The sequence below is a fragment of the Mytilus galloprovincialis genome, chromosome 5, assembly GCF_965363235.1.
Source record: "Mytilus galloprovincialis chromosome 5, xbMytGall1.hap1.1, whole genome shotgun sequence".
NCBI lineage: Eukaryota > Metazoa > Mollusca > Bivalvia > Mytilida > Mytilidae > Mytilus > Mytilus galloprovincialis.
In genome coordinates, this window is record NC_134842.1 from 2,834,589 (window position 1) to 2,978,767 (window position 144,179).

Sequence of the window (144,179 nt, forward strand, 5' to 3'; positions counted from 1 at the left end):
CGATTCGAGCGTCACTGATTAGTCTTATGTAGACGAAACGCGCGTCTGGCGTATATACAACGTTTTCTCCTGGTATCTATGATGAGTTTATTTACAACCACTGGGTCGATGCCACTGCTGGTGGAGATTTATTTCCCCGAGGGTATCACCAGCCCAGTAGTCAGCACTTTTTTGTGCTGACATGAATTATCATTGATATGGTTATATTTATAAATTACCTGCCTACAAAATTTTAAAATTTTTGAAACACTAAGGCTTTTCTACCTCAGCCATAGACTACCTTAGCTGTATTTGGCAAAACATTAAGTAATTTTGGTCCTCAATGCTCTTCAACTTCGATCTTTATTTGGCCTTTTAAACTTTTTTGGATTGACTCACTGATGAGTCTTTTGTAGACGAAACGCGCGTCTTGCGTATTTACAAAATTTTATCCTGGTATCTATGATGAGTTTATTCATTACTATAAATAAAGTGTATTTGTTTTTTACTTTCAATTCTCACTTTACTAATCGGGTCAGCGGTCATTTATATATTATACAGACTCTACCAATTAATCAACTCTGTGATCGCCGTGGGTAGTTAACTTGAAAATGATATCAGATAGAAAATACTCTTTATTCGTAGTAAATGTATGTTCAAAGTATAAAGAAAAGGCAAACCGGAAGTCTAATCTGACTTACAATTTCGTCCAATGTCGGAATAATATACGGACGCTTTTTTTCTCTTTTTTCTCCCAAAATAACTCAATCTGAATAATCATATATATGGATGACAAATGCGACTATGCCATGTACCTATAGAATCATAGAGGCATGATGATTAATTTATTGTGGAAAGAAGAGAAGCGACACACAAAATGAGGTTTTCTCGTTTAATAGTATAGATAACTAAAAAATCAAAATGTCCAGGCTTTAAGTCCGACTGCTTAAGCAAAATTGAGTTAGGAAAACAGACAGAAAAAATGTCACGAACACAGCGATTTTTTCCTACCAATTGACTTTGTTTTTACACTCATTGTATAATTACACCAAATGCAAAAAAACAGAGCACAGTTCCAATGTGGTCATAAAGGCCCAGGTGGTGCAACACATATTTTGTCCTCACCATATGTCCAAACTTATGTCTACAGGGTCGAACATGCCTACCTCTAATTTTTGAAAAAAAACTGACTTGTATTTTTTTAAAAGCATTTCATCCCGTTTTAAATATGTATGTGTAGCTAGAGGTCTGTTCGTTATTAGATATTCTAAAATTGATATCCAATATACAACAGGCTGTTAGCAGTCGATTCAATATTCAAATTTAGTTGAAAATCATTAAAAAGTGTGCAGGGAAAGATACGTCGTTTTAAGCTTTCAAGCTGTCGTAAATTCTTATATAACGTGCATATTTGTCTTTATGTATATAATAAAGATTTTTATCAATAAAACGGCACGAAAGATTCAAAAAGATGTAATACAATATATAATATATCAAAGAAAACTAAAAACCATCACTCCAGAAATATTCAAAAATATAGATAGAAAAATATTTATGGAAAGCCAGAAAAAAAAATGATTGTATACTGAAAACCTACCGGAGACTGCTTAAATGACGTTGTGACGGGTCACCCACTGGCGAATTTAAACCTCTGTGGTGGCCAGACGGGCCCGGATCCCAGAAAAATATTTGAGTGGGGAATATACTGGGTCAATACCTTTGAAATAAGCTAGGTCCGGTTCGGAACTTTGTCGTGTGGATATGCCGAAAAGTACCGAATGTGTGCACGTGGTTGGCATGGAAAATACGTAAATGGGCGACTTTAAACCTCTTTGGTGGCCAGACGGGCGAGGATCCCAGAAAAATATTTAAGTCCCGAATAGCCTAGTTCAATACGTTTGAAATGAGCTAGGTCCTGTTCGGAACTTTACCGTAGAGATATGCCGAAGAGTACCGAATGTGTGGTAAATATAAAAAAAATCGCTATAAGGGCAACTTTGAACCTCTGTATTGGCCAGACAGGCCCGGATCCTGTTCTGGAACATTAAGTAGTTCTCATGACACCTTTGTGGCACCGTTAAAGTTCACAATAATAAGTTCTGCTTAAGTCGACAAAAAACGCCGTTCAAGTCCACACATTTTTTTTTTTTCATTAAAAAAAAATCCACGGTTTTTTGTACCTATACTGGTCACATTTCAATTATCATGATATTTAAGAAGCGCCTCATTCTGAAAATGTGCGTACGTTCAACGCTTTTACAACCCTATGAAGTTACTAAAAGAAGCATTCAATACTTATAATTACATGTTTTTAGCAATGATCATGAAAACACGAATTTTATTATTGTTTTATTTTACTTTATTGTGGGACCTCTTGTTATCATGAAGGATAAGTTTTATTGAGTAATCGGTTGCTTAAGGAATAACACGTGACGCTTTTTGAAGACCATTTTTCGAACATCGTGAAAGATCTGATGATACGAAGACTAAAAATCATTCTTCAATTATATGTCGATTATATATATTTGTTATAGGTAATGAAAAAATAGATTTTCATGTCCAAGCCGGGTCTCTTTTGTTGGTGAATAGGGATAAAATCGTGCAATGCCATTGAATCTAAATATCTTATAATACCACGTACACAGACGAGGTGAATTATAGCAATATCAGTCTATTTATCTCACCTTTATAACTTTTATTTCTATAAATACAAATGTAAGATTGTTTTATTTTGTATCAATAATTTTCATTTTTCATTTTTATGCCCAGTATATTTTTAAAACGAACGATACGGTGCTTTTTGTCCGACACTTTGCTTTTTGTCTATAATTTTTTTTTCGACACTTTTGCTTTTTGTCCGTTTTGATTTTTGTCCGTTGCTTTTTGTCTGTTTTGCTTTATGTCCGCTGATTTTCTCAACTTTCTCATCCAAGTCAATGAAAGTTTGTTAAAGTAAACCATTATGGGCAGCCTATATATTCCGACAACCTTTTGGTCCGACACCCAAGTAGTCCAACACCCAAATAGTCAGACGTCCAATAATTCGACATCTTATAAGTCTGAAATCGAAATGTAGCAAAAAATGTACTTTTTTATAAAAGAAATCTAAATAAACTTTTTAAGGCTCTCCCTTGACACCATCTGCGAGTATGGTCTTGAGGAAACGATGATATTCCGTCGGAAGGGGACGATAAATGGCTGACCCGTGTTCAGAGAGAGCCATATCTCTTGCACGTTAAAGACACCCTTGTAGATTTCGAAAAAGAGTAGGCTAATGCCGCTACAAGGCAGCACTCGCACCCGCAAAGTGGAAAGAGATTAATATAAGTTGCAAAACTTGTTTCCCAATCCACTATAAATAAATATATTTCAACTAAGGATCGTTCAATATTAAGAATAGGACAATTGGGTTTCGTGGGAACAGGAGAATACTGAACCAAACTCGAGCTGGCAGCCACTTTTATCGGCCAATCAAGATAGCAGCCACTTTTTTCCAGCAGCCAATTTTGATGATATGTCTAGAAACCCAAAAACTGCATGAGACCCAATCGTTCCGAAAATCGTTCAATCTTAGTTAAATGCAATTCATCAGTGGAAATCGACAATTTCACGGCTTGTATTTTTTCATCCCGTTTTAAATATGTATGTGTAGCTAGAGGTCTGTTCGTTATTAGATATTCTAAAATTGATATCCAATATACAACAGGCTGTTAGCAGTCGTTTCATTATTCAAACTTAGTTGAAATTCATTAAAAAGCATACAGGAAAAGATACGTCGTTTTATAACCCTTTCAAGCTGTCGTAAATTCTTATATAACGTGCATATTTGTTTTTATGTATGTAATAAAGATTTTTATCAATAAAACGGCACGAAAGATTCAAAAAGATGTAATACAATATATAATATATCAAACAAAACCAAAAAAACCATCACTCCAGACACATTTAAAAATATAGATAGAAAAATATTTATGGAAAGCCAGAAAAAAAAACCCAGATGATTGTATACTGAAAACCTACCGGAGACTGCTTAAATGACGTTGTGACGGGTCACCCTTTGGCGAATTTAAACCTCTGTGGTGGCCAGACGGCCCGGATCACAGAAAAATATTTAAGTGGGGAATATCCTGGGTTAATACCTTTGAAATAAGCTAGCTCTGGTTTGGAACTTTACCGTGTGGATATACCGAAAAGTACCGAATGTCTGCACGTGGTTGGCATGGGAAATACGTAAATGGGCAACTTTAAATCTCTTTGGTTGCCAGACGGGCAAGGATCCAAGAAAAATATTTAAGTCCCGAATAGCCTGGGTCAATACCTTTGAAATGAGCTAGGTCCAGTTCGGAACTTTGCCGTAGAGATACGCTGAGGAGTACCGAATGTGTGGTAAATATGATAAATTCGCTATAAGGGCAACTTTGAACCTCTGTAGTGGCCAGGCAGACACGGATCCCAGAAAAATATTTGAGTGGGGAATAGCCTTAACCAATACCTTTGAAATGAGCTAGCTCCAGTTCGGAACTTTGCCGTAGAGATATGCTGAGGAGTACCGAATGTGTGGTAAATATGTAAAATTCGCTATAAGGGCAATTTTGAACCTCTGTGGTGGCCAGACGGGCCCGGACCCCAGAAAAGTATTTGAGTGGGAAATAGCCTGGATCAATACCATTGAAATGAGCTCGATCCGGTTCGGAACCTTCCCGTGTGGATATTCCGAAAAGTACCGAATGTGTGGTTGGTATGGAAAATACGTAAATTGGCAACTTTAGACCTCTGTGGTGGTCAGACGGGCCCGGATCCCAGAAAAATATTTAAGTGCCGAATAGCCTGAGTCAATACCTTTGAAATGAGCTAGGTCCAGTTCGGAACTTTGACGTAGAGATATGCAGAGGAGTACCGAATGTGTGGTAAATATGTAATATTCGTTATAAGGGCAACTTTGAACCTCTATAGGTTGCACTTTGTAAATACAGCTGTTTCTCAAAACACGCCTCTTTTGGGGAGTAATAGAATATTCATAGAAAATTAATTTTGTTTACATACTGGTTCCCAGTTATGCTCTCTGTGTTCCATATCGCAGAGACAGAACTATGGAATGTTACCAGTAAATAAACACGTGCATATTGTTTACATTGAAATTTGTGGTAACCTTTCATTCGAGGTAGGGGTAGTTAAGAAAATTAGTGTAAGTTTAAACTCTGAGAAGTTCAGGGCATATAAACGTTGAAAATATGCCGCACAGCCCTATATTTTGACCTTTGAAAAAAATTGTGGTGCATATGAACTTTCAAATCTAGGATAAGACTTTTTTCAAAACTTCATAGTAAAAGTGGTACAGTTTTAGCCGTAAAAGGAGTTCCTATGGGAAATTGCATTGTCAATGTTTACAGAAATGCAACCTATATAGGGTGAAAAGGGGGAACATTCAGAATTAAACCAAATTTGCTTTATTTCACAGATTTTAAAGAAATTAACTCAAATAAGAAGTTTTATAAATATTTAATGAAGATTGATAGAATCCTGGGCCTTAAATATGATGACTCAGCATAAATTCACAGTTTACAGTATGCATAGTTTACTTAAAGTCCTGGATACAAAATTAAATCATAATATTTGCATATTTGTAAGTTAAATGGTTAAGAAGTGCTTATATTTACTCTTCGCAGTCATTGAAACTCATAGATCCTTCCTGAATATTATTTATGGGGTATTTCTGTCCTTTCGATAACCCAAAAAGTAAGCCGCAACACCTAAATCTGCATTTTTGTCACCACGGCATAATAAATACAAGCTAGAAAAACAAAAAATATCTCAAGAAAACTTACAATAGTGTGTTATATCCTGAATATGTACTGAATATTTCAAATTGCTAGAAACAGCAGAATGATTCAGGAATTTTGAGGCCCCAGGGGCAAAAAACATAGAAAATTGCCTACCCCCTGGGTCATAAAACAAATAATTTAACTTGTAAATGCTATGATTTTATGATTTTAAAGTTCTTGATATAGAAAACAATAACTATGCTTGGAAGTTATGCAAAAATCAGATGTTAGCAATCATCTATACAACATTTTAAGTGAATTTATATCTCAGACTGGTATCTGCATACATACAACTATTGCAAATATGGCTTTGTTTGAGCACTTCTATTATATATAGTAGCTAAATTGTGTCAGATATATGGTTACCATGGTTACAGATGATACTGTTGTGACAAGAATTCTAAATTGACCATTTGAGGCAGAAAATGTGTTCTTTAATTGACAAATAGGCATACAGTAAGATGTGGACTGGAGATAGAGGTTGGATTGGATACTTTATATAATCTTGAATGTTGTAATGGTTGATTGCTAAACATTACATTTCTGATATTCTGATATGCTTTCAATATGTTATCAAAACAGTTTTTAACAGGTTCTAGGCATTTTTTATCAGAAAATATGCAAATAGGGTAAGCTGGCAATAATTAAAGTCTTGTTTTCAAATTCTTTAAAAAATTGAAACAGGGGAGGGGGTATAAAATGTATAGTAAAGAAAAACTTAGAGTATACACAGTGATTTCTTTAAGACTTTAATTCTGATAAATGAGTATTAATGTGAGAAAAACTGATTTTAGAGAGTTTTCTATTTGAATAAATGTCTGTATAGGTTGCACTTTGTAAATACAGCTGTTTCTCAAAACACGCCTCTTTTGGGGAGTAATAGAATATTCATAGAAAATTAATTTTGTTTACATACTGGTTCCCAGTTATGCTCTCTGTGTTCCATATCGCAGAGACAGAACTTGGGAATGTTACCAGTAAATAAACACGTGCATATTGTTTACATTGAAATTTGTGGTAACCTTTCATTCGAGGTAGGGGTAGTTAAGAAAATTAGTGTAAGTTTAAACTCTGAGAAGTTCAGGGCATATAAACGTTGAAAATATGCCGCACAGCCCTATATTTTGACCTTTGAAAAAAATTGTGGTGCATATGAACTTTCAAATCTAGGATAAGATTTTTTTCAAAACTTCATAGTAAAAGTGGTACAGTTTTAGCCGTAAAAGGAGTTCCTATGGGAAATTGCATTGTCAATATTTACAGAAATGCAACCTATAGTGACCAGACGGGCCCGGATTTTAGAAAAGATATGTGAGTTGGGAATAGCATAGGTCAATACCTTTCAAATGAGCTAGGTCAGTTCGGAACTTTGCCGTAGGGATATGCCGAAGAGCACCGAATGTGTGGTTGGTATGGAAAATACGTAAATGGGCAACTTTAATCCTCTATGGTGGACAGGATCCCAGAAAAATATTTAAGTGGCGAATAGCCTGGGTCAATACCTTTGAAATGAGCTAGGTCCGGTTCGGAACTTTGCCGTAGAGATATGCCGAGGAGTACCGAATGTGTGGTAAATATGTAAAAATCGTTATAAGGGCAACTTTGAACCTCTGTAGTGGTCAGACGGGCCCGGATCCCAGAAAAATATTTAAGCGCCAAATAGCATAGGTCAATACCTTTCAAATGAGCTAGGTCCGGTTCGGAACTTATATTTGAGTGGGAAACAGCTTGCGTCAATACCTTTGAAATGAGCTAGGTGCGGTTCGGAACTTTGCCGTAGGGATATGCCGAAGAGTACCGAATGTGTAGTTGGTACGCCAAAACTTTCTTGTTACATGTATGACAATGTTTCATTATATGATGTGCATTTACCTTTATATGATGTGCACTTGTCATTATATGATATGCACTTACCTTTATATGATGTGCACTTATCATTATATGATGTGCAAACACCTTTATAAGACGTGCAAATATGCTTATATTATGTGCAAATATGCTTATATTATGTGTAAGTATCATTATATGATGTCCAAACATCTTTATATGATGTCCAAACATCTTTATATGATGTCCAAACATCTTTATATGATGTCCAAACATCTTTATATGATGTCCAAACATCTTTATATGATGTCCAAACATCTTTATATGATGTGCAACTACATTTATATGATGATTATACATATTTATATGATGTGCATACATACTTATATGATGTGCAAACGTACTTATATGATGTGCAAATGTACTTATATGATGTGCAAATGTTCTTATTTGATGTGTAAATATACTTATATGATGTGCAAATATACTTATATGATGTGCATTTTCCCTTATATTATGTGCAAACATCTTTATATGATGTGGTTGTGTCATTATATTATATGCTTGTAATCTTATATCATGTGGTTCGGTTAACTTAATTATACAGTGGCGGATCCAGCCACTTTAAAAAAAAAAGGGGGGGGTCCCAACACAGAGTAAAAGGGGGGGGGGGGGTTCCAACTGTATGCTCCCATTCAAATGCATTGATCGGCCAAAAAAGGGGGGTTCCAACCCCCGGAACCCCCTCCCCCTTCCCCCCCCCCCTGGATCCGCCACTGTTATATGATGTCGAAACGTCATTATATGATGTGCTTTCATCGTCGTTATGGTAAATGAAAATGATTACGATTAGAATGATTACTGTCTACGTCATAACTGATTCCAATCTGCTTCTGCAGAATTGATATAAACCCGGATCAAATCTTAAGTTTTTTCAAAAAGAAAAACCTTGTCATGTTTGTTCTTCGATTTAAGATAAAAAAAAAAAAACACACACACACCAAATATTGATGGAAAATTGTCAAATTATGAATTTTAATCGATGGTCCTACAAAATGAATTTACGGGATCTACAATAATGAGCATACAGTTAACTTATTACGTTTTAGAAATAGATCTTTATATTTTTTTTAGCGAAAGTGCATTTTTAAGATAAAGTGAGAAAATGTATTTTAACAAAAATTAACGTTTCAAACATTTCGGCGGAAGATTAGGATCAATTAATGCAGGAACTAGTTGAAGAATTTCCCGGCAGTGGCGAAAATATGATAAAATAAATTATGTGGCTCTTATTTATAGCTTGCTGTTCGGTTTGAGTAAAAACTCCGTCTTGAAGGCCGTAATTTAACCTATGATTGTTTACTTTTTACACCTTATGACTTAGATGTAGAGTTGTATCATTGGCACTCATATCATGTCTTCTTATTTCTTTTCATTGCAAAAGACACCAATGAACTCAAATTCAATTTCAAAAATATTTTATAACGATAGCTACAAAATTATCCTCTCTTGCATACACAATAATACCGGTATGGATGACTGAATGATTAATTTGTTGATTTATTGTTTTTAACGTCACTTTCAACACGATCATAATAATTCGTGGTAGTGAGTTTATATTGATAGAGGAAGTCGAAGTCACCGGAGAGAACTACCGACTTTCGGTAGGAAAAACTAACAATTATATTCAATTGAGATTGGAGTCGAGCTTATCTGCCACGTGGGGATTCGAACTCACTAACTACATGTAAGTGTCGAAAGGCAATATATTGGGCCATTCGGCCACCGAGCCCCCTCCCCCCCCCCAATAATTGATTGAGGACGCAAAAAGCCAAATTGGTATGGCATTATTGATTTTTTCTACTTATTCTAAATGACCAAAACGACTTGACCATTGAAAACAAACGGGATATATTTATTTTGTTCAGGGGGATTTTATATATAAGTTTGATATTGACCAGTCGTTTGGTCAAGTTAGCATACTTTTATGAAAGTTATCTCATCTTTACCCTTATATCCATTAATGGGTTATGTGTATATGCGGACTGCAGTCCGTAATTGAATTGTATATCTGTTTGATATATTCTATTGATTAATTGTTACTATATATATAGATGTACATGTGTTGTGAAAAATAGAAGCAGGGGCGGATCCAGGATTTTGGAAAGGCGGGTAAGTTTTTAAAGATCGGCAAGCGAAGCGAGAAACAACATATTCGGACCCTTTGGGGGCTAAAAAAACATAAAAATAAGTGTAACATGCACTTTTTAAACGGTTTCTGTCGTGGGACATGTTTATTTTGTAGTTGCTGTAAAGCGTAAGGGTTGGACATTTTCGATCATGTATTCTCCCTATTAATTGTCTTTCATAAAATGATAGCATGGATCCAAAGCTATGTACTTGTAAATTTAATGTGGGTCTTCTCAGTTAAACTTAGACAAGTAGAATTTTCGCCGTTTGTACGTGTTGTAAGTTAATTTCACAATTAATGAATGACGTCGACAAATGGAGACAGAAAGTCCACACCCAGCAGGCAGGTTGCAGTCTGGTCTTGAAAAAAAGTATTCAACATATCAATTCGGCGAAACTGACATTCCGGTCATACATGCAAACCCCGGCAACAAAAAAAATACACCCGTATTTATTCATCATGCATGTTCATTTAATGCTAAATAATTCTGTTAGAAATTTTTGTTTCTAATAGCAAAACAAGTGGAAAAAAATATCGTTTTCAGTCAACTTTCGAACAGAACTTGTTCATGTTGTTTAAGGCAAAAATCAGAGTCATTTGTTTTCTCTCAAATATCTAAGACTACTGCCTCCTCAAATCGTACCTTATACTTTAAATCTATCTAGAGCTTATACATACTTTGGCTCATTATTCGGCTATATTATTTTAAAATAGGCTGGGCGTTTTGAGTTCAACATGTTTTCGTAGGTAAATAATATTTTTATGGAACTTTTTTTTCTCAAGAGTGTGTAATAGTCTATAGAGTATTACTTTCTGTTTGGTGGAATAGTGAAATAGAAGTTAATACGTTCTTTCTCAATCCTTTTTCGCTTTAAAGGTGTTATGATTGTCATCCCCAGCCTAAGCAATTTATCACTGTTATTTGAGTTTTAAAATGACTGAGTGACGTTTGTTTGACGCACTGGTCAACTCCAGCAAAACAATAACTACTGGAGTACACGGGAAATGGTAAAGTTCACGAAGTATAGTCTGATTTATCATTTAATAATATAAAAAAAAGTCCACACAAAGGGGAGAAGGCGTACGCCCTCTACGCCCATCTCTGGATCAGCAACGGAGAATTTTATTAATTTGAGAAAAGTGGTTATTTATTTATACCGGAGATAAGTATAAAAGTGGTTAAGAAAGATTTTGATTGGATAACATAAATAATTAAGCCTAAGCTGAATTCACAGGAAATCCAGTCATTGTCTAATGCCTCATTCACACGTACAAAAATGTACATTTAATTGAATTCGACTCGATTTATCCCCTCCCCTAATATATCGCTAAAAAGGGGAATGCATAAATTAAAAATAGAATAACTCGATCTTAAACTACATATAAAATTTAGCTGAAAATTTACTTGGCCTCTCAGGCACTTGTGTTAGAGAAAAATATCTCTATACGTTAGATTAAGGTATCAGTTATATTTTTTTCTGAAAAGGGGGCGGGGGGGGGGGGTTGAGGGGGGCTATGGATTTTGTTTCCGAACTACAAGTCCAAAGCAATTTTTTTCTTTCAATTTTAGCATTGCATATAGTGGCAGCTGAGGGTGAAAACATCCATAGCTCTCCCTCAGAAAATCATATGGTTGCTGTCTTTAATTTCAATTTTGCATAATTTTTTTCATGTTCTTTTTTGGAGATTTTCTTTAGTCACTATGTTTTACTTGATTTTGGTACATTGTTATTTTGAAATCTGAAATTAATATATAAATGGTCGAAAACCGGTGGGGTGGGTCGAGTACCCGGAGGTTTTGCACTAACCCCTTCTGTTACAGGTAAAAAGGATTGGCAACAGTTAAGAAAGTTCTATCAAAAACAGAACTACTCAAAAGCTACAAATGGAATTGTGCTGCAAATAGAAATTGACCTATATTTCTGATAGTGCGAAATCATTGAACAAGACTGAAAAACATCATTTGTTCTAATCTCAACTTGTCATCGATTTTAATATTGTATTCGACCTTTTAACACCACACCGTAGTGAAGTTTTTATTCATGCAATCGGCAACAAACGTACACATTGTATATCTATAGCACCGTTAAGGGTTAAAAGGTCGAATACAATGTATACACAATTACACATAGAATTTTATTTAAACAACAAACACGTGTCAAGAATTTGAAAATTTTCCAACATGTGAGACCTAAATTTTCATTCAAAATCGGCTTAATTGGTAGCAGAGACTGATTAAGTGGGATGACAGATGGCCATAGTCCCCAGAGTTTATATATGTATTAACATTAAGAAAAAACATTTATTAATTTAAGAAAGTGGTTATTTATTGATACCAGAGAAAAGTATAAAAGTAGTTAAGAAAGCGAGATTTTGATTGGATAAAACAATTAATTACTAAAGCATAAGCTGAATTCATTTTAGCATAAGCTAAAATCATTTGAGCATAAGCTTAAATCATTTTAGCATAAGCTAAATTCATTTAAACATAAGCTAAAATCATTTTAGCATAAGCTAAATTCATTAAGTATATGCTAAAATAAACTTCAATTTTAATATTTATGACCTTGATTCCGCTCCAACATTTATGTATAAGCTAAACAATTCAGCACATGCTAAATTGATTTTAGCTTATGCAAAAATGAATTCAGCTTATGCTAAAATGAATTTAGTTTATGCTAAAATCATTTTAGCATATGCTAGATTATAATATAGCATATGCTAAAATGATTTAAGCTTATGCGAAATTCGATGTTTATGACCCTTATTCCGCGTCATACCTTTCAACAGAAAAATGGTAGCATACGTTATTAATTCATTACTTCGGGATTTTAGAAGGCATATGTCGTTAATGGTTACAAACAAATAGGTAAAACATGCTACACAGAAAACAAATGATCAGTATGCTTAAGTTTCTTATCGACAACATATTTGTTGAGTTTGGAGGTAGACTTTTCCAACAAACTGAGTGCATCTTCTTGCCGACCTCTTCTTATTTTCATGAAATGGAGTGCCTTAAGACACTTGTCAAAAACAAGCAGATCAAATTTCACTTTCATATATATTGATGATGTTCGTTCCATAAACAATCCGAACTTTTCTGATTGGGTTCCATTAATTTATCCCCTAGACCTAGAAATTAGAGACACAACAGACCCGGCTTTCTCTGCCTCATTTTTAGACTTATATCTCGAATTTGACTTACACAGTCATCTCAGTCCCAACTTATTCGATATTCAAGAGCTTGCAGCTCCCACTCAAATTTTGTTAAACGTCATCAGTGTCTGAGTAGAAAGTTGATGAACCAGGGGTATGTCAAAGAACGTCTCGTCCTTTTTCCAAAAAAAAATCATCGGAAGGTACCAAGACTCTGTTGATAAATATTCCGTATCAACTTCACAAATAATACATGATGGTCTTGATGTATAGATTCTGCCTACTGATGTTGTTTATCATCTTAACAACATGTTTTATTGTTCTTTCATTTGTCTTTGTTCTATTATTAATATTACTTTTACTGTTGGATTGTTTTTTGTGATATCCATTTGGAGTGGCTCGGTACTTAAACATCCGGTCAATTTGTTTGTATTGTCTTTCATTTTGTGCTGGTGTGTTTTGCATATGCGACCTTTTGTATTTCTTTGGTTCTTATAACATGACTCTGTACTTTTAAAGATAAGTATGCTATTGTTCTATTTTATGTCATTATGATATATTTATATTGTGAATTACAAAATACGTTGAACCACAAACGTCAAAATTATTCAATCGCGTAGTTGAATGAACTATTTGTGAATTTTGATAAACTCTATATAATTTTGGACTATTTCGGTCTATTTCTGAAATTAATTCTAACATACCTTTGATTTTTTTACCCTGTATGCTAACATTGCCTATGTGAAATTTTAAAATTATTGAACTAGAATTATCCATGAAAATAATCTTGTAGACCCAAAATTGGGTTGAAAAACTCTACTGTTTTATTAAAACTAATTTTTATAGTTTTTTTTTTATTTCTATCTTTTACCATTTTAGATTTTAAGTACATATAAACTAAACACTAGTCCATAAATTTACCCATTACTAATACGGATTAGTAATTCATATCACTTTCCTTTTGCTCAGAGAAATTTAAACAACTGATAAGTTAGTATTTATATATATATTTTATATATTTTAAAATGTATAGTGTACATACAAGGTCCTGTTTTAAACTAATTTTTAGTTTTATCCTATTCTAAATCTGTTACTATTATTTTTAAATTTTAACTAGTACATACAATTTCAAATAACGCAATTTTAAAAAAGGACAAAATTTTTAAATGCAGTGACCCTGCAGATAGGGTGGACTTCCTGCAGAAGAAGAAGAACGACAAATATCTGTGACGTTTAAAATTTTCTGATCTCAGACACGCGAATCAATGAATGTATTTGTAGCTATAGATAGATGTTTTTGTGTTCTGTTGAATTGTTCCTTTTAAAGTTGTTACACGATGATGACTGTTGTACCCATATTTCGACTATTTCAAGTATTATGTCTCTTTAGTTTACGCATCATTGTAACTATAACGGAATTTGATGAGACTGTCAACAAAGTGAGAGCGGTAGCGCTATAAAACCGGGTTTAATCCACCATTTTCTACATTTGAAAATGCCAATACCAAATCAGGGATATGCCAGTTCTTGTCCATTCGTTTTTGTTGTGTTTTGTTATTTAATTTTGCCATGTGATTATGCACTTATCTTGTACATACAGTCTTTTTCTCGTTATATAGTTTCAATGTAATCCTCTGTTTGTTCGTAATTAAGATACATTGCATCTTCTATAAAATACAGGTAATAATTAAAAACCAATTGTCTTTCCTCCAGTTAATATCTATTTTTGTATTAGAATATTAAAAATCAGTCTAAAATGTCAGTTCATATGGCTTTTTGTGTACAAGTTGTAATGTTGTACAAATTATAATTTGTACAGATATTTTGTACAAGTTATCAGTGTTTTATGACCTGCTGAACACAAATGGATGATGCAAGCACAAAGTCTTTTGCTTCGCATATTTCTGTCATATTTTCACAACTTCATGATACAGTCTAATACTGAGCATTGACACAAAAACATTATAAGACCACACAAAGATTTTGTATGGAGATGAATATGGTATAAGGAAAAAAATAAAATTAGAATTTAAACCATTCAGGTATCCTCATTTCCAATTTGAAGACAAGGAGAATAGCACTAAATGTTAGGTTGAAGTATAATATTTTGAATTTAAAACATTCCACTGGTACATTTTATAAGATACACCTGTATCACCTGTTGCAAGAAGGAAGGTGTCAAAAAACTTATAACTTGTACAAAAACCCTGTACAAATTATAATTTGTACAAACTTACATCTTGTACACAACATATAGATATGAATTTAAAGCAGAGGTCAACATCTAGAACGTCAAATTAACCTATGACCTTGACCTCAATTTCAAGGTCACAAACTGAGGATCTCAAATCAAAAGACCCTAGGTCTCTAATGTGTATGGTTAATAAGTTATATCACTTTACGCATAATTTTAGATATGATAGGGGTAAAAACTCCCATTCATTGTCTACGCACCCTTTCAACTAAAATTATTAAGTTACGACATGTCGCAACTAACAATTTAGTCAAAATAATTTGTCGATATCTTATACGTTTTCTTGAAATGAGTGGAAATAAGCCTAATTCAAAAATTAGAATATGACCTTGACCTTTTACCTTGACCTAATTTTCATTTTTTTGGACCAAGGACCTCAAATCAAAAGATCCTAGGTCTCTATCACTTATGGTGTTCCAGTTTAAAATACATTTCAAAATTTCAAATACAAAAGGGGAAATAACTCACATATATAAGCGTTCTTATTGCTTCGGTCGAAATTGGACAAATCATGCGCAGAATATAACGAGCAATTTTATACAATAAATTTGTTGTAATCTTTGACGGTTGCGAAACAGTGTTTGGGGAGATAACTCCTACAAAGAAAAGTATTCGGTTACACAGGGTAAATTTCAAAAGCGCATAAACTGTTCGATATCATATACCAAATATCCAAGCGACATATTGCGAAACAAATATTTATCGCAAGAACAAAATTAGGCGGAAGAAAAAAAAATAATCAGAAGAAAAACAATAGGTCTTTCCACAGAAAAGTGGAAAGACCTAATAAGTCTAGCATACAATCTAAGTCTGTGGGATATTTCACTCAGTGTCTTTTGAAATTCATTTATGTATTATCGTGACCTTTTTTTTTTATCTGTGGACAAAAATACAAACCTTAAGTCTTCGATGCTATTTAATTAAGATTTTGTCATCCTTCTTGTTGTGTATACAGACAGAGTGTTGAATGCATATTAAATTGCATATTGTAAAACGTATTAACAGTATTGAAGGGACAACTAGTGTTGGTTAACGTAAACGTCTATTATTCATACTGAACAACTCCTAGTACCCATTCTCAAACCGATTGATAGATTTACAGATGGGCGAACGGTACTTCGAAAACATACTGACAGTATGATGGACAAAAACGAAAATTGATCAAACAACAGTAAATGAAACACACTGTAAAAATTTAACCAACACGAACTCATCGAAAACAAGAAAAAAACAATAGACAATAGATATTCTGAAACGATACGCATATAGTTTTCTACATGTGGCACCGTCATGTATGCATATGGAAGTACAAAACTGGTGATGAGACTTATTTGGTAGAAAAGATCTGGAGGTCAGATCATAATTCGAGAAGCAGTTGATCTTCTCTTTTGTTTTAAAATTTTGTTTCCAACCGATCCCTTTTAGTCAATTTATCGTTGCTTAGATAATTCAAGGTACTTGTATCTACGTTGCCAATGTTTTTTTAGGGAACATAGCAGGACCAGTTGCGTCTTTTAATTACCGAGTTTAATTTTTTTAAAGGGTTAGAATAGGGAATAATATAGCTATATAAAGGGTAGAAGAATTAAGTATTTTAATACTTTTACACATTAAAAGAGAAACGATTGTATGTACTTTACTCAAAACTATTTTAAGTTTCCACATTTGATTTATGCTAGAGAATGTGGTTTGACAATACCTATTGAAACCAGAAATACAACATGTTATATATTAGGTTCTAATCAAGACGTTGAAAACATAACTTCGTGGTGGTTTGCCGTTTCAATTACTGTTCCTTATATGAGTTGTAACTCAAAGTTTTATAACGTCGTGCCGTGCAACCGAATTAATCACGATGATGTCAATTATTAACTACAAATGATGAATAATTTTCATTGAATCAGGTCATATACGGAAATATTAATTGAAAAAGAGGAATTTGTCTAACGGAAAAACATGTTATGATAAATACACAGGAAAGGGGAAATATCTAACATATGTTTAAATAAAAAATAACAGAATAAAATGAAAGTTTCAGGTAATTAATTTTCCATTTTATAATTCGTAATATTATTAACATTTATGTTTTCTTTAGTCGTTTTTCTACATAAGCGAAAACTTGAGTGCATTTTTATATTTTTAAATATGTTTCTTCCAGCCCTTCACGCAATGCAAAGTTCCACTTTTTTGTCGAGTGTTGTCATATTAGAAAGCCAAGGGAAGGACAAAACGTGTCCCATTGAGGATAATCACATCTAAAAGTCACTATGATTATACAGATTAAAAACTAGTTATCAGTTAGTTTCTGTGTTTTCAAAATAATGACTTGCAAATGCATTTCTATGTTTCAAACCATTTTTTACACACTATTTTTTCAAAAAGCCAAACATTAAAGGCATAAACATCATATCAATAAAACCGTCATATTACAGTTAGATAGTCTATGCCATGAACAAATACTCTCTTTGACATCAGCAATTAAAAACAAAACGCTTTGCACTTTCAAGGTCTTACACTAAGGTTACGCACCTACAAAATAACAATTTCAAAGTACACAATATACATAATATGAGGGAATATTCACTTTAATTACTTTACAACGTGTATATAGTATAACATGATATATATTGTAGGTCTATAAACACACGCTTGTAGAATGATCTGTCTGCTCTTGATATCGGCTTGTGTTTTAGTAAGAACAGGTAGGGGACAATGCGTAGATATTTGAATGTTTATTTTCTTTCTTGACTACTTTCTATCCTACGTGCATTTCTTCAATTCCTAATAAAAACATATAGTCTACAATTTTTGAATAAAACTTTAAGATATAATATAATATAAAATTATTCGGTTTCTAAACGTAATATAATGAAACAACGTTAGAAAACACAATACACTTTGAAACTTGACAAGATTTCTTTAAAGCAATACTTAAAATCATATATTTATGTCCATGAAATAGCTGGTACCTTTTGTTGCACCTGAAAAGTCGAGTTTTACTTTTCAAACAACCCAGGTCTTACATGATATGCAATTTCTAATTTTTACACTATCAACAAAAACATACATCTACTATACTACAAACATTGTACTGCACATACTACTTCTAGAACAACAAATAACACACACGTCATTACTTCTACTACTACTATTTCTGCCACGAAACATGACAACAAATACCAAATCAACAACAAATATTGTACAACTACTAGCATCAGAACAGCAATGCTACTGCGACCACTACTTCTTGTTTCCATTCTTCTCCTCCTTAAGGTGGATCCCTACAGATATAGCAAATTTTTTTTCACCATTGAATTTTTCTTAAAATTTGCATACATATACTATGCAATGGCCTCTATGAAAATTTGAGTTAAAAATAGTATGTCATCAGACTCATTTCCATGGTAACGGTCACCAAAGCTGGTACATCACGTGTATGCATAAATACATACCTGATGTAGAAACTCTGGATTTTTTTTAAGCCTTTGAAAGTATTTTGAAAGGTTTGTTCTTCATTTATTACAAAATTATTATTTAAAATGTAAATAAAACACAAATAATGGCAGTCTTATTCATTTTCATTGATTTCGGCTCTAATTTCATCAACACTGCTCCACAAAAAAAACCACAGATTTTGTTAAAAATTTCTATTTTTCTTAAATTTCCAAAAAAATGGTCCAATAACTATTTTTTTAAATTTGACATAAGATGGTCATAACAATGAGCTTTAAAAAGAAATCAAAAAAAATATGGGTCACCAGACTATTTTTTGCCCGAAAAACGTTTTTGTGACCCCTAACGAAACAGTGATCAACAGCAGTTTTTTGTATATCTTTTATCATCGGTGATCAAAGTGTGACATATGTTGTCATATCCTTTGTTAAACTAACACAGAATAATACAGTTTCACAAGGCAATCTAATGAGAACAATTTTTTTGGTTTCTATGAACAACGGTTACCATGGCAACAGGACATGAAGTTGGAAAATTCAAGTTTTTGCATTGTTCTGGTGTGCAAGATTAACAGCCTAACAGACAATGGCAGATCAAATACCATGATTTCAGAGCAACAACACATGGCTTCTATGTAAATGTAAACAAATACTATGATACATTGTAATGCAGCTTATATTAGCATTACTGTGGTCTTAAATGAGCAAAATAAATTACTCAGAAGTTAGCGAAAATCACCAAATATATTTTTTTTTAAATTATCGATTCATAGGTAACAGTCATGCAAGTAAATGGATTAAAACAGACTTTGTCACCTTTTCCTCAGTTAATGATTTAAGTTTGATGAAGCATAATGATAATACATTATATATTTCAGTTGTCATAGTAACATAACCAAAAAATGATGAAATAATAACTTTTTCAAAGGTTTTTCAACTTTCTTTATTTTGAATGCCTCAATAATCAGGCAAACATATAACTGTTATATTTACAAATATGTAAATAGTTTACTCCTCTGATTCAGTCAAGTACTTATTGATAGTCATAGCATTATTAGAGTTCACTTTGTTCTTAGTCAAAATTGTCAATCCTTCCATATTGAATAGTACATGTTGCTCCCAGTCAGATATATCATATTACTATTAGTGGCAATTCTTTTCTTTTAAAATCTTTGTTTTCTGGTTATCTGTTTGCCGCTCTAATTTCTTATTCATACCTTCCCAAATTTATTGCGTAAATTTTCCAGGGGAACATTCAATTGCTGCATTTACCTGAAATTTTAATTTATTTATTTGTAATGAAAAGGTGTAATATATACTAATAAACTACTAAATCTATATAATATTTCAGTGAGTGCAAAATTAATCCAATCATGCATTACAACATCAATTTAAAAAGATTATATTATACCTGACTAACAAAGATACTCATTAAGAGTTTTATAATATGATGTATGGCCAGGTTTTTGAAGTGATTGCAATAATTAGGTCAGCTGATGGGTATGCATTTTATATTGCTTTTGCATATGATGGCCATCCATTTTAGTGGCAATTTGGAATGCAATAATTGACAATATAAATGATATAGGGAGTATTATAGGGTCCAATGCAAATTCAAGGTATACATATATATTCAATAGGTGTGACCTTTACCATATACCTTAAATCAATACAGTTGAACTGTTCTTTTTGGTAAAAATTTACATATACAGCATGTGACCAAGTTTGAAATAAACATAAGTTATCTACATCACACAGTTATCTTCACTGTCAAAATTGTGGCACATAAGAACCAGTGGCAGTCTTGATAATATGCTTTGTATTTAAATTATAAAATAAAGTACAAATCAATAGTGTAAAATGTGGATCACTGTGACCTTCTTTTGCCTGGAAGCTGAGTTACTGAGACTCTGAGAGTGTATATATAAGTTTGCATGATCTGACACCTTTTAGTTGCTGAGATATACATTTGTTGTATATGAAATTGGATGTTTAATGTATAATAACCTGCTGTTAAATGATAACCATGAGACCTACAATTGATAACAAATATAACAAAAATTAAATAAGTAAATTAATATGATATAGGATTCATAAAAAGTGAGATTTTTATATTACTTGTTATCAATGTTGGTTGTTGAATATCAAAATAGTGAAAATAATGATAAAAAAATCCATATTTCATATAATAACAAGAGCATTAATGCTAAGTATGGCATCCTCTCACCATAGAAGACTGTTGCTTTCACATGGGTGTTTAGAATCTACAATGTCCACTTTCACCTTGACATTTAGGAATATCTTTTCTATTAATAAAGTTAAAGTCTAAATTCTTTAAATTTACCTGTATTACTTTCATAGTTTCAACCAGTACCAAACATTTGCAATTCTGCAACAAAACTAGCTTCAACCTAATGAAAAAAAGTGATAACAAATATATATAAATGAAAGTGCATGCAGTGTTCAATTACTATAGCTAAAACATATTACATTTAAAATTAACTGGAAACTCAGGCTGTTAACAATGAAATGTCACAGACTCACATTTATTTCTAATAATGTGGAATGAGAATGGGTGCCCCCTTTTTAATTTTCTTTTTTGCCTACATGCATTATCCTGCATTCTACACATCATTCTAGGTGTTTTTAAATGACTAAATATGTAAGGTATCAGACCACTTGGTCTCTGATCACATGCAAAAGATGACTTAATATGAAAATTCTGATTATAAAATAAAAAAAAAATTATAATTTTGAGTTTGCAAAACATTATTTTTGTGAATGAATCATTGTGACTGCAATTGTTTACTTTTTCAATTCTAATTTTATGTATGGTTATATAATTGCTACCAAATAAGTATTTACAAAATAATCCTCTCCTTTTGTATGCAAAATTAAAAAGCCCCTTATGTATAGATGTCTTTGTGTTCATTGCAAAAATGATAAATAACTTCCAGGGGCAAAATTCCAGAAAAATTACTAAGTCCAGCTTCATAAAAAATTTGGGCAGCACTTCCCCTCAAAATAAAGCTTTTTACCCTCAAACCACATAAACCCCAGACCATAATAGAGGGGAATTAAAGAAAGAAAAAGACAGGTGTGGGGCAGGTTCATTTATTCAAGACATGAAACCATACACCTTCTCCAACCAGTAAAATGTGTAAAGAGAATATAATAAAGAGAAAATTGAACTAACTTACCATGTGCAGCTTTTGAATTGATAAAAAATTCACCAGTCCCATTTCCCCCCTCGTTTCTACACTGTCACACATGATATGCAGGTTACATGCACTGCAGCTATAACGATATGGTATGGACAAAATGCTCCACGGCCTCCACCTCCTGGTACAAGCCTTCAATGGAGGTCGTATTTCCGTTCACAGACAGTATCCGCAGGGGACAATTTTACGAACATATTCTGCGCTAGGTGATCAACCAGAGCTAGTCGTCGACCTTCTTTCCAGGTTTCGTCAAACAAAACATCACTGTCTGTGATCGGACGCCGAATTTCTCCAACTTCCAAAAACTTATATCATATGATATTATAAGTTGAGAATCATTTAAGACTGTGTGAACTTTCAGGCTGAAGCTATTCATATTCTTTATTTTTAAAGAACGCATGCATTTATCCTTTATGATAAACCTTCCTTTCTTCTGTATGATAAGCTGTAACTTGGAAGTTGTTTACACACGTTGTCAACAGACGACATCGGAACTGTTACCGTGACCTAGATATACAGGCGATATATCCTAAATTTTTAAACGGGAACCAGTTTTACATCAGTAAAATGTTGTTATCTCCCTTAGTATCGGAAGTCACCTTAAATAACTACTTCTGCTACTGCTACTTACAACACAATTGATTTACTCAGCTTCAACTATGTAATACTACTACTATCCACAGCAACAGCAAAAACGAACAAATGATAAAACTATTATTGATGTTACTCTTAACTACAGCAAAACACATACTCCTTGAACATATACACTAGGATATTTTCATCAACGGATAGATTATATTTCAGGAATAGATTTACAACTACGTATACCACTACTTTACTACGTTTTCATTTAAATTAATCATTTCATCTTTAATATCTCCAGATGCCTTTTATATTGTAATTGTTACCCTTTTCAATAATGATTTTTTTTAATTTATCTAATATAATGTGAGTTCGTACAAACAATCACAAGATACTGTTTGCAGTCTTGATATACATAATTCAAAAAAAGAAAAACTGATTTATTGATTGTGTATTTTAATTTAAAAAAAAATGTCATTTAAAAATAAAAAAAAAAAAAACATAGGGGAAAATATATTACAAAGCCAGCAAGTAATCACTGAGCAAAATAGACAATGCATACACAACAAAAAACAAAGTCATTTGCATTGTTTTTATATTTTAGAATCACTATCAATGAATACGTCATATGCAAGGTTGGGTAGGAGAGCAAACATAACATGTCCATTTTATCCTGTCAGAACATGGGTTGGCGGTATAAGAGAAAGAAATTTAGTTTCGATCACAAATTATAAAGTTGCCAATCCTGATTATCCGTCTGCAAAGAGACTGGCTGTTTCTGAAAAGTACAGCTTGATAATATACAACGTCACAAGTTTTGACTTTCAGGTTTATCGTTGTACCAGAAACATATTAGATACTTATGATATCCAGCTGAAACAAGCAAGTAAGTAGGCTGATAAAGATATATGCATACAAATAAACCCAAAAAAACCCAACTTTCATCTAGATGAGTATTACATGCATCATCAAGAAGTGTTATATGGCTTTAATCTCATTATTACGTATAAAAAGTATATTCTGTCATATTATATATGGTGAAGCCTTCTATTTTTATTGGTTTTCACGATTGCGTGATACAGAGGATATTTAAGTATATGAACGTTATGTGTATATATATATACATGTATTGACGGTTAATGATATAATTTTATGTATAATCTTATGCAAAATATCATGTACACCAAAAGAACATTCAAGACTTCGTCTGAGGTCAGTTTAACATGAACAAATCCATATTATACCGTTAAAAGTTCATATTAAACTGATACATGTACAAGATAATATAAGGGTTGACATATACAATAAATGTGTATGTTGTTTAAGAACGATATATCTGTGGCAGCATCAATTTAAATTAAAAAAAATGTTTTTAAATGGAAGTTATAATTTAATGCTATTCAACTTTGTACTTGTCTTGCTTCATTAGTATTTTGATTGGAGCGTCACGTATGAGTCTTATTTAGACGATACACGCGTCTGGCGTATTAAATCAAAATCCTGGTATCTGTGTTAACTATTTACAGACGCAAGGTATGTTCGTATGTATTACTTATATGCTTCATGAATAGGTGAATATTACAGAAATTTCTATGATCTTTCTTTTTTTCTCAAAACTGATTAACAATATTCTATTTTTATTAGTCCAAAATCACACTTTACTTTACGCAGCTGTAGCAACATTCCGGGTGAAAGATTTGATCGATGTGTTGAAGGCCATTGGTGGCATTGAGTTGTCTTCTGCGTTTTACATAGGTTTCTTATTTCTTTGACAAATTCCCCATTCTAATTCTTAATTGTATTTGATCCCATATGTTGCTTTTAAAAAGCTGTGAACCAAAATAAAAAAGGTTTACGCAACAACAACATAACTAAATGACATACATGTAGCTTAGTTTTTAACATTTGAACGAAAACCATCATAGTAGTATACGTCTCTATAGTAGATCCTTCCAACATCAAAATCATAGAAGAAACAGAACCACATAGAGTAGTTGGTGTGGTAGGACAAAATATGTCGACGACTTGCACAGTGACCAGTGGTGTACCTGAAGAAACTCTTATAATAAAGGATGGGGACGAAACGGAAATGGTAAAAGGTGGTCCTGGTTCTGTTAAATTTCAACTTGTTCCAGATCATTATGATGAGGGCAGAAACTTCACATGCTTTGCTCTGAGTGGTGATGAACATGTTTTATCTTATACAGTTCAACTTCAACTAAGATGCAAGTACTTTTACAATAGGACAGTAAAATATTGTGTAATGAAAACGTCATTAAATATATATGACATTTTAACATAATAGTGTCGATCGATGGTGTATCATTACGGTCGAGCAGTAGCAATAGACCAAAGTTCAAAAGCGTAATATAATTGTCAGTTAATAACAATGAGACCACAACAAAGTGTCATTGAAATGTTTATACATATTATTCGAAAGTATTCACAGCGTGACCGACATGCCAACAAATAATATTTTATGGTGTACATTTTCCAATCATCACAATTTGAAATATGTCAAATCGTACTTTAACCTTTCATAAATATCTGGATTAACGATAGTTTTGTACGTGAAATAGACGCATGTTTCGTATACAACAAACTCGTCAACGGAGCTAGAATCAAAATAACAAAAAGGTCCCGACTTGATGGAAACGTAAAAACGGACATTACCCAATCAAAAGGCAACATCAAAAGCTGAAACACATTAAACGAATGTATAACAACTTTCATATTCCTGACTTTGTACATGCATTTTCGTATGTATAAAATGGTGAGTGAACCTGGTTTTAAAGCTAGCTTAACTTCTCATTTGTATGCATATGACAATCGCATTTACGATGTGCGAACAAAAAAAAAAAGACATAAGCCAGGATCTTCCGGCATTTGTTGATCTTGTATGATTTTTAATTTCCGTTTCTTTTATATATTCCAATGAGTTGAGTATGACACCCATTATCACTTAACTAGTACACATTTTAGTTTAGGGGCCATCTGAGGAACTCTACAGGTGCGATATTTTCTCGCTGTATTTAAAAATTATAAGTGCCCTTCGGCTGTTTTCCTCTAGTGGTCGGGTTGTTGTCTTTTTGACACATTCCGCATGTCCATTCTTAATTTTATAAAGGGTATAATGTCATAAAAAGGGGTACAGCAGTGAACTTTGTGTCAAAGCCTTAATCAGTATAAAATCAAACGAATGTACCAACAAAGAAAGTACAAAGGCATATAAACAAAGCACATGAGCAAAAAGAATAACAACATGTTTTAATTTATTATTAAACAGAACAGTCTCTTTTATCGTAGATAAACCTAACATAACCATACAAGCATATCCAAACAACACCACCATGGCAGGAAACCCTATAGAATTAAGATGCAATGACGAGGAGGGTAGTACTAATGTCATAAGTAGATATAGGTGGCTACATAATGGAAAGTACCTGAACCACTCGTTAAAGGTCCTACAAATCAATGTCACTTCACGAATGGACAATGGCAACTTTACTTGTACTGCTGAAAACGAGGCTGGTAAAGCTAGAGATACTATAGAAATAAATGTTTTATGTAAGTATATAAGCAACGACCACATTTAATTGAAAGTAAACTTGTGTTTATGTAAATGTGTAAATGTAAATAAATATAAAATTAAAAGGTTTCTTAGTATGAGACAGGCAATACCTGTGAATGGGGACGAAGTCTGTATGAAATATTATTTTTAATTCAATCATGTTAATAGAATAAACGGAAATACCGTAACGTTTCCGATTTTGGTTCTGTTGTTAGGGATTTAGTTGTGACGTTATTCAAGTTATGAAGTCATATTCAATGTAAACAAAGAAACGCTTTCATCAGTTTAAAAATGAATCTATGATGAGTTTGTTGAAAGGTAATGTGTAGCACTCTTCTCTCTTAATGGACAGTTGTTTCATTTGCTGTTACAGCACATCACTTTTTAATTCAAAACGTCAATGTCATAGCCATCAAGCCTGAAGACAAGTAAGAAGCAATCGAGAGAAAAAAAAATTGTTCTACTGCTAAACAGAAAAGAAGTTGCTGGATGATTATCTCAGAAACTTAAAGCTTTAGGACCATTTAATTTGACCATTTCTTACAACTTACTTTAATTTAAACTCAGCTAATAGAGATTTTTTGGTTTGTTTTCGTAGTTTATTTGCAGTATCAATGACTTAAATACGACATTAGCAATTTGTTTATGTTGTTTCCATTTATATCTTGTCATAGTAAATTTATGTATATTTAATTTCATAGACGCACCAGTGATTGAAAAGTATTCGGTTTCATTCTCCGAGAACAACCAAAACATATCGGTCAATTGCAATGTATCTGGAAATCCCAATAATTTTACCTTTGGAGAATGGAAACATATATCTGATTTTAACACAGTTATTCGTCATTTAAATGGATCCAAGGAAGGAAGACTAAATATTTCATCCTTCACTGGTACCGATAAGGCGTATGAAAATGGTGGTGTATATGTTTGCAATGTCTCTAATGGAATACGTTCTACTGACGATAAACTATGGCAAACAGGAAAAATTCAAGTTATCATAAAAGGTACACTAGGAAAACTCATTTAGACATAGTCAATCACTTCGTTGCATGACAAAGTAATTCAGTTTCTGGATTAAATTAATTTGCAATAATAAGTACTTTGTTACACATATTGGTCAAGCTCAAAGTAAAATCCAGTTAATAATATCCTGAAAATTGCGTATAATTCTATTTTCACATATATGTTTATAAATTTTGAATGCTTTGTTTCATTTGAAGATTTCGGGCAATTCAGTTATCAGATTAAAGAGGAACATCTTTGAATGGGCAGACTAAACCGCTATATACATGTAAAATGTACAAGTAGTTTTATGGAAATGTGAATTGTTTTTTCAGTAGATACTATATGTATTGAAGATTTGTTCTTTCAATTACGCATCCTTGTACTATTATTCTGAAAACATCAGCACCGCGAGTCTTTCCAACAATTCTTGTAAAATTTTCTTGTTGACCAGGTGAAGTGAATTGTATTGTCAATTGGCCGTCCCTTGTAAGTGTTAACAAAATTAGAACACATATAGTTTAAGACAACAAACAGCTTATGCATAGATTTATTTGAACTATGAAAGGTTGTATTTGTTTATTTACTTTTCTCAAGCTTTTTTATTGTTTACCTGTTATTGTCCATGGTGTCTACTCCTATTGTTTTTACCTATTGTTCTCTAATCTTTATTATCTTAGCCAATTGTTTTGCACGTTTTGTCTATGCTTCTGTATTTTGTGAACCCACCAAGTCCCTCAACTATGTTACTTGATATTTTAACGAACAGTGTTTTTTGAATTTTATTCCAGAAAGTCCCGTGTTTACAGAACAAAGCAAACCTGAACAAATCGGTTATATCGATAATACATCGAGTCTGTTCGTTGATGTGATGAGTTCTTCAAAAATATTGTCAACAACATGGTTCAGAGAAGGTTCAGAAGAGACGAAAATAGACAGATCAACAATGACTCGTAAGAGTCAAATAATAGAAACAGAATTCCACAACAAGATGGTGTACACCAAAGGTTATCGTTGTACTCTAACAATATATAAAACAAAACCAGAGGATTTTCATAACTATACAGTGACAGTACAGAACGAATATGGCTCCAGTTCTTTTATCATACAGCTACTTTATGCAGGTAGGTCAAAATACCAAGAAAATGCATTTTCAAATGTGTTATAATACAAAAAAAAAACCCAAGTATACCGCTGTTCGAAAGTCATAAAGGGCAATGAGTTTTCAGAACATGAAAACGATTAATTAGTATATAAACACATACAACGTTAATTTTAAAAATTTCTTTTCACGATTTGCAATCCTCGTAAAATTGTGATATAATATTCCCCAGTATATTATGATTGTTCTATACTGGAACCTTCTTTTTTTCATTTTTTTTTTAGTTTGCTATGTATAGAGTTGTGAATTTAAGTTGAGGAACAGCAATAAAACGCTGTTACTTTGCTTTTGTATTTTTTGCTGTGCAGGTACTGTGGTGTACCTTATACCATAAAATTCTTATTTATAAGATTGGCACAACCTTTTTCAATTTTTGATCCTCAGAGCTGTACAACTTTGTACCCTTTTTTGACTTTCGAACTTTTATATCTGGGCTTCACTGGTAAGTCTTGTGTGAACGAGGCGCGGTTTTGACGTATTGAATTTTAAACCTGATGCCTTTTGTTATCTATTATACAAGTTTTTCTTTGTCTAATACGTTCTCCTATTTATTTGTATTGAAGTCCTGTATTATTATGTTGTCATTTTAATGCTATATTTAACAATGCCATTAAAGTGCGAAGTTTGGTATGCCACAAAACCAGGTTCAACCCACCATTTTTTTCTTTAAAAATGTCCTGTACCAAGTCAGTAAAATGGCCATTGTTATAACATAGTTCGTTTCTGTGTGTGTAACATTTTTACGTTGTGTTTCCGTACGTTGTGTCGTTTGTTTTCTCCTATATTTGAGTGTGAATTCACATTACTATAAGACGTGTCACGGTACTTTTCTATCACAAATTCATGTATTTGGTTTTGATGTTATATTGGTTATTCTCATCGGATTTTGTATAATACTTAGTCCGTTGCTATGTGTGTTACATTTGAATGTTGTGTCGTTGTTCTCCTCTTATATTTAATGCGTTTCCCTCAGTTTTAGTTTGTTTTCCCCGATTTCGTTTTTTGTCCATAGATTTACGATTTTTGAACAGCCGTATACTACTGTTGCCTTTATTTGCGTTTTCATGCACTATACAATAACTGATATTATGTACATAATGTACTTGTCCGTCCGTGCGTTTACATAATTTGTTTACTCACAGACATTATCACCACCAGTGTGTCAAGGTCGATTGTTTATATTTTGAGAATAGTTGACATAATAAACTTGTGTAGTGCAAATTTTCAGGTTTTAGATGTATGTGTACTATTTGAAAATAATGGTCGGATACAATGTTATGGTTGTAGTTCAAATCCCGACAGATGATTAAGAGACACACATAGTGGGAGATATTATGGACATAATTGTGCAAATCGTGATACAAGCATGAAATTTGGTATAAAGGTTAACTAAATGATACTTATAAAAAATCCGCTGCTGGCCAGAAAAAAAATCATTTTTTCAAGATGGCCACCACACATTTTGCAAATGGCGTCATATCAAATTAGCCATTATTTGTTAATCCTTTGAAAGGTGTGTTTTATGTAAAATCCATTATAAGTTTTGATAAAAAGCAAATGACAGTTCATAAATAACCGCTAGACAATACATTAATGAAACTATAGGTGACTTCCGGTTTCAAAATGTCGGCAAACGATTTTTTTTTACTTTCAAGCAATTTTACAAGGGATTTTAATCCTTGAAAGATGTGTAGTGTATAATCCAATGTAAGTTATGATAAAACGTTAAAAACAGCTCCTTAGTACGACAAAACAACACTTAAATGAAGGAAAATAGTGGTTTCCGGTTCTAATTAGAGGCAAAAAACGTAGAAAATATTTTAATAATTTTCATCAACTTAACAAATAATTACACAAGCATGAAATACAAGCATGAAATTTGGTATAAAGGTGGACTAAATGATAAGTAAAAGAAATCAGGTGCTGGCCATCAAATATTTCCATTTTTTCAAGATGGCCACCGATAATTTTGCAAATGGAGTCATATCCAGTTGAAATCCTTGAAAGTTGTGTTATAGGTATAATCCAATGTAAGTTTTTATTAAGCGTTAATAACAGTTCCTAAAGTACGAAAAAACAACACATAAATGACAAAAAAGAGTGATTTCCGGTTTCAAAATGGCGGCCAAATATTTTAATTTTTGTTAAGATTAAATGCCTAATTTTGATAGAAAGACAGGTTCGTTATCTTATAATTATCTGACAGTAGCCAATAACAAAACTCGTACAAGGAAGGACAGAACGGTAGCATTTACAGTCACCAACACAACTGGAATTTTCGCCTCCGAATTTCAAAAGTTCCCGACAGGAGGATGCAACTTTAACGGCAGCCGTAGAAGTCCTTTTTGGTTCCCAACTGTCATCGATTTTGTTCTTTCATCCAACCCCAGTGTTCATGAATTGGTACATAAATCAGGCTGAGCCCAAACTTATCCGCCTTGATACGCTGCTCCTTGGATGTGCTCCGGAAAAAAAAAACTCTTGTAGGCGGAACGACATCACAATGCCGCTGCTACCTGGGTAAACATTTACATCGTGCCTCGTTAACAGCAAGTAGTGATGTTGTTCTGTCAGATATGATGCAAACAAATGCTCATTTATGTCCATGTATGTGTCCTTATACTTCAGTAAAGAAATAAGTACGTCCCTTACATGTTGAAATACTTCCCATGTCATCCAAACTGACTTATTCCCTTAGTGTCACATCCACTGAATGAATGAAAGGAAGAGTAGCTATACGAGGACAAAACGAATTTGATATATCACGTACAGGAAGTCATCAAAAGTCTTCATTCCTGCCAAAACCTATTCACAGTTTGTTCCACCACATTTTTGGAGTGCTGCAATTCTTAATACTACTACATCTGTGTCGGTGCTACCTTAAATAACCGTCTTACAACAATTTTCATAATCATGCCGATCATGGACAAACATTCGTATATCTGCTTCTCCATGCTTACAAGGGGTAGCTGGAAAGTATCCTTATTAGTCTATATAAAAGCATTTCTGTCGGCAAAAAATTCGTTTCGTTGTCATCTTCATAGAGAAAACTACTCCAGAACCCAACTTTTGTCTTTTTAGTAAATCTAACACAATGTCTACTCTTGAATACTTATCGATGAAAGATTTTATTTAAGATCGTATGACACAAGTGCAAAATCATTCAATATTGTTGCCCTACAAGGTGGCCTGGAATTAACCATTGCTGCCCCATCAACGGTAAATGCGTCAGAATTTGGATCTGCAAATTGCAAAATGTTTCAAGTGTATCCATTTGCACCGATTTCATACCACTGTTTAAAATGACATCCGAAGACAAAAACGGAGGGGCAGTTTGTCTTTATGGATTAAGAAATATTCCAAATCAGTTTGTCCACTGCTACAAGAAATAAATGTCTAGAAAAGATATCTACAAAACGTTTACAGTTTTATTTTACCGACATAATAGGAAGTTGTTCTTTTTGATCTGGTTATTAGAAACCGGTTCTCCTTCGTTTTGTATTTGCTTTAAACGATCTTCAAATTATTTGCCTTTGATCTTTTAAGAGAAATCCTTTGTGTTCATTAAGTCGTTCATGTATTATAAAATGCCTCAAACCACTAGAGCTTGCAAATTTATCTGATAGTCTACTGACTTCTGGTCCAGCTACCATTAATACGTCTAAATGGGGTCTTCGGTTAAATCTATGACAACACATCGCCCTTTACAATTGTATGATTTTGAGTTTTTTGTCTGATCAATTGTTTTATAAGAAAAATATTTGCTGGTCTTTGTACATTGAAATTATCATTTTCAAAATCAATTGCCACCTGTGGGTGACGTAAGAGAAGGGAAGCCATATCTTGAAAAAGGTCGGTACCGATCGAGAATATGTTACACGATCATGACCTAAATGAATACGGTATCATGCTTTATATGGACTGTTGGTACAACATCTGACTCATGAAATGAGCATACTACCAAATTCACAAGAAGTTTTTATTTTATAATTGAACGCCAGGAATTGAACTGTGGTAGAGATGACTATATTTTCTTACACCAGTCTATCAAATCAGTTAACGTCACAGAGTCATGACATGATTATAACTTCTGTGTTTACCTTTCTTAAGCCGATGTATACAATCCAAGCTAAAACACATAGAGTTACCTGATGCGCGTGTCTAGTGCTAGGTACATTTGAACATACATACAAGAATATGCCGTTCTAGGTGTTGCAATAATGGTTTTAGTGAGGACATATCTCTATCTACTTTCACGTAATATATCACCCAGAATTTTATAACAAGTCATTTCAATGTGAAATCCACCTCAAATGACGATAAACTTATCTTCTTTGTACAAATCAGGCGATTCCCACTGATTATCCATTACCAAAAGTGACTGATCTGCCGTTAATATTGATGTTTTTTTCGTATTAACCACATTTTCCGTCTTATCCATCAAGTACCTGATCATTGCAACTGAATGGGCTTGTTTTTAAACAGTGGCATCATAGATTTTACACTAACTTGCTTTTTAAAGTAATGAGATGAACTACGGTTTGCCCTGGTAGTGCATACAAATGACTCATTATGTCTATAAAGAGTTTGCGCATGCGCAAAATTATCAATTCGTGTCATAAACTTGAAGAATGTTATTAAACCAAATCATAATATCATTGAAAATCCCAAATCACTTATTTTATAGTAAATAGTTGAAATATTTTTTAATGAATTTTGTTAATTTTTTCGCGCATGCGCAAACCCTGTATATGTTAAATACTCATGTCTAGTGAATTATTCACATGTAAGGAAGGTAGCTACCAAACCTGACAGCTGTTTTTCACTAAAAGAAGGTAAACGAAATGTTTTCCAGAAAAAAATCAGTATTTTCAAACTGAAAAAACAGTCATTTTAGAAAACGACGGTGGCCATCTTTAAAAAATGATTTTTTTTAATGGCCAGCAGTTGTTTCTTTAAAAGTACATAATAATGATGCTTTGTGGTAATTTTCATGCTTGTATCATCATTTGCACAATTCCCTCGATTTTGCCTGCTAATATCTTCCACATCCTTGAAATAAAATTGAACGGAAAACTACAGATTGTGATAAATCGAAGAAAATTGCAGTCAGGTTTATGTATTTCTTGAATGTTTGAGAATTGACTGGTATTTAACTTGTATTACAATTCAGAAAACCAATGCGACATGATGTACGTTTCCACTCAACTCCTATTAATTCCATGATCAGACCAAATGCGATTGTCCTTATTAAACTTTACCAGGGACACTCAATTAGAATATTTAAAAACAGATATTGTATAAATCGTTTAGATTGTTTTACATTGTCATTTCGGGGCCTTTTATATCTGAATATGCAATATAGGCTTTGTTCATTATTGAAGACTGTTCGGTAACGTATAGTTGTTAATTTATGTCATTCTAGTCTCTTGTAGAGAGTTGTTTCATTGGAAATCATACCACATCTTCCTTTTTTTATATTCATACCATCTACTGATAATTGTTTATATTGAGATTAAACCAAAACCAGTAAAAAATTGTCGACGACCAATTCATACAAAGGTCTGCAATAGTCCATTTGTCAATTACCGATTTGATTCTGCTATTACACACTTTTTAAACAAATTACTTCCCTTTGTCAATCGTAGACTGGTTCCATATCGGCCAAAAATTGGCTTTTGCAAATGCAATGCATGATGCATTGAAAGTGATGTATCGGCGGTTTAACATATTTTTCAAGAAAAAATAATTTCAGAAGTATTTAACTTACCAACAGATTCATGTAATTAAAAGATTTGAAAACTTTAAAGATTACTACCATAACGCTTAGGCAAATTTTCTCTTTAAGTTAGCTCTCGATTGTAAATAAAAATTAATGTCCCTCAACACAGCAAAGGGAGACAACTAAACTAGAGGCTCGAAAGAGCCTGTGTCGCTCACCTTGGTCTATGTGAATATTAAACAAAGGAAGCAGATGGATTCATGACAAAATTGTGTTTTGGTGATGGTGATGTGTTTATACATCTTACTTTACTAAATTGTCTTGCTGCTTACAATTATCTCTATCTATAATGAACTTAGTGAAGTAGTTTCAGTGGAAAATGTTAATAAAAATTTACAAATTTCATGAAAATTGTTAAAAATTGACTATATAACTCCTTAGGGGGCAATTGACCATTTCGGTCATGTTGACTTATTTGTAAATCTTACTTTGCTGAACATTATTGCTGTTTACAGTTTATCTCTATGTATAATGATATAATGATATTCAAGATAATAACCAAAAAACAGCACTTTCCTTAAAATTACCGATTCAGGGGCGGCAACCCAACAACAACATCTGAAAATTTAAGGGAAGATAGATCTAGACCTGATGAACAATTTTACCCCCATGTCAGATTTGCTCTAAATGCTTTGGTTTTTGAGTTATAAGCCAAAAACTTCATTTTAACCCTATATTCTATTTATCTTGAATTGATGGCCGGGTCACCGGACACATTTTTTAAACTAGATACCCCAAAGATGATTGTGGCCAATTTTGGTTTAATTTTGCCAAGTAGTTTCAGAGGAGAAGATTTTTGAAAAAGTTAACGACGACGGACGACGACGGACGACGGAAGACGGACGCAAAGTGATGGGAAAAGCTAAAAAGAGATCTCTTACTACAGGGTCAATTACGGGAATTCGCAAAATAGCATATTAAAACATTATCCATTTATAACGGCGTTTTGAGTATTACGTTAAGAGAGAACATTTTGTTTTTCATTTTTTCCTGTAGGTCCTCCGAGAACGCCAAAAATAATCACTGTTAAGAGAACATCCAATGGCATTCTCGTTAAATGGGAATCAGTTTTTGATGGAGGTTATACAACGACGTATGAGCTTGAGTATCGAAAAGTGACAGGAACAAAGTGGGACAGGATACAAATTGAGGAAAATATTTTAAGCACGAATTTTATAGCAGCTCCTAATATTGACTACTTAGTAAGAATTAAAGCATTGAACAAGATGGGACACAGTAGCTTCACGAAACAACAGAAGGTTTCTGCAGAAGGTAAACACAATTATTTTACTTGAAATCCAATTCTGCTGAACAGCTTAATCATTTTGCAAACCTGTTATTTCTATCAATAAACGAGCAGAGTTTGCCTCGGATGGTCCATAGATTGGATGGATTGAGCTGTAGTTCTCATTTACTTGTAGTCACGTTGTAATTGCCTCCATTTATATTGTTGGAAAGTTTTTATAATAAAAGCATAACTTCGATGGCATGGGGTATCAAAGTGGTATATCTAGTTATTCCATTTAACTTCTGAATATCTTTTGAAATTCAAGTTTGAATAAAAGGGTACAAACACAAATGATAGATACGAATTTAAATTGTCATGTAACGCATCTTTAGAAAAAAGTAAAATGATCACAAAAATACTGAACGTAGAGGAAAATCAATTCGGAAAGTCCAAAATCGCATGGCAAAATCAAATAACAAAACGCATCAAAAACGAATGGACAAGAACTATCATATTCCTGATAGGCATATGTACTTTCAAATGTAGAAAATGGTGAATTAACCTGGTTTTATAACGCTAACCCTCTCACTTTGATGACAGTCTCATCAAATTCCGTTAAATTTACATTGATACGTTAACTAAACAGACACACTAAATAAAATAGTCAAAATATGGAAAAATCAGTCATCTTCGTATAACAATTTAAAAAAGGAACAATTTAACAGAACACAAAACATCTATCTACAAACACATTCATTGATTTGTGTGTCTGACGTCAGAAAATTTTATACGTCACATACATTTGTCGTTCAAAGAAAAGATTTATATCTCTGCTGACAACTCTCCGATTGACGATAGCAGATATTGGTAACGACGTTGTGCAATCGCAGACTTTTGTAAGATATTTAAAAATATGTTTTATGATTGCCAATGAGACAAGTATCCACCCTAGACAACATAATTAGCTATAAACCGCCCCGGAATGACAAATGTAAAGCAGATCAAACAAGAAAACTCACGGTCTAATTTATGTATAAAATAATGAATGAAAATCAAATATGTTACACAGCAACAAACGACATTCACTAAACTACAGACTCCTGACATGGGACATACACATACAGAATGTGGCCAGGATAAACTAGTGTGTTGTCACCCTCCCACTAATCCGGGACAGTGATGTAACAGTAACAGTACAACAGAACAAACTATAAAAATAGACGCAAATACAAAACGGATCCAATGGATATAAATATAAATACATCTAACAAAAACACAGAATTGACGTGAACGGGTACTTACATATCCACACAACAGAGAGACACTTAGTACACATATAAGAATATTCACAGTAACAAAACTAATTACAACTAATATAAACAAGCAGGCATTCAAGACTACAATATTGTTTATTAATAATATTATAGATAAGGAAAGCCAGCATTCAGCAGTGATTTATGGGACGAGTGTATTTACAGCAATTATGTTCTGTATCAGCGGAGTGTTTGGATGTTTTTGGTGCTATTCTATCATAGGTATTTACATCTTAAATACATAATGTACTTGATTCAACGAGTATTTATGAAAAAAAACTTGTATTTAAATGTACACAAATGACCACTTTTGATAACAAAACAAATGTGGTTTTCATAATTGGTATTTTTGTTCCGATTGAGCCAAATCGTGGTGATGTGTGTTGTCTGTTGCATCACGGTGCGGAGCTATTTAGAAGCATTAACCATTATACACGTTATCTTGAAATAATGATTGAACACGGATTGGTTACGTTATGATGCGACTGAGAATCAGCAACAGCCATTGGTTTAAATCAGATAAAAAATTACAGACTTTTCGCGTTCAGGATATAAGTCATTAAGGTTCATCATAACAAATGAACAAATATGGCCGTATTTTCACTTCAAAAACTACTCTGTGTACAGACTTACCTGTGATGTTTGGAAAGTTTTAATGCCTAGCATCCACTAGATATATAAAAGTTAAATGCATTTTGTGTTTAAGAAAGATTCTTTTTTGGTTTTTGATGGGCATGTTTTTTCCTTTCTGCAGAAGCTACAAAAATAAACAAACACCTGAATTACTTTGATACTGTCCACTCACTGACTCAGATAAACTCTTTAACTCACCTACAGTTGTGTAGATACCTGGTGTCCATGTCAATTAAGGACAATGAAAACAATACAAACCGGTTTTTTACCTGAGGGAGCATCTCATATCTGTACCACAACTTAGTCAATTTTCACACCTTTTGCATGAAGGAAAACAAATGCCCATCAAAATCCAAAAGAGATTTTATCTTTCTGAAACACAAAATGCATTTAACTTTATTATATCTAGTGGATGCTAGGCATTAAAACTTTTCCAACTTTACAGGTAAGTCTGTACTCAGAGTAATTTTTGGCATGTAAATACAGCCATATTTGTCCGTTTGTTATGATGAACCTTAAAAGCCGGGAAATTACATTAGTTCCGATCAATAGTCATAAATTCATGTATGTTTTATTATGCATGTATTGCACACTGAAATTCAATATTGAAATATCAATTATCAATTCACGTTCATTTGCCTTGTCAATCTGCAACAAGCATGATTTGTTTTTCTAGAACCGATGTTCCTATACAACGTTTTCAAAAAAGCATTATCTGTATTTTATAACTTCTCCTAATCCAGAGAGGCACACTCATAAAGCAAACTCTTAAAGTAAATCCATTGTATATCAATCAGCTATCTAAAAATACCACATGCACACATATTACATCAAATTAGGATAGCACGAAGCAGTCCACAGCTTTTAAGAAAGCTAAACCTTGTACCTTTTATGTTAACGACTATGATGTGGATGGTAACGATTTATAAACACGAATAACTAAACGACTTGTACAGACATGTAGGATAGACAAATTCAAGTTTCGACTTTTGTATGAATTATTTGTTACACAGCAATCACAAAAACAATGCTTCTATGGAAAATATCACACCGTACTATTGGATGGAAACCGAATGAAAACGTACTTGCTTACTACTTGTTTCTAATGTTTCATGAACCTTGCCTTATAATCATGAACATACTTTCCGATATTGGACATAAAGAAAATATATTGTTGACTTTAAAAAAATTTTAATGACCTTAATTGATCTATTCGTTCATCATAGTTTTTGAATAATAGTTATTCTATCATGATCGGTCCTCTGTGAGTTTAACCTTTGTTACACAACTAGACGCAAAAGCAATATCTGAATATAAATGACTTGATCTTATAATGCTAGATCGAGGTGTTTCGAGGTGTTCATAAAATTGAGAATGAAAGTTTGGAATGTGTCAAAGAGACAACAACCCGACCATAGAGCAGACAACAGCAGAAGGTCACCAACATTCAATTGTAACATTCAATTACAGCGAGAAATTCCCGCGTCCTTCAGCTGGCCCCTAAACAAATATATATACTAGTTCAGTAATTATGAACGCCATACTAAACTCCAAATTGTACACAAGAAATAATACGAGACTAACAACGGCCAGAGGCTCCTGGCTTGGGACAGACACAAAATTTCGGCGGGGTTAAGTTTTTTTTATGAGATCTCAACCCTCCCCCTATACCTCTAGCCAATGCATAAAAGTAAACGCGTAATAATACGCACGTTAAAATTCAGTTCAAGAAAAGTCCGAGTCTGATGTCAGAAGATTTAACCAAAGAAAAAAAACAAAATAACATTAATACATAAATAACATCAGACTACTAGCAGTTTAGTTACAGTTAGATCGTCAGATATTTATGTTAATATAGCCTATGCAATTTAACATTAGTGTTCACATTTAAAAACATTGTTATACGATTGACATTAAACTATATATATTATACTGTGTCAATGTATACAAAGAAGACATAGGTACAGAGACATGTTTGAGATCTCCAGTAATAGACCGAAACTAAGGACACAATAAGGGCTTTATATATGAACAATTGTTTCTTTTTAGAGAAAAAAGGAAGAATGGAAGCTGATAACCATGAGTATGATTATTTGTATTCTGTTAAGTGGTGATTTTCGCTTCCAATTTTGTTCGCGGTTTGGGTTTTAGATAGTGTAGTTAAATTGTCTTTGTGTTTGCTATTTGCATTGCATGACTTTGTGTAATAGATTCAAATCAAATGTTTACGTATGTTATTTATTTTTCGTGGTACAATGTTTACCATAAACACAGCAAAGATGAGGCACGCGGAATTTTGCAAATTTGCGCCTTATGAGACACTTATTGTCGTATAACTGCCGTAATTATTTTTTAGAAATAAGCAAAATGATCGGAAAAATCGCAAAAAAAGGAGTTAAACTTGGATAAAACAATGCATAAGCTTTCTTATGCACTTACACTAACTAACATAATTCAAAAGCAAGCGTCATTCCTTATTGCAAATGAGAGAACGCTGAAATAAAATCTATGATATAAAAAAGAAGATGTGGTATGATTGCCAATGAGACAACTATCCACAAAAGACCAAAATGACACAGACATTAACAACTATAGGTCACTGTACGGCCTTCAACAATGAGCAAAGCCCATACCGCATAGTCAGCTATAAAAGGCCCCGATAAGACAATGTAAAACAATTCAAACGAGAAAACTAACGGCCTTATTTATGTAAAAAAAAATGAACGAAAAACAAATATGTAACACATAAACAAACGACAACCACTGAATATACAGGCTCCTGACTTGGGACAGGCACATACATAAATAATGTGGCGGGTTAAACATGTTAGCGGGATCCCAACCCTCCCCTAACCTGGGACAGTGGTACAACAGTACAACATAAGACTATGAGGTAATCGTATTTAACTTGGCTAACACAACTTTTAATACAATTTAACACTTTACATCACGTTTAACACTTTGCAACACGTCATTTTTAAACAGGTAACAAACTTAACAAAACGTTACAACGCTTTACATTACGTAACAAAACGTTTCAACGCTTGACATCACGTAACAACACGTTGCAACGTTTGACATCACGTTACAAAGCTTTACAACATTTGACATCAGTAACAAAACGTTGCATTTGACATCACGTAACAAAACGACACAGCACTTGAAATCACTTAACAAAACGTTACAGCACTTGACATCACGTAACAAAACGTTACTGCGCTTGACATCACGTAAAAAAAAACGTTACAACGCTTGACATCACGTAACAAAACGTTACAACGCTTGACATCACGTAAAAAAACGTTACAACGCATGACATCACTTAACAAAACGTTACAGCACTTGACATCACGTAAAAAAACGTTACAACGCTTGACATCACTTAAAAAAACGTTACAACACTTGACATCATGTACCAAAACGTAACAGCACTTGACATTACGTAACAAAACGTTACAACGCTTGACATCACGTTACAAAACGTTGAAACACTTGACATCACGTAACAAAACGTTACCACACTTGACATCACGAAACAAAGCGTTACAACGCTTGACATCAATTAACAAAACGTTACAACGCTTGACATCACGTAACAAAACGTTACAACACTTGACATCAAGTAACAAAAGGTTACAACACTTGACATCACGTAACAAAACGTTACAAGACTTGACATCACGTAACGAAACGTTACAACACTTGAAATCACATAACAAAACGTTACACACTTGACATCACGTAACAAAACGTTACAACGCTTGACATCACGTAGCAAAACGTTACAAAGCTTGACATCACTTAACAAAACGTTACAACGCTTGACATCAATTAACAAAACGTTACAACGCTTGACATCACGTAACAAAACGTTACAACACTTGACATCAAGTAACAAAAGGTTACAACACTTGACATCACGTAACAAAACGTTACAAGACTTGACATCACGTAACGAAACGTTACAACACTTGAAATCACATAACAAAACGTTACACACTTGACATCACGTAACAAAACGTTACAACGCTTGACATCACGTAGCAAAACGTTACAAAGCTTGACATCACTTAACAAAACGTTACAACGCTTGACATCACGTAACAAAACGTTACAACGCTTGACATCACGTTACGAAACGTTACAACACTATCCAACTCGACATTTCTTTTCAGGTATTGATCAAATTCACATGTTTTTTCCCCATTTATTTCAGCATGGATATTAATCAAGATCAACAGATAGCGGAAAACAATGGTAATATATACAAGTACGACTCAGAAAAGAGACAATTAGCCAGCAACATAAAAATAACAATAAAGTTTTGGTAAAGGTGGTTTTCGATGAACTTGAAACTTGTTACTTATGATATGATCTTTCTCATTTGAATGCCGAAATTACAGTTTTGATCCCAATTCGACGGTCCACTGAACATACAAAAAGATAGTGCGAGTGGGGTATCCTTGCACTATGGGAATATTCTTGTTACCATATAGATTCTAATGTTTTCCCGTATTTATACTTTTATACTTTAACTTCTGTGGTTTTGAGAATTATCGGTGAAGTGAAAACAAAACCAACACTTTGAATGCAACAATATTTAAAGTGTTATTTTCATTACTGTAACGAATATTTCAACCGAAATTTCACAACTCTCAAATTCAATGTATGAACTTCCAGTATGCTTGATAGACTTCCAATGTGCGGTGTAATCTTTCATAAAACCTTTGAGTTTGAAATAGCAGGTACTAAAACAGATTTAGAATCAAGGAACAAAATTGTTTCGATATAACATTTTTGCAATAAATCATTAATCAATAGATGCACTTAAACTATTGTACAAACTCTGTCCTTTTCGAGAATGTTTTATTTCACCTTTGTCAAATTGGGAAAACGGAAAATGTTCAGACACTGTATATCGTGCTTGCCTCTGTCGTCAATTGGTATAGCGTACTTGCCTCGGGTGCAAGATATCGAGTGTTCGATTTCTGTGTGGTTGTTAACCTTTATTATTGGAATCAGCTTTTTAACCTTCGGGCTAGCAGTTAGGAGTAAGGATAAAGACATGTAGACTCGGAATTATAATCATGTGTCTAAGCTGGGTTGATTACATTAAGATTTTAAATACTTTGGGCATTGACTATCCCTGATGAGGCTTTAATTGTCGAAATGCTCGTCTAATGAAGTTTAATGTCATTTTTAAATGTTTAGTTTTTTTTTCGCTTGTCCGAACGAGTCTCTGGTATTAAATATTTGTCTTTACTTTATTATGATTATATCTGATAAATTTCTTCTTAGGCGTTGTTAATGACAACAATATACCGGAAATTAACATCGTACCTCCTGCTGATAACAACATCAACGTAAACGTGCTTCAGGATGCGTTTGATCAAAACATACTACAGGGTGCATTTGGTGAGAGTTGTGAAGGATATTCTTCAATAGATCGACGGAAAAGAATGTCCAGGGGTCAGAAGGTCTCATATATGGCAAACAGAAGTACAAAGGTGTTTTCTACAGAACTATGACACATATATAAGAGAAGGTCAAAATTTATGTCGACAGAACCACGCCACATTTCTATCTGGTATACATGCATGTGCCTGTCCCGTCAGGAGCCAGAAACTCAGTGGTTGTCGTTTATTGCTGTGTTACATATTTGGTGTTCGTTCATTGTTTTGTACATAAATTAGGCCGTTAGTTAATGTTGTTTGAATTGTTTTACATTTGCTATTTCGGGACGTTTTATAGCTGACTATGATAATTTAGTTTTGCTCATTGTTGAAGGCCGTATGGTAACCTATACAATGTAGTTGTTCATTTCTGTGTCATTTGGTCTTTTGTGGAGAGTTGTCTCATTGGCAATCATACCACATCTTTTTTTATAAGACACAAATATCATAATTGAAGTACAAAAGTTTTGTAGACAAAACTATTACGCGTATATTACAGCAGTACAGGTTGTGAATATTTGATGATAAATTTTGTAAATATCTTTTTAAAAATAAAAATGTAGATACATGTTTTTTGTACCTGTCTCTATTATTTTTACTAGTTTTATTTTTATTTTGAATTTTTAGGAGTCTAATGTTAAACCATTGTTGTATATTTCAGTGTAATGATGCTTAAAATTTTTAAGACCTTTAAGTATGTTAGTTTATATATCCTTTTCTTGACAATGTATATAACATGTATGATAAACTTATAAACGACAATCAATTGAAATCTCTATTGTACAATGTATATGTGCAGCTTTGAGTGTGTTGAAAACTCAAGAAGTATATAAAAAGAGAGAGAGAGAAACGAGCTTGTTCAAGAATGCAAATATATAAATAAAATAAAAACAAAAAATTGAAAGAAAAAAATTAACTCATTAGACATTAATTAATCATTTTGATGCAATATTTGGAAGATCATACTAGTATGCAGATGTGCATATCGACAGGAAATTATGATAACATGGTCTTTGAGTTCTGTCCCAATTTAGCTCACCTGGCCCAAAGGGCCAAGTGAGCTTTTCTCATCACTTTGCGTCCGTCGTCCGTCGTCCGTCGTCCGTCGTCCGTCGTCGTCCGTCGTCCGTCGTCCGTCGTCCGTCGTCCGTCGTCGTCCGTCGTCCGTCGTCCGTCGTCGTCCGGCGTTAGCTTTTACAAAAATCTTCTCCTCTGAAACTACTGGGCCAAATCAAACCAAACTTGGCCACAATCATCATTGGGGTATCTAGTTTACAAAATGTGTGGCGTGACCCGGTCAACCAACCAAGATGGCCGCCACGGCTAAAAATAGAACATAGGGGTAAAATGCAGTTTTTGGCTTATAACTCAAAAACCAAAGCATTTAGAGCAAATCTGACATGGTTAAAAATGTTTATCAGGTCAAGATCTATCTGCCCTGAAATTTTCAGATGAATCGGTCAATCGGTTGTTGGGTTGCTGCCCCTGAATTGGTAATTTTGAGGAAATTTTGCTGTTTTTGGTGATTATCTTGAATATTATTATAGATAGAGATAAACTGTAAACAGCAATAATGTTCAGCAAAGTAAGATCTACAAACAAATGAACATGACCAAAATGGTCAGTTGACCCGTTTAGGAGTTATTGCCCTTTATAGTCATTTTTTAACCATTTTTCGTTAATTAAAGTAATCTTTTACAAAAATCTTCTCCTCTGAAACTACTGGGCTAAATTAATCCAAACTTGGCCACAATCATCTTTGGGGTATCTAGTTTAATAAATAAGTGGCGTGATCTGGTCAACCAACCAAGATGGCCGCCACGGCTAAAAATAGAACAAAGGGGTAAAATGCAGTTTTTGGCTTATAACTCAAAAACCAAAGCATTTTGAGGAAATCTGACATGAAACAAAAATGTTTATCAGGTCCAGATCTATCTGCCCTGAAATTTTCAGATGAATCGGTCAATCGGTTGTTGTGTTGCTGCCCCTGAATTGGTAATTTTGAGGAAATTTTGCTGTTTTTGGTTATTATCTTGAATATTATTATAGAAAGAGATAAACTGTAAACAGCAATAATGTTCAGCAAAGTAAGATCTACAAATAAGTCATCATGACCAAAATGGTCAGTTGACCCGTTTAGGAGTTATTGCCCTTTATAGTCAATTTTTAACCATTTTTCGTTAATTAAAGTAATCTTTTACAAAAATCTTCTCCTCTGAAACTACTGGGCCAACTTAATCCAAACTTGGCCACAATCATCTTTGGGGTATCTAGTTTAAAACATGTTTGGCGTGACCTGGTCAACCAACCAAGATGGCCGCCACGGCTAAAAATAGAACAAAGGGGTAAAATGCACTTTTTGGCTTATAACTCAAAAACCAAAGCATTTTGAGGGAATCTGACATGAAATAAAAATGTTTATCAGGTCCAGATCTATCTGCCCTGAAATTTTCAGATGAATCGGTCAATCGGTTGTTGTGTTGCTGCCCCTGAATTGGTAATTTTGAGGAAATTTTGCTGTTTTTGGTTATTATCTTGAATATTATTATAGATAGAGATAAACTGTAAACAGCAATAATGTTCAGCAAAGTAAGATCTACAAATAAGTCAACATGACCAAAATGGTCAGTTGACCCGTTTAGGAGTTATTGCCCTTTATAGTCAATTTTTAACCATTTTTCGTTAATTAAAGTAATCTTTTACAAAAATCTTCTCCTCTGAAACTACTGGCCCAAATTAATCCAAACTTGGCCACAATCATCTTTGGGGTATCTAGTTTAAAAAATGTGTGGCGTGACCTGGTCAACCAACCAAGATGGCCGCCACCGGTAAAAATAGAACATAGGGGTAAAATGCAGTTTTTGGCTTATAACTCAAAAACCAAAGCATTTTGAGGAAATCTGACATGGGATAAAAATGTTTATCAGGTCAAGATCTATCTGCCCTGAAATTTTCAGATGAATCGGTCAATCGGTTGTTGTGTTGCTGCCCCTGAATTGGTAATTTTGAGGAAATTTTGCTGTTTTTGGTTATTATCTTGAATATTATTATAGATAGAGATAAATTGTAAACAGCAATAATGTTCAGCAAAGTAGGATCTACAAATAAGTCAACATTACCAAAATAGTCAGTTGACCCCTTTAGGAGTTATTGCCCTTTATAGTCAATCTTTAACCATTTTTAGCTCACCTGACCCAAAGGGCCAAGTGAGCTTTTCCCATCACTTTGCGTCCGGCGTCCGTCGTCGTCGGCGTCTGTCGTCCGTCGTCCGTCGTCGTTAACTTTTACAAAAATCTTCTCCTCTGAAACTGCTGGGCCAAATTTAACCAAACTTGACCACAATCATCATTTTGGTATCTAGTTTAAAAAATGTGTGGCATGACCCCGCCAACCAACCAAGATGGCCGCCATGGCTAAAAATAGAACATAGGGGTAAAATGCACTTTTTGGCTTATGACTCAAAAACCAAAGCATTTAGAGCAAATTTGACGTCAGTGAAATTGTTTATCAGGTCAAGATCTATCTGCCCTGAAATTTTCAGATGAATCCGACAACCCGTTGTTGGGTTGCTGCCCCTGAATTGGTAATTTTAGGGAATTTTTGCTGTTTTTGGTTATTATCTTGAATATTATTATAGATAGAGATAAACTGTAAACAGCAATAATGTTCAGCAAAGTAAGATCTACAAATAAGTCAACATGACCAAAATGGTCAGTTGACCCCTTTAGGAGTTATTGCCCTTTATAGTCAATTTTAATCACTTTTCGTAAATCTTAGTAATCTTTTACAAAAATCTTCTCCTCTGAAACTACTGGGCCAAATTAATCCAAACTTGGCCACAATTATCTTTGGGGTATCTATTTTAAAAAAATGTGTCCGGTGAGCCGGCCAACCAACCAAGATGGCCGCCACGGCTAAAAATAGAACATGGGGGTAAAAAGCAGTTTTTGGCTTATAACTTAAAAACCAAAGCATTTAGAGCAAGTCTGATATTTTGTAAAATTGTTTATCAGGTCAAGATTTATCTACCCTGAAATTTTCAGATGAATCTGACAACCTGTTGTTGGGTTGCTGCCCCTGAATTGGTAATTTTGAGGAAATTTTCTGTTTTTGGTTATTATCTTGTATATTATTATAGATAGAGATAAACTGTAAACAGCCATTATGTTCAGCAAAGTAAGATTTACAAATAAGTCAACATTACCGAAATGGTCAGTTGACCCCTTTAGGAGTTATTGCCCTTTCAAGTCAATTTTTAACAATTTTTCGTAAATCTTACTAATCTTTTACAAAAATCTTCTCCTCTGAAACTACTGGGCCAAATTAATCCAAACTTATCCACAATCATCTTTGGGGTATCTAGTTTTAAAAATGTGTCCGATGACCCGGCCATCCAACCAAGATGGCCGCCATGGCTAAAAATAGAACATAGGGGTAAAATGCAGTTTTTGGCTTATAACTCAAAAACCAAAGCGATTAGAGCAAATCTGACATGGGGTTAAATTGTTTATGAGGTCAAAATCTATCTGCCCTGAAATTTGCAGATAAATCGGACAACCCGTTGTTGGGTTGCTGCCCCTGAATTGGTATTTTTAAGGAAATTTTGCTGTTTTTGGTTATTGTCTTGAATATTATTATAGATAGAGATAAACTGTCAACAGCAATAATGTTCAGCAAAGTAAGATTTACAAATAAGTCAACACGACCGAAATGGTCAATTGACCCCCTAAGGAGTTATTGTCCTTTATAGTCAATTTTCAACAATTTTTATAAAATTTGTAAATTTTTACTAACATTTTCCACTGAAACTACTGGGCCAAGTTCATTATAAATAGAGATAATTGTAAGCAGCAAGGATGTTCAGTAAAGTAAGATGTACAAACACATCACCATCACCAAAATACAATTTTGTCATGAATCCATCTGCTTCCTTTGTTTAATAGTCACATAGACCAAGGTGAGCGACAAAGGCTCTTTAGAGCCTCTAGTTACCTATTGGCCTCAATATACCACTGCAACAATTTGTCATCGCTATACTTAACAACATTCCACGAAACTATGTAGATAATAAGGGCGTTATATGTAGATATGCATAACGACAGGAGATTGTGATTCAATATTTTTGCTTGGAGTTATGTTCCTTTGAACTTGTTTCGTTACTCCTCGGATACCACGCAACAGAATTTATAGAAATATTGTAGATTTTAAGGATATACTATGTTGGTGTACATATTAAAAAAAAATTATGATTCTATATTTTTTTCTAGGAATTATTAGCCTTTGGCCTAAATATACAACTGCAAGGTTTCGGTAACCAAATAAGAGATTGTCATACACATTTATAGATAACATTAACATAACATATAGATTTGCATATCCTCAAGAAATTATAATCGGAGCACCAGATTTCAATCCCCGTTTTAAGTGGAGTTCGTGTTGTTTATTTATTATGATATATAACTGTTGAATATGTAAATGTCCTTTGGTTTTGTGAGTCTTTGTTTACTCCTTGGTTTTGATTGTTATTGTCTAATGAGGCTTATGAATCTATGAATTTAGAAATCTAGTAAGATTTTGTTTGCCCAGTGTCAATTTTGGGGCATTTGGTATTAGAGCATACTCATCAAGCTTCTATGATTTCCATGTTATTTAGGCACTTGTGGAGTGTTATCTCATTGGTAATCATATCACGTGTTTTTATTTTTACATGTATTAATTTTGAATCTATAAAAACAAATAGATTGCTGACCAGACGGTGCAATTACATTTGAATTTCATCTACATCATTCAGTAGCCTGTCAGCACAGATGTTGTAAGTTCAAACCCTGAACGTTGCAAGTGCGTTCTACTCGTTATCAATCCGGTAGTGTTTCCCTGGTGAAGGTTGTTTGTTCCATCCAGGCTCTCCATCTTCCTCTGGCAATTAATAATGGCCGCCAATAACGAGAGTGATGAAAGTTGCGTTAGACATCACAAATTTACGAATCAATCAATCAAAAATATAACGTCCACGTTATACAGAATAAGGTTACTAGATGCTATCAGACATAATTTTTCCATTCCCTATTGATAATTATCCATTTTTGGATGGTGAAGTTTCCTTGGCTCCATCGTATGGTGTTTATATATCTGATTTTTTGTGTCACAATGTATTTGACTTTTATATGCAGAAATAACTGTATTTCTGAAAAATTATCAACATGCTAACTAAACCTTTAAACAGACTAATTCAGGGAAATATAGTTACAATAATCTTGTCAAGTAACCGCTGAACTAACACATGTATACATGTACATTATTGTTTTAGCTGCCAGTGCAAGCCCTCTTGGTGCTGGAATTGCACGCTGCGTCGTAGACCTATTTGTGGCTTTTGGCTGTTCTTTGCTTTTTAGTCGGTTTGTTGTCTCTTTGACACATTTCCCCATTTCTAGATCACCGTAAGTTTAATTTTCTAAGCATATTTATATGTTTAGATACACTTAAAAGTGATATAATCATTATTGCCATTCTATTTAGCTCGCACTATCCAATTTTCAAGTGTCCTCATTTTCAATTGGCGGTACAAATTACCCCGACTTCCATCCCAAACGATCTTCATTACTATAGGCCTTCCTTTTGTATTTTATGTTGTTTCATTCTCGATCTGAAATATTTGCCACTGAAAGTTTTTCAACCTATAATCAAATAATAAACCTTTTTTTAGTGAAATTCAGAAATGTAAATGTGATGACGATTTGTGTATGTTATTGTTAACATTCATAAATAAACTACAGTTGTCTTTTCGGGGAAGAAATTGAATGTCCATTTCTATAAAAAAAAAAGTAAAATCACAAAAAACACTGAACTCGGAGGAAAATTCAAAACGGAAAGTCCCTAATCAAATGGCAAAATCAAATGATAAAACACATCAAACGATTGTCATATTCCTGAAAATATACAAATACTGATGTAGTACGTGTATGATTACCGTTGAGAAAAAACACTGACAGTTATAGATGGTTGATTGAGCACTCATATATATAAGACATAAGAAGATGTGGTATGAGTGCCAATGAGACAACTCCCCATCCAAGTTATTAGACGTGAGTAAATCTATGTCAACGTACTGTATTGGAACACAATACAAATCGTTATCGCGTATAGTAAATTATTAAAGTGACAACCTATTTATATTCTTAGTATCCATTCGTAATCTTCAAGGAAGTATGATATCAAGCTAATATAAATCTTAAAATGGTGTGTTATGAGATATTCCCAAAAGGTAAGAATAATTGACCTTATGCAGAGTAATTTCTTATCATTAATGGTCATTTCTGGTCAAACATTTTCTCAAGTATTCAAGTAATTATACCATTGTTTTTGTAGATTTTCAATATTTTTGTTTGAAGCATTGACCGTTGAAGGTAAATTTAGAAGCGCACACGAAACAAATGTACATATACAAAGTTTATATAAATTTTCATTAAAACATCAAATTTATCTATTTCAAAATATCTCAAATAATAATAATAATAAAAAAAACAATGGTTGACTCTCGTGGAATTCCTATACTACGCAGTGACAAATCAAACAATTATATATACGAAAGCGAAAGTAAGTTTATGTGGAAATGAATTTTGGAAATGATTTTAAAACCACAAGTCCAGATATAAAAGACAGATGTTGCATAAAAACTAACAGGACGCCAAGACTTTAATGATCTTAATAACCGACATATTAATCTGTCTAATAGATTATAAAAGGAGGAGCGTGTGTCCGAGCGAGAACTGCTCTATATTTTTTACAGAGTTTGTCTTTAGTGCCGTGTGGAGGCAGTAGAGTGCCTCCCCGTGCTTCAGGTTTATGCTCTTATAATATACTAGATTATGGAGTGTGTGTCCGAGCGAGCACTGCTCTATATTTTTTACAGAGTTTGTCTTTAGTGCCGTGTGGAGGCAGTAGAGTGCCTCCCCGTGCTTCAGGTTTATGCTCTTATAATATACTAGATTATGGAGTGTGTGTCCGAGCGAGAACTGCTCTATATTTTTTACAGAGTTTGTCTTTAGTGCCGTGTGGAGGCAGTAGAGTGCCTCCCCGTGCTTCAGGTTTATGCTCTTATAATATACTAGATTATGGAGTGTGTATCCGAGCGAAAACTGCTCTATATTTTTTACAGAGTTTGTCTTTAGTGCCGTGTGGAGGCAGTAGAGTGCCTCCCCGTGCTTCAGGTTTATGCTCTTATAACATACTAGATTATGGAGTGTGTGTCCGAGCGAGAACTGCTCTATATTTTTTACAGAGTTTGTCTTTAGTGCCGTGTGGAGGCAGTAGAGTGCCTCCCCGTGCTTCAGGTTTATGCTCTTATAATATTCTAGATTATGGAGTGTGTGTCCGAGCGAGAACTGCTCTATATTTTTTACAGAGTTTGTCTTTAGTGCCGTGTGGAGGCAGTAGAGTGCCTCCCCGTGCTTCAGGTGTATGCTCTTATAATATACTAGATTATGGAGTATGTGTCCGAGCGAGAACTGCTCTATATTTTTTACAGAGTTTGTCTTTAGTGCCGTGTGGAGGCAGTAGAGTGCCTCCCCGTGCTTCAGGTTTATGCTCTTATAATATACTAGATTATGGAGTGTGTGTCCGATCGAGAACTGCTCTATATTTTTTACAGAGTTTGTCTTTAGTGCCGTGTGGAGGCAGTAGAGTGCCTCCCCGTGCTTCAGGTTTATGCTCTTATAATATACTAGATTATGGAGTGTGTGTCCGAGCGAGAACTGCTCTATATTTTTTACAGAGTTTGTCTTTAGTGCCGTGTGGAGGCAGTAGAGTGCCTCCCCGTGCTTCAGGTTTATGCTCTTATAATATACTAGATTATGGAGTGTGTGTCCGAGCGAGAACTGCTCTATATTTTTTACAGAGTTTGTCTTTAGTGCCGTGTGGAGGCAGTAGAGTGCCTCCCCGTGCTTCAGGTTTATGCTCTTATAATATACTAGATTATGGAGTGTGTGTCCGAGCGAGAACTGCTCTAGTTCATTACTTAAGGAATATTTATCAAAAAGTAGTATTTCAATATTCAGCTCCATTCTACTATTTATTTCTCGCTACATTGAAGACCTGTTGGTGACCCTCTGCTGTTGTTTTTTATTTGGTCGGGTTGTTGTCTTTTTGACACATTCCCCATTTCCATTCTCAATTTTATATTCTTTTTTTTTCAAAGCGGAAATTGTTACTGACACCTTTCTCCTGTTTCTAAAGTCATGATACAAATTGCTAACACATTATCCACGGAGCAGTGTGGTTGCTAGTTTCAATATTAGAATTTCAGAGACAAAAAAATCCCCCTTCACCCTCAAAGCAGTCTATATTTACGCTATCTCATTGTTACATTATTAGCTCACCTTTCCTAAAAGGAAATGTGAGCTTTTGCCATCACTTGGCGTCCGTCGTCGTCCGTCGTAAACTATTTCAAAGATCTTCTCCTCTGAAACTACTGAACCAATTCAAACCAAACTTCATCTGATTGATTCCTATTGTATCTAGAATAAAGTTTGTGTTTTAATTCCCATTTCATCAAAAAACATGGCCGCCATGGCTAAAAATAGAACATAGGGGTAAAATCGAATTTTTGGCTTATAACTCAAAAACCAAAGCATTTAGAGCAAATCTGACGGAGTAAAATTGTTAATCAGGTCAAGATCTATCTGCCCTAAAATTTTTAGATGAATCGGACAACCCGTTGATAGGTTGCTGCCCCTGAATTGGTAATTTTAAGGAAATTTTGCTGTTTTTGGTTATTATTTTGAATATTATCATAGATAGAGATAAACTGTAAACAGCAGAAATGTTCAGCAAAGTAAGATCTACAAATAAATTTTAAGACCAAAATGGTCTGTTGATCCCTTTAGGAGTTATTGCCCTTTACAGTAAATTTTTAACCATTTTTCGTAAATCTTAGTTATCTTTTACAAAAATCTTCTCCTCTGAAACTACTGGGCCAAATTAAACTAAACTTGGCCACAATCATCATTGGGGTATCTAGTTTAAAAATTGTGTCCGGTGACACGACCAACCAACCAAGATGGCCGCCATGGCTAAAAATAGAACATAGGGGTGAAATGTATATTTTGGCTTATAACTCTGAAACCGCAGCCTTTAGAGCAAATTTGATATGGAGGTAAAATTGTTTATCAGGTCAAGATCTATCTGCCCTGAAATTTTCAGATGAATCTGACAACCCGTTGTTTGGTTGCTGCCCCTGAATTGGTAATTTTAAGGAAATTTTGCTGTTTTTGGTTATTATCTTGAATAATATTATAGATAGAGGTAAATTGTAAACATCAATAATGTTAAGCAAAGTAAAATTTACAAATAAGTCAACATGACGGAAATGGTCAATTGACCCCTAAGGAGTTATTGTCCTTTATAGTCAATTTTTATCAATTTTCATAAAATTTGTAAATTTTAACTAACATTTTCCACTAAAACTACTGGGCCAAGTTCATTATAGATAGAGATAATTGTAATCAGCAAGAATGTTCAGCAAAGTAAGATGTACAAACACATCACCATCACCAAAACACAATTTTGTCATGAATCCATCTGCTTCCTTTGTTTAATATTCACATTGACCAAGGTGAGCGACACAGGCTCTTTAGAGCCTCTAGTTTTTTTTATACACAAATTGGGTATTAATTTATATAATCAAAACACAATCCAAAAGTTATTGTAAGATTTAAACAATTGAACTTTCCCCTCTGTCATGATTTAAGATTTTATTGGTATAAATGTTAATTATTTGGACAATGGCCAGGCACATTTTAAAAATATGGAAATGCTGATATATAAAATTACAACTTCATTCTATATAACAATATGACACTACTGCATAAAACAATAAAATCGCTTTATATAAAACACTTTATTTGATTAAAAGGTAAATTAGAGCATGACCAAATATTTAGTCACGACTTGTAACTAGTATAGATAAAAGTATACTGGTATATCTTTTAAAAATTCTGATCGATGGAGAATCCTGCCCCTAAGTTTTGGATCACTTAACCATGGAAGTGAAATTGCTGTCAGTTAAATATTGCAAGACGAAGATGGATTGCGTACACACGCAATAATAACTCACATCATTTAACATCATTCGTTTATTCATTCAAAAATATATTCTTTTTATTTTTTCATCTTCTAGTCTAAAAGCCTATGGTGTTTCACATGGCCAAATCAAACTCTCCAAAGGGAAATGCATTGATAGTTGTCGCCTTAGATTTTGGAACAACGTATTCAGGATGGGCCTATTCGGTACGTCAAGATTTTAAAGAAAATCGCTCGGACATTAAGACAAAAGGGGGCTGGAAATCTGGTGACGGATTAGTTACAGACAAAACACCTACAGTAGTTTTATTCACTCCTGAGAACAAGTTTCACAGCTTTGGGTATGATGCAGAAAGTAAATATGCAGAATTGGTTGACGACAACAAAGCAACCGACTGGAAATATTTTAAGAGATTTAAGATGACTTTGTTTTCTGATGAAACTAGCCAGGTAGGACATATTTAATCATTCAATATAAGTGAAAGTCTATACATTGTCAAAGATTCTTTAATATTTAAACTTTCAATTTCTCATAAAAACTGCTTAAGGTAGAGTAAGGATATTATCAATCTTGGAGAGAAAAAATGTAGATAGAATTTGATATGATAAGGAATTCTTTTTGCAGGAATGTAATTTATTTATTGTTGGACCTTTAATTATATCTGAATAAACATAAGCGGTTTGTGATTGTACCGACCGATTAAGCAGCAGACAATGTGGTGGTGGTATGCCAAAATATCGTTTCATTTCGGCCTGTAGTAAGTTTTCTACAACTAATCTTTAAACGCTTTCAACTGGTTCCATCACTTCGCACAAAGAACCTTTTGTAATAAAACATATGTAAGTAGTTCAACTAATTTGTTTTGGAGTGTAAAATATGTTTAAGTTGTGTTTTTTATGTTTTGATGGTTGATGATTATGCTGACAGTTTTAAAATTTTAACTTAAATGTTTTGGACCGACATGAGGAATATAGATTCCACCATTGCAACAAGTGGTAATCCTGGTATCTATGATGAATTTATTATTTCTCCCCTCGCGACAATATAATTTTAATGTGTAAAGCGCGAGACTTGCCGAGCTTTGCAAATCATTAAAATTTTACTGTTCAGAGTGGAGAAATATCGTTATGCACGACTTTTTGTTTTGAATTTTCTTCAGAGTTCAGTATTTTTTTTTGCCTAGAATAGATAGTTCACTAGTGATAAGAAATATTTTTCTCACACCGATTAAGAAATGTGAAATTAGCACATGAATTACTGAGAGTATATGTGTTTGAGCATTTTAAAACATATGAAAACATATGTTTATAAAAGCATAGAAAATATATGTTTTTCATATTGATTTTGCAGACATATGTTTTTCATATGTTTTCATGCGTTTGGCCTAAACATATGTTTTCATATGATGTCATCTTGGTCTCAAATACATATTTTTCATATGATTTTGATATCAGACTTGTCATTTTACTGAATCACAGTAATTGACCAAAAACAGTGACGACCCGTCTAAATTGCATTCACAGTAATGCTACGTTTTCGCTAAATAATCAAGAACTTCTTAATGTAATGCCGAATTATACTTAAGGAACTTACTTTAGCAACTGTCCTTTTTTATTTTAAATATTTCCGTTTTACACGGGAAACTCTAGACACAAATTTACAACAAAAGAGACGTTCCCTTTCGTTAATATTCTGGTTTTTGGAAGTTGCTGGTCCTTAGAACCATCTAGAAACACGTCAAAACTTGCTTTTTTTAGTTATCATTAATTTCTATTCTGTGTGTGCGTTACAATCCAAAAGAAGGGACAACAATAACACTATTTTAAAGAAAGGTACCAAAAATGTAACGTCATAATGCCTTCGTCGCCTCCTCGTCATCATCTTATAATCAGCATTTTAAATTTCAAAATGTGAATTGCAAGAAAATTATCTGTTTAAGGCAAGACGAAAAATTTCACGAAGACGGATGATGAAAGATGTCAATGGTCATAAACTACAATCATTAGTGGTCGTATCAGAATGTATTAAGTTCTTAAGAAATGATTTCCTTAAAATTTTGCATGAAAATGTGAATTTTGTTGAGCTGAAAGACATACACTGGGTTCTAACTGTTCCAGCTATCTGGTCCGATCAGGCTAAACAGTTCATGAGGCAGGCAGCCAATCAGGTAAATGTTATACACACTCGGTCTTGAATGTACCATATATATGGTCTGACTAAGCTATACAATTCATGAGATATGCATCATACACACTCCCTATTGAATGTATATGCTATCTAGCCCATTCAGCTGATACAATTAAGGAGACATTGGTTATTTCAATTAGTATTATACACACTGGGTATGACAGTTTTAATGGACCAATCAGATTTAACAGTGGGTGAAAAAGGGGCCAACGAAACCGGAAGGACATTCAAACTCAATGATCGAAAAAAATAACTGACAACACCATGACTAAAAATGAAAAAGACAAACAGACAAGAAAGTAGAACACAAAATATAACATAGAAAAAAGACACAGCGGCTCAGACCCACTAAAACAGGAGGATCTGATGTGCACCGGAGAAGTAAGACGATCCTGCACCAAATCTGGTACCTGTTGATAAGACAGGCAATCAGTCACGTGAAAATAATAAAAACTTACTATCAAAAACTGAACCTTACAGTAAACTAACACTGTTCCATACAGTTTAAAATGTTCATATATATGATAGACCCTTATCTTAACCGTGCTGTTACCTACTGCGACGAAGTTCGTAAGATATGCAGTCAATTGAATAAAAGATAAACATAGGCAACAGTATACTACTGTTTAAAAGTAATAAATTGATAGAGAGAAAACAAAACCTAGTTTACCAACTAAAACCGAGGAAAACATGTCATTTATTAGAAGAAAACAACGGAACAACAGAAACACGGATGTGCAACAAAAGTGCAAAACAACATACATGGAAACGGACGTTTTGATAACAACTGTCATATTCCTGATTTGGTACATGAAATTTTAAGAAAAATGATGGGTGGAACCTGGTTCACACTTATGTTTTAGATTTTCCTTCTGTATACTTACTGTGCTATTCAATCTCATCAAATCTCTAAAAGTTATAAAATCAATTCAGACATTATAGGTCATCATGACAAATGAATCGAAGCTGACATTATAAATTGTCTTTTGTTAACTTATATAAACAATATCTCTAACTTAAAAACAATCAAATTGAGACAAAAAAGATTTAAAATAAATTTCCTTCTTGTATTATTCGTTCGTGTTGCTTAGTCTTTAGTTTTCTATGTTGTATCTTCTGTGCTATGACTGTCCCTCTTGTATCTTTCGTCCCTTTTTCTGTATTACTATGCTCGAAGATGTCAACAATTTAATTGTTAGGTATATTATTTTCTTTATTTGTATGTTTGATTTCTTTTAATAATGATTCCGTCATTTTTAGGCAGGAATTGATGACGATTTATTATCCTTAGCCTATGAACCCGAAGCAGCAGCTATCTATTGTAAGGATATTACGCTACAGAAAAAGATTGTGGGAAACAATGCTTGTTTGTCCACATTTGAATCCGGACACCAGTTTCTTGTTCTAGATTGTGGAGGTTAGAATGTAAACGTTAAACATATTAAACATAAGAAAAAAAAAGTGAATATATGACATTTGTAACCTTATTTTTACTGTTTGATCATTTAAAGCTAAACCTATATAGATGGTTATTATATTGACTTAGTTATTGGGTAATAAATTCTTAGATATTTTTTTTTTCGTTTTAAATTTAGATTTGCAGGTACTTAATAGTGAATATGAATTACAATCACAATAACCGTTTCGGAAATTTTTAACGTTCTGTAAGGGTAATTCTAGGATCTAATGCATTTTGATTTCGACTTCCCTCCCATTTATTTTTTATATCGTTCGAAGACACCTAATGAACTTAAACCCTAAATACACTTTGAATAAGTGGTGAATAATTTAAAAAAAAATTATACCTATATACATGAATCTTGTTTAATAACATTTTTATGTTCTCCTTTTAGGAGGCACAGTTGACATCACAGCATATGAAGTGCAGACAAAGAATCAACTAATTGAGCTGTGTCCCCCATCAGGAGGACCCTGGGGAGGAGCAGAAGTAGATATACAGTTTCTGGATACAGTAAAAGAAATTTTTGGCAAAGATGTTTGGTGCGAATTTGAAAAATCCAATATGCGTGATTGTCTTGATTTATTTAGGATGTTTGAAAATCGTAAGAAAATAATTGGTTCAAATGACGAAGACACTACACGATTTTTGTTTCCGCGAAATTTATTTGATAAATATAAGGACTCTACAGGATCAGAGTTTGAATCTTCTAAAGGTATTACTAGAACAAGAGATAAGTTAATATTTCCGATGGATGTATTGGAAAATCTGTTTGGTCAAACTCTCAATGCAATCACTGCACATGTACGAGAACTGCTTAAAAAACAAGAACTTCAAAACATTAGAACGATACTCATGGTTGGTGGTTTTTCTGATTCTGACTTATTGTACCAACAAATTAAATCGGAGTTTTCGGAAATAAATGTGTTGCGTCCACATGACGCTGTATCATCCGTTTTAAAAGGCGCAGTCATTTTTGGTCATTTTCCAGAGGTGATACCTGAAAGAATTTGCGCAAGAACATATGGAATTGCCTGTAATTTTCCGTTTGACTCACAAACACATCCACCAGAATTGCGGCAAGTGTATGATGAAAGGGAAATGTGTACGGACATCTTCCAACCAATTGTTAAGAAAGGGGATAACATTATTTTAGGCAATAATTGCTTTGAACGTCAGTTTCTTCCAACGTGTTCTAATGACGATACTGCTAATATTGATATCTTCGTTTCACCTGACTCGTATCCGAAATACACGTATAGCGGACGAGGGGACAATGTAAAAAAGTTGGGTTCCCTCCATTTGAATATTTCAGACACAAAAAAAGGTAAAAACCGGCCTATTAATGTCAGAATCACCTATGAAAGCACTGAAATTGTTGTCACAGCTGTCGAAGAAGGAACAAACAATGTTGTCAGTAAAAAATTTGATTCATTGGTGTAAATCTACAGTTAGTGAAATGAAATCAATCTTTCAAGTTGGAGAAGTCCGATAAAAAATGTCTGTGATTATTGTGTAAAAGAGTTTTAGTACAACTATTTATAAGACAAAACCTGATAAAATGCTATATGTCTTTTTGTTGTTATTGATTTTTCGAGTTTTGATTTGTGAAGTTCTTGTGTGGATTTTCTAGTTTATAGTCTGTAAAGTATTGCGCAGATTTCTTAGTTCTCATGTCATTTCCGATTTTTTCACAGTCAGATTTTTCATATCCGTTCTTATGTACTTAGTAGCCTTTTATTCTAAAAAGCTCGCTAATTGTTTTGTAAAGCTTTTTGATTATAAAAAATTTCCAAATCCTAACAGTTTATACTTATACTTTTCCCCTCATAAAGTAAGTAGTTTACATGAACATACAGTCATGCTGTTCATTCAAAACAAAAAAGAAGATTTCATTCTGTTTGTAAAAAAAAAGATACACCATCTTCCTACACTACCACACATTTAAGAAGTCATTTAAGAATATTCTTATTCAATATATTTTTTTTTTAAATTTATAATCATAATACAATAAAAACGAATTTCCACCACTTACAAATGTAATATCAATAAACTCTTGATATTTATTTATTTTTCAATTGTAACAATTGACTTAAGCTTACGACTCAAGAGTACTTTAAGTACGCACTTTAAGATAACAATCGAAGACATAATTTATACTATACCGACGACGTGAATTATAATAATTTTCTCTATCTGTCCGTATTTACAGTTATACCATATAAAGAGTGGATTTGATTAACTATTGTATGCCACTTGTGGTTATACAGTAAGGATTCTTTTGGTCATGTACTTATATAGCTATTTACCTGTTTTGGAATTTTTACATCCTTAGTTTTAATGTGTTTGTAGTTTTTCAATTTCGTTAAAGTTAATTCGAATCGGTACAATTCATATCATAAATTATTATTTTTCAAACAAGATATATCAATGCCGTTATCCTATCAATCTACATTAATGATGTGATTCTATTTTGATGAGATTAAATGCAGTAGCTTTGGTTATCTCAAGATGAAAATGCTGTTAAGTAGCTATAGTTTTTACTAGTATAAACATATTAGCTATACTACTGGCTACTAGTGTAGGAAGTGGTGTATTTTGCAGCAGATACATGCATCTACACATAGTTACGAAGGAGTTATTAAGATTCCAAATACAGAGTTTGAATACTATTGAATGAATACAGATTGAAATATCACAAACAGTTTACTTGATAAGGCAAAAATGAATAAGTTACAAGCTTGGAAATCTAGTAACAGAAAAAAAATACAAAATCAAAATAGGAGTTGCAGAATTCAGTGATATCAAAGAGGTGCAATTGATACCCATAGGAATACGTAAAAAATTATGATAAACTTTGTTGACAACACGTTCATAAATATTATCAAGGATACAATTACCAGCTTTAATCATCTCAACGCACATCAAGTATTGGATTTTGTTGTTAATAGTTTCGAAGGTATTGCGCACATTTCTTTATTTCTCATGTTATACTCGATTTTTCATATCCATTATAATGTCCTTTGTAGGCTTTTCTTCAATAGTTCGCAGGATTTGCAGGATTCAGTGATACTAAAGAGGCGCAATTGGTACCAATAGGAATACGTAAAAACTGTTGATAAACTTTGTTGCCGACACGTTCATAAATATTATCAAGGAGACAATAAACAGCTTCAATCATCTCACCACACCTCAAGTAACTATATCCCTTCATTAAACGGGCGCCATCACGAGTTGGTTGACCGTATGGCATAAACGTTTCCACGATGATATCAGATATATTCCTTGATTCATAACTGTATTTGTACAATCACGTTCCCTTTTCGTGAATTTGATCAACCGAATTAGACTTTTTACCAGGTTTGTAATAACACGAGCAACACGACGGGGGCCACATGGGCCGGAATCTGCTAACTCTCCCGGAGCACATGAGATCACCTTCAGTTTTTGTTTAGTCTTTTGTTTTCTATGTTGTGTCGATTGTTCTCTTGTGTGTATTTTTCTTCGTTTGACCATTGCGTTGTCAGAATAGTTTTGATCTATGAGTTTGAATGTTTCTCTGGAATTTTTCGCCCTATTTTTCTTAGAGGTGAAAAATGCTTTAAATAAGTTGCAGTTAATATATTTGCATTCAGTTTTCCCAAACGACCGTCTTATTGAAAATGAAAACCATTTGTTAGAAACGATTGTGCGGAAGTGTAGTTTGAAAAAAAACGACCACAAAAAGCATGTAGTTTAATATCAAAAGATTGTGTGGAAGTAATTAATGAACTAGTTAAAATCATCGATACATTAGTTGTAGAACATTTCCTAGAGACCGAGATGAAACAATAGTTTACTGTTTTATTATGTAGTTTTGTTAACCAAAACCAAAGACGGAACCTTAAATGATCCGAAGTTGTTTGTTTTCAATCACTTTCTTGATTGGTTTATATGCCATTTTGTGCCTCTTTGTATTATATTTGGGTATGTTCAATGATTAAGATTATAGCGCACAGTTGACTGCTGTATTTTTGTATTTTTACCTTCTATGTCTGATTGTTTTGTACACGCAGTGTTGTCAATATAATTTGATGCGAGCGTCGGACAAGTGAGAGGTTTAGCTGGATATAATTAAAGAGGATAAAAGAGGGTTCAATCCAACACTTTCTAATTAAGATATTGTCTGTATTGTCTGTGTCAGGAATAGGACAGTTGTAATTCGTTTGATGTGTTTGAGCTTTTGATTTTTCAAATTAATTTAAGACTTTCCGTTGTGAATTTTCCTCGGAGTTCAGTTCTTTGTTGACTTTTTTTCTTATTTGGAATTGTTGTTTAAACTGTTAATAGTACTTTTAAAAGAGTTCTTATACACGTAAAAGGAAATTTCAATATATCTTCAAAAAACGATGAATATCATAAAACAAATATCTCAGCTTAAGACTCGACTAAAAAACTCAACATGTTGATAGCAATATGGTTTTCATTTATTCAGAATAACTTTTTAAGGAGAGTAAACGTATGATGTCCTCGTGACACTTATCAACATTATGTTGTGCTGCAACACCATTGCCTGAGGGTACATGTATGAGTGTTTGCATTTATATTGTTTCCTGCTACATTATGCAAGTGCCGGTCCCAAGAGTATACATCAAATATATACATTTTTTGCTTTTATCCATTTTTTATTTGCTTTTATTGCTTTATTACAGAACAGATCGTGTGTTTTTTTTCTCGGTTGAACTGTTTCGTATTTGTCACATTACGTCTTATCATAGTTTACTATACAAATAGGGCTTACCTAGTTTAAGAAAGCCGGACGGTGATAAAGCGACGACAATACGCACATGTTGTGCTGTGGGTGATAAATTGTCCCATTGGTTAGCATACCATGTATCCCTGTATTTGAAAGCTTAGGTATAAATTTCAAAGTGGCTGTGATGTAAAATAATACTTGTATGTAACAGAATGAAAAATAGAGTTATCTCCCCTTTACTGTTATTCAACCTATATTTTAAATTGTTTCAATATAGGCGAATTATAGATAATATAAATAAAAGAGGAAGTTTCAAGGGTTCAGTTACAAACAAAAAGAAGAAAAAATCGTAAAAAAAACATACAAAGCAATGACCAAACGAATATATTTTTTACCAAAAAAAAATAAACAAAAGCCATACAAAACTCACTTCAAAATGGGTCTAGTTGCAGTTTATCAGACAAAAATGGAATAGTCCTGCTCAACCAATTGCACCCTTTGATTTGCTCCTAAACTTACCACTGAAATTCTATCATGTCTCTCTTTCAGATCTTTCAGAAATTCAAAGACGTAATGATTGAAAATGATAACATTGTCAATAAAAAAAATTGCAGACAACTTAAGACTAAAGAAAAATATTGTTTTTTTTTTTAATTTACAAAGCAGCAAAATGAAGCGCGAATAAATTGTTAAAATATACAAAAACATGACATCATCACAAGTACTGAATCGACATCCTTCGATGTATTGAATGACATATATATATTTATAAAATGTTATAAGGTCCATGAGTAAATAATTTAAAGTGGATGTCTATAAGGAAGTACTTCAAACAAAAACGTATCTGCCAGGATATGACTATCCCTATAGCGTGTAATACATCCTAAGTTCTCGTGGCTATTTAGTTTTCTTTTCCTGTTTGATATTATGACAGTGTATCCTAAACGAGTAGACTGAATTACAGTATACTTCAAAAGGCATTGTTTATTTTTTGAAAATTGCTGTTATAAATCTATTTTAGTTACTAACAGGGTCAACTCATTAGAAAAGTTTGCAATGACTAACTATGTTGTACATATTTGGTTTAGTTTAAACATATTAAATTTGCCAAAAGCAAAAAAGGATCTTTTTTTTCTTTGACCATATAAATAATGTTGAGATTGATTCTCATTTCGAATGTCGTCGTTTTGTCATTCTTCTTTGAACTTTGATAACAAGTCTACATTTCGAACTTACATTTTAAAATATTGAAAACAACACGTTATTAATTTCTTGCGTCCGAAGCGCTTTTCTGGATTTACCTTCATCAGGAACGCTCAAAGCCAAACATTTGAAATCCGAAGATGTATATGTACCGAAACTGTTGAAGAGCTGTATGTCAAAAATACCTAAAATAAATAGCCAAATTCATTTAAAGCCAACTTTGCCTGAGGGAGTTGAAACCTTAGTTTCTTAATAATTTATAAATGTATAAACGGAAACTTTTTAGAAAAGTTTGTTAAATCATGTCAGTACCGAAATACTGACTACTGAGCTGACGATACCCTCGGGGACTGATAGTCCACCAGCAGAGGTATCGACACAGTGATCTAAAATATTGAAAACAACACGTTATTAATTTCTTGAACTTATTTCTTGAAATTTCTTCGAACTTACATTTTAAGACTATTCATTCAAAAGTTTAATTGTTGCTGGAATATATGATTGTGGAGTCAGTGTCAGCTTGCAAGTTGGTAACATAAAATCTTGTACATTATGGACCCCGATTTGAAGACTAATTTGAAAACAATACCGAAAAATAAGAATTTACATACACAGAGAGGATTCGGCATATCAAAGAACCCCAATTATTCAATTTTAGATCAAATCAAACAAAGTTTAATTTAGACCCTTTGGGCCCCTTATTCCTAAATTGTTGGCACCAACACTCCTAAAATCAATTCCAACCTTCCTTTTATGGTCAATAACCTTGTGTTTAAATTTCATAGATTTCTATTTACTGATATTAATGTTATTGTGCAAAAACTAATAAGAAAAATGCATATCTGGGCACCTTTTTGCCCCCTTATTCCTAAACTGTTGGGACATCAACTCCCAAAATCAATCCCAACCTTCTTTTTGTTGTAATAAACCTTGTGTTTAAATATCATTGATTTCTATTTACTTAATATGCTAAAGTAATTGTGCAAAAAACAAGAATAATGCTTATTTGGGCCCTATTTGCCCCTAATTCCTAAACTGTTGGAACCAAAACTCCTAAAATCAATCCCAACCTTCCTTTTGTGGTCATAAGCCTTGTTTAAAAATTTCATAGATTTCTATTTACTTAAACTAAAGTTATAGTGCGAAAACCAATGAAATGCTTTTTTGTGCTCTTGTTGGCCCCTAATTTCCAAACTGTTTGTACCAAAACTCCCAAAATCAATCCCAACATTCCTTTTGTGGTCTTAAACCTTGTGTTTAGATTTCAAAGATTTCTATTTACTTATACTAAAGTTATAGTGCGAAAACCGAATGTCTTCGGACGACGACGACGACGACGCAGAGGACGACGCAAACGTAATACCAATATGCGACCAAAACATTTTTAATTTTTGGGGTCGTATAAAAATTGGTCTTATAAATACTAGATATAGTTTTTCAAAATTTTGTCAGCTAAGTTGATGCTTTTTAAACACTTTTTAATATATATTTAGTGGACACAAATCAAGAACTAGTTGTCTTTGAAATAAACACAGTACGAACCCATGACCTCCATAGTAAAGAATAGAAAAAAATAAAATAGACAATAATACTTTATTATTACTATAATTGACCTTTACGGGTTTTGATTGCATACAACGATTACAATGATTTTTGTTATGACAATGAAACAATAATAAAATAAAATAAAATACAACATAATAGAACACTGACTAGTTATTGCATGCTTGCATGTAAATATGACCCATCCTCTTGTGTTACAAATTTTCGTTAGTTAGATTCATCCCTGATAAAAAAAAAAACGGAATATAAAGTGTTAATATGTAACAATAAAATCAAAAATCGAGACACCTTCGATGTAACGCAAGCCTTCGAGCGCACATCATTAACAATCCACACAATCGTTACATAGAAGCATTGACTCATCATTTCTTCTGTCAACCATGCTCATGTTCTGACATGCTTGTAATTTGTGTAATTCTGTGCACAAAGGTTACGAATAAATCGAAAGCGCAAAGCTATATTAACATACAGTACACGTTTACACTCTATTTAGACATAATCATCTTCTTGATCAAAATTATGACATGTTCTAAAACTATCATCATATGCAAACTGATGACTGTATTTTAGTTTCGATTTAAGTTGTGTATGCTATGTCGGTCATTTCTGAACAGCTGTCCCGGGTGTCGTCTGTTTGTGCCTTATTGAATATCTGAAAAAAAAATTAATCCTGAACTTTACTGCTCGAACTGGTATGAGTTATTACGGTTGATAATGTGAACATATTTCAAATAATATCATTTCTTGTTATAACGTTAGCTATACATGCTATACTAAATTTACTTTACAAAAAAGGCTGTTTAATTCTAACTGATGTTAAATAGCGTAAAACCCAGAAAGCAAAAGATATAGTTGAAACCGTTAAACAATATTTTTTGAATACAGAATTTACGAAATACAAATATAAAGGCGTTTAAATGGTTCTCCAACATTTGTCAAAGATTGGAAGATGTATCACTGATGCTCAAACCACGAGCTAAAGTAAAACCAAATCACGAGCTCGCGTGGCGTGACTTTAATATTTTTTTTACGATCGCATTACTCCACATTCTAATCGACGTTAGACGAACTTAATAAAACAATCTAAAGAAGTGAGTTAAAAAAACAATGTTCATTTAAAAAAAACCGTAGAGAACACTATTTGCTGAATGAATAGTTACGATGACAAGTAAGGGCACAAAACAATTCACAAAATACGATGCCAAGACAAAACTGCCACTGAATGTACTAGGTACACACGTAGTAACCCTACCGATGCCACTATATAAAAGAGTCATTGAATTGGCAGCGTGTCCTAATCGACGTATACAAAAATGCATACAACTTTGAAAAAAATCTATATCACAAGAACTTAATATTAACCTTTAAGTTTCTACACAGTGTGTAAACCACAATTTGTGTTTACATTTAACAATAAACGTATGAAATACCTGATACCAACACCACATTCTTTGATATTATGTTTTGATCTCAATTCTTACACCTTAAATTTGCATTTGAGAATGCTTTATATAAAAGTCAGAAGATGTGGTATACATGTACTTTACTTGTGTGATGGTGATATATATTGTTTTAACAACAAAAAATAATTTCCCCCGGTGGTCTTCAACAAAAGGTAAACCAACTATTCAAAGTAGTACATATCTTGCTATCCACCAAAGCCTATAGAAATCATTTTTTATTTCAACTACCATTTTTTTTTATTTCTTTTTTTTTCTGAACAAACAATATCAATTTGAGTTCAATTGAATAATATGCAGTTTCAGAATATAGAACAAATTGTGTTGCTATTCAATACTGGCAAAGCATACAATTCAATGAAGAGAACAAGGTCAGGAATCTGATGTACAGTAGTTGTCGTTTGTTTATGTAATATATACATGTTTCTCGTTTTGTTTATATAGATTAGACCGTTGATTTTCCCGTTTGAATGGTTTCACACTAGTATTTTTGGGACCCTTTATATAGCTTGTTATTCGGTGTGAGCCAAGGCTCCGTGTTGAAGGTCGTACTTTAACCTATAATGGTTTACTTTTTAAATTATTACACCACATCTTCCTATATCAAGGTAAATAACAATAACAAAATACCATAGCCTCAAGAGGTATAATATGTCCGTCTTCTGCCGTATCTGAATTTTGGTCTCCGACAGTAATCCACTGAGTTGTCTCTCTTGATTCTTGCTTTGTGTTATTTTTTTTATCTAAAAATAAACATAAATCTTATTCTTAATACATCAACAGTTATTTTAGTTGAGAATTTGCACTCGTTACATAAGAGTTTAAAACCAGTTCAATTTTAGGTTGTATTACATCGGGTTAATTGCCTGGGAATGTGCAAGCAAGCTCCAAATTTAGTATATCAAAAATATATAAAAATATTTCAAACTGCTTTTATGTTGTTTCATCAAACGTATTGTCATGTTGCATAACAGCAATTTAACATACATCAACATCGAAGTGATGTAGAAATACAAACAAACGTAAAGCCGTATTTTTGAAACAATCCAACACCATATATTGACAAAAATAGTTTGAGGATCAAAAAGGAAACAAAATTGATTTCCTAAAATTTACAGAACTAGATTCCATTGAAGATACTTAAGTGCAGTTGGAAATGGAAATAAATATTACCTCTAGACTTTTTTCTGTAGAAATTTATTAATACACAAATGACCAAGCAAATAACCACTACTGTAACAGTGGTAAGAGTTATCATTGATATGACCAAAGTTGAGTTGTTTCCGATCCATGGATCACTGGTAAAATCTAATACAAAGAAATGATACAACCATAAGAAAAGAAAATTATTTTTATAATTGACAATGCGGTATATTCCTGTTAAATTTAGTTTAAGAAAACTATTATCCCTTTAATGTACACTGAATACTTCATTTTGCGCTCAGATTTTGCGTAATTATATAACATTAGTTTGCAAGTAAATTATGAATGAAAACTGGTTTAATTGTTATGAATCTTGGTATCTTTATTTTTGGGATATGTAAAAAAAAGCACTGTATAAAATTTATGCATTCAAACTTGTTTCTTGATTAACATTCTTCTTGAACTGTAAAACCAACAATTTTGAAATCAATAAAAGCATAAATATATTTGAAACGTTTGTTAGTGACGATAAAGAATAGCCAAAAATATCGAGTAATCACATACCGCAACTGAGTTTGTATATGACGTTCTTGTAAGATTAAATTTAAGATTTTGTTCGAGTAATTTGCTTGTAGGGATTAAACCTGTGTTTTCATTATTTGTAATAGAAATATTTGAATAGAAATGAAAGCGAACTTTTGTGACACTGGCTTGCCTTATGATATGAATATTTGTATTGTGAATTGGAATATACTATTTGCTTTATCGTGCAATTTATAATGTATTTCATGTAAATCATTCAATGTTTAACCCTGCCTCCTTTCCTAATTCAGAAGACTGTGTTCTTTGTTAGTCGTGTATTATTTTTAATTTTAGATTAAGGGCCAACTGAAGCCGACATATAGGTGCTGGATTATTCTCGTTGAATGATTGTTGATTATCGTACGTCGCACCAGCATAATAGTTCGAGAGAGAGAGAGAGAATAAAGATGTAGCTGCAAGTGTGTACAGATACATTTTTACATAGAAATAAAACAAAAAAAATCGCAGTAGACTTCATTTAGTAAAACCTTCAAGTTTTAAATCACAATAAAATCAAAATAATATGTGCTTCAATTGTGAATTTGATGGTATAACTTAAGCGATGAATAACAAAAATACCAAACTCCACGGACAATTCAGAAAATCTATTATAAAATTGCAAAGTCATAAGATCAAATACATTAAACGAATGATAAAAACTGCCATAATCTTGTCTTGTACATACATTTCATTAATGTGTAGAAAATGATAAATTAATGATGAATTACTAAATATAGTCAATAGCGATTGTGTTCTTTTGATTTATATGTACACATATATTATACACGTCTAACAGTATTAAACACACCAGTACAGTTATCTAATTCCTTTGAGAAGTTGGTCACAGGAAAGCTTCCAATATAACAGCTAACAATCAAAAGAGATCCACAATCTTTTTTGCTAACAGCGTGCATTATATGCATCTTGTAGGTAAAGAATATGCCATCTAGAGTAACAGTAGATGATATATTAGCTTTTTTCGTTATATTTTTATCCTGTAATGAGAACATAAATAGAGCTCTTATTTTTTTTTTTATAATGATGTAATGTCAATCAATGTTCAGCATAATATATGACTATGATGACACTTATTCATGAATAACACAATATTTAGAATAAAATGACAAATCTGCTCATAGTGTCCAATTTCCAAAAAGTAAACAGTCAGTTTAACATCTTTAAACACATGAACTACTTGTATATTTGATTGCACTAATTAATTTGTATCATCTAATACGATCCGCAATGGGGGCATATCAACTAGAACTCGGGTATCGCTTTGGAAACGAAACATCAACTGTCGAACACCAAAATGATACTCGACTTCTCTAAGATCTGTACTTAGTGTAGTTTTGTTATTGGGATGTAAATCTACCCGGCCACGTCCACTATGTAGATATAGGAAAATGGGGTATGAGTTCCAATGAGATATATAACTCTCCATACAAGTAACAATTTAAAAAAACAATTATAGTCAAGGTACGGCCTTCAACATGGAGCCTTGGCTCACATCGAACGTGATTTAGATCTATGCGTTTTTATTAGATATATTTCTATGTCTATTCATCTGATGAGTTCAGTTTTTTCAACGAGCTTTTATAGTTCGATCTTATGTTGTACTGTCATAGGTTAGGAGAGGGTTATACAATTAAAGTTTACTTTTAATTCATTATTATTCGTGGTATACCAATTGCAACGGATTTTTGTGGGTACAAATGAACTACGAATTTAAATGTTTAAAAATGTACACATTGTCTACCTGATTGAATGGATACTTTGAAATTTCACGAAATCAAGTGTAAATATAAAATGCACAATATTCTCAATCAACAAAAAATGGTGTCCCAGAAAAAATCAACAGTAGATTTTAAATCTTATCATTTAATGAAACAAATGAGCTCTTCATTATGGCGCATAATTCCTCGGACTATTATTTCGTTCCCGATAATGTAGAAGGTTTACTGTCAATAAGACGACGACCCACACATTGAATAAGCGTATAATTTTGTTCCCATGTTGTATTTATTTCCCATACTATTCTAGTATTGCTCGTTCGAATCACTAAATATTATACCATTGTTTGTCATACTTACGTGAAGTATAATAGTACAGTTTGGTTTAGGATAAATATCATTAATTGTCAAAGAAACGTGTACAATACTGTCATTTATTGTCAGTGACGGACTAACGCTTTTGTTTCTAGGAAGCTCTACAAATAAAAAAAGAAAACAGAATAGATTATTAAAACTCCAAATCAACAGTCAGTGTCAATTGCTTGTCTGACCAACTCATATGAGGTTTTTTTTTCAAAAATCAAGGTTATTTGACTTAGACTTTCACAAAAAAAAAAAATCTCACAAAACCAACATGGTATAATAATATTTAAAAATCAAACTTACTTAAGAATGTATAGTCTTTCATCATTAATCCTTTTTTCATCTCATTTCTACCAAATGCACATGAATATGAAATATCAACATCGCTTATAGATAGGTTATGTATCAATAGTGAGTTAATACAATTAGCATTATTCTTGAATGTGTATTTTTCTTCGTTTCTACAATTTCCATCTTGACAAAGAAGTGTGTCCTGTTTACTACCATACCACTGCTGGAAACTCCCCTTACACAAATTTTCCTCGTCGAATATTTTGCATACTAATTCTAATGTCTCTCCAAACAAAATGGGCTTTGTCTTTACATTCCATGTCACAATATCTGCAATATAAAAAGTCGATACATGGTTCATTGGCAACTCGTTTACAATCTAGTTTATAAGAATAACTCCAATGTTTGCATGTTTACGCTAACTTAAATACCATATCAAAATAATATATATATGCAAGTTCTCATACCAAATAAATATACCCTTAGTTTTAGGCCTTAAACTGTTAATGATATTGTTCGTTTTTGAATAATAAAGGAGTAGGTTCATTAAGACCACTTTTTGGCCTCAAAATATAACAGTTTTACAAAATTGTGAAAATGTAATCTTTCAGCTATTTATTCGAATGTAGAATGCTTCTGCTACATACACATGGACTCTCTTTTGACAATACAATGCACATATATCGGGTACTAGCATCATGAAGTCATGCTAAATTACTGAAATCTTCACAATTTTAGCATTTTAGATAGATTTTAGACGATTTCCGTCTTAAATGAAAAGTGGCCGCATTCGTGTTCATTCATAATATTGAAATGTAAGTTGTATTTGATGATAATACATAACATATATAAAGGTTGAGGAAGAACACGGATGCGGCCACTTTCATGTTAAACAAAAAACATCTGAAAAGTGACGTTCTTGGGCATATTTGATAGATTTTTCATATTTAAGCCTGAATCGGAGCGTTTCCAATGACTAAATCAGTTAAATCCTGTCACATAAACTAATCGAATCAAATGAAATAGACACTAAAGTGTTTAAAAGTGTCTAAAACCTTTAATTGGATGAACCTGAAATTTGAGGCTAAAATCGGCCCTTACCGGACCTACTCCTTTTGAGCGTTAATAATAACTGAACAGAGATAACAGTCATTTTCACATGGTTTTAACTAATAAGAACAACAGGATGGGCCATTTGTGGAGCATCCAGAGAATGTTTCCTTTACTAGCCATTGCGTTGTCAGATTGCTTTGATTTATGAGATTGAATGTTCATTTAGTATATATTTTGCCTCTCATTTCTACGTCATATAAGAATATAAATATGTAGGATTTTTTTCTGAAATTGTTTAGCATTACACACTTTTAGTTTAATTATTCATCTCTTATTCTTATCAACTTTGTATTTACATTGTATCATATATCAAATTAATTCGTTCGCTGTATGTTCATTTGTGTTACTACGTCTTTTGATTGAGCTAAGCCATTTCAATTGATTATCGTCTCATCGGAGACGGTATTAAGAATTGAACGATGGACAGTCAGTGCGTGAATGCTTCTCACTACCTGATTGGAAGATATTACGAGACATGAATAATCAAAGTTCATTGATTGGTTAGGACAATCCAAAACTAGTAAATGTCCTTCAATCCCGTAGGGTATCGGACTTGTCCTCTCTATTTTAGCAATTAGATTTTGCATGGTCATTTATCATGCATATTCATGATATTGGTACACAGGTAACTTTTATCTATAAATAGACGAATCTTCTGGGGTTTTGTAATCAACAACGTTAAACGATAAATACTACTTCATAACGTGTGACCTCACGTGTGTGGTAAAATTTGTTGATTGATATGCACTTGGCTATTCTAAATGAATTAATCTACAAAGCGAGAACACTTTCCATTTCCATCGGCTAAGAGACGGCTAGCCATTTTTGAAAGGCTAATACTTGTATTTTATAGTATGCAAATCTATGTTGTTATGTCAACCTATTGTTTCAGATAAGAGAGAAGATTTGGTACCATTAAAACGTTTAATCCCGCTGCAGTTGTTTGCACCTGTCCTATGTAATTTGTATTTTTTAAGTCCTCTATAGCTTACGGTTCGGTGTGAGCCAATGCTCCGTGTTGAAGACCGTACCTTGATCTATAATGGTTTTCTTTTATAAATTGTGACTTGGATGGAGAATTGTCTCATTGGCACTGATATCACATCTTTCTTTATCTATACAGGTATTTGATGTAGGTTTTAACAACACATCTGCGTGCTAATATTGCATTGTTATCCCTCTTACCAATTTTATAATATTTCTTGCTACTAGTATTTCAAATATCACAAAATGAAACTGAGGTATATCGACCTATTTTTGAGTTAAAAATATATAAACTAAATTGATTGTCACTTATATTACCTGAACATTCCACATTTTCAGCTTGTAAGATGCTCATAACCACACACACCATCCATAATGAATGTGAAAACAAACGTGCATGGCTGTTCGTATTTCTTTGTTTTCTATATTGCAAACTATAAAAATGAATGTATAATAACATGTATAAATATAAAAACAAATATTATATAATACAAAATACCAAGTCCATAAAATATTGAGACAGAGTTGAAATGTTCTAGTACTTAACATTGCTGTATAATTGCGTCAGATGCAAATACCAGTTTGACAGTAGAGGGATTTTAAATTGAGTGAACTGTTTGGCTGAGAGTCATATAAAAAGTTATATAAATAAACTCATCATAGATACCAGGATTAAATTTAGTATATACGGCAGACACGCGTTTCCTCTACAAAAGACTCATCAGAGACGCTCGAATCCCAATAAAGTTAAAAAGGCAAAATAAAGTACGAAGTTGAAGAGCATTGAGGACCAAAATTCCTTAAAGTTTTGCCAAATACAGCTAAGGTAATCTATGCCTGAGGTAGAAATAACTGCATATTTAGTGGTTGAAAGTATGCTGACATTGTTTTTTAAGCAGTAATCAAGGTTTAGTAAAGGAGTTCTATGCATGCTTTGAAGGAAGATCATGTTAAAAAAAATGTGTATTTCCCGTAGTTTCGGGTATTTATATATATATATGTTAGCGGCAATAAGTGAAATTAGGCATTAAGCTTAAATCCTAGGCAATAAGCTAACGCCTAGGCAGTAAGTCTATTGCCTAAATGATGTTAGGCATTAGTCTTAAATCCTAGGATTTAAGCTTAAATCCTGAAAAATATGTGCAGGCATTACGCTTAATGCCTAAAACATAAATGCGAGTAAATAAAAGACATTTATTCATTTAAATAACAAGATATTTGTAAAATAATAACATTATGAGAACTGGGGCTTGTTTATCGAAACTGTCCTAAAATCGATCCTATAAGATATTCCTAGGACAGAAATTATGATAAAATTAGGACCGACTTACGACATGTCTCAACATGCACATTGAAGCTATCTGAGGATTATCTTAGCTAGGATGTCCTAACCGCGTATTGACGTAAAAAATAGCAAATGAAAAAAATTAATATTGTATTAAATTTAACCAACAACTTTAATTTAAAAACCGACTAATTATTAGAAAATAAATATTAGTTTTAAATTATAATAATTTGTACATTGTAAACTATATGAAACAAAACATAAGTAAACAAGAATGTGTCCACAGTACACGGATGCCCCACTCGCACTATCATTTTCTATGTTTAGTGGACCCTGAAATTGAAATAAATTCTCTAATTTGGCATTAAAATTAGAAAGATCATAGCATAGGGCACATGTATACTAAGTTTCAAGTTGATTAGACTTCAACTTCATCAAAAACTACCTTGACCAAAAACTTTAACCTGAAGCGGGACAGACGGACAAACGAACGGACGTACAGACGGACGAACGGACGCACAGACAGAAAACATAATGCCCCTCTACTATCGTAGGTGGGGCATAAAAATATAACTAGAGTGGGGTGCTCATTTTCGCCATATCTTTCCATGCTTTCTTCAGTTTAAGTTCACCAGACTCAAGCTGGCAGCCACTTTTATCGGCCAATCAAGATAGCAGCCACTTTTTTCCAGCAGCCAATTTTGACGATATGTCTAAAAACCAAAAAACTGCGGGAGACTCAAACGTTCCAAAAATCGCTAAATCTTAGTTAAATGCAATCTAACAGCGGAAATCGACATTTTCACGGTTTTTGCTAATTTCTAAAGCATTTCATTCCGTTTTAAATATGTTTGTAAGCGGTCTGTCCTTTATTTGACATTCGATAATTGATATTCAATATCCAACCGACTGCTAGCCGTCGGTTCAATATTTAAATTTAGTTGAAAATCACTATAAAGTCTGAGGGAAAAGATACCATTTTATGACCCCTTCAAGCTGTCATAAATTTTCGTTGTCCTCGAATATAAACCCTGATACAAGTTGTATATTTGTATTTATGTTACATAGATTTTTATCAATAAAACATTACAGAGGATTCACCAAAGATGTAATTTAATATATAAAATATGAAACAAAATCCAATTACTTCAGAAACATATAGAAATATACAGAGAAATACTTATGGAAAGCCAAAAAAGAAAAGAACTTAATAGTGAACACCTACCAGAGACTGCTTAAATGACGGTGACCACCCTAAGACGACTTTGGACCTCTGTGGTGGCCAGACGGGCCCGGATCCCAGAAAAATATTTAAGTGGGGAATAGCTTGGGTCAATACCTTTAAAATGAGCTAGGTCCGGTTCGGAACTTTGCCGTAGGGATATGTCGAGGAGTACCGAATGTGTGGTTGATATGGAAAATACGTAAATGGGCAACTTTGAACCTCTGTGGTGGACAGACGGGCCCGGATCCCAGAAAAATATTTAAGTGGGGAATAGCTTGGGTCAATACCTTTAAAATGAGCTAGGTCCGGTTCGGAACTTTGCCGTAGGGATATGTCGAGGAGTACCGAATGTGTGGTTGATTTGGAAAATACGTAAATTGGCAACTTTGAACCTCTGTGGTGGCCAGACGGGCCCGGATCCCAGACAAATATTTAAGTGGGGAATAGCTTGGGTCATTACCTTTAAAATGAGCTAGGTCCAGTTCGGAACTTTGCCGTTGGTATAAGCCGAGAAGTACCGAATGTATGCATATGGTTAATACGGAAAATTACGTTAAGGGGCACCTTTGAACCTCTGTGGTGGCCGGACGGGCCCGGATCCCAGAAAAATATTTCAGTGCGGAATCGCTTGGGTCAATACCTTTAAAATGAGATAGGTCCGGTTTGGAAGTTTGGCGTTGGTATATGCCAAAAAGTACCGAATGTGTGGTTAATACGGAAATTGGCGTTAAGGGGCACCCTTGAACCTCTGTGGTGGCCAGACGGGCCCGGATCCCAGGAATTATTTAAGTTGGTAATAGCCTTGGTCAGTACCTTTAAAATCAGCCAGGTCCGGTTCGGAACTTTGCCGTAGGGATATGTCGAGGAATACCGAATGTATTGTTGATATAGAAAATACATGTACGTAAATGGACAATTTTGAACCTCTGTGGTGGCCAGACAGTGCCGGTTCCCAGAAAAAAGATAGGTCTGGTTCGGAACTTTGCCGTAGAGATAAGCCTAGGATTTCCGAAAGCTTGTGTGGTTAATATGAAAAGTACGTTAAGGCACACCTTTGAATCCCTATAATGGCCAATATCTTTCATTAGTACAACACCTCCAAATATAGATAAATTAAGATGGCTTCTTATAATGCTAGTAACAAAGAACCCGAATATAAAGTGTATGGAACTTGTTTGGTAACCTTCTTTCATTGAAACAGGTTAAATTTAAAGTAGGGGACGGACACAGTTTTAAACTTTAAAGAAAAGAATGTTTAAAAAGGTGGACCGAGAAAAGTCTTAACTGGTGTCCCAAGTGTTAAACACTTCAGCCCAAAGGTATCGCATCAAGGATTTTACTGACGAAAAAGTACAAAGTTCTTTTTATGAACCTTAACTTAAAAGACGGTTCAGGATTTTAACCGCATTGGAAAGGTCTTGCGAAAACAAAACAGGTGTGGGTGAAAGAGGTCTTTGTTCCATGAAAAGGGTAACCTAAGTCCTTAAACTCTTGATTCAAATAATAAGATTTGCAGTACCAACCTTTTAGCAAGTATAGGCTTTGACAATTTGCCCAAGATTATAAAGGATACTTTTGTTATGCGAGTATTAATGTGGTGAAGGCTTAAACATCTGGACTACGTCTTTACCAAATAATAAACCACTAACGGATTTTTATCTCCCACCAGCATGTTTCGATAGAATACACATCCTCAGACTCTCAAGATTTTCCTTGTTTTGGTCTTAAGCTTCTATTGACAACTGAAGTTTCAAGAGTTCATCAATGTTTTATGTGTCGAGTTTTTAATCTGATTTACCTCGAGTTCTTGGTGCAGAGTGGTCTTAAACTCATCTACCTTTTTCTCATCATATCCTTTCTCTAGTCGTTGTATATCTCTCTTTATCTGGTTACACGCGGATTGTAATTTTAATTCTAACGGTTTCGTATAGTGTATCAATTGACGCATGACTCGTCGTTTTGTTGCAGCATCCGTATTATTATTCTAAGATTTAATGTTCGTGATAGGATTGTTGTTCATGTTCAATTCTTCAAGCAATTGACTCCTATTTATTTCTCAATTTCCATAAAGTCCAAATTTGTCTGTCTTGGAAACGCAACTTCATCAAGGTTTTCCTTCAGACAACAATTGTGACAAATACAAACAAAAGTGTCCACAGACCACTGGTGATCTTATCTGAAGTTCATCGGTGATGTAGTAGATCTTAAGTTTCAAGTAATTTACCATTACGTAAGGGGGAATTAAAGTCCGTAAGAATCAAAATACGCTTTGCTTGTTGTCGTCTTAAACTAACACGTCCAATGGGTTCCAGGTCTCATAATGGAAGGGTTAAAAGGTCATCAAACACGTCTTGCAATCGTTAAATGTAATGTTCTGTCAATTGACTTGTTTCTTCGTTCCTTTAGCTTTCCTGGTGTGTTGACCATCACCCATTCGATATTAACACATCTTGTAAGAATCCATACAAAGTTAGCCATCATTTGACCACCACATGCATACCAATCATATTTTTTTTGTTGACGTTGGTCGGAATTCGAAAACGGGTTGTTCATACAATAGTTTGATGTGTCAATCTTGTTTTGAATGTGAGATATGTCTTTGTAAAAGTCATCGGTTTAAATTTAATAGGCTTAACTATCAGTATCGGTAAACAATTGTCGAACTTTGTTCCCGTTGGTTTACGCACAAAGTCCAAATGAATGTCGTACATTTTAAATCTTTGAAATGTCTAAGATAATTGCTCCTTAGTACACAGGCTTGTTAAACTTTAGTTTGGTTTTCTTTATGTTTACTACTACCATGGACTCGTTATACACCACGAATTGGTCACAGTTGGGTGTAGCTATTAGTTTCAACGGTTGCTTATCAGTAGTCATTAATATTATATTCACCCGTTAAATAGTTATCAAAGGTACCAGGATTATAATTTAGTACGCCAGACGCGCGTTTCGTCTATATAAGACTCATCAGTGACGCTCATATCAAAATATTTATAAAGCCAAACTAGTACAAAGTTGAAGAGCATTTAGGATCCAAAATTCCAAAAAGTTGTGCCAAATACGGCTGGGATAAGAAAATCCTTATTTTTTCGAAAAATTCAAAGTTTTGTAAACAGGAAATTTATAAAACTGACCACATTATTGATATTCATGTCAACACCGAAGTGTTGACTACTGGGCTGGTGATACCATCGGGGACGAAACGTCCACCAGCAGTGGCATCGACCCAGTGGTGTAAATAGTTGTGTTTTCCATGGTATTTTCAAACATTGAGTTGTTCATCAGTTTAAAGGAATACTTTTCAGATACGATGCTGGCTATGATTCTAAGGTTAGTGTTCAGGTCAATGAAAATTTTAAGCCAAATTGATTGTTAAAGTTTTGACACACGATGCACTTTGGTTAATACCAACCATTGGAAACAACACTGTTTCAAATTTCTAAAAAAAAAATAGTAAACACATGTAGTACATGAACATAGTCAGCCACACTAATGTGTTTATTATTAAGTCGGTCAGCAGATAGTAGTTGTGTTTTCGTCATGTCGTAATGACCCTTCATGAAATCGTAAGATAAACATTTTATTTTTAATTATTTATCATAAATTCATTATTCTACAATGTACCTAAATCACGACTTTCATACCTTAAATTGGTTCAACTTTAAATTCTAAGCTAAATATATAAGGTGTCGGACGAATTTAACATAAACTTACACGAATCAATGAAAAGCATTTATTTCTTACCGGTAATTGACAGTCTAGGTTACATTTTTTTATGTGCTGCACCACGATACTTACCTGTCGAACGCTCGTGAACACGCACTTTGTCTTCACCTAATTCATCATCGCACATGTGACAATCTTAACTCGCTGTAAAACATTGGGATCTTCTTCAGTCATCACCAGGTCTTTTATCAATGTAGATGTCTGCAATCGCCTTCATTATCTCTTCCATACAAGCCACAAATCTCTGAACAATGTCTTCCAGTGAGTACACTTTTGTTTCTTTATATTCCCTATGAGCATACTGGACACGGTAGTAAAACCAGAAGGTGTATTTTGTTACATTTAGTTAACATCCGTGTTAGCTTTTAGTTTGTCAGGTTGGCAAGTGTCTATCTGTTCTCAGCTACATTGAATGTCAGCATAAATAACATAAGGAAATCGCATTTTACGTTGGTACTATGTTGTAAGATATTGTAATGGTATCTTCTTCTGGAATTTCGATTTTCACTCCATTCATCTTATCACAATACATTAAATGTTCGTCTAAAAAGTCCTCACTTTAACAATGATTGAAACATCTTCGACAAAAACACCATTGTGGGATGACACTTGGGAACTTAACAAATGTGATAATAGTTATCAAAGTACCAGGATTATAATTTTGTACGCCAGACGCGCGTTTCGTCTACTTAAGACTCATCAGTGACGCTCATATCAAAATATTTATAAAGCCAAACAAGTACAAAGTTGAAGAGCATTTAGGATCCAAAATTCAAAAAAGTTGTGCCAAACACGGCTAAGGTAATCTATTCCTGGGATAAGAAAATCCTTAGTTTTTCGAAAAATTCAGTTTTGTAAACTGTAAATTTATAAAAATGACCACAATATTGATATTCATGTCAACACCGAAGTGTTGACTACTGGGCTGGTAATACCCTCGGGGACGAAACGTCCACCAGCAGTGGCATCGACCCAGTGGTGTATATAGTTATCAAAGTACCAGGATTATAATTTTGTACGCCAAACGCGCGTTTCGTCTACATAAGACTCATCAGTGACGCTCATATCAAAATATTTATAAAGCCAAACAAGTACAAAGTTGATGAGCATTTAGGATCGAAAATTCCAAAAAGTTGTGCCAAATACGGCTAAGGTAATCTATTCCTGGGATAAGAAAATCCTTAGTTTTTCGAAAAATTTAGTTTTGTAAACTGGAAATTTATAAAAATGACCACAATATTGATATTCATGTCAACACCGAAGTGTTGACTACTGGGCTGGTAATACCCTCGGGGACGAAACGTCCACCAGCAGTGGCATCGACCCAGTGGTGTATATAGTTATCAAAGTACCAGGATTATAATTTTGTACGCCAAACGCGCGTTTCGTCTACATAAGACTCATCAGTGACGCTCATATCAAAATATTTATAAAGCCAAACAAGTACAAAATTGATGAGCATTTAGGATCGAAAATTCCAAAAAGTTGTGCCAAATACGGCTAAGGTAATCTATTCCTGGGATAAGAAAATCCTTAGTTTTTCGAGAAATTCAGTTTTGTAAACGAGAAATTTATAAAAATGACCACAATATTGATATTCATGTCAACACCGAAGTGTTGACTACTGGGCTGTCAATACCCTCGGGGACGAAACGTCCACCAGCAGTGGCATCGACCCAGTGGTGTATATAATTATCAAAGTACCAGGATTATAATTTTGTACGCCAGACGCGCGTTTCGTCTACATAAGACTCATCAGTGACGCTCATATCAAAATATTTATAAAGCCAAACAAGTACAAAGTTGAAGAGCATTTAGGATCCAAAATTACAAAAAGTTGTGCCAAATACGGCTAAGGTAATCTATTCCTGGGATAAGAAAATCCTTAGTTTTTCGAAAAATTCAGTTTTGTAAACGGGAAATTTATAAAAATGACCACAATATTGATATTCATGTCAACACCGAAGTGTTGACTACTGGGCTGGTAATACCCTCGGGGACGAAACGTCCACCAGCAGTGGCATCGACCCAGTGGTGTACATAGTACTAGAAGCACCTTCGATGCCTACTTTAAGTTGTCTTTTGAAATTTTACGAATCAAATGTATGTAAAGCACTTCGACTTGCCATAAAAATGAATTAACAAATGGTTCAATAAACACTGTAGTTCTTTTCTACCATCTTTCATCTTAATAACAGGTTTCTTAGCTATGTCTTGTTGCAGTCCTTTTTCCTTTATCTTGATCTATATATAAGGTATACCACGTTTCTTTGCTTTTAGTATTAATTCATTTTTAGTGAACACTTCTGTATGGGGTAACACTTGATGCGTTTTGTCTTCAATAAGCTTTACCAACACGTCTTTTGGGTTTATACTATATCCTTTTAACCCCAAATCCTTTGCCATTCGATGTAATTAGTTTATCGTTATTTGTAAATGACCCGTTGGTATTGTCTTTATAAACCTAGCGCAACATGTTTAGCATGTATATTAACTGACAATCTAGGCGTACCCGGTATGTTTTTGTTTGTTAATGCCATTGTTTATTTAATACTTACACACATATTTCTTTTATGATTATTTTTTTTTCAATTTTACACCCCTAACCACCACTTGTAATTTTTTTAATCTAATGTTTACCACATGTGAAAAGAAAAATAAGGACACGTACTACTACGCGGTTTTCTGTCTAATAAGGGTACAGGCAGTCGTACTTCTGATGAACGGTCCTTCCAACGTTCTTGTTTCGTAATACAACCCACTACAAGCCCACACCTTACTTGTTACCCGTTTTATTGACTTCAAGATTAGTAGGTAAGTATCACAAATTATTTCATCCCCACTTGTAGTGTCAATAATTTGGTTCACCTCACTTGTTGGCAGGTCCTTCCATTTTTGTTTTTCTTTTGTGTCAAAGGTATTCAGATCAATGAAATAATATTGATTATAAGATGCCTTCATAATCCTAATACTTATAAAAATATTCCTATATTCTGGGTTTTTTTCAATTTAAAAAACACCACCCCGTACTCCTATTCAAATTATAACCCTACCACCCCCTACCCTAACACACCTTACTCTAAAACCTTAATCACCTTAATGAGCAGTTTTAAATCAGACTACTTTAACTTTTACACCATGATGCTTATTTACCTGTATAATATTACGTCATAACTTTTACTTACTAATATGACGTCACTTTTTTCACTGTCACCTTCCTACTTTCACGTTCACTGTTAATTACTAAAATTGAAAGTGTTGCAGCATTCTCTATTCTACACCACTGGTATGAACCCAGGCTATTCACTACTTTTTTTTAGAATTCCAGAGCCATCTGCAGTACAGTGGTTCCGAAATTCATGTAACGTATTTAACTTACAAACCACATATTCGGAACATCTTAGCATATCCTTACGGCAAAGTTCCGATTTAATATTTTTCTGGGATCATGGCAATCCTGACCACAATTGGGGTTAAAAGTTGTGCCTTAACATATTTTCATAATAATCATGTCAGAAAATACACAAATACAAACATTATGCTATGGTAACGTTGTTACCATAACACTATAGTGAGTGACGTTATTGTATTATTCATTAGCTATCATGACGATTAAACGTATATAGAACACACAACGCATTTATTGAGATTTTTTAACATTTATGGTGCCGTGACGGACGTTAAATGCAATACGTGTCGGCAACAGAGCAACAGTGACGAAGCTATGGATCAAACTCGAGGAGCTGAAAGAGAATCCTGAAAACGTCAAAATGGAGGAATTCAAAGCCATATAGTATGCCGTAACCCAGAAAAAGAAGATTATTCATGATTTAAACGAGAAGATGAAAGAAATATAACACGAGGATCACATTGAACAAGAAATTACGGACTCGGATGAGTATATGTTTGATTTAGAAAGTAAACTAAAGCAAATACGAAAACTTAAGCAAACAATCAAATCCCCCAACAATAATTCTAATTTAAAAGAAAGTAAACAATGAACGCTAACACTGAATGTTATATACCTACATCAAACGCTATTTATACAAACACATCAGCCGTTTACATGCTAAACACTAGAAAACGAATTCCATCGGAGGAAAATCCTACCGGAAATCAATCAAGCAACTTTATTGGTCCGATTTTACAATCATACAATACTCAGGAAGATTGTTCGTATATACAACCACCAGCCCAACTACCAAATGTATTTAGTAATGTAAATCATAGATTATTTTAATTAGATTAGCCACATTTTGACGGGTATGTTTTGCAGTTGAGCACATTTTGGGACTTTTACGAATGTACCATACACTAACATAGTAGCCTTACACCAATACAGAAATTTGGTTATCTGAAAGCCCAGCTTATAAGAACCGCCACCCAAACCATAGCAGGATTTGCGCTTACGCACACCAATTATGAGACAGCCGTTTGTTTGCTAAGAGAGAGATTTGGAAACTCACACAATTTTTTAATGCTTACATGAAATCACTCATGAGCTTACCCGCACCGACAAATGATGCATTTAGCTTGAGATCTTACGGAGACAAACTTGAATCATATGTGCGAGGATTAGAGTCACTTTGTCAAACACCTGAGATGTATGGTTCGCTTTAGTTTTGGACAAGTTACCGATTGACATGAGAAAATCTATTGCAAGAAAACGCGGGAGATATAACTTGATATTGAAAAATCTACGAATAGCAATAACTAAAGAGATTGAAATACTTAAAGCTGGCGAAGGAGTCATGAATTCAGACATATTGTACGCCACTGCACTTTTTTATGGGTACGCAATCACATTCATACAAGAGCGAATCCAAAGACACACGTAAGATGGTAAATACACATACATGTATATTTTGTTTAGCTGAGCACTATCCGGCGGAGTGTCCTGAAGAAACAGACGTAAACATAAGAAATCAAATTGTAAAACAGAAACAGTTATGCTTTAACTGTAAAGGGTCACACTAAGTAGCCGCATGCCACTCTACTGAACGATGCAAAAAGTGTAACGGAATACATCATACTAGCATATGTAAAGGAAAAGAGGTAATTCCAGGTATGACACCGCAGCCTACCATACAATAGTCAGCAATCAACGTAGTTGAAACACCAAACGAGACAACAGTAATGTACCCATCACATCAGAGTCACGACACTCTCCCGAAAACAACAACTGCACCAGTTGTAAATAACGACCAAGAACTAGAAAGTAACATCTTATTTGACGAGGGAGCACAGCCTTCTTCAATTTTATAACTCAGAAACTAACTGATAAATTAGAAATAAATCCTACAGAAAAAGTAAGCATTCATCCGTCTGTGATTTGAAATTTATCCCAGAAGGTTCGCAACTTAGACACTGCAACAATACAGTTACAGACCGACACAGGAGAAAAAGTCCATATCGACACACTCATTGTTCCAGAGATTGCCGTTCCGATTTAAAACAAGATTTCACAGACTACAAGGAACTTTCCACATTTAAACTTGAGTACAGAACGTTTCGAAATTGACTTACTCATAGGCACCGACTACTACTGGTAAATTATCGAGGACAGAGTTATAAGAGGAAAAGGACCAATCGTTGTACAGTCAAAGTTCGGATGTGTGTTATCAGGACTAATCAATAGAAACATCAACCATCCGACAACATCTATAGCTCTGGTAAACGTCATTGAAGACAAGAACACAGCGAAAAAGGAAAGTCCACGGCAAAGTTGCTATGGAAACATGACCGTTCAAATGATATACCTTCAGGCACGACCGTTGCCAAAAGAAGACCAGAAGACACATCACAATGGCTCGTACAAAGTAGATCGCACATGAACCCACTTAAGGAAAATTTCAAAGAAAGTAACTTGCTACCTAGACGAACGAACACACCCTCAACTGGTAGAGTCAAGAAGCCAAATAGATACAAGAAAGGAACTTACAACGCATAAAGAAAATTACCGCTGAGTGATGCTACAGTAGGCGGCAGAAGAAAAATCCATGAATGGACTATGAGATAAACTTTAGTTGTGATCAGTTAAGGTTAAGGAACTAGATTATTTTATTTGAGATGGACATAAATTTAAATTTCTTTTATATATATTGTGAACTTACATTTTCTTACAATTTTTCGTTACATACTTCGGAAAATACGCAAGGTACAAACATTATGCTATGGTAACGTTGTAACTATAACGCTATAGTAAGTGATGTTATTGTATTATTCATTACCTATCACTACATTTAAACGTATATAGAAAACACAACGCATTTATTGAGATTCTTCAACAATCTTACATTCGGAATTCCTAAGAATATCTTCACGGTAATTTTAGAACCTTTCCAAGCTCATTTCAAAGGTATTGACCTAGGCTATTCCTTACTTAAATATTTTTCTGGGATCCGGGCCCGTCTGGCCACCACAGAGGTTCAAAGGTGCCCCTTAATGCAATTTTCCGTATTAACAATATGCATACATTCGGTAGTTTTCGGCATATACCAACGGCAAAGTTCCGAACCGAACCTAGCTCATTTTAAAGGTATTGACCCAAGCTATTCCCCACTTAAATATTTTTCTGGGATCCGGGACCGTCTGGCCACCACAGAGGTTCAAAATTGCCAATTAACGTATTTTCCATATCAACCACACATTCGGTACTCCTCGACATATCCCTACGGCAAAGTTCCGAACCGGACCTAGCTCATTTCAAAGGTATTGATCCAAGCTATTTGCCACTTAAATATTTTTCTGGGATCCGGGCCCGTCTGACCACCACAGAGGTTTAAAGTTGCCCCTTAACGTAATTTTCCGTATTAACCATATGCATACATTCGGTACTTTTCGGCATATATCAACGGCAAAGTTCCGAACCGGACCTAGCTCATTTTAAAGGTATTGACCCAAGCTATTCCCCACTTAAATATTTTTTTGGGATCCGGGCCCGTCTGGCCACCACAGAGGTTCAAAGTTGCCAATTTACGTATTTTCCATATCAACCACACATTCGGTACTCCTCGACATATCCCTACGGCAAAGTTCCGAACCAGACCTATCTTATTTTAAAGGTATTGACCCAAGCTATTCCCCACTTAAATATTTTTCTAGGATCCGGGCCCGTCTGGCCACCACAGAGGTTCAAAGTTGCCCCTTAACGTAATTTTCCGTATTAACCATATGCATACATTCGGTACTTTTCGGCATATATCAACGGCAAAGTTCCGAACCGGACCTAGCTCATTTTAAAGGTATTGACCCAAGCTATTCCCCACTTAAATATGTTTCTGGGATCCGGGCCCGTCTGGCCACCACAGAGGTTCAAAGTTGCCAATTTACGTATTTTCCATACCAACCACACATTCGGTACTCCTCGACATATCCCTACGGCAAAGTTCCGAACCGGACCTATCTCATTTTAAAGGTATTGACCCAAGCTATTCCCCACTTAAATATTTTTCTGGGATCCGGGCCCGTCTGTCCACCACAGAGGTTCAAAGTTACCAATTTACGTATTTTCCATATCAACCACACATTCGGTACTCCTCGACATATCCCTACGGCAAAGTTCCGAACCGGACTTATCTCATTTTAAAGGTATTGACCCAAGCTATTCCCCACTTAAATATTTTTCTTGGATCCGGGCCCGTCTGGCCACCACAGAGCTTCAAAGTTGCCCCTTAACGTAATTTTCCGTATTAACCATATGCATACATTCGGTACTTTTCGGCATATAACAACGGCAAAGTTCCGAACCGGACCTAGCTCATTTTAAAGGTATTGACCCAAGCTATTCCCCACTTAAATATTTTTCTGGGATCCGGGCCCGTCTGGCCACCACAGAGGTTCAAAGTTGCCAATTTACGTATTTTCCATATCAACCACACATTCGGTACTCCTCGACATATCCCTACGGCAAAGTTCCGAACCGGACCTAGCTCATTTCAAAGGTATTGATCCAACCTATTTGCCACTTAAATATTTTTCTGGGATCCGGGCCCGTCTGGCCACCACAGAGGTTTAAAGTTGCCCCTTAACGTAATTTTCCGTATTAACCATATGCATACATTCGGTACTTTTCGGCATATATCAACGGCAAAGTTCCGAACCGGACCTAGCTCATTTTAAAGGTATTGACCCAAGCTATTCCCCACTTAAATATTTTTCTGGGATCCGGGCCCGTCTGGCCACCACAGAGGTTCAAAGTTGCCAATTTACGTATTTTCCATATCAACCACACATTCGGTACTCCTCGACATATCCCTACGGCAAAGTTCCGAACCGGACCTATCTCATTTTAAAGGTATTGACCCAAGCTATTCCCCACTTAAATATTTTTCTGGGATCCGGGCCCGTCTGGCCACCACAGAGGTTCAAAGTTGCCCCTTAACGTAATTTTCCGTATTAACCATAGGCATACATTCGGTACTTTTCGGCATATAACAACGGCAAAGTTCCGAACCGGACCTAGCTCATTTTAAAGGTATTGACCCAAGCTATTCCCCACTTAAATATTTTTCTGGGATCCGGGCCCGTCTGGCCACCACAGAGGTTCAAAGTTACCAATTTACGTATTTTCCATATCAACCACACATTCGGTACTCCTCGACATATCCCTACGGCAAAGTTCCGAACCGGACCTAGCTCATTTCAAAGGTATTGATCCAAGCTATTTGCCACTTAAATATTTTTCTGGGATCCGGGCCCGTCTGGCCACCACAGAGGTTTAAAGTTGCCCCTTAACGTAATTTTCCGTATTAACCATATGCATACATTCGGTACTTTTCGGCATATATCAACGGCAAAGTTCCGAACCGGACCTAGCTCATTTTAAAGGTATTGACCCAAGCTATTCCCCACTTAAATATGTTTCTGGGATCCGGGCCCGTCTGGCCACCACAGAGGTTCAAAGTTGCAAATTTACGTATTTTCCATATCAACCACACATTCGGTACTCCTCGACATATCCCTACGGCAAAGTTCCGAACCGGACCTATCTCATTTTAAAGGTATTGACCCAAGCTATTCCCCACTTAAATATTTTTCTGGGATCCGGGCCCGTCTGTCCACCACAGAGGTTCAAAGTTACCAATTTACGTATTTTCCATATCAACCACACATTCGGTACTCCTCGACATATCCCTACGGCAAAGTTCCGAACCGGACCTATCTCATTTTAAAGGTATTGACCCAAGCTATTCCCCACTTAAATATTTTTCTGGGATCCGGGCCCGTCTGGCCACCACAGAGCTTCAAAGTTGCCCCTTAACGTAATTTTCCGTATTAACCATATGCATACATTCGGTACTTTTCGGCATATAACAACGGCAAAGTTCCGAACCGGACCTAGCTCATTTTAAAGGTATTGACCCAAGCTATTCCCCACTTAAATATTTTTCTGGGATCCGGGCCCGTCTGGCCACCACAGAGGTTCAAAGTTGCCAATTTACGTATTTTCCATATCAACCACACATTCGGTACTCCTCGACATATCCCTACGGCAAAGTTCCGAACCGGACCTAGCTCATTTCAAAGGTATTGATCCAACCTATTTGCCACTTAAATATTTTTCTGGGATCCGGGCCCGTCTGGCCACCACAGAGGTTTAAAGTTGCCCCTTAACGTAATTTTCCGTATTAACCATATGCATACATTCGGTACTTTTCGGCATATATCAACGGCAAAGTTCCGAACCGGACCTAGCTCATTTTAAAGGTATTGACCCAAGCTATTCCCCACTTAAATATTTTTCTGGGATCCGGGCCCGTCTGGCCACCACAGAGGTTCAAAGTTGCCAATTTACGTATTTTCCATATCAACCACACATTCGGTACTCCTCGACATATCCCTACGGCAAAGTTCCGAACCGGACCTATCTCATTTTAAAGGTATTGACCCAAGCTATTCCCCACTTAAATATGTTTCTGGGATCCGGGCCCGTCTGGCCACCACAGAGGTTCAAAGTTGCCAATTTACGTATTTTCCATATCAACCACACATTCGGTACTCCTCGACATATCCCTACGGCAAAGTTCCGAACCGGACCTATCTCATTTTAAAGGTATTGACCCAAGCTATTCCCCACTTAAATATTTTTCTGGGATCCGGGCCCGTCTGTCCACCACAGAGGTTCAAAGTTACCAATTTACGTATTTTCCATATCAACCACACATTCGGTACTCCTCGACATATCCCTACGGCAAAGTTCCGAACCGGACCTATCTCATTTTAAAGGTATTGACCCAAGCTATTCCCCACTTAAATATTTTTCTGGGATCCGGGCCCGTCTGGCCACCACAGAGCTTCAAAGTTGCCCCTTAACGTAATTTTCCGTATTAACCATATGCATACATTCGGTACTTTTCGGCATATAACAACGGCAAAGTTCCGAACCGGACCTAGCTCATTTTAAAGGTATTGACCCAAGCTATTCCCCACTTAAATATTTTTCTGGGATCCGGGCCCGTCTGGCCACCACAGAGGTTCAAAGTTGCCAATTTACGTATTTTCCATATCAACCACACATTCGGTACTCCTCGACATATCCCTACGGCAAAGTTCCGAACCGGACCTAGCTCATTTCAAAGGTATTGATCCAAGCTATTTGCCACTTAAATATTTTTCTGGGATCCGGGCCCGTCTGGCCACCACAGAGGTTTAAAGTTGCCCCTTAACGTAATTTTCCGTATTAACCATATGCATACATTCGGTACTTTTCGGCATATATCAACGGCAAAGTTCCGAACCGGACCTAGCTCATTTTAAAGGTATTGACCCAAGCTATTCCCCACTTAAATATTTTTCTGGGATCCGGGCCCGTCTGGCCACCACAGAGGTTCAAAGTTGCCAATTTACGTATTTTCCATATCAACCACACATTCGGTACTCCTCGACATATCCCTACGGCAAAGTTCCGAACCGGACCTATCTCATTTTAAAGGTATTGACCCAAGCTATTCCCCACTTAAATATTTTTCTGGGATCCGGGCCCGTCTGGCCACCACAGAGGTTCAAAGTTGCCCCTTAACGTAATTTTCCGTATTAACCATAGGCATACATTCGGTACTTTTCGGCATATAACAACGGCAAAGTTCCGAACTGGACCTAGCTCATTTTAAAGGTATTGACCCAAGCTATTCCCCACTTAAATATTTTTCTGGGATCCGGGCCCGTCTGGCCACCACAGAGGTTCAAAGTTACCAATTTACGTATTTTCCATATCAACCACACATTCGGTACTCCTCGACATATCCCTACGGCAAAGTTCCGAACCGGACCTAGCTCATTTCAAAGTTATTGATCCAAGCTATTTGCCACTTAAATATTTTTCTGGGATCCGGGCCCGTCTGGCCACCACAGAGGTTTAAAGTTGCCCCTTAACGTAATTTTCCGTATTAACCATATGCATACATTCGGTACTTTTCGGCATATATCAACGGCAAAGTTCCGAACCGGACCTAGCTCATTTTAAAGGTATTGACCCAAGCTATTCCCCACTTAAATATTTTTCTGGGATCCGGGCCCGTCTGGCCACCACAGAGGTTCAAAGTTGCCAATTTACGTATTTTCCATATCAACCACACATTCGGTACTCCTCGACATATCCCTACGGCAAAGTTCCGAACCGGACCTATCTCATTTCAAAGGTATTGACCCAAGCTATTCCCCACTTAAATATTTTTCTGGGATCCGGGCCCGTCTGGCCACCACAGAGGTTCAAAGTTGCCCCTTAACGTAATTTTCCGTATTAACCATATGCATACATTCGGTACTTTTCGGCATATATCAACGGCAAAGTTCAGAACCGGACCTAGCTCATTTTAAAGGTATTGACCCAAGCTATTCCCCACTTAAATATTTTTCTGGGATCCGGGCCCGTCTGGCCACCACAGAGGTTCAAAGTTGCCAATTTACGTATTTTCCATATCAACCACACATTCGGTACTCCTCGACATATCCCTACGGCAAAGTTCCGAACCGGACCTAGCTCATTTCAAAGGTATTGATCCAAGCTATTTGCCACTTAAATATTTTTCTGGGATCCGGGCCCGTCTGGCCACCACAGAGGTTTAAAGTTGCCCCTTAACGTAATTTTCCGTATTAACCATATGCATACATTCGGTACTTTTCGGCATATATCAACGGCAAAGTTCCGAACCGGACCTAGCTCATTTTAAAGGTATTGACCCAAGCTATTCCCCACTTAAATATTTTTCTGGGATCCGGGCCCGTCTGGCCACCACAGAGGTTCAAAGTTGCCAATTTACGTATTTTCCATATCAACCACACATTCGGTACTCCTCGACATATCCCTACGGCAAAATTCCGAACCGGACCTATCTCATTTTAAAGGTATTGACCCAAGCTATTCCCCACTTAAATATTTTTCTGGGATCCGGGCCCGTCTGGCCACCACAGAGCTTCAAAGTTGCCCCTTAACGTAATTTTCCGTATTAGCCATATGCATACATTCGGTACTTTTCGGCATATATCAACGGCAAAGTTTCGAACCGGACCTAGCTCATTTTAAAGGTATTGACCCAAGCTATTCCCCACTTAAATATTTTTCTGGGATCCGGGCCCGTCTGGCCACCACAGAGGTTCAAAGTTGCCAATTTACGTATTTTCCATATCAACCGCACATTCGGTACTCCTCGACTTATCCCTACGGCAAAGTTCCGAACCGTACCTAGCTCATTTCAAAGGTATTGATCCAAGCTATTTGCCACTTAAATATTTTTCTCGGATCCGGGCCCGTCTGGCCACCACAGAGGTTTAAAGTTGCCCCTTAACGTAATTTTCCGTATTAACCATATGCATACATTCGGTACTTTTCGGCATATATCAACGGCAAAGTTCCGAACCGGACCTAGCTCATTTTAAAGGTATTGACCCAAGCTATTCCCCACTTAAATATTTTTCTGGGATCCGGGCCCGTCTGGCCACCACAGAGGTTCAAAGTTACCAATTTACGTATTTTCCATATCAACCACACATTCGGTACTCCTCGACATATCCCTACGGCAAAGTTCCGAACCGGACCTATCTCATTTTAAAGGTATAGACCCAAGCTATTCCCCACTTAAATATTTTTCTGGGATCCGGGCCCGTCTGGCCACCACAGAGGTTCAAAGTTGCCAATTTACGTATTTTCCATATCAACCACACATTCGGTACTCCTCGACTTATCCCTACGGCAAAGTTCCGAACCGGACCTAGCTCATTTCAAAGGTATTGATCCAAGCTATTTGCCACTTAAATATTTTTCTGGGATCCGGGCCGTCTGGCCACCACAGAGGTTTAAAGTTGCCCCTTAACGTAATTTTCCGTATTAACCATATGCATACATTCGGTACTTTTCGGCATATATCAACGGCAAAGTTCCGAACCGGACCTAGCTCATTTTAAAGGTATTGACCCAAGCTATTCCCCACTTAAATATTTTTCTGGGATCCGGGCCCGTCTGGCCACCACAGAGGTTCAAAGTTGCCAATTTACGTATTTTCCATATCAACCACACATTCGGTACTCCTCGACATATCCCTACGGCAAAGTTCCGAACCGGACCTATCTCATTTTAAAGGTATTGACCCAAGCTATTCCCCACTTAAATATTTTTCTGGGATCCGGGCCCGTCTGGCCACCACAGAGGTTCAAAGTTACCAATTTACGTATTTTCCATATCAACCACACATTCGGTACTCCTCGACATATCCCTACGGCAAAGTTCCGAACCGGACCTATCTCATTTTAAAGGTATAGACCCAAGCTATTCCCCACTTAAATATTTTTCTGGGATCCGGGCCCGTCTGGCCACCACAGAGGTTCAAAGTTGCCAATTTACGTATTTTCCATATCAACCACACATTCGGTACTCCTCGACTTATCCCTACGGCAAAGTTCCGAACCGGACCTAGCTCATTTTAAAGGTATTGACCCAAGCTATTCCCCACTTAAATATTTTTCTGGGATCCGGGCACGTCTTGCCACCACAGAGGTTCAAAGTTGCCCCTTAACGTAATTTTCCGTATTAACCATATGCATACATTCGGTACTTTTCGGCATATATCAACGGCAAAGTTCCGAACCGGACCTAGCTCATTTTAAAGGTATTGACCCAAGCTATTCCCCACTTAAATATTTTTCTGGGATCCGGGCCCGTCTGGCCACCACAGAGGTTCAAAGTTGCCAATTTACGTATTTTCCATATCAACCACACATTCGGTACTCCTCGACATATCCCTACGGCAAAGTTCCGAACCGGACCTAGCTCATTTCAAAGGTATTGATCCAAGCTATTTGCCACTTAAATATTTTTCTGGGATCCGGGCCCGTCTGGCCACCACAGAGGTTTAAAGTTGCCCCTTAACGTAATTTTCCGTATTAACCATATGCATACATTCGGTACTTTTCGGCATATATCAACGGCAAAGTTCCGAACCGAACCTAGCTCATTATTAAGGTATTGACCCAAGCTATTCCCCACTTAAATATTTTTCTGGGATCCGGGCCCGTCTGGCCACCACAGAGGTTCAAAGTTGCCAATTTACGTATTTTCCATATCAACCACACATTCGGTACTCCTCGACATATCCCTACGGCAAAGTTCCGAACCGGACCTATCTCATTTTAAAGGTATTGACCCAAGCTATTCCCCACTTAAATATTTTTCTGGGATCCGGGCCCGTCTGGCCACCACAGAGGTTCAAAGTTGCCCCTTAACGTAATTTTCCGTATTAACCATAGGCATACATTCGGTACTTTTCGGCATATAACAACGGCAAAGTTCCGAACTGGACCTAGCTCATTTTAAAGGTATTGACCCAAGCTATTCCCCACTTAAATATTTTTCTGGGATCCGGGCCCGTCTGGCCACCACAGAGGTTCAAAGTTACCAATTTACGTATTTTCCATATCAACCACACATTCGGTACTCCTCGACATATCCCTACGGCAAAGTTCCGAACCGGACCTAGCTCATTTCAAAGTTATTGATCCAAGCTATTTGCCACTTAAATATTTTTCTGGGATCCGGGCCCGTCTGGCCACCACAGAGGTTTAAAGTTGCCCCTTAACGTAATTTTCCGTATTAACCATATGCATACATTCGGTACTTTTCGGCATATATCAACGGCAAAGTTCCGAACCGGACCTAGCTCATTTTAAAGGTATTGACCCAAGCTATTCCCCACTTAAATATTTTTCTGGGATCCGGGCCCGTCTGGCCACCACAGAGGTTCAAAGTTGCCAATTTACGTATTTTCCATATCAACCACACATTCGGTACTCCTCGACATATCCCTACGGCAAAGTTCCGAACCGGACCTATCTCATTTCAAAGGTATTGACCCAAGCTATTCCCCACTTAAATATTTTTCTGGGATCCGGGCCCGTCTGGCCACCACAGAGGTTCAAAGTTGCCCCTTAACGTAATTTTCCGTATTAACCATATGCATACATTCGGTACTTTTCGGCATATATCAACGGCAAAGTTCAGAACCGGACCTAGCTCATTTTAAAGGTATTGACCCAAGCTATTCCCCACTTAAATATTTTTCTGGGATCCGGGCCCGTCTGGCCACCACAGAGGTTCAAAGTTGCCAATTTACGTATTTTCCATATCAACCACACATTCGGTACTCCTCGACATATCCCTACGGCAAAGTTCCGAACCGGACCTAGCTCATTTCAAAGGTATTGATCCAAGCTATTTGCCACTTAAATATTTTTCTGGGATCCGGGCCCGTCTGGCCACCACAGAGGTTTAAAGTTGCCCCTTAACGTAATTTTCTGTATTAACCATATGCATACATTCGGTACTTTTCGGCATATATCAACGGCAAAGTTCCGAACCGGACCTAGCTCATTTTAAAGGTATTGACCCAAGCTATTCCCCACTTAAATATTTTTCTGGGATCCGGGCCCGTCTGGCCACCACAGAGGTTCAAAGTTGCCAATTTACGTATTTTCCATATCAACCACACATTCGGTACTCCTCGACATATCCCTACGGCAAAATTCCGAACCGGACCTATCTCATTTTAAAGGTATTGACCCAAGCTATTCCCCACTTAAATATTTTTCTGGGATCCGGGCCCGTCTGGCCACCACAGAGCTTCAAAGTTGCCCCTTAACGTAATTTTCCGTATTAGCCATATGCATACATTCGGTACTTTTCGGCATATATCAACGGCAAAGTTTCGAACCGGACCTAGCTCATTTTAAAGGTATTGACCCAAGCTATTCCCCACTTAAATATTTTTCTGGGATCCGGGCCCGTCTGGCCACCACAGAGGTTCAAAGTTGCCAATTTACGTATTTTCCATATCAACCGCACATTCGGTACTCCTCGACTTATCCCTACGGCAAAGTTCCGAACCGTACCTAGCTCATTTCAAAGGTATTGATCCAAGCTATTTGCCACTTAAATATTTTTCTCGGATCCGGGCCCGTCTGGCCACCACAGAGGTTTAAAGTTGCCCCTTAACGTAATTTTCCGTATTAACCATATGCATACATTCGGTACTTTTCGGCATATATCAACGGCAAAGTTCCGAACCGGACCTAGCTCATTTTAAAGGTATTGACCCAAGCTATTCCCCACTTAAATATTTTTCTGGGATCCGGGCCCGTCTGGCCACCACAGAGGTTCAAAGTTACCAATTTACGTATTTTCCATATCAACCACACATTCGGTACTCCTCGACATATCCCTACGGCAAAGTTCCGAACCGGACCTATCTCATTTTAAAGGTATAGACCCAAGCTATTCCCCACTTAAATATTTTTCTGGGATCCGGGCCCGTCTGGCCACCACAGAGGTTCAAAGTTGCCAATTTACGTATTTTCCATATCAACCACACATTCGGTACTCCTCGACTTATCCCTACGGCAAAGTTCCGAACCGGACCTAGCTCATTTCAAAGGTATTGATCCAAGCTATTTGCCACTTAAATATTTTTCTGGGATCCGGGCCGTCTGGCCACCACAGAGGTTTAAAGTTGCCCCTTAACGTAATTTTCCGTATTAACCATATGCATACATTCGGTACTTTTCGGCATATATCAACGGCAAAGTTCCGAACCGGACCTAGCTCATTTTAAAGGTATTGACCCAAGCTATTCCCCACTTAAATATTTTTCTGGGATCCGGGCCCGTCTGGCCACCACAGAGGTTCAAAGTTGCCAATTTACGTATTTTCCATATCAACCACACATTCGGTACTCCTCGACATATCCCTACGGCAAAGTTCCGAACCGGACCTATCTCATTTTAAAGGTATTGACCCAAGCTATTCCCCACTTAAATATTTTTCTGGGATCCGGGCCCGTCTGGCCACCACAGAGGTTCAAAGTTACCAATTTACGTATTTTCCATATCAACCACACATTCGGTACTCCTCGACATATCCCTACGGCAAAGTTCCGAACCGGACCTATCTCATTTTAAAGGTATAGACCCAAGCTATTCCCCACTTAAATATTTTTCTGGGATCCGGGCCCGTCTGGCCACCACAGAGGTTCAAAGTTGCCAATTTACGTATTTTCCATATCAACCACACATTCGGTACTCCTCGACTTATCCCTACGGCAAAGTTCCGAACCGGACCTAGCTCATTTTAAAGGTATTGACCCAAGCTATTCCCCACTTAAATATTTTTCTGGGATCCGGGCACGTCTTGCCACCACAGAGGTTCAAAGTTGCCCCTTAACGTAATTTTCCGTATTAACCATATGCATACATTCGGTACTTTTCGGCATATATCAACGGCAAAGTTCCGAACCGGACCTAGCTCATTTTAAAGGTATTGACCCAAGCTATTCCCCACTTAAATATTTTTCTGGGATCCGGGCCCGTCTGGCCACCACAGAGGTTCAAAGTTGCCAATTTACGTATTTTCCATATCAACCACACATTCGGTACTCCTCGACATATCCCTACGGCAAAGTTCCGAACCGGACCTAGCTCATTTCAAAGGTATTGATCCAAGCTATTTGCCACTTAAATATTTTTCTGGGATCCGGGCCCGTCTGGCCACCACAGAGGTTTAAAGTTGCCCCTTAACGTAATTTTCCGTATTAACCATATGCATACATTCGGTACTTTTCGGCATATATCAACGGCAAAGTTCCGAACCGAACCTAGCTCATTATTAAGGTATTGACCCAAGCTATTCCCCACTTAAATATTTTTCTGGGATCCGGGCCCGTCTGGCCACCACAGAGGTTCACAGTTGCCAATTTACGTATTTTCCATATCAACCACACATTCGGTACTCCTCGACTTATCCCTACGGCAAAGTTCCGAACCGGACCTAGCTCATTTCAAAGGTATTGATCCAAGCTATTTGCCACTTAAATATTTTTCTGGGATCCGGGCCCGTCTGGCCACCACAGAGGTTTAAAGTTGCCCCTTAACGTAATTTTCCGTATTAACCATATGCATACATTCGGTACTTTTCGGCATATATCAACGGCAAAGTTCCGAACCGGACCTAGCTCATTTTAAAGGTATTGACCCAAGCTATTCCCCACTTAAATATTTTTCTGGGATCCGGGCCCGTCTGGCCACCACAGAGGTTCAAAGTTGCCAATTTACGTATTTTCCATATCAACCACACATTCGGTACTCCTCGACATATCCCTACGGCAAAGTTCCGAACCGGACCTATCTCATTTTAAAGGTATTGACCCAAGCTATTCCCCACTTAAATATTTTTCTGGGATCCGGGCCCGTCTGGCCACCACAGAGGTTCAAAGTTGCCCCTTAACGTAATTTTCCGTATTAACCATATGCATACATTCGGTACTTTTCGGCATATATCAACGGCAAAGTTCCGAACCGGACCTAGCTCATTTTAAAGGTATTGACCCAAGCTATTCCCCACTTAAATATTTTTCTGGGATCCGGGCCCGTCTGGCCACCACAGAGGTTCAAAGTTGCCAATTTACGTATTTTCCATATCAACCACACATTCGGTACTCCTCGACATATCCCTACGGCAAAGTTCCGAACCGGACCTAGCTCATTTCAAAGGTATTGATCCAAGCTATTTGCCACTTAAATATTTTTCTGGGATCCGGGCCCGTCTGGCCACCACAGAGGTTTAAAGTTGCCCCTTAACGTAATTTTCCGTATTAACCATATGCATACATTCGGTACTTTTCGGCATATATCAACGGCAAAGTTCCGAACCGAACCTAGCTCATTTTAAAGGTATTGACCCAAGCTATTCCCCACTTAAATATTTTTCTGGGATCCGGGCCCGTCTGGCCACCACAGAGGTTCAAAGTTGCCAATTTACGTATTTTCCATATCAACCACACATTCGGTACTCCTCGACATATCCCTACGGCAAAGTTCCTAACCGGACCTAGCTCATTTTAAAGGTATTGATCCAAGCTATTTGCCACTTAAATATTTTTCTGGGATCCGGGCCCGTCTGGCCACCACAGAGGTTTAAAGTTGCCCCTTAACGTAATTTTCCGTATTAACCATATGCATACATTCGGTACTTTTCGGCATATATCAACGGCAAAGTTCCGAACCGGACTTAGCTCATTTTAAAGGTATTGACCCAAGCTATTCCCCACTTAAATATTTTTCTGGGATCCGGGCCCGTCTGGCCACCACAGAGGTTCAAAGTTGCCAATTTACGTATTTTCCATATCAACCACACATTCGGTACTCCTCGACATATCCCTACGGCAAAGTTCCGAACCGGACCTATCTCATTTTAAAGGTATTGACCCAAGCTATTCCCCACTTAAATATTTTTCTGGGATCCGGGCCCGTCTGGCCACCACAGAGGTTCAAAGTTGCCCCTTAACGTAATTTTCCGTATTAACCATATGCATACATTCGGTACTTTTCGGCATATATCAACGGCAAAGTTCCGAACCGGACCTAGCTCATTTTAAAGGTATTGACCCAAGCTATTCCCCACTTAAATATTTTTCTGGGATCCGGGCCCGTCTGGCCACCACAGAGGTTCAAAGGTGCCCCTTAACGTAATTTTCCGTATTAACCATATGCATACATTCGGTACTTTTCGGCATATACCAACGGCAAAGTTCCGAACCGGACCTAGCTCATTTTAAAGGTATTGACCCAAGCTATTTGCCACTTAAATATTTTTCTGGGATCCGGGCCCGTCTGGCCACCACAGAGGTCCAAAGGCGTCTTAGGGTGGTCACCGTCATTTAAGCAGTCTCTGGTAGGTGGTCACTATTAATTTCTTTTCTTTTTTGGTTTTCCATAAGTATTTCTATGTATATTTCTATATGTTTCTGGAGTAATTGGATTTTGTTTCATATTTTATATATTAAATTACATCTTTGGTGAATCCTCTGTAATGTTTTATTGATAAAAATCTATATAACATAAAGACAAATATACAACTTGTATCAGGGTTTATATTCGAGGACAGCGAAAATTTATGACAGCTTGAAGGGGTCATAAAATGGTATCTTTTCCCTCAGGCTTTATAGTGATTTTCAACTAAATTTAGATATTGAACCGACGGCTAGCAGTCGGTTAGATATTGAATATCAATTATCGAATGTCAAATAAAGGACAGACCGCTTACATACATATTTAAAACGGAATGAAATGCTTTAGAAATTAGCAGAAACCGTGAAATTGTCGATTTCCGCTGTTAGATTGCATTTAACTAAGATTTAGCGATTTTTGGAACGTTTGAGCCTCACGCAGTTTTTTGGTTTTTAGACATATCGTCAAAATTGGCTGCTGGAAAAAAGTGGCTGCTATCTTGATTGGCCGATGAAAGTGGCTGCCAGCTTGAGTCTAGTTTTAAGTTCAGGTCTTTATGTTTTTGAAGTATACTGATATTTCTATATGAAGATAATTTCAAATGCAAAATACTCTTAGCTATAAAAATTGTTTGTTTTGAGAAAAATCATTTGAAATGTTGGATTAAAGGGTGTTTGAAATTTGTTGATGTTTTGTCAAAGGGGGACACATATTCGCCGTTGTTACACATCTATTTAAAACCAAATAACTTCAGCTTTAAACAATATTTATCAAATAAATTTCATTATAGATGAATAGCAGACATTTGAATGGTGTAAAAAACGAAATTTAGGGCAATCAGTCAAAGAATTACTAAAGGAATACTTCGTTGAAATCGTTTTTTGCATTCAGAAAATTGGCTGAAAATCGTTGTCCGTTTTTCGGTCCTTTGCGGTAAGTGCCGACATTTGGTCTCATTTTCAAAAATAATCATATTTGTTATAAAAATATAATTTACTGGCATATTTCTTCAATTTAAACCATCCTTTGAAGTTTTTACACCTCAAAATCATAAAACGGCGAAATTGTGTCCCTGGCGAATATGTGCAACCACTCTACGTTTTATATTAGAATTGAACAAACTAACTGCAAATAGTTAAAATTTTACATATAATCAGTAAAATCATGCTTTGAGGGAGCTGAAATGGAAGTGTCACAACACCCCACAAGAGACTGGAAATAAAATCACTAATAAGATATATTATCTATATTAAAATAATAATCTAAAAATATGAAAACTTGATAAAAATTTGTGTTCAAATAATTTTGTTATCACAAGTTGTGAAACTGTTAATAAAGAAAACTTACTTATCCTATGAAAAATGGTGTGAGCAAAAAAATAACATTTTAATTTTGTCTACTTTTGACCAGTTTAAATCAGCTCGACTATAGTGAAGTGAAAATATTTTCAAATAAATATTAAAATTATTTTATAGAATCTCCCCCTTGTTTAATTGGATTATAACAATCACTTTTTTTAAATCTTTTTAATATTTTGTAATATCACAAAAACATGAAAAAAGTATGTGTAAATTCTGTTTTTTAACTGCTAAAATTACTAAATAAACTGACTAAATTTGAAGATCTGTCAAATGAATGTATATTTACACATGTTATATTAGAAATAAATTAAGTAACTCCTTTATATCAAGAATAAATCACCAAATATGCATTAATTCCAGATTTCACTTATTGCCTAAAATTACGTTCGGCAATAGGATGAATAATCATAAGATTTCAGGTAATAAGCTTAATGCCTGAAATTTTCAGGCAATCACTTAATGCCTAGGCGTTAGCTTATTGCCTAGGATTTAAGCTTAATGCCTAATTTCACTTATTGCCGCTAACATATACATAACATGAAGTTCAAAGCCACAATTATGTTCAAAATATTGATGCAAAGTGAATTAAATATATAAAATTATTGTATCTACCAAGTCATTGGAAAGTCAATCAAGGACAAAGCGTGCTTATGAAAATTTCAGGGAATACTGAACCTTTCCACATAGGTTGGAGTACATATGTCTGATAACGGAATTCTCGAAGGAGTACGTTATTAATGTAGATAAGGGAGCCAATAGTGTGTTATTTTCTTGTTTTACACGTTTATGGATATAATTTGTATTGTTTGGGATTTTGTAGATTGTGGTGAGAGGATTAATGATATTTCGCAGGGGTCTTTAGAGCTTTACTCTTTAACTTCTGTCGTGTTCATTGCTCTCCTTAGAGGGATTTGTTGCCTTTGCTGAAGTAATGGGTAATACATCTTGAACTGGAGGTTAAGAATATTAGACAATTGACGTTTGAAATAAGTTGCCGGTGCACTAGTCGTACTAAAAACGTAAATTCACAAAAATACTGAAATCCGACGAAAATTCAAAACGGAAAGTTCCTTATCAAATGGCAAAATCAAAAGCTCAAACACATTAAACGAATGGACAACAACTGTCGTACTCCTGACTTGGTACAGGCATTTTTAAAGTCACCCTTTTAATGATATTTGGATACTGATGGTACTGACAGATTGAGAGGAGATTTATGGCATTTCAAAACTGACTTTTGCTGCTCAAGGAGTTTTAATGCTCATCTTAATTGCTGCTATTAATTTATCTTACGATACTGATATTGTAATTCAGTTATAATTTTGTTCGAAAAATTTGTATTGCTGCTGCTAAGTGTTGTGATTAAAGTAATGCAATTTCTGTCAAAGTTGATTTAGCTTGTTCACGACAGTATTCGAGATGCTGTAATCTGTTCCCAATATTTTTATGTTGCTTAAAGCTGCTCCAAATATTTTAGTACATGCTTCAGGTCGTTTATGGCTACCACAGATACTTTTAAGGATGCCCCAAGCTAGACTATATAATTTACATCTTGCACTAAGTTGATTTAAATATTTGTCAAATATATGTTTTATTGATAATGCCTAGCCCTCAAGCAGAACCAAATGTAAATGTACCGTTTTGAAATTCTCTTGTCCTTTTTGTTTTTTGTTGACAATTTTGCAACGGCCAAAGTCATACACGAATCTTTGGAGGACAGCATTGCATAATCTTTACCAGCATGACCAGTCTGTTCTGCGTTCAAAGGTTTTTCCTCAAGTATATATCTTATATTTTCGAGAGAGATTACTGAACTTTCGGTGCTCTTATTACTAGATGTATCAGTAACCTATACAAAAGACAGGTATACATGTACCAATGAAAAGATAGTTTTAAAACTTATAAATGTACATACTCAAGTGAATGAAAACAATCATATATTCCCTAAAAAAGTGATTTTTAATTTTCTTTCATGTATGTTATATAAAATTAATCTAACAATATGAATTCTCCTAAACTGCAAGAGAAGCTACATTTAGTTGTCATATATGTTACAGGTAAAAACATTATGTCAATCGTAGGAAAATAATAATAATCATATGAAAGGTTCTGGAAGGTCTAACCCTCAACACTAGAGATTAAAGCTGGTGTGTTTAACTCCGATTTTCATTAATTAGAAGTCAGATCAGTTTTCATGCTGTTGGTCTGTGTCTCTCCCCGGTCAATCGGCTTCCTCCATCAATCAAAATAAACCACCACGTGCATGAGGGGAATCAAACCCGACAAATAATCAATCAATCAATATCACATCTGATGTGGTTCATTCAGTATAATTCAGTAAGTTTCGAATAACATCATAGATATAGTAAAGGGTTTGGTCTTGTTTCCTGTAAGATACTTTAAGGACTCTATTTGGTGTTTGAAAGTTTAAAAGATGTATATAGATATAGGAAGATGTGGTGTGAGTGCCAATGAGACAACTCACCATCCAAATAACAATTTATAAAGGTAAACCATTATAGGTCATTGTACGGCCTTCAATACGGAGCCTTGGCTATAATATATCGAATATAAATCGTCCCGAATATGTAAAACTTTGATTATTTCTTACTTAACTACATCAAGTAAATTTGAGAGTTGTGATATTAAATCGCCGCAAAACGGACTAGAAAGGGATACACGCGAAATAAAGTATCCGTGAAAAGAATTTGGTTTACAGTATCTATAATGTGTGCATGGAATGGTTGCATCGTGGAAGAATGGCGAAAGATACCAGAAGGACAGACAAACTCATAGATCAAAAAATAAACTGACAACGCCACGGCTAAAAATGAATAAGACAAACAGACAAATAATAGTACAGAAGACACAACATAAAAAATTAAATACTAAGCAACACAAACCCCACCAAAAACTGGGGGTGATCTCAGGTGCTTCTGCTCCACATGTGGCACCCGTCGTGTTGTTTATGTTATTACAAATCCGGTAAATAGTCTAATTCGGTAGGTCACATTCGTGAAAGGGGAAGGGGGTTGTAGTTACGACATAAGGAACATATCTGACATCATCTGTGAAACAATTATTCCATAATGGCCAACCAACTTGTGATGGCGTTCGTGAAATTTATGAAGGGATGATTTCGACTTTCAATTGGAACTCTTGATTTAATAGCTTTTTTGTGATTTTTTATTAATTAATCATACTGGAACTTTACCAATAGGTCAATCATATTTAGGTATAGGATAATTAGTTGGTCTACATGTTCCCCTGGCAACCTAATGTGCATGGTTCAAGATAATCAGCGTTTAACATTAACAATACGTCAAAGGTTATCTATAATTTGAGCACGAAATTATTGCATCGTGAAAGAATGGCGAAAGATGCAAGAAGGACAGGCAAATCATAGATCGAAATATAATCTGAAAACGCCATGGCTAAAAAAGAGAAAGACAAACAGACTAATAAAAGTTCACTAGACACAACTTATTGCGGACCTGTTTTTGTATTGCTATGAGTAACAATGTATGACAAAAATCAGCAAAGACCCATCGAAACAACATCTGATACACACATTTAATAATACTTTTAGATATTTGGATGATATTTTAGCTCTCAATAATGACGACTTCAGTATGTATACTAAAGAAATTTATCCTGTTGAATTTACTTTAAATAAAGCTAATACTAACAATATTATCCATTTTTAGATGGTGACGTTCCCTTGTCACCATCTTACGGTGTTTATATATCTCAACTTGTACGATTCGCTCGTGTAACAATGTTTTAGATTTTAACGAGAGAATTTTTTTTATTACTGAAAAATTATTACACCAGGGTTTTCGATATCACAAACTAGTCGAAACATTTACTAAATTTTATCGTCAGTATAAGGACATCATTCATAAATATAGCTCAACATGCAGACTTCTTATACGTTCAGGTATTTTACATCCAATATTTTATGGAAATATTCTTTATAAATCACAAAAATGTCAGTATTCACCTCAGAAGCTAACAAAACCTTTAAATAGACTAATTAAGAAGGGATATAGTTACGATACTGTTGTCAGGTCAGTAGAGATTGCATATTTTGGCGTCAATATTGATTCACTTATAGGGTCTTTGCATCGGAACTAAACACATTTATTATTAATAAACCAGTTGTTGGCATGACACGGGTCATGTTCTTCTCATATTTGTTGTGATGGTATGATACTAAACCCCGCAGGGGGAGGATTGTTCCTGATGTTCATATGATGAAGACATAAGTTTTCAATCAGTGTAATTGAAGTCCGGAGCTGGCATGTCAGTTAACTCCTAGTAGTCTGATGTTATTTATGTAGTATTGTCATTTTGTTTATTTTCTTTGGTTACATCTTCTGACATCAGACTCAGACTTCTGTTGAACTGAATTTTAATGTGCGTATTGTTATGCGTTTACTTTTCTGCATTGGCTAGAAGTATAGGGGGAGGGTTGAGATCTCACAAACATGTTTAACCCCGCCGCATTTTTGCGCCTGTCCCAAGTCAGGAGCCTCTGGCCTTTGTTAGTCTTGTATTATTTTAACTTTTAGTTTCTTGTGTACAAATTGGAGTTTAGTATGGGGGTTCATTATCACTGAACCAGTATATATTTGTTTAGGGGCCAGCTGAAGGACGCCTCCGGGTGCGAGAATTTCTCGTTGCATTGAAGACCTGTTGGTGACCTTCTGCTGTTGTCTGCTCTATGGTCGGGTTTTTTGTCTCTTTGGCACATTCCCTTTTTCCATTCTCAATTTTACAACATACAAAACTAAAGACAAAGAAACACGAACACCACCAAAAATAAGGAACATATCCGATATTATCTGTAAACATCCCTGTCTCGTGAAGTACATCTGGCATTTACTTTATATTCATGGTTATAGGTTGGTGTTATGTTTTTTTTTGTAAAGTCTGTTACTCAGATGCTATAAAGCAATACGTTTAATTATACTAGGTGTTTTGAGACTAAAAGTTATGTATATGCAATTTACAGTCCATCAGAAACGATGAAGACATAGGGGTGGTCAAAATGAAATATACACATAATCAAGCTCAATGCAGTTCCCTACATGTGGTTTACCGGAATTTTCTTCGTTTTAGAGATAAAAAGATGCACTCAACGACTAGATTGCGCCACGAGAACCAACATTTACATCTTGGGGTCACCGTTATGAAAGTTTGTGTATTTAGAAAATTATGAGATAAAATAATGAACCTACCATTATTGCCAAGGAATTATCTTTATTCCCGTTTGGTAAAAGGCTATGAATGTCATGGTCTTGTCTACTACTGGACAGAGATAATTTGTCCTTGTTCACATTGAATTTATCTGTAAACATAAATAACAATCGATTACAACTGTTGCTAGATCTACATATTTTGGATAATCAAAAGCACGCGGTATTCATTCGTCTGTATACTTATTATGTATTTATAAATAATGCTAATACAAAAAATGAAGAATAGAATAAAAGCGATTAAATGCATATGACAAGATAATGTTATGCTCTGCATGCATAACTATCAGGATAACTATGTCAAATTCATCTCCGTTAAAGATTGTTGTCTACTGAGATGATTATATTTTTACATTTCATATCGGGGCCTTTTATAGCTGACGAAGCGGTATTGGCTTTGCGCATTGTTGAAGGCCGCACGGTGACCTATAGTTGTTTCTGTGTCATTTTGGTCTCTTGAAGACAGTTGTCTCATAGCAATCATATCACATCTTCTTTTCTATATATATCCGTATATATGTATTTGAGAAATATTTCTATACAGTAAAACATGAAAATGAGAGGAATATTTTCAAAACTGAGAACAAAGACTGTAAATGCGATATTCATAAAATACATTAAAAAAAAGGTGGGGCGAGCATTTAAAACTTGTACACCTTTGCCAAATTTTGACATGTATGCAGTAGTAGGTCAAAATAAATATGCTGTATGTTGTTGTATGACTTTACTTGTAGGTCGTTTTGGTCAATACAGGCAGATTACAATTTTAGTGTATTAGTGCAAATAAGGTTGTATCTGCAACAAATTGACATACAGTATACATGTATCAAAAACAACGAAGCATTATTGACTTACTCTCAGGTTGAAAAAGTTCCAATTTGGCAATCATTTTGGAGTTATCACTGCAAAAGGCAATATATTATCAGACATTGTGTTTAGTAGGCATGTTATTTATAAATCGAGAAATTGAGTTATACAAAAAATATTTAAGTATATAATTATTGCATTGACTCTTTTCTTTTCTAAATTTTTGTACATTTACATTTTCTTTTCATACAGTGTATACTGTTTTCCGATGTTGAACGTAAAGACTAAAATGTGATATCTGACATGAATAGATGTCTTTGTCCAAATGTTAAATTATTTTTTTGTTGGTTTTTAATACTGAATTTTCAATATACTGCTTCTCAGAACATTATCTGAAACATATGCAATGTAAAACATGACATTATGTATGTGCTTGTCCCAAGTCAGAAGCCTATAACATGTATAATTCGGAGGTTGACGTTTGTTTATGTGCTACGTATTTGTTTTTCGTTCATTTTTTTTACATAAATTAGGCTGTTAGTTTTCTCGTTTGAATTCTTTTACATTGTCATCTAAAGGTCTTTTATAGCTGACAATGTGGTATGGGCTTTGCTCATTGTTAAAAGCCGTACGGTGACCTATAGTTATTATTTCTGTGTTATGTGGTCTCTTGTGGAGAGTTGTCTCAATGGCAATCATACGACATCTTCTTTTTTATATCAACCCGCCGTCATGGTTTTTTTCAACATCAACACGCATTCTGATATTAATGCATGGCAATACATAGTCACCTACCGAAAAAAATCATTCTACTGTAAAAAAAATGCTAACTTGTTCAATACACTTCGTAAAAAATGTAATAGATATCAAGTCTATATCTTCAATCATGACAAAAAAAGTGTGGGCTAAGGATTATTTGAGTGAATTTTCAAGTTCAAGGACCATAACTCTGCACAATCATCAGACTGAAACATAATTCCAACTTGGTCTGTATCTTGTCATTATAAAACTATATACCAATCACCAAATCAATATCTTCACGCATGACGAAACAAATTGTGGAAAACCGATAATTAAAGTGAATTTTCTAAGATTAATGTCCATAATTTTGCAAATATCATCACAACAAACAGAATTTGGTCTCTAAACTCCATACCAATCATCAAATCAAATATTTTCAAGACTGACGATAACAAGTGTAAAAAAACTGATTAGTTAGTATAAAGACCATAAATCCACAAAGAATTATCAGACCGTAACAAAATTCGAACTCGGTCTGTAAATTGTCATTATAAAACAGATAAAACTGATTTGTCAGACTGACTGACTAACAATTATTACAACGACAGACGGACAGACAAACAGACAGACATACATACACTGAACGAATTAGTTTGACCGATGGCACAAGATAAATACAATAATAAAACTAAAACACAGACTTCATCTTTGAATGCCCCTTTGATATCTTTCACCTCTCTTTGTGCTCCCAATTGAAGCCTTTACGCCATATTAAATCACTATGTCATGACAAAAATAAATTTGGCTATTTCAGAGATTGATTGTATGAGGGTGATTCAATTTAAAAACTGTACAATGTAATCATTCTAACAAATGTAATACCGCAGATCTATAATAGAGATTTTGATTGCAATATGTTCCAAACATCGCAGGCACTTTTGCTACTACTTTAGTAAAAATAGCGTAGTTTTAGCGTTGGTAATTTTCAATCATTGCTATCCTGACAAAAGAACAACAGACCATCTCAATTGTTACGCACAAATCGACTTATGTAACTCGCAAAACGATTTCTGTAACTGCCTACTCGACTTTAACCAAAAACTCAACGTTCTGTACTCAAAACCTGAATTTTGTTATTTGCAACTTAACAATTGTAATTCGGAACTCGATGTTAATTATTCTTGTAACTCGTAACTCGACTATTATATTTTGTTGCTCGGCTTTTGTAACTTGCAACTTGACTTTTATAACTCCCGTCTCGACCTTTGTCTCTTAACACGACTTTTTTTTAATCTTAAACTCGATATCAATATCAAGTATCAAGTAACTTGTCATTGTGTAAGCTTTACAACAAAAATGTCAAGTCAGTAACTTCAAGCATGACGCACAACAGTGGTGAAAACTGACTATTTAAGAGTGCATGTCTTTCTAACCAAAATTTTGTAAACGTTTCGTCGCGTTTGTTATCGTTTGTTAAACGCTTTATAAGTAGAAACAACTAGAATTTCCATTGCAAGCAATAGCTGATGTCACCTTGGTCCGCCAATTGCCACAAAACAGCAGCCATTTCGAAATTTTCCATCAGTAAATGTAGATTTATAGTCTACCTGTTGGTTTTTAATAGTCCAGTCAATCTAGCTAAAAAAATGCCCAACCTCCAACTAATTGCAACAAAAGGTTTCTTGGTGAAATTTCTTATATTTTATTATTATCACAAAAATATAGACACGAGTTAAAATATATGAGAACAGCTATACGAATTTCTTATAAAAAGACACAATATTAAAAAAAAATGTTTTAATAATGGAAATTTTTGGAGTTAAAAACTGCATTTTTGTGAAAAAATCTGTAAAAACTGGAAAGTAATCATTATTGAATGTCAAAATATAAAAACGTCGATTTTTTAACGTTTTTTAGACAGTATACTACCTCACAATACGATGATAATCTTAACTGTTTTGTAAACATCCGAATTTTTGGGTAAAATAGTTACGTTTTATTGAAAAACTGCGGAAAACTGACTATCTGTTTAAAATATACTTTAATAAAACACGCTATAATTTTGAAGTAAAAAAGGGATTTAATATTTCTAATTAAAAAAAACGACATGGAACCTATTTAAAAGAAACAATAAAACATCTGCAAACTAATAAAATACAGGAAATTTGAAGATAGTTGATTTCTAGGAGATTGAAAATATGTAACTGACAACACTACTCAATATCTGATTTTAACTTGAGTCCGAGAAGTTCATCAGCTTCGACATCAATGTCACCATGCCTTGAATTCATATAGCTCTGACCACGACATTCACCACACGCTATATTACATTCTAAACCGTGTTTTCGACACGTACAACGACGAGTATCACAATTAGTCTTGCAGTTGCTACGTATGATTGAAAGAAGTCTTTGTGGAGCAGGTTGCCTTGTAGTCTTAATAGGCATCAGTTTTTTATTAACGATTAACCAACCGAAATCACAATGATCTATCTCCTCTCCTCCAATCCATGTCTGAACTTGGAAATATGCTCTTAAGCTGTGATATGCAGCAGTTTCGTGGTTGGTGGTAGATAGATAGAGGAAGATGTGGTGTGAGTGCCAATGAGACAACTCTCCATCCAAATAACAATTTAAAAAAAGTAAACCATTATAGGTCAATATACGGCCTTCAACACGGAGCCTTGGCTCACACCGAACAACAAGCTATAAAGGGCCCCAAAATTACTAGTGTAAAACCATTCAAACGTGTGGATTTGAATCACTTCTTTGCAAGTTAGAACTCGGTTTGCAAACTTTTTATATCTGAGAATGTGAAGTCCTTCGAGCGGAACACCTCAATACAAAAACGTGATTATTTTTTCACCGGAATTCTTGACGTCTTCAACAAGAGACTCTTTCAGAAACACCTAACCAAGTTCTTTTAATATTGGACTACATGTATCTATGAATTTTTTTAACGAAGCTACCTTCCCTACACCATACAGCTTTGGTGTTATGTCACAACCGCTTAATGATCAGAAGAACTTTACACATATCTTGTCCACGAACGACTTTCGTTTTATTTATGTCCCATATATTTGACTTAGTCTTCTTATCATGGTTCGGTTTAAAGATAAGATTGTTAGATGCGACCGTGTATTAATATAGCAGAAGTACCAATAGGTCAGTATCTTCACCAAGGAGTATTGTTGGATGTGAAATTGACGATTCCACTGCAGTTTTAGCGATCGGGACGTCTGCATCTGCTGAGGCATGTTTTGTTTGAATTCCATTTGAATGCACCTTTTTACTCATCATTTCAATAAAGTTCTGTTTATTTCTATTGTTCGCCAAAAATAATTCCTTCTTTGACCTAAGAGGCGTTGTCTCTGTAAATGTTACTTTTGTACCAAAGATTCCTTTGGTTCGCTCAAGATGCATTGCATCCTTCGTATCAGGACCGAACACGTATCCATCAAATACAACAACGACTGAATTTGTTACATTACACTTTACAGAATCAACGTACCTTTTACAGATTTCTCCAAATGTTAACCCACTTTTCCACGGTATTTTATGCATAAGTAATCCGCCATCAACACAATAACTGTAAACAATATCTGTATACTCAGTGTTGCAGTCTCCAAGATTCCAAATCGCATCCGCTAGTGTTGACTTTGATCCGGCCCTTATAAATCCGGACGAATCAAACATAGAACTTGGTTGACTAAATAGTTCATAAGCAAATATTTCTGATTTTTCTTCATATATTTTATCTGTTGCTACGATAAATCTCTGAAATAGTAGTTGTGGGTCGATTGTTGCTATTTCAGGTTCTACATTTACGCAAAAAGGTTTGTCTTGAAGTGTGATAGCTTGGCGTTTTCTTTTGAAAGTAAAATCGGATACACATTTACCTTCCATTGATTTTAATTTACCAAGTCCAATGTCTTTAGCTCTGTCTGCGTTTACATCTGATACCGCTGTGGATGCATACACTGTTTCAAAGATTTTCATCAATCCAGATCCAGACAAAAGGTATCCGATGCTCCCGACAAAACTGATCTCTGCATGGAATCCTCCAAGTTTCAGTAAAAGAGATTTCAGTGAGCTGGTAGTAGGTTCGTTTTGAACTACCATCATTGCCTTCCAGTACAGTTACTGAGCAAAAGTTAATATAGGAGTGCATTTGTTCTGCTTAGCCTCTTTACAGACAAAGGGAGTGTTGTATAGATACAAGACTCGTCGCTGGGATTAAGTACTATCATAGGAAGAAATGTTATATTTGACTGTCCAGGATACGATCCGCTTGTTTTATGCATTATAGCTGACAAACTTACACTGACTGTAAGGGCCAGCAAATTTTTGATAATAAATGGAGCTTCCATGACTTATTTTCTATATCTCTTTTCTCGAATACTTCATATTTCAAAATTTTGAACGAATTGGATTGTTCTTTATAGAATTTGATGTTTATTTTAGCTAAAGCAGCTATTTCTTTTATACTTGAGTTTGCGCGAGGAACCGATCTTGCTGTTTTGATGTCAGGAGTTCAGGCCGCTATAATACCCATCCTATGAAAAGTTCCGAAACCATCTAGATAGTAAACAATATTGATTTACCAAAGTAATCCTGAATTTTCTTCTTCATGTGGACAACTGAATATTATAAGTATTATCTAAACCACATAACTTTTCCATCTCCCGTACTATATCGGCGATTGATGTTTGCTTTTGGTTCTTTTCTATTCTCAATATAATTGCCTGGAATCCGCTTTCCGCTATGTCATGTTTTGGTCTTCCTGCGTAGGATGTTTTTCTCTTTTTCAAATTGTCTTCTAATGTTTTGGTAATAGTTTGTGGCATTTGTTTGCTGGTCCTAAAGTTTGAGTTGCATTGTGCATAATACACCGCATCTGCAGCATGTAAATCAGTATGAGCCATCTGTATTCTGTTTAAGACTTATTCTCCCCATTTGTCATTTCTCTCTCTGCATGAACTTTCAACTTAAATTTTCTGTTTCATTGTCTATATAGATATAGGAAGTTGTGGTGTGAGTGCCAATAAGACAACTCTCCATCCAAATAACAATTTATAAAAGTAAACAATTATAGTTCAATGAACGGCCTTCAACACGGAGCCTTGGCTCACACCGAAAAAACAAACTATAAAGGGCCTCAAAATTACTAGTGTAAAACCATTCAAAAGGGGGAAACCAACATTCTAATCTATATAAAAAAAACAGAAACGAGAAACACGTTTAAATTACATTAACAAACGACAACTACTGTACATCAGATTCCTGACTTAGGACAGGTGCAAACATTTGCAGCGGGATTAAACGTTTTAATGGTACCAAACCTTCTCCCTTTTTCTGAAACAATAGCTTAACATCACAACATAGAAAAACACGCGATAAAATATCAATTAGCAGGCTTAACCCAATCAAAAAACGTAAATTAACACACTATGAACGAATAAATTTGATCTGCGATATCTAAATGCAAATGCACAGTTACTAAAATATTAGGGACAAACATTCAAGGCCAGATAGCAAACATACAAGTCCAAAAAAGCCATGGCAAGACACCACTGCGAAATATCTAACCCTTCGAAAATAATCACTTTTAAAGAAAACCGGTTTTGATAATACAGGTAAATCTTGAAGTTTATACAAATGAAGTACGAATAAGTTAACAGTATCAACAGGTCGAAATAACAAGAAAATACGATTTGAGAGTACTCGCAGTTACTGACGGCTAGTTAAAAGCCAAAAACAATTGATAGTAAAAAATCATGCATCAGAGACTAAAATCAACTAAAACACATCCCAGGGATTTAGTATTTAAACGTCTTTAACAGTCAGAGAATACATGTATGTCATTTGAGTCACGATTTTTAACTTTTTGGTTGTATTTACGAGATTTAAAAAAAATAAAGCAATAATCAATTATCCAATTGCCTATTAAATAGTATGTATTTATTCACATCGTATGAAGACGCAATTTGATTAAATAATACCCTTTAGAGCCGCCAATAGTTAATACAAAAACAATATAAAGTAAATCAAACGGAAATAAATCTGCAATTTCCAGTATAAAATGTATTAAAGAGTACTATTATATTAATTGATATGAAACGAAATACAATAGTGATGGAAAATATTTCACTTGCAATGGACAGAATTGCCCTTTAAACGTTTAAATTTCAGTGTCCATTTCGATAATTGCAAATATAATTATAATGACGCTAACGTCTCTCCATACTTTTTTTTCATCCGAAATAGCGTAGGTCAATAAATGCTATTTTTTCGATGTTTTGGATATATTTTAGCAAGGAGTAATTGGTTTTATTAATAACCAAACGACTCATGATAGTTTCTAAGCTTAAGGTTGTACTTGGGTGAAGTTTTGGAATTTGGGTCAAATGTTCGGACTCTTTAGTGTTTTTCCATACAATACAATGTAAAATATTTTGCCCCATAACACCCATTTATTTTTTCATATAAGACTTAATCATATTGATAGCTCTTGAAAGGTCATTTACCAAAATTTAAGAAGATTCTTGATTTTCTTCCTGTTGTTTTGAGACCCAAATAATACCAATGCAAATATAAGGTAAAAGTCCGAGTCAGCCTTTTCCCGCCATATTTTAAATCTTAAATATCTCGAAAAGGAGGTCTATGAACTATCAATAATTTTAGCTAATTTCTATCTTAATGAATGCTCTACCGGCTTAAACTACCTATTTTAAATTCTTAATTTATTGTTTTTTACCTATCCTCACCGTAGTACATCCTTAAAATCAATATTGATTCACTAGACGACTAGACGACGCAAGAGTCAAGGTGTACACTATCGATTGAAATATTGTACAGACCAAACAATTGTCATTATTGAACGTTTATATATGAATTTCACACTATACATATACCTACAATACCTATCAGAGTCTTTTATTTCATTAAAATACTTACCAATCAATGCTGGCAAAATCGTCGATACCAAAACAACAAATTCGTCTGCTACATTGCAGTTATTAACCTTTTGTTAACTCTTTCACTCTACGGTCGCAGTGTTAGCAAATTTGAAACCGATTTTAAGACAATACTAGCCGATCGATTTTTGTCGATTTTTATTATGTTGTTTAGACATACATTATAATTCAAAATGACAAAAAAAATCTTTTGTTGCAATTAGTTTGAAGTTAAACTTTATTTTGACTAGTCTATAAAGCGTTTGGTCTTTTTGTAATTGTGCTGTTGCCATGGTAACGGTGGCCACTTTGGCAACACAAAAGTCTAATGTCAAGTCTACATATGCTAGGCAGCATTTGTTTTAGAAACCATTAAATTTGGAGCATTTTGATATTTTTGCTGTTTCCATGATAACGGCCTTCATTTTTAAAATTCCAAAGTCAAACTACTGGAGGTGCATATTGTTACCCTCTCTAACAATATACCATAATATAGCATTTAATGCCTGTAAAATCAATTTAACACTAACATTTTGGAATGTTCCATGACCCCCCCCCCCCCTCAAATCATGCCAGGGAGACCCCCGGCTAAAATACATACAAATGTTCCATGTTGAAGTGTACATGGGTCTCTTAATACAATAGAAGTTTCATATAATTTGGAACATGTGCGCGCTTAGCCGTTTGTGCATCGTTTGTGTTAGAAAGAAATGCACTCTGAACACCAAATTATTAAATCAATTTCTGCAAGAATGACAAAAGTGCGAAAAGATAATCATTTATTAAAGGGACCATAACTCTGCACAAAATCATCTGTCAGAACAAAATTCAAAACTTATAATCTGTACATAGTCATGATGAAACAATACAACAAATAGCATAACAGTATCTACAAGCATAAAAAACAAGTGTGGAAAACTGATTTGCCGAACTGGCGGATGGACAGACAGACAGACGGAGTGCAACTTAAAGTCACATTTGACTTCATCTGCAGGAGACTAACTAACTTAATGCATATTTGACAAATTTTGCATTACTCGAACCACTGATTGGCTAGGTTGATTTGTTAATAGTAGCATAACATTACAAGGAGTCGCATATTTCATATTCTTTAACGCATGCATTGGTCATTACTAAGACGTCCAGCGACAAATATTAAACACATATTCATTTCTATACGTTTATATATGAATATTCGTTCCATACGGAATTGCCTCCAAAAGGATCAATGCAGTTTTAAATAATATTTAAATAATATTCAATGTATACACAGGTAATCTCTTTTGTTTTTTGACACATTCTCCACATTTAAAACGTAATTTGCACGGAGGGGTAACTTCCTATTATTGGGTATACGTGGATGTGCCAAAAATATGGGTCATAATTTTGCGAGATTATATATAAAAATGACCCTCATTTTTAATGATATCCTATATTAAAATGCATTTACGTTTGATAACTGTATCATGTGTATATTGATTTGGGGTATATATAACGATAAAATATATGTGCACCAAACGATGTCAATTCATATATAAAAACTTAAGGGTAGCTGGTGTATTTATGAATTATGAGTGATGATGAGTTAGTGTTTATATAAGCATGGGTCATATTTTAAATATTGTATATAAGTATAGGTCATTCTTTCTTAAATATTGATATAACTATAGGTACTGAATTTCAGTGAATGTTATATTAAAATGGGTACGTTTTTTGTGGCAAAAATGGCACACCCCTACCAAAAAATATCGAAGCAACCCCCCCCCCCCCCGTGGTAATTTGTCAACCTCAGCGTCGTGAATATACCTTTTCGTAACATGTCTATAAAAGTACCGAGTAAATCAATAATGAAATGCATTCTTAAATTACATGATACAATTATATCTCAATTACTCAACTGTAGACTGACGATTGTAAACATTTGATATTTAATACAAAAAAAATATGTCATGTACAAATGTATGTGGTGAAGGCCGATTTGAAATTGTTCACCTGTTATAATTGATGATTCATACAAAACTTTGATATTTATCGCTTAATGTTTTCGGTTTATTTTTAGATGGATTTTAAAATAAACAGTGGAAAAACCCTTGCAAGGGAAAATACAAAAATATAATCTATTTTTAGTTGTTTTGCAATTCTTTGGTTTGGTAAATGGCTAAGTATTCAGTAAAGTGCCGTTTCAATGGGTGTCCCAGAAAAATGCATTTTTTTCATATTTTAAATTATTTTGAGTTTTAATGCAGGTAGCTAATCAATTCACTGCATGATGAAGAGATAATATAAACAGTCTCATATGAAAAGTTTATTGTTGAATAAAGTATTTTATAAATGAAGTGTTGAATTCCCTATTTTTTGCATGCTTATTTTGTGACATGGTCGAATGACCCAAAATCAAAATTGTTTTATTAACCTTTTTGTATGAATGGCAACTAGGTAAAAAGGATTTTCAGGTAAAACAATAGGGTTGGCAAGGTTAAGGACACTCAAACATGAAAAATCATCGAAAAATAAGGATTAAAAACAATTTTAAATGGTCATGTTGTTGGACTAACATTTTCTGTCTTCTTCCTATGTGAAAATGAAATATAAGTTATGTAACAATAGAGGGCAATTAAATGCACAAAATATCTTGAGGCTTGAGCTTATTAACTAAAATGTGATAATTCATCATGAAGTTACAGCAGAAAGTTTTATTTTTTTCAGGAATTGTCATTAAAGTTTACTCTTGAAAAATCTGTCCAACCGTTACGGGCGAAAATTTCAATTTTCATTTGCAAGTTGCCAACTCAGTTTAAGTTTTTTTTAATGTTTATGACAACAAATTTTACGACAATCGCGATGTGCATACGGTATTGCTGTCAACTGTTCCTTTTTACTTGAGGTCAACGACATTGAAGGGGTGAACACTCTTTCTGTCCAACCAAGAGATGGAAGTTACATCCAACATTTGTCCAAAAAAATGTTACGTCCAACATCCAAGATATTCTCTAAAATGGCTACCACAAGTCACAGAATCAATTTCGCTTCTACTTTGACAATTACTTAACCTTAAATACTACCATATAAATGAAAAATAAAGAGGTTTTAAACTGTCTAAATTTGACATAATTTTGAAAATTAGGACGTAACAAGAGTCCATTAATTTTCTGTTGGACGAACCGTAGGACAAAATCTTCTAATGTTGGACGTAACAGCTTTTTAAAAGTATAAAGAACCTTGTTAACAACTAACAAGTCCACATAAACTAAAAAATAGTTCTCAGACCCTTCCTAGTCTCTTCTTAAGAGGTGCCCATTTTTAAATTCCCATAAGAATCAGTAAATTAATGAATTCTGTCCTATGTTTGTCCAACAGGGAATATAATCTGTCCTATGTTTGTCCTACAGTTTTTTATGGTTTTGTTTTATCCATTTATTTAATAATGAACCATTTTACCTCTTGCTGAGGAACAACAGCTGTAGATATTAGTATAAACAGCATAGTTTTGATTTTGTTTTTCACTTTCAATGATGCAAATGGAACAAATTCTCATCCAAAAATGTCCCCGTTTGTCCGACATATTTTAAGATTTTTCCAACTTATAAGTTAGTTTTTGAAAAATTTAACAAAATGATATACTTTAATTGAAGATCTTATGAACTGTCAGAGAAAAATTGATATATTTATTAACTAGGCCTAAATATAAAAGGAAAATATTCAATTTTTCGATGTCCTGTTACGTCCAACATAACCTCTGTCCAACATGCTATTTAGGTCTAATTTTATGTTTTCTGACTAAATAACTATCTTTTTACATGTAAAACCCTAAACTAGAATCATTCTCCTTTCAGAAAATCATGTTATTAAGATTGAAACAGCTACTTTTAAAATCATACATGTTGTCACACACTAACAACACTATACTGAATACTTAGCCAAATACGTGTTTATGGCTTACATCACAGATCTATATACAAGTTTAGTATCATTCTGATTGCGTGAGTACATGTACTAACCTTTTAAGCGCATAATTGTTATAAAAATACTGAATATCTACTGAAGGAAGACTAGAACAGTCAACTAGAGTTAGAAGTCATAATTCTAGATAATCTCATCCTGCATTCCTATTTTTTTCAATACAAAACAGATTAAATTTCAAACTGTAAGTTTATTACATTTAAATTCTACAACGATTAATTCATTCTGAAATCTATATCGTATAACAATATATTAGACAATTAAAATACGCATACTTATAGATTATCGTTGATCATCTCAACGAGATGGATTTTCTCGCTTGAGCCGGGACGGCGAAAGCGAGAAAGGCAATCTAGTTGAGATGAACAATGATAATCTTTTTATCGTTATTTTACCTATGACGACGTTGTCAATTTCATGTCAATTTCGTTAGCAACGCCACGTGCATGCTTAGTTTCTAGCGATAATTTTCCATCTCAAGCGAGTAGCATGATATTGAAATAATCACAAAAAAAATCAAAGGAAAAATGCACAAAATAGCGATAAAAACTGTTACAACAGAGTTTTAAAAAAGAAGTACCAGAAGGAGAAGAGGCAACAGAAGGAAGCAAAGAATGAACTTTTATTAATTTCTAAATTTCATATTACTTTTCTATTTTGAAAACATATTTAGATACCAACACATATAACACTGTATTTCTGTGCCCCGGTCTAACTAACCCTAGTTTAAATCGGGGAGTGTAGTTACGACGTTAGGAACTTATCCGATATCATTTTGTGAAACGGTTATTCTATAACGGTCAACCAACTCGTGATGGCGTCCGTAAAATTTACGGAGAGATTATTTCAACTTCACCATTTGGAACCCTTAATTTAATAGCTTCCTTGTGGGCTACAACCCTCTACCAAGAAAGTAATGATAGGAAACGCAATCACGGGAATATCGTATCAATTGGGAGATATATATTAATTTGGGAAATAAAAATATTATATTATATTCTATTCTATACTATACTCCGTATGCAGGTGCTGCTGAAATGTTGCTAATTAGAAATGGAAAGTTCACAATTGGAAATCTGAAATCATCTCTTTGTCGTAAAGTTTTGTTCTAAGGTTGGTTTATGTTATCTAACTTTAGTTTGCTTCAACCAAATGTATTGAAACATTTTCGCAATGCCTTTATCTACAAACGGAAAAAAACTCGACATACAAAAATCAATAGTTGTTTTTGTATGTGCCTTTCTACATGGTTCATTGACTTAAAACTTTTGTATAGTTTCCAAGTTAATGCTTGTTTTAACGTTAGTTTAAAAGGAACCACTTATGATATAAATACAATGATACGTACATTTGTTTATGTTGATCTAACTTCAGTTTGCCTCAACCAAATGTATTGAAACATTTACGCAATGCTTCTAAATACAAACGGAAACAAAAAACTAGACATAAAAAAAAAAACACTATCTGTTTTTCTTTATGTGTAAAATCTAAATGTATCCCAGAATTATAAATGTTCTTAATAGACATGTACAGTTGCTTTAAAAAAAATAACTCAACTTTGAAAGGACGTTTTCGTAAGAAACAATTGTCTTGTTTTTTTTTAGTTGAAATTAATATTGAATGTTATGCTGTTGCGGAAGTTTTTACCATTGTTAACTCAATAATATTTGGGATGCAGCTGAGTAAACATTTTTAAGTTTCATTTCTATGCAAAATTGAAATTATATTGACCCGTCCCTTTCTACATGTTTCATTGACTTGAAACTTTTGTATAGTTTCCGAGCATGCCATGTTAATACTTGTTTATACGTTAGTTTAAATGGAACCACTTAGGATATTAAACACAACTAGAACACACCCGTGATATCGCGGGAACGTGACTGAATAAAGTATATAACTATGTGTAAGCCTTATTTTAGTACTATTGGGATTGTCATCTGATTAAGTCATGCCGATTATAAGATGCACAGTTTTCTCTGCTTTAAAAATCTTTCTGTTTGAACTTGTACCTATACGCCTTATTTTAAGTCTAGATTTTTAGTATTCGTATTGTCATCTTAGAAGTCTTACTGCTTAAAATACTACAATAGGGAACAATTTGACAATGATTGAATTAAGTAGTGTCAACCCTGTGGTTATGACCCGTGTATGTATAGCAAAATCCGAAATACACCGTTTGGTGGTGCGCCTGTCAGATGAGAAACGTACAGATAAGGTAATAGGTAACAGGTGAATATACTATTGGTATCGGTATCTGATTCGACCCGGAACTTGTTAATTATTGGCAATATTAATTATGTGGAAAACAAAAGGGTCTGGAGTGGTGTAATATTTAATCAACACCATTGTCCTATATTGGATATATATAAAATTGAATTCTTTGATTTGTTGTTTTTACCCCATGACTGCTGACAAATTGGACCTCGTTATTTTAGTATTATAGATGGTATTTAGTATGCAGTTTTATAAGGATTGGACGTTTTCATGTCTAAGGAGGTAATATGGCCAAAAAACTTCAGATCTAGTTTATTGATTTTGAATGTTTTGCAAATGAAAACAAGAAGATGTAGTATGATTGCCAATATGCTAACTCTCCAAAAGGGACCGAATGTTATAGAAGTTAACAATTATAGGCCAACTTACGGTCTTCAATATCATGAATATTGGGCAAAACCATACCGCAAAGTCATCATATTTTACATCTTAAAATATTTCAACATTTGCACTATAATAACTATTAAAATTACAGGAAAGCAAAGCAATACAATAACGATAAACAGAGAGTAACCCTGGATTTCTTGTAAAAAAAAACAAAAAAAAACCTTCACTAGAATGCTCGACTAGTGAAGTAAGTTGTTAACAGCGTACCATATATCAATCCATAAATGGGAAAACATAGCAAAGCATATCTCAGTGTCAACACATTTAAAATATTTGGGTCGTATATTGGTATCACGTCGTCTTCGTCGTCGTCTGCGTCGTCGTCAGCGTCGTCCAAAGATGGATGATTTACGGATAATAACTTTAGTATAAGTCAATAGAAATCTATAAAATTTTAACACAAGGTTTATAACCACTACAGGAAGGTTTGGAATGGATTTTGGGGTTTTTGGTCCCAACAGTTGAGGAATTAGGGGCCAAAAAGGGGAACAAATAAGCATTTTTCTTGGTTTTCGCACAATAACTTTAGTATAAGTGAATAGAAATATATGAAATTTAAACACAACGTTTCTGCCCACAAAAGGATTGATTTTGGGAGATTTGGTCCCAACAGTTTGGGAATTAGGGGCCAAAAGGGTCCAAAATGAAACTTTGTTTGATTTCATCAAAAATTGAATCTACCGGTGTTAGATTCTTAATTTTTGGTCCATTTTTCAAATTGGTCTACATTAAGGTCCAAAGGGTTCCAAATTAAACTAACAATGTAGTTTGATTTTATCAAAAAATGAATTATCGGGGTTCTTTGATTTGCTGAATCCAAGCATTTACTTAGGTTTTTTTTTATTGTGGGCCCAGTTTTCAAGTTGGTCCAAATTAGGGTCCAAAAATTTAACTTTGTTTGATTTCGAACAAAAATTTAATATATGGGGTTCTTTGATATGCTGAATCTAACCATGTATTTAGAATTTTTATATTTGGACCCCTTTTTCAAATTGGTCCACATTGAGTTCTAAAGGGTTAAAAATTGAACTTTATTTGATTTCAACAAAAACTGAATTCTTGGGGTTCTTTGATATGCTGAATCTAACCATGTTTTCCGATTTGAATATTGGACTATAAAAGGTCAATAACGTCATGTCTAATACTAAATGCATAAAAACTGGGGTACCACAAGGTTCTATCCTGGGCCCTTTGTTATTTATTTTATATATCAATGATTTACCACTTAATATAGAACATTCATTAATAGATTTATATGCAGATGATTCTACATTACATTGTAAAGGTAATAATTTACTTCAGTTAACTTCTAACCTTCAAAATGATATTCATGTAATTGAAAACTGGTGTGCGCAAAATTGTATGAAATTAAATGCCAAAAAGTGTAAATCAATGATTGTTGGTTCAAAACAAAGACTTTGTTCAACTGGAAACAGTTTAGATATCAATATTTCAAATGAACAAATAGAAAATGTAGATTGTGAAAAACTTCTTGGTTTATATATTGACAAAAACCTAAATTGGAATCAGCAGATAGATAAAATGTCATGTACTATATCAAACAGAATCAATTTATTACAAAAGATAAGAAAATATTTACCTATGCATATACGTATTATCTATTTTAATGCTTATATTCTGCCATTATTTGATTATTGTTGCAATATATGGGGAAGCTGTTGTGAAAGTGGAATAAATAAACTTAATAAGTTATTAAAGAAATCTGCTAGGGTTATAGTAGAAGCTGACATAATGACATCATCCAGTTTATTGTTTAATAGTTTACGCTGGTTAAATGTGGAAAAACGCATTCAATACCAAAAGGCAATACTTGTATTTAAATCATTAAATGGTATGGTTCCTAACTATTTACAAGAAAATTTTCATTTTACTGATAATCAAAATTATAACTTACGTTCAGCTGATGAAAAAGTATTAAATCTTCCAAAACCAAAAACAAATTTTTTAAAGAAAACATTTACATATTCAGGTTCTCAAATATGGAACAGTTTACCAAATGAAATAAAAATGAGTAATACACTTGTATCTTTTAAAACAAAATGTTACAAATTTTTCATCAATTGTGCAAATTAATATGCTTTTTCATTATTATTTAAATACAATTGTATATTGTGTATGATATAACTTTATAATACTCTATGTACTTATAAATATGTTATTATTATTTTGAGGACTCTCAGGAAGATTAGTTTTAACTAATGGGATCATCCTCTTGAAATAAAGATTATTTATTTATTTATTTATTTTATTTATAGGTAGGTAAATGTCCAACTTAAATATTTTAGGTTCTTAGACCACATCCATTCAGTGTCAGAAACCTATAATATTCTGTGTCAACTATTTAATCACAATTCAAATTCAGAGCTGTCTCAAGCTTGAATGTTGTGTCCATACTTGCCCCAACTGTTCAGGATTCGACCTCTGCGGTCGTATCACTTGCGCCCTGTGTATGTGGATTTATATTACACTATTCATGACTTAGGATCATTCGAAAAATTACAAGAGCTTCTTATTTTCTCAGTGAAATAACTTTCAATTTATGATTAGATGAGGCAATCGCTGACAACACGTGCTACTTAAAAATGTTTTGCACTTTTATTTATTTAATTACCACGTGTAATTGTTTAGTTTATTTATGTCATCGGTGCGTTACATTGGTGTGCCTTAAACATTTTATTTTCAAATAATATATCTCTATTTATAGCGTCTGTAGATTTTCAAAATATTTATCGAAATTTGTCCTTGTCCATTTTCTAGATTCTTAATCATATTTTACAAAATCTTTAATGCATAGCTTTATATTTATTACTTACATAGTTACTAAAATTGTATCCAACACAACATCAACTGTGAATTCATACCAAGTTGAACGCTCTGTTAAAATGATATTTTAACGTGTTTTTTTATAAATACCAAATGGAATTTTCTTTCTTAAAATAGACATGGAAATAACTGTGCGGTTGATCGTCATTAGATATTAAACAAAAGCTTGCTAGCTGCAAGCAGCCGGTTGCGCAGTAAAAAAATAATTGAAACTAGATATAAACTTAAAGACACATTTATATCACGATAGATTTTTTCCAATTGGTACTCTGAACCCTCAATAAAAATCATATTGTTGTAATCTAGTATATGTTTAACTTTTAAAAGTATATCCATAATATTAGGAAGATTGAAAGACAAACAAGTTCTATCAACCCCTTTGGTCTAGGCCTTTTACCTGAATGATTTTTCAATTTCACGTCAATCTAAAGTAACTATTATCTTTTTTTGTAGCTTTTTATGGCATGGTATTGGTTGCAAAAATTTGATATTTTTCATTTAAATGCAATATTTCTTATTCAATTGGTATATTTCTTCATTTAAATGCAATAATTTTTATTTGAATGGTATATTTTTTCATTTAAGGTAGCACAATACAAAGATTTTTTTACTTCCAATCCCCAACCTTTAAAATGCTGTAACTTTCTTAATACTGCATTTAAATTAATAAAAGAGGTATATATAGATAGATAAAAGAATAATCTTTTAAATGAATGCAATATTTTTGTTATGCAATCATTATGTAATCAATTATTATGCAATTAAAGGCAAAATCTTGGTCAGTTCACTTGAATGAATTTAGCTCTTTCATCTCTATAGCTACACAACATTTTTTAACCTTATCTTAATCAACACAGCAGGAGCTTCAAAAGGGTGTCTCAAATTAGCTATATCTTATTCCATTCTCTCATAAATTTGTAATTAGTGTAAACATCCTTACCACATAAAAGTAGCTAATGTATGATTAGGTGTAAAATTTTATCTATACATTCTATCCAAAATCTGAGACACGTTTTTGTAGATATTGGCTCAAGGAACAACATATAATAAAATCAATCCTCTCGAGGGATCCATGAAGAAGCTAATTTCAATTGAAAGTGGAAATTTGTTGTAAAATTTTGTAGACACAGTTATCATTATAATTGATTACATAACACATCTTTCTATATCTATGATTAGCAACAGATTAAAATTATTAATAATGCCCTCTCTTTCCTACTCCATCCATCATCTATTGAAACCGACCACCACGGAATAGCCCAATAATGTAAACAGAAGCGTTAAACACCAATCATTCAAAACCCCTTCCAATAAAATAATCGACCCTTAACTGTTATTGTCCATGTAGTTCTTATATTTACCCAGCTTATCGTCCTTCACTAATGTCCTACTAAGGCTGTCATACCATTAAAACGTTAATAAAACAGCTCACATTCTAGTATATCTGCATTCATAAATTTATCAATTTCATTTAGACTAAACTACGCCATGTTTGTTATGTGCCTCTGCCATCTAAAAAATCGATCAAAAAGAAGAGGTGGAAGAGAGCCAGAAGATCTTTCCAATGCAAATATAACAGAAATAGACTTCTTCGTGCTCACTTTCAAAGAACAAAAAAAAAACCGCGCCCAATTGATATGTTTTAACAAGAGTGCACACGCTGAAATGTCTCGCCTACTTTACTTATCATTGATATTAAGTTGACAGTCCTAAATATCAAGCTTTATTACAACTGTCACACAATTTAACATAAACCAAAAATACTAATAAAAAATTGACCAATGAACCATGCCAGGCAGACATGTACAGCTAAAAATTATTCCACACAACAGATATAGTTGTATGAAGCATCCATGTTTTCCACCTTCTAAAGTATATGCATTTATTAAATATATAAGCATATATATAATAATCAAAATTTGAATGCTATTGTATATTTAGCTCACCTGGCCCAAAGGGCCCAGTGAGCTTTTCTCATCACTTGGCGTCCGTCATCCGGCATCGTCCGGCGTCGTCCGTCGTCCGGCGTCGTCCGTCGTCGTCGACGTTAACTTTTGACATTTTGAACTTCTTCTAGAGAACCACTGAATGGAATAAAACCAAACATGGCATGAATGTTCCTTATGAGATGCTGACCAAGTGTAAGTACTGTGTAGCCGATCCATTATCCAGGATGACCGCCAGCAGTGGACTTAGTTTAACATAGGACCCTTTGGGAAATGCATTCAAATGACTTCTTTTAGAGAACCACTGAATGGAATGAAACCAAACATGGGATGCATGTTCCTTATGAGGTGTTGACCAAGTGCTGTTACTGTGTAGCCGATCCATCATCCAAGATAGTCGCCAGCGGTGGACTTAGTTTAACATAGGACCCTATAGGAAATGCATACAAATGACTTCTTTTAGAAAACCACTGAATGGAATGAAACTAAACATAGCATGAATGTTCCTTATGACATGCTGACCAAGTGTTGCTACTTTGTAGCCGATCCATCATCCAAGATGGCTGCCAGCGGGGGACTTAGTGTTACATAGGACCCTATGGAAAATGCATACAAATGACTTCTTTTAAAGAACCACTGAATAGAATGAAACAAAACATAGTATGAATGTTCCTTATGAGGTGCTGACCAAGTGGTGTTACCTTGTAGCCGATCCATCATCCAAGATGGCCGACAGCGGGGTACTTAGTTTAACATAGGACCCTATGGGAAATACATACAAATGACTTTATTTTAGAGAAACACTGAATGGAATGATACCAAACATAGCATGAATGTTCCTTATGAGGTGATGACCAAGTGTTGTTTCTTTCGCCGATCCATCATCCAAAATGGCCGCCAACGGGGGACTTAGTTTAACTTAGGATCCAATAGGAAATAGATACAAATGTCTTCTTTTAGAGAACCACTGAATTGAATGAAAGCAAACATTCAACATCTTAAGAAGCACAGTCATCCTATTAAAAATTTAACAGTTCAACCTTTAGAAGTAGTAAATAAGCAGCCTGGTGAATCTCATTCCAAGTTTGTACGATCACGAAAAATAAATGAATTAAATTGGATTAAAAAATTACAGACAGTCTACCCTCTCGGTCTTAATGATAATATCATGGGAATTGGCAATATATCAAGAACCGATTCTGTTAACATTTTGGATATAGTTTCTAAAACTGTTCGTAAAAATCGTTCTCATGGACGCAGAAAAAATCGCAATCAAAGAAAATTTCGGACCAACCATACAAATATTTCGGACCTAATTTCCATTTCAAAAAACAACGGCAGACATTATCTGTTAACCAAGCTTTGTTCTTTACCTATAAATAAATTAAATAAAATTTTAGAGGATTGCAACACAATTTCATATTACAGTCCTAAGTATGAAATTGTCCAAATTATAATGGCATATTGTTATTCTAAACTGTTTCCAAAAATTGATCGCCCTGAAGATCATAAAAAACATTTTATTAAAATAAAGTATGTCAATAAAGGTTTTGATTTTGTAAATATTGCCGGTATTTTTAACGACCATTCTGTTAAAGACCAAATTCCTGGATATTTTGATAATACTGAACTCCCTCTCATTTGTTATATTTACAAGAAATCTACCCGAAAATATGTGTTTAATTATAGCCAATTGTGTAAAGATGTAAATATCACTGAAAATACACCTATGTCGTGTAATTGCAGTAATTCAGAATACACCTATGGACCAATTTCCCATGTTATAACAGGAGACCTTAACATCGTTCGCGACCGAGAGTTAAAATCATTCCTCAGTAAAGGACCTAAATATCGTCCCCCGTCAACTATTAACTGGAATGAGTGTCGTAATATCATCAACGACTCACTCCGCGCCTACTGTTTGAAATGGGTAAAACGGGAAAAAGCTGACAAAAAATCTTTGGACTCTTTTTTTAATTCAGTAATGAAGATAGTTGATATTCGAATACAACATTTTAAAGAACATTTTACCCTCAACAAAAACTATAAAAACCCTATTTCGCGTATCAAAAATAAACTAACAGAACTAGCCAAGGAATTTGTTTTTGTCCCGGCTGATAAAGCTGCTAATAATATCATTATTGTTTGACGTAAATTTTATATAGAGGTTCTGCAAAAGGAAATCACGAATTCACCAACATTCCAACTGACTTCATTTTCTGAAAACGACATCTGTAACAAACATAAACTTTTAGCTACTTCTTTACAAGCAGAACCAAACACAATGAAAGTCCCAACTATGTACTGGCTTCCGGAGCTGCACAAAAAACCTTACAAATATAGATTTATTTCATCTTCCAGCCATTGTTCAACTACTAAATTGTCTGTTTTACTTACTAGTACACTTGGTACAATAAAAAACCTGATAATAAATTGTTCAAATAAGGCCTTTGAAAATAGTGGAATTAATTACTTTTGGAGTGTCAAAAACTCGTTGGAAGTACTTGATAAATTGCATGCATATATTGGTGATTTTGAATCTGTTCAAAGTTTTGATTTTTCTACCCTATATACCACTTTGCCTCATATTCTTATTAAGAAAAAATTCACATCCCTAATTAACTGGGCATTTAAAAAGTCGGAATGCGAGTACATATGTTCAAACTCTTTTAGATCATTTTTTAGTAGCAATAAACAAAAGAACTATGTCAATTGGACATGCTTTGATACTATTTATGCACTTGAATTTTTACTTGATAACATTTTTGTTCGCTTTGGAGATTCCGTATATCGTCAAGTTATTGGAATTCCAATGGGGACTAACTGTGCACCACTTATTGCGGACCTGTTTTTGTATTGTTATGAGTTACAATTTATGACTAAAATTAGCAAAGACCCATCAAAACAACATTTGATACAAAAATTTAACAATACTTTTAGATATTTGGATGATATATTGGCTCTAAATAATGACGACTTCAGTATGTATACTAAAGAAATTTATCCTGTAGAACTTACTTTAAATAAAGCTAACGATAACAATGACCACTGTCCTTTCCTCGATCTTGATATCTATATCATAAACGGGAAGCTTAATACAAAAATTTATGATAAAAGAGATGATTTTTCATTTCCTATTGTTAATTATCCATTTTTAGATGGTGACGTTCCCTTGTCACCATCTCATGGTGTTTATATATCTCAACTTGTACGATTCGCTCGTGTATGTAACAATGTATTAGATTTTAGCGAGAGAAATTTATGTATTACTGAAAAATTATTACACCAGGGTTTTCGATATCACAAACTGGTCAAAACATTTACTAAATTTTATCACCGGTATAAGGAAATAATTCGTAAATATAACTCAACATGCAGACATCTTATACGTTCAGGTATTTCACATCCAAAATTTTATGGAAATATTCTTTATAAAGCACAAAAATGTCAGTATTCTCCTCAGAAACTAACAAAACCTTTAAATAGACTTATTAAAAGGGGATATAGTTACGATACTGTTGTCAGGTCATTAAAGATTGCATATTTTGGCTTTAACATTGATTCACTGATAGGGTCTTTGCATCGGAACTAAACACATTTATTTCTAAAAAAACAGTTGTTGGCATGACACGGGTTATGTTCTTCTCATATATTTTATGATAGTATGATACTAAACCCCTAACGGGAGGGATTGTACCTGATATTCATATGATGAAGACATAATCTTTCAATCAGTTTAATTGAGGTCTGGAGCTGGCATGTCAGTTAACTGCTAGTAGTCTGTTGTTATTTATGTATTATTGTCATTTTATTTATTTTCTTTTGTTACATCTTTTGACATCAGACTCGGACTTCTCTTGAACTGAATTTTAATGTGCGTATTGTTATTCTTTTACTTTTCTACATTGGCTAGAGGTATAGGGGGAGGGTTGAGATCTCATAAACATGTTTAACCCCGCCGCAATTTTGCGCCTGTCCCAAGTCAGGAGCCTCTGGCCTTTGTTAGTCTTGTATGATTTTAAATTTTAGTTTCTTGTGTATAATTCGGAGTTTAGTATGACGTCCATTATCACTGTACTATTATGCATATTTTAGGGGCCAGCTGAAGGACACCTACGGGTGCGGGAATTCTTGCTACATTGAAGACCCATTGGTTGCCTTCGGCTGTTGTTTGCTCTATGGTCGGGTGGTTGTCGCTTTGACATATTCACCATTTCCTTTCTCAATTTTATAGCATGAATGTTCCTTTCTTAATGAAATGCTGGCCAAGTTTTGTTACTTTGTAGCCAAATTTTATTTTTTTTATATTATTTCAAAAACCCAAGTAGATTCAGGGGAGCGATACAGGCTCTTGAGAGCCTCTAGTTATAAGACCTACTTTATTACATGACCTGGGACTATATAATGACAAGTATAAGTCCTAGTATACATTATAATTATTATAATAATTATATAAACTTGTTTCTTGTTTTAATAACCACATATGATGCTATGCATGAGTCACCATTTATCAGGACAGGAATTGGGTTTACATACATAGGATAATTTGCAAAAAAAAAAGATAAGGGACGGGACCAAACCTATAGATAACATAATAAAGAAATAATGAAATATACAGAAAACGTTGACCGATTTTTGGTTGCCTTATGTCCAGTGGCAAACATGTCACACATGTTTAGGACAAATCAGTATAATAGAGATCATAGGATAATACCAGATCATTACATGGGATTTTTCATATCACATGCATTATCAGCCCTAGCTAGGTTAAATATGAGCCCAAGAGCCACACGACTCGAGGGATGATATTGACCGAGGGCTGATAATGCATCAGATATGAAAATGACATGTTATGGTCTTTTTATCATATGCTTCAACAATGGAGAAAAATAACAGATTCATTAAAATGATCCTTTTACGTGGTTCCAAAATAGAAGTTCAAAGATTGAAAAGTTCACTGACGTCGGACCCGAGATTTAGTACATTCGATACGCAATCGTCCTTTCATGAGCCTCAACAGAGAAGAAACATATTTAAATATGGACGAATCTGTAATATATTTGCTATGTAATAATACAATCCAGTTTCTATAACTAATTTATTAACAAGTACATCGTTTGATGGTCAGACTACAGAATGACAACATGTGTATAAGAACTTCAATTGATCTATTTAATTACATGTTTATTTAAGAATGTGCAGACATGTAAGAGTTGCTGATCTGTCAATTATAATTACTGTAACAGATGATACGGTAATAAAGTGAGGTGAACTTTATAACAGAATCGACAAAATAAATTATTCAACAATATACATAAGGAACACTGTTCAGAAAAGTCAACTTTTTTTAAAGAAACTTTCTAAATTATGTTTGAAACTTTCAAAAAATGTGTTTGTTTTTATTATTATTATTATTTATTTTTTTACACACTGTACTTTCCAGTATTCAAATAATTATTTTGTACCCTTCTTTGTTATGTTTTTCACTGAAAACGTATCATTGAGGTGTATTTTCCGGAATTTGCCGAGTATCACCGGAATGCCATGCGATAACGTTACGGAAAGGCATGTGATAACAATCGAAGCATGTGATGAAATATTCATATCATAAAGAATATTATCATATACTTGGACTACATAACATATGATTTTTACTGTATGATAATAACATTAAATTAACCTAAACTCCATATTTTTTCGAATTGTTGCTTAGCGGGCTGATCTGAAAAGTTTATCACATGCTTCGATTTTTATCACATGCATTTCCGTAACGTTATCGCATGGCATTCCGATGATACTCTGTAAATTCCGGAAAATACACCCCAATGCTACGATTTCAGTGAAAAACATTACAAAGAAGTGTACAAAACAATTATTTGGATACTGAAAAAAAAGTATGTTGTGTAAAATAATAAAAAACAGAAAACCAAAAAAAAAAAAAAAATGAAATAAATGCATTTTTTACTGAAAATATTTCAAATATAAATTTAGAAAGTTTATACTTTAAAAAAGTTGACTTTTCCAAACAGTGTTCATTAGGTGTATTGTTGATTTTCTTTTTTTTATGTCGAATCCTCCATAAATTTTTCTTCTCTGTTGAGGCATATGATGAAAAATATTTCATATCGATTGTACTAAATATGGGGTCCGACGTCCGTGAACTTTGCAATATTCGAACTTCTATTTTGGAACCACGTAAAAGGATCAATATATGAATCTGTTATATTTCTCAATTGTTGAAGCATATGATAAAAACATCATAACATGTCATTTTTCATATCGCATGTATTATCAGTCCTCGGTCAATATCAACCCTCCAGCCATGCGGCTCTTGGGCTCATATTGAATCTAGGGCTGATAATACATGCGATATGAAAAATGCCATATAATAATCTGATAGAGTGAAATTGTAAACAACTTAAAGATATAGATTTATAGAAACGATTTTTGATCTGAAATCCCTCCTCTCACACACACACCATAACCATTACTGCCAAATACTTCTATATATATATCTATATAAATAAGTAAATTTGAACCCTTTCAGGGATCCCCTATGCAGTATAAAAACAAATCATTTAAATGTCATGAAGATGAAATATGTTTTGAAATATGCCCTGCATACTATATTATTCATGCAAAGACATATAGTAACTAATGAACTACTGTTGGGCTTGAAAAAATCTATTTAAGGGATTTGGAGATGAGAACAGTAAAAAAAGCGCAGCAACGAATCCTAAATGTAAAATGATTTGCGGCATAAGACATGAGAGCACATATACATTTTAGATAGTATTTAATATGAAGTTCGCGCCTCGTATAGTTAAGTCCTATGTCAAAGGACTATTGTTGTAACATGGGTTAGGAACTGGTTCCAATTTATCCTGAATTGTCTTTATTTAAGAATTAGTTCCGGAGTATAACAGCTTATGTCTCTACTTGTTGGTCTTTGGTTCTGTTGTCGTAAAATTTAGATGATTTTTTTCTACATCTAGTACAAAAGAGGGGGCTTAGTCCAATAATTGTAACGTCCTGGAAGGCTTTTTATTCTTTTTTCAGACGGTTTGCCTTCCTGCAATGTCTCTGAGAATCAAGAAAAGTAAAAAAAATGATATAGCACAAAAGAACGTCATGTTACAAGTATCTGGAAGTAGGAAAAGGGGGGGGGGGGGGGGGGGTTAGCTATGTATTTTCTTTTAATTTCAATGTGTAGACTGTATGGGAGTTTCTTCAGAAATGTTTTTTTTTTGCCATGCACGCAAGGCATCTATTTCTATCCTTGAACTAGTTGTGTGTCAAAATAATTATTATTACTTGTCACTCACATTTTTTTCTCGATCTTGCCATTATTAGCATTTGCAGCCAGTGCACGAACTCGCACGAACGCCAAATTTAGTTAGAGGAGCGATATATTCTCACTAAGTTTAGAAAGAAAGGGGAGAAATCCAAACCATAACCAACTAATCACAAACGTTGTTGCAAATTTGAACTTAACACGTCAAAGAATTTCCCATAATGCAATTATTGCATATAAATAAAAAAAATACTATACCAATTGAATACATAATATTTCACTCAAATGACATTTTATACCATGCAATTGAATATTAAATATAGCATTTGAATGAAAATTATACCATTTGAATGAGAAATTATACCATTTGAATGAAAAATTATACCATTTGTATGAAAAATTATACCATTTGAATGAAAAATTCTACCCTTTGAATAAAAATGTTTGCATTTAAATGAAAAAAATATAAACCATTTAAATAAAAAATTATTGCATTTAAATGAAGTAATAAACAGTCTCCGGGACAAGTTTGCAATTCCACTGAGTGCAAAAGTTGTCACCTTAATTTTTGGAGTTAAGTCAAAATGAAGTTGATAACTTGGTTGGTATTGGTTCCCTGATATTTGTCCTAAAGGTGTTCTTAACACAGGAAAAATGGGGGTGGGGGTTGGGGGGTTCCAACTACATAAGATAAGATATTTTTATTCCAATCACCCATGAAGAGCAAAGCAATTTATTACAATGATTTTTAAAATAATGTTGACACAAATCATAAATTTGTATTTAACTATTTCTTAGATGTTAATCTACAACCAGACCATGCAGATCAGAGCAAATCATACATAAAAATAGGCATAACAATACATCTATTATTAACAGGCAAATATTCTCAAAGTGTTAAATAAAACAATATTTATATTATATTGATAGCTTTCTCAGTTCCAAACATTTATTAATATTAATAGCAATATTTTTCAATACCTCTAGGTTTTCTTGAATAGAAAGCCAATCATTGCCAATTAACATGATTAAATTTGGCACTTGTGCTTAACTTTTCAAAATTTTTACAACCTATTGAAATATTATCATAAATTTTTTTTCTTAAAGAGTTATAAAGGGGACACTGACATATAAAATGTTCTTCGTCTTCAACTTTATCTAACTTAAAGGTGCATTTTTTACATAATCTTTTTGATTTATCTTTATAGGTTTTAGCATATCTATCTGTCTCTCCTTTTAGGGGATGTGCACTTATTCTGATCTTGCACAGTGCTTGTCTATCTTTAAATATTAGATATTTTTCTGTACCAAAAAAAAGTTTAATTGAAAAATAGGTCAAGAGTTTACCTCTACCTGATTTAACTACATGTCCCCATTCAAATGCATTGATCGTCAAAAAAAGGTAGGGGGGTTTCCAACCCTCGGACCCCCTGGATCCGTGCCTGTGAGGCATGCTTTAGCTTGCCATAAACAATAGTGTATACTAGTTGACTGATAATGGACGTCATACTAAACTCCTCAATATAAATAAAAAAGAAACTAAAATAAAAATCATACAAAGGTCACAAAGGCCATAACTTCTGGCTCCTGACTTGGGAAAAGTGCAAAATGCAGTGGGGTTTAAATCCTTTACTGTAAATTCTTGAAATCACAATTATATAAATCATCTCGTATTTTTGTGCATTTCTAAAATTTGGTCATATTAGTAAATGCATGCAATATTTTCAGAAAATTTCAATATATAGGCTTTTTAAAGTCAATCTTGTGCATGATTATCATGATTATACTCGCACAATTAACACATGTGGTTCGCAAAACTAAGAGGTGTCTATGCTATTTATGACAACATTTTAATCAAGTATTTACAAAATATCTTTAGTACTCTATGATTTTTAGATTTTTAAGCATAAATATAGTGGGTCAGGATATGTTTTGCCTTGGCATTGTCAGTTTCTCTTTGTTTTTTTTTGTTATGTTAAATAACAAGAGAGAAAAGACAAACAAAAAGATGTGAAAAAATCGACTTTTTCATCTGATTTTTATAGTTCGCTCTTGTGTTGTACTGTTATACCACTGTAACAGGTTATGGGGAAGGGTTGAGATCCCTCTAACATGTTTAACCCCTCCACAATATTTATGTATGTGCCTGTCCCAAGCCAGGAGCCTGTAATTCAGTGGTTGTCGTTTGTTAATGTGTAACATATTTGTTTTTGTTCATTTTTTTTTTATATAAATAAGGCCGTTAGTTTTCTCGTTTGAATTGTTTTACATTGTCTTATCGGGGCCTTTTATAGCTGACTATGCGGTATGGGCTTTGCTCATGGTTGAAGGCCGTACAGTGACCTATAGTTGTTAATGTCTGTCTCATTTCGGTCTCTTGTGGACAGTTGTCTCATTGGCAATCACACCACATCTTTTTTTTTTTATATCAGTTCAGTAGATATTAAGGACAGAGATAACAAATAGCTAAATACGAAAAAGAAAATTCCTTTTCTACAGTCAATTTTTTTTTTGTCTGAAAATCTAGAAGATAACTTGATGTGCTCTAATTCTCCTGAATTCTAGCAGGTACTTTATTTCAACTTTTTTGATTCAAACAAACCATGTCTTAGATAGTCTTGGAATTTTAATACGTTAGGCCACAATTAAAAATATTTTGGTTTGCCCAAACCCTATTCAAGGTTGAGACAGTGGGTAGGTACAAAATGTAGGTAGGCATTTTTTTTTTCTTTTTTTTTTTTTTTAAAGAAATTGAAGTATCGGATGTTTATTAGTCATGACATTCAAATTGGTTGCTTATTAATATATTGCATTGAAACAATTACAAAGAAAAAAGAATCCTTTGCTACAATTTTTTTTTATAAATCAAAGTTAAAGTTATATAAAAAGTATGAACAATACCTAGACCTAAACAGTCAAGACTGTATTAATTGTCAATGTCATTAAAATGTTGAATCAAACATTTATTAAAGTTTTAAATATCATTTGTATCAATTATTCAGTCTTGTAAAAATTATTCATACTGTTTGTATACATGGTATAGTGAAGAAATGTTTAACGAGTAAAAATAAGGTAAAACATATTTCCTTAAGGGAAATGTGATGTTCAAAAATTTCCTTAGAGGAAATTTGAAGAACAATGATTTCCTTAGAGGAAATTTGTTGTCTTGAATTTTCCCCACAGTATTTCCTACAAGGAAAATTTGAAGCTTCAAATTTCCTCACAGGAAAAAGTATTTCCTCAAAGGAAAATTTGAAACCGCAAATTTCCTCAGAGGAAATAGAATTTCCTCAAAGGAAATAGAATTTCCTTAAAGGAAAATTTGAAGCCTCAAATTTCCTCAAAGGAAAAAGAAATTTCCTCAAAGGAAATAGATTTTCCTCTAAGAAAATATAATTTCCTGTAAGGAAATATAATTTCCTCTAAGGAAATAGAATTTCCTCAAAGGAAATATTTATGCAGCAATTTCCCTAAGGGAAATCTTTTTTCCTTGCGGAAAAATCTTTTTCCTTTAGGGAAATTTGATTTCCCTTGAGGAAAACTACTTTTCCTCTGAGGAAATTGTTGGAAAAAGGGGCATAACTTTTCAACAGTGGTGCTAGAGCCAACAAAATTTAGAACAAATATCAGAGAACCAATATCAACCAAGTTATCAACTTCATTATGACTTAACTCCAAAAATTAAGGTGACAACTTTTGCACTCAGTGGAATTGCAAACTTGTCCCGGAGACTGTTAATATACCAATTCATTTTAAGAAATATTACATTTAAATGAAAAATATTAATTTTTTGAAACCAATACCATGCCATTTTGATTTTTTTAATAGTTAACTCTATTTATATTTTCAATTATTACTGGATTGTCCGTTTGTTTTGATCGTTTATTTTGAAATATCAAGTTTAAAAAAAACCAATTGAATATATAAATCAAATAGGGCACCGACCGCTTAATATTAACTTAATATCAACTCATGTTCAAAAAGAAGAATAAAAAGGCCAGAAAAGGTGTTATCGATTGACTCTAAATTGAAAATATATTCAGATAGCTGTCAGTAATTCCAGTAGTCTCAAATCTGTACTCAAGTAGTGGCTTTTTTTGTTGTTGAAGGAATATACAAATACCCTGACACCTCCGATCTGCTTGCCTTTTTTTTCATTGTTTTTCTCCTTTGTATCGATTTTATACGTGCCTGGCCCTAGTCAGGACCCTGTAAATGGTAGTAGTCTGATGTTGTATATTATAATTGTTTATCGTTCAGTGACTTGTACCTACAATTATTAAAGAGGACGTTAGTTTTCTCGTTTGAATCTTTTTACATTGCCATTTCGATGCATTTTATAGCTGACTGCAGGATATGCGTTTTGCCCATTAACGAAAACGATACGGTGACCTTTAATAGTAAACCTGTATGCCATAATACATTGATAATTATTTCAGTTGATGGGCAAATCTTTGAGTCACTTTCATGTCGATAGGTCTCCAGTGTCCTTCACCAATGACAAATGGTCATCATGAACTAGGTCAGGACTCTAGTAAAACTCCGTTAAAAAGAAATCCGAGTCCAATGTAAGCATAGGTAATATAATCCCTACCCCCTTTTTTGAAGTTAAAATGTCGTTCCTTAATGCAAAACATCGCTACTGAGATACAATACAACTAAAAAAGGCATTTACGTTTTTGATTATAATTATGGCGTTTATATTTTTGTATTACTTGTAAGGATTTGACAGTTATCACTACTATTTATTGATTGCTGTATTTGTGAATGTGCAATCTAAGTTTCTATCCTTGTCACATACAACTGCGTATGAATAGCCTCGCATCTATTCAATATAAGGTAATTATTTTGTGATCCGTTCTGATTAGTCAAAGCCTGGACATCTGGAATGTGGTAAATCTGTTAACGGTACCTCATTGGTTATAAAGAACATTAAATGGCTGCTTCTGGGGGAGGTGAAGGATGTATTAACGTCTAACTGGGTACAAAGGAGTTGTATGCATTAAATGTCAACGCGACCGTAAGTGGGGTCGGATAAAAATCATGATAGTAGGTCATCGGTACAAATTATAATGCAAATTAACTCATCATAGATACCAGGACTAAATTTTGTACATACGCCAGACGCGCGTTTCGTCTACAAAAGACTCGTCAGTGACGCTCGAATCCAAAAAAGTTAAAAAGGCCAAATAAAGTACGAAATTGAAGAGCATTGAGGACCAAAATTCCTAAAAGTTTTTCCAAATCCAGCTAAGGTAATCTATTTTTGAGGTAGAAAAGCCTTTGTATTTCAAAAATAAAAAATTTTGTAAACAGTTAATTTATAAATATAACCATATCAATGATAATTCATGTCAGCACAAAAGTGCTGACTACTGGGCTGGTGATACACTCGGGGAAATAAATCTCCACCAGCACTGGCATCGACCAAGTGGTTGTAAATAAACTCATCATAGATACCAGGACTAAAATTTGTACATTCGTCAGACGCGCGTTTCGTCTGCAAAAGACTCATCAGTGACGTTCGAATCCAAAAAAGTTAAAAAAGGCCAAATAAAGTACGAAGTTAAAGAGCATTGAGGACCAAAATTCCTAAAAGTTTTTCAAATCCAGGTAAGGTAATCTATTCCTGAGGTAGAAAATCCTTAGTATTTCAAAAATTTTAAATTTTGTAAACAGTTAATTTATAAATATAACCATATCAATGATAATTCATGTCAGCACAAAAGTGCTGACTACTGGGCTGGTGATACCCTCGGGGAAATAAATCTCCACCAGCAGTGGCATCGACCAGGTGGTTGTAAATAAACTCATCATAGATACCAGGACTAAATTTTGTACATACGCCAGACGCGCGTTTCGTCTACAAAAGACTCATCAGTGACGCTCGAATCCAAAAAAGTTAAAAAGGCCAAAAAAAATACGAAGTTGAAGAGCATGAGGACCAACATTCCTAAAAGTTTTTCCAAATGCAGCTAAGGTAATCTCTTTTTAAGGTAGAAAAGCCTTAGTATTTCAAAAATTTTAAATTTTGTAAACAGTTAATTTACAAATATAACCATATCAATGTTCAATGTTCAATTGCTATCATAACAAGTTATAGCTTTTCTGAAACACTTGCCGAATTTTAGCTAAAAATATTGAGATCATCTTCAATGAAATAACTTAGGCATTTACAAGACAACAAATATAACATGTGGAACGTGTATTAACATCTATACAAGAACACATAACAAAGTTACCAAGGATGTGACGTTACATATGGAACACCAAAGTATAGCGTTACGTTACGCGCGGTTAAAGTCATTACATTTCTCCATTTCTTCAAAAGTTCTGATCTTCATTTCAAATAAAGTGGTATTGAATAAATTAATGTTCAAAAATAAAAGTTTAAATTTAACAGTCCATATTTCACTTGTGATATCTATTTTTGATAATTACAGTCCATATTTCACTTATGATATCATATTCGATAATTACAGTCCATATTTAAAATCGGACCACAAAGTCACTAAATCTAGTTGGTGCTCTCTTGGTTCGGTTCGGCATCTCTCTTCTTCCTGGTGCAATCATGTGTTTGTCTCCATTCGGTTTAGTGTGCATCAATATTCTATCTCGCCACTTACCATTTGAGTGCGGAATGTCAATGTTATTAGCGAGTTTGAAGTGTGAAGAGTCACGAAACACTTTTCTTCCGTCTGACTTTCGAAGAGCTCCTATGCTTGATCCGGATATTTTGTATATGATATACGGTTCAAGTTCATATGCAGTTGACCATTTATTCTGTTTCTCTTTCTTGAATAAAACACGGTCACTGATTTTAAATAAATGTTCTCGGTACTCCTTTTTCTGTGAATGTTTATTCGAAACATTTTGAAGTTTGTATTCTTTGTCTCCTTGTGCTCTTGAATTCTTGTCTCTTTGTGTAATCTTCTTGATCATGTTTTCTGTTTTATTGCTGTTCCTTACGTGGTTTGATTTAGTCCTTGCTGCTTTGTTTCTTATCTCTGGTATTTTATGTTCAAATTTTGCATTTCCAATTCCTAATCCATTTGGCTCTTTTAATGTTCCATCTTCTTGTATTTGTAGCATGCCTAATTCAATAAGTGTTTTCTTTCCAATCAGTGGTGGTGAATTAGTTTTTCCTTGAATCACAATTACTTTTGTTTTTATTCCTCTAGTTGCATTTCTCACTGTTGTAATAAATTCTCCTTTTACTTTTAGACTACTTTGCAAAGTACTCAATTTCGTTTTGCTTTCTAATAATTCAGCTCCCTCTCTAGTTCTGTTTTTGTACGCTCTGTACTGATACTCATCCATTACGTTAACGTCGGCTCCACTGTCTGGTTCTATTTTCACTTCTACATCATTCATCATAACTAGTACTGTTCTTGCTTCGTTTCCAATTTTATTTACATTTATTTTCTTAACTGCTCCTAAATGATTCACTGTCCTTCCGAAAAAACTCATCATCTGAATATTCTTCTTCGCTTGTCTCTTCCATTGTTCTTCTAACGTTCCTACCTTGATTTCGTTCAGTGTATCGTTGATTCCTATATTGGTCATTGTCCTGGTATACAGATTGCATACTTGATTTGCAAACTTCAGCAAAATGATTCCATTTATGACATTTATTACACTGTTTTCCGTAAGCCGCACAATCTTCACGTTGTTCAAACGAATGTATTTTTCCACAATAGTTACAATTATTCCTCCTTTCATTTCTCATTGTGTATGTTTCCTCTCTATTTTGCATGCCGTTATGTCTTTGTTTTCCTCCATAATTCGTCACTTTTGCAATTTCTCCGGTTCTTGATGCTGTGTATATATCTCTCATGTCATGTATCTGCAATGTCGTATCTTCTAGCTGATGTACTTCCTGTAACATTTGATCAAGTGTCCACTTTCTGTTAATTGTCTTTTTGATTAGCGATTCATTATCTGTGGTTTGAATAATGTGTTCTAAAATTCTGTCATCTTGATTTTCAAATTCACAATCAGCAGCTCTCTCTCGTAGTCGTGTCGCGTATGCCACTGTTGATTCTCCATTAATCGGTCTCATTTTCAAAAATACGTATCTTGCATAATGTTTATTCTTCTTTGGAGCAAAATAATCATTCAGTTTCTTTTTTAGCTTTTCATAAACATCCATGCGTCTATCAACGGGGTCGGGTGTACTTTTCTCTAATCTAGAAATTTCCTTACCTCCGTAGATAATCATTGCGTCCTTTTTGTCTTCAGGTTCTGTAATTCTAAAATATCGGAATTCTCTTTCAATCCCTTCTAGCCATTCCTCCCACTGACTTCCCGTAGTAAGGTGATCCTCCGATGGTGAGAACGGTAATGTGCGCAAATTTCTGTTTTCTGTCACAACGGTAATTCTTTCAGCCATTTTTCTTTCTTTTACTTATTATGCCTTTTAATCTCTTCTTTCAGTCACTTTTCATCTCTTTTATCCTCGTCGCCAATGAAATAACTTAGGCATTTACAAGACAACAAATATAACATGTGGAACGTGTATTAACATCTATACAAGAACACATAACAAAGTTACCAAGGATGTGACGTTACATATGGAACACCAAAGTATAGCGTTACGTTACGCGCGGTTAAAGTCATTACATGAGTATAGATTATTTTTATTGGAATATTGCACTCCAAGCAATATGAATACATTTTGTACTTTTTATTTTACTTATTTGTGATTTTTGTCGTACTATTGGTGGACCAGGGTTATAATGGAAGACCTGGAGACTTAATAAAATTGAAAACGGAAATGGGGAATGATATTATAATAAAATTCATACTGTGTCTAGAATCGACTTGATAACAATAGTATATAACCTACATGTACTTTTGAGGATTACTACTTGACAAAATGGAATACTACAGAAGGCCTTTCAAATATTAGAATGTTACATCTTATACGTATAGAAGGGGTTAGTATCTTATCTGACTTTTGTTTTAGAAGAAGCAATTAGTTTTGACGGTACACGTTAAGTGTTGTTATTACTAATTTCCAGATGTAGTAATACTGGAAAAAGATATTTTGTGGAAATGGGATTTGGAATGACATATTAATTGCAAGTAATTTTCTTTAACATATTGTCACCTGTCTTCTTATATATATTTTAATATATCAGGTTGTGGTTTGTAATCTTGACAATTTTTTTTGAAGTTCTAATGATGAGAGCTTCACATAAGTATTAACCTTTAAAAGTGCTTTATATTTGGTTGCACATGTAATCAAGATTTTGTTAAATGTAGTTTGAAACTTATAGTTTGACATTTCTGATGACAACCAGTTCATGTAATACATATATATATATTAAGTCAGGATTATTAGTTAGTTTTACTTGTTAATGTTAATTGTCATGATTGATATGGACTATTTATAATTGCTGTTTGGTGTAAACCAGGCTTTGCATTGAAGACCATACTACAACCTACAATGGTTTACTTTTATAAATTGTGACTTGGATAGACAGTTGTCTTTGGTACTTAAATGAGTTCCAATTATATCTATCTACACGATTGAGAACACATTTTTTAGTTTAAACTTAAAACATATTTAATTGTGTAATATCTGATAATATATATCAGTTATTTGTGTTTGTTTCATTTGATGTGTACTCTCTGATAATGTCAGTATCAGTTGATTAGTTGTGATAAAACAAGAGACTCGTAAGAGCCTGTGTCGCTCACTTTGGTATACATATGTGCATATAAAACAAATTACACAGATGGATGCATGACACAATTATGATTTGGTGATGGTGATGTGTTTGTAGATCTTAATCTACTGAACATTCTTACTACTTTCAATTTTCTCTATCTATAATAAACTTGGCCCTTTCGTTGCAGAGGAAAATATGTTGTCAAAAATTTACAAAAATTTACAAAATTAATGAAAATTGTAAAAAAAAATGTATATAAAGAGCAATAACTCCTTAAGGGGTCAACTGACCATTTTGGTCATGTTGACTTAATTGTAGCTCTTACTTTTTGTTGAACATTATTGCTGTTTACAGTTTATCTCTATCTATAATAGTATTCAAGATAATAACCAAAAATGGTGAAATTTCTTCAAATATTACCGATTGGGGGGCAGCAACTCAACAACCAGTTTTTCAATTCATCTTAAAATTTCAGGGCAGATAGATATTGACTTGAAAAACAATTTAATCGCTTGTCAGATTTGCTCTAAATCCTCTAAAAACTAGATACCCTAATAATGATTGTGGCTAAGTTTGATTAAATTTGGCCCAGTACATCAGAGGAGAAGATTTTTGTAGAAGACTACAAAAATTTACGAAAAATCGGTAAAAAAATACGATAAAGGGCAATAACTCCTTAAGGGGGTCAGGTTGAATTATTTGTAGATCTTACTTTGCAGAAAATTATTGATGATTACAGTTTATCTCTATTTATAATAACATTCAAGATAGTAACCAATAACAGCAAAATTTCCTTAAAATTACCAATTCAGGGGCAGCAACCCATCAACTGGTTGTCCGATTCATCTGAAAATTTCAGGGCAGATAGATCTTTACTTGATAATCAATTGTACCCTCGTCAGATTTGCTCTAAATGCTTTGGTTTCAGAGTTATAAACCAAAATCTAGCCCTATGTTCTATTTTTAGCCATGGTGGCCATATTGTGCAATAGCAATTAATTTTCAATTGGAGTTATTTTTCTTTGTATAGAATAGTAGTTGATAATATATGTCGGGAATTTGCCAGACATGACTATGATGTCATTTTCTATTTTTATTTGCCAATAACTTTATGTAAATAACTTCATTGGAAATTTGCCAATATAAAATGTTGCTGATGAAGCTTTTTTTCCTTATCTTATCTAAAATGTTTTTAGATAATGTATGTTGGACATTTGCCAGACATGACTATGATGTCATTTTCTATTTTTATTTGCCAATAACTTTATGTAAATAACTTCATTGGAAATTTGCCAATATAAAATGTGGCTGATGAAGTTTTTTTTATTGTTTTATACAATAAACAATGTATATTCACTTTTACTACCAACCAATCTTTACCATTCAGTGATAACAAGCACTTTATTTTACATTTTAATATTTTATGATGTATTTAAAAGAGTAGTTATTGTTGAAAACTCCATTAGAAATTTGAATTGATATCAGTTTTGGAAAAAGGGAAACGGGGATGTGAAAAAAAGGGGGGGGGGGGGTTTAAATTTTTCTCATTTCAGATTTCATAAATAAAAAAAAAATTCTTCAAACATTTTTTTGAGAGGATTAATATTCAACAGCATAGTGAATTGCTCAAAGGCAAAAAAAAAACTT

General features: G+C 34.3%; 2 protein-coding genes and 1 long non-coding RNA gene across 5 annotated transcripts; 2 read left to right on the forward strand and 1 right to left on the reverse strand.

The window, feature by feature from the left end:
* Window positions 1-36,657: 36,657 nt before the first annotated feature.
* LOC143074259 (uncharacterized) lies at window positions 36,658-41,436 on the forward strand. The gene is made up of 3 exons (XR_012977758.1): window positions 36,658-36,767; window positions 39,228-39,261; window positions 41,395-41,436. It is a non-coding gene; the product is annotated as an uncharacterized LOC143074259 (long non-coding RNA).
* An 8,216-nt stretch (window positions 41,437-49,652) lies between these two features.
* On the forward strand, window positions 49,653-58,923 carry LOC143074962 (heat shock 70 kDa protein 12B-like). Of its 2 annotated transcripts, none has more exons than XM_076250164.1 (5): window positions 49,653-49,713; window positions 53,805-54,157; window positions 55,648-55,875; window positions 57,156-57,312; window positions 57,749-58,923. In XM_076250164.1, the coding sequence occupies exons 2-5, from the start codon at window positions 53,816-53,818 to the stop codon at window positions 58,795-58,797; spliced, it is 1,776 nt and encodes a 591-aa protein (XP_076106279.1). In that variant the 5' UTR covers window positions 49,653-49,713; window positions 53,805-53,815; the 3' UTR covers window positions 58,798-58,923. The 2 variants fall into 2 exon arrangements, with proteins under 2 accessions (XP_076106279.1, XP_076106278.1); XM_076250163.1 differs by lacking the exon at window positions 49,653-49,713 and adding an exon at window positions 49,773-49,892.
* Window positions 58,924-63,908: 4,985 nt separating this feature from the next.
* Window positions 63,909-106,623, reverse strand: LOC143074963 (uncharacterized). 2 transcript variants are annotated; one of them, XM_076250165.1, is made up of 10 exons: window positions 106,503-106,623; window positions 105,630-105,739; window positions 102,024-102,235; window positions 72,843-72,958; window positions 70,440-70,757; window positions 70,134-70,249; window positions 68,849-69,035; window positions 67,489-67,623; window positions 66,946-67,058; window positions 63,916-65,507 (listed from the first exon to the last, which is right to left on the reverse strand). In XM_076250165.1, the coding sequence occupies exons 1-10, from the start codon at window positions 106,534-106,536 to the stop codon at window positions 65,433-65,435; spliced, it is 1,416 nt and encodes a 471-aa protein (XP_076106280.1). In that variant the 5' UTR covers window positions 106,537-106,623; the 3' UTR covers window positions 63,916-65,432. The 2 variants fall into 2 exon arrangements, with proteins under 2 accessions (XP_076106281.1, XP_076106280.1); XM_076250166.1 differs by lacking the exon at window positions 67,489-67,623 and having other exon boundaries at window positions 63,909-65,507.
* Between the last annotated feature and the right edge of the window lie 37,556 nt (window positions 106,624-144,179).

What these genes read in the sequence shown, in the direction of transcription:
- LOC143074963 (XM_076250165.1), bottom strand. Translation starts at nt 106,536, where the DNA reads ATGATTGCCAAATTGGAACTTTTTCAACCTGAGA. An exon ending in ATAATTCCTTGGCAATAATG is followed by an intron (nt 102,236 to 105,629) that starts GTAGGTTCATTA and finishes TCTTTTGTATAG; the next exon opens with GTTACTGATACATCTAGTAA. An exon ending in GAAAGACTATACATTCTTAA is followed by an intron (nt 70,250 to 70,439) that starts GTAAGTTTGATT and finishes TTTTATTTGTAG; the next exon opens with AGCTTCCTAGAAACAAAAGC.
- LOC143074962 (XM_076250164.1), top strand. Translation starts at nt 53,816, where the DNA reads ATGGTGTTTCACATGGCCAAATCAAACTCTCCAAAGGGAAATGCATTG. An exon ending in TGAGGCAGGCAGCCAATCAG is followed by an intron (nt 55,876 to 57,155) that starts GTAAATGTTATA and finishes CGTCATTTTTAG; the next exon opens with GCAGGAATTGATGACGATTT. An exon ending in TCTTGTTCTAGATTGTGGAG is followed by an intron (nt 57,313 to 57,748) that starts GTTAGAATGTAA and finishes TTCTCCTTTTAG; the next exon opens with GAGGCACAGTTGACATCACA.